At 39.3% G+C, this 144,179-nt stretch overlaps 17 protein-coding genes and 1 pseudogene across 18 annotated transcripts; 10 read left to right on the top strand and 8 right to left on the bottom strand.

Annotated features, from left to right (window-relative positions):
- Nucleotides 1-5,775: 5,775 nt before the first annotated feature.
- GCG54_00012701 (FAD-linked oxidoreductase easE) lies at nt 5,776-6,859 on the bottom strand (the record flags this gene model as incomplete). Its single annotated transcript, XM_045412575.1, has 3 exons — nt 5,776-5,803; nt 6,438-6,758; nt 6,807-6,859. The coding sequence occupies 3 exons, from the start codon at nt 6,857-6,859 to the stop codon at nt 5,776-5,778; spliced, it is 402 nt and encodes a 133-aa protein (XP_045267280.1).
- A 3,914-nt stretch (nt 6,860-10,773) lies between these two features.
- On the top strand, nt 10,774-12,105 carry GCG54_00012702 (uncharacterized protein; the record flags this gene model as incomplete). Its single annotated transcript, XM_045412576.1, has 1 exon — nt 10,774-12,105. One exon carries the CDS (start codon nt 10,774-10,776, stop codon nt 12,103-12,105), a length of 1,332 nt encoding a protein of 443 aa, XP_045267281.1.
- A 1,052-nt stretch (nt 12,106-13,157) lies between these two features.
- Nucleotides 13,158-13,868, top strand: GCG54_00012703 (uncharacterized protein; the record flags this gene model as incomplete). The annotated part of the gene is made up of 1 exon (XM_045412577.1): nt 13,158-13,868. One exon carries the CDS (start codon nt 13,158-13,160, stop codon nt 13,866-13,868), a length of 711 nt encoding a protein of 236 aa, XP_045267282.1.
- Nucleotides 13,869-13,924: 56 nt separating this feature from the next.
- Nucleotides 13,925-15,409, bottom strand: GCG54_00012704 (uncharacterized protein; the record flags this gene model as incomplete). Its single annotated transcript, XM_045412578.1, has 1 exon — nt 13,925-15,409. One exon carries the CDS (start codon nt 15,407-15,409, stop codon nt 13,925-13,927), a length of 1,485 nt encoding a protein of 494 aa, XP_045267283.1.
- Nucleotides 15,410-20,990: 5,581 nt separating this feature from the next.
- GCG54_00012705 (Meiotically up-regulated protein) lies at nt 20,991-22,440 on the top strand (the record flags this gene model as incomplete). Its single annotated transcript, XM_045412579.1, has 4 exons — nt 20,991-21,117; nt 21,200-21,370; nt 21,424-21,539; nt 21,607-22,440. The coding sequence occupies 4 exons, from the start codon at nt 20,991-20,993 to the stop codon at nt 22,438-22,440; spliced, it is 1,248 nt and encodes a 415-aa protein (XP_045267284.1).
- A 1,032-nt stretch (nt 22,441-23,472) lies between these two features.
- On the top strand, nt 23,473-24,721 carry GCG54_00012706 (putative cyclin-H; the record flags this gene model as incomplete). Its single annotated transcript, XM_045412580.1, has 3 exons — nt 23,473-24,024; nt 24,076-24,384; nt 24,464-24,721. 3 exons carry the CDS (start codon nt 23,473-23,475, stop codon nt 24,719-24,721), a joined length of 1,119 nt encoding a protein of 372 aa, XP_045267285.1.
- Nucleotides 24,722-26,807: 2,086 nt separating this feature from the next.
- On the top strand, nt 26,808-28,032 carry GCG54_00012707 (Fasciclin-like arabinogalactan protein; the record flags this gene model as incomplete). The annotated part of the gene is made up of 2 exons (XM_045412581.1): nt 26,808-27,691; nt 27,750-28,032. 2 exons carry the CDS (start codon nt 26,808-26,810, stop codon nt 28,030-28,032), a joined length of 1,167 nt encoding a protein of 388 aa, XP_045267286.1.
- Nucleotides 28,033-29,903: 1,871 nt separating this feature from the next.
- GCG54_00012708 (uncharacterized protein) lies at nt 29,904-31,410 on the top strand (the record flags this gene model as incomplete). Its single annotated transcript, XM_045412582.1, is given in 4 exon segments — nt 29,904-30,005; nt 30,019-30,420; nt 30,696-31,215; nt 31,319-31,410. Coding segments are annotated over 4 exon segments (1,116 nt in total), but the record flags the coding sequence as incomplete, so codon positions are not given.
- A 1,003-nt stretch (nt 31,411-32,413) lies between these two features.
- GCG54_00012709 (L-pipecolate oxidase) lies at nt 32,414-33,575 on the top strand (the record flags this gene model as incomplete). Its single annotated transcript, XM_045412583.1, has 3 exons — nt 32,414-32,533; nt 32,588-33,154; nt 33,279-33,575. The coding sequence occupies 3 exons, from the start codon at nt 32,414-32,416 to the stop codon at nt 33,573-33,575; spliced, it is 984 nt and encodes a 327-aa protein (XP_045267288.1).
- Nucleotides 33,576-33,973: 398 nt separating this feature from the next.
- Nucleotides 33,974-36,577, bottom strand: GCG54_00012710 (uncharacterized protein; the record flags this gene model as incomplete). Its single annotated transcript, XM_045412584.1, has 4 exons — nt 33,974-34,935; nt 34,988-35,774; nt 35,844-35,949; nt 36,000-36,577. 4 exons carry the CDS (start codon nt 36,575-36,577, stop codon nt 33,974-33,976), a joined length of 2,433 nt encoding a protein of 810 aa, XP_045267289.1.
- Nucleotides 36,578-37,640: 1,063 nt separating this feature from the next.
- GCG54_00012711 (High-affinity methionine permease) lies at nt 37,641-41,133 on the bottom strand (the record flags this gene model as incomplete). Its single annotated transcript, XM_045412585.1, has 5 exons — nt 37,641-38,181; nt 38,250-38,608; nt 39,265-39,382; nt 39,441-39,838; nt 39,886-41,133. Coding segments are annotated over 5 exons (2,664 nt in total), but the record flags the coding sequence as incomplete, so codon positions are not given.
- A 2,910-nt stretch (nt 41,134-44,043) lies between these two features.
- On the bottom strand, nt 44,044-45,006 carry GCG54_00012712 (uncharacterized protein; the record flags this gene model as incomplete). Its single annotated transcript, XM_045412586.1, has 2 exons — nt 44,044-44,634; nt 44,809-45,006. 2 exons carry the CDS (start codon nt 45,004-45,006, stop codon nt 44,044-44,046), a joined length of 789 nt encoding a protein of 262 aa, XP_045267291.1.
- Nucleotides 45,007-46,665: 1,659 nt separating this feature from the next.
- On the top strand, nt 46,666-48,323 carry GCG54_00012713 (annotated as a pseudogene). The gene is made up of 3 exons: nt 46,666-46,859; nt 46,917-47,493; nt 47,533-48,323. Coding segments are annotated over exons 1-3 (1,562 nt in total).
- A 401-nt stretch (nt 48,324-48,724) lies between these two features.
- Nucleotides 48,725-50,710, bottom strand: GCG54_00012714 (Sugar transport protein MST3; the record flags this gene model as incomplete). Its single annotated transcript, XM_045412587.1, has 7 exons — nt 48,725-49,033; nt 49,090-49,195; nt 49,252-49,460; nt 49,521-49,995; nt 50,045-50,198; nt 50,257-50,419; nt 50,471-50,710. The coding sequence occupies 7 exons, from the start codon at nt 50,708-50,710 to the stop codon at nt 48,725-48,727; spliced, it is 1,656 nt and encodes a 551-aa protein (XP_045267292.1).
- Nucleotides 50,711-51,558: 848 nt separating this feature from the next.
- On the bottom strand, nt 51,559-52,596 carry GCG54_00012715 (uncharacterized protein; the record flags this gene model as incomplete). Its single annotated transcript, XM_045412588.1, has 3 exons — nt 51,559-51,970; nt 52,037-52,187; nt 52,284-52,596. 3 exons carry the CDS (start codon nt 52,594-52,596, stop codon nt 51,559-51,561), a joined length of 876 nt encoding a protein of 291 aa, XP_045267293.1.
- A 3,820-nt stretch (nt 52,597-56,416) lies between these two features.
- GCG54_00012716 (uncharacterized protein) lies at nt 56,417-57,294 on the top strand (the record flags this gene model as incomplete). Its single annotated transcript, XM_045412589.1, is given in 5 exon segments — nt 56,417-56,481; nt 56,494-56,559; nt 56,598-56,697; nt 56,758-56,930; nt 56,988-57,294. The coding sequence occupies 5 exon segments, from the start codon at nt 56,417-56,419 to the stop codon at nt 57,292-57,294; spliced, it is 711 nt and encodes a 236-aa protein (XP_045267294.1).
- A 2,287-nt stretch (nt 57,295-59,581) lies between these two features.
- GCG54_00012717 (Dehydrogenase xptC) lies at nt 59,582-61,710 on the top strand (the record flags this gene model as incomplete). The annotated part of the gene is made up of 5 exons (XM_045412590.1): nt 59,582-59,774; nt 59,837-60,169; nt 60,220-60,327; nt 60,389-61,626; nt 61,678-61,710. The coding sequence occupies 5 exons, from the start codon at nt 59,582-59,584 to the stop codon at nt 61,708-61,710; spliced, it is 1,905 nt and encodes a 634-aa protein (XP_045267295.1).
- Nucleotides 61,711-139,942: 78,232 nt separating this feature from the next.
- Nucleotides 139,943-140,314, bottom strand: GCG54_00012718 (uncharacterized protein; the record flags this gene model as incomplete). Its single annotated transcript, XM_045412591.1, has 2 exons — nt 139,943-140,219; nt 140,274-140,314. 2 exons carry the CDS (start codon nt 140,312-140,314, stop codon nt 139,943-139,945), a joined length of 318 nt encoding a protein of 105 aa, XP_045267296.1.
- Nucleotides 140,315-144,179: the final 3,865 nt, after the last annotated feature.

Below are 144,179 nucleotides of genomic sequence, written 5' to 3' on the forward strand. Positions count from 1 at the left end.
CTTTTATAGAAATATAGTACTATTTAGTACTTAGTAGCCTTTTAGTTAAAGAAGCTTTTAGATATAGAAAAACGCTAGGCTATAAGGTAATAAGAGCTCCTTATTATTATAAAAAACTTAAATTATTAAGTATAATATCTCTAAAAGCTTTCTAAGAAATTCTTAGTATTTATAGACTATATAGCACTAAAAAGGGTACTTACTATACTTATATATAATATTTATAGAAAGCTTATATAATAAGTCTACTACTTATTAATATTTAATTTTAAAATTTAATATAGATTAGGAGTTATTAATTTAGTAGATAGACTATTATAATACCTTAACTATATAGTAGAAAACTTTAAAGTAGATAATATACTTCTTACCTTTAGGAAGAAGCTAAAACTTATTAGCTAGCTATTAGTAATAACTTATTAATATATTATTAAGCTTAAAGGAATTATAGCTATTATAAGAACTTATATTTAGGCTATTTAGTAAAATATATAAGAACTTTATTAGAGAGCTAGTTCTAAAGTTAAGGGATCCTCACTTTTAGGTTAATATTACTTTATAAAAAGTACTAATAAGTTATTATATTAAAGTATATATATTAGTATTATTACTTACTTAAAATTATATATAGATATTATACTAACTACTCTATAAGAAGATAGTAATATACTAAAAGACTTAGGGGAAACTAGGATTATTATATTAGAGTAGTATATCCTATATATTATAATAAGGGAGCTTATTTAGAACGAAATAATATATATATTATAACTAGGTATAAATCTTAAATAGATAGTTAGAAGACTATAGACTAAAAACTACTTCTATAGAGAACTTATAGCTAAGGTTTACTAAGATACTAAGGAATACTAAGGGTACTAACTTAATAAAAATAATATCTTTTAGTTTAAAAGAAGACTTATTATCCTAGAAGAGGGATCCTTTTACTATAAAATCCTAAAAAACTACTATAATACGCTTAGATTAAGGTATATAGAGGTGAATAAGATAGTAGAACTAATCTTATAAAAATTCTATTAACTATACCTAATAGAGGATATATAATAATATATTACTAAGTACCTATATTACTAAAGAGTATATATATTATAGTATAAGCTATATAGATTACTATAAATATTAGAATTACTAGTATACTTATTTTAATAGATTTCTTTAGACTTCTTAACTAGTTTATTAGAGAGTTACTAAGATAATAGGATTATATATAATATAATCCTAATAGTTATATATTAAATAACTAAAGTAGTATGATTTCTAGTAATAACTAAGTAACTAAATACTATAGATTTAGTAAGGATCTTATACTAAGAGATTAAATATTAGTATAGTATACTTAAAGCTATTATTAGTAATTAAGATAAATTAATTACTAGCTAGTTCTAGTAAGACTAAATTAAGGCTTAAGATATAGAAAGGTATATCTCTATTATATAGTATCTATAAATAGATAGCTAAACTAAGAGAATATATTAAACCTTAATTATATACCTCTTAAAGTTTAATAAAAGTTTATATAATTAGTAGGTAATATAGCTAATTAAAGCTAAATTCTTATATAATAATAATAGATATATTATTATTAATATATTACTATTTAAGGCCTTTATAGGTTACTACCTTTAAATAATTAATTACTACCTATTAGGTATTAAGATTAGAATCTAAGAGGTTAATAAAAGGCTTAAGAAGCTAATAGAGGTTTACTAAAAGATAGCTAAGAATTAGCGATATATAATAGAAGTATAAGCTAAAAATATAAATACTAAAAAGAAGGTATAATTATATAAAGTTAGAGATATTATAAAACTTTTAATAAAAAACTTCTACTTTATAAAGGGTTAGTAAAAACTTACTTTATAATTTATTCCTATACTAATTATAGAGGTTATAAGCCCTAACGCCTATAGAGTATAGCTTCTAGAAAAATATAATAAAGTATATAATATCTTCTTAGTTACTTTATTAGAGCTATAGTATAGCTAAAAGCTTACTAAAAAATAGCTTCTAAACTTAAAAGAAGACCTTAAAGAATAGGAAGTTAAGGATATTATATTATAAAGGGATATATTAGTAAGCCCCTTATATTTAGTTAAGTAGAAAAGCTAACTAATAAAATATAACACTTAGAAGCTTAAAGAATACTTAGTAAATATTTTATAAATCCTTATAAGATTTAAGAAGTAATAGTATAAGTTATATTATAAATAGGATAATAAGTAGTATAGAGAAATAAAGAAAAGTTAATTAACTATAAAAAGACTCTAAAGAAAACTACTCTTAAAAGTAATATATAAACTTAAAGGTATTTAACTAAGAACTCTAAAGAAAAGCTACTATATATTTACTAAAGATCTACTAAAAACTACTAAAAATTATCTTCTAAGTTACTTAAATCCTTACTAATACTATTATTATTAAGATTAATATCTATATTATTCTTACTATTATTACTTTTACTTTTTAATAATTTATTCTCCTCCTTAAAACTAATAAAATTCTTATAAATACTTATAGAAGAGGTACTAATATCTTTATAAGTATTAGGTTAGGGAGTAGGGCTAAAGCTAATATATTTGAGGATTATAACTAAAATATACTTATAAGAATTATAAAATATCTAAGAAGCTTAAACCTTAGAGGGATCTTAAATAAGTAAGCTAGATATATAAAAGTTATTACTTAAGAGATACTTCTCTAGGATATTATTAAGTTTATTGAGGAACTAAGCTTAATTAAAGATATAGCTCTTATCTTAGAAATATTAGGGTAGGGTATTCTTAAACTAAAGATAAGTCTATTTAATAAGGTTTTTATCCTTTTTTTAATAAGTATTCTATAAAGAAATTATTAGCTATTAAAGAAAAACCTAATTTAAAGGATTATATACCTTAAGCTAGATCTTAAGATACGCTTAGGCGTAATTAGTAGTAGTCTCCTTAGTATTTATCTATAGTAATTAGTTATTATACTACTTAGAGTTAAGCTAAAGCTTAATAAGGTTTACTAACTACTTATAGAATAATAGGAGAAGTACTTAACTATTTATAATTATAGTATATATATAGTAAATCTCACGCTAATAATACTTATTAGCTTTAATCTAAGTAGTATAGTACTTTACTTAGTTCTAGAAGATTTAAGTACTATTAACTAAGTAGTTAGGGATTTAGTTATATTAATAGTTAGTCTAATACTTTAGTAAAAAGTTACTAAATACTTACTTTATAATATTTAATATTATATAAACGATATATCTAGTAGGTAGTATTACCTATATTAGTATAGGTATATACTACTCTAGTAGTCTAATAGAGCTATAAAGCGTAAGAGATATAAGGCTTACTACTACCTAATTAGTTATACTAATAAGTACTACTATTCTTTACTAAGTTATTAGGCTTATATAACGCTAGAATATAAGCGATTAGGGTCTTAATACTTATAATAATTAGATATAAAAGTAGTATTAAAAGGGGAAAGCTTTATAAAGGCTTAATAAAGCTTTATAAAATATAAAAGTTATTATAATATAATATAATAAGGAGGAAGAAAAAAAAAAAAAAACTAACCTTAAGTAGGAAAAAAGGTATTACTTTATAGATAGATATAAGGTATTATTAAATAGTTAGGGAGGTAGCTATAACTTTAGATAGTAAGAATAGTAGTTATTTATTATAATAAGTACTACTAAAAGTGAGAAGGTAAGTATAGTAAATTAATAATAGTAGTTACTATCTAATATTCTAAATAGCTTTATAATAGGCCTATTTTAAAAAGGGGATAAATAAGATAAGAGAATAAAGTTATTATAAAGCTATTATTTAGAGAGAACTTACTAAATAAAGAATAAAATATCTATAAGTAAAGAATATAAAACCTACTAAAGATAATTTCTTTCTTTAAGGAATAAGAGAGACCTCTAATAAAATCCTATTTAATAAATAATATAACCTTAAGGGTAGGATTATAGAACTTATAGAGATAATAATAATACTAAGGGATAAGAAAGCTTTAGCGAATATATAGTAGATAACTACTATATAGATAATAGATATAACCTATAATAATAATAGTAACTATAAAAAGCTTATTATAGATAATAGAGGTTCTTACCTACTACTAATCCTATTTTATAGTAGGGATTACTATAATTAGAAGGGGGATAATTATAAAGGTCTAGTTACTTAGACTAAAAAGACTTAAGGATAGTTTAGCTAAATTAAGTTAAAAGGATAGAGAACCCTATAGAAATAGAGTATAGAACCCTCTATAGTAAGGATTTAGTAAGTACTTACTAAAGAGTTAGAAAAGAAGATTTTAGAAAAAGTAAGTAAAAGTAGTGTAGTAATACTATACCTACCTTTTAGGTGCTTCTTCTATTAGTTTAACCTAACTATAGCCTATAGCCCCTAAATACCTTTATATAGTATTTATAATACTAAATATTAAAGTGAAGGTATATATAATAGTATACTTAATATAAAGTAATTACTTTATAAGGTTAATAAAGTAAGTAGATTAGGAGTATTATTAATAATATTATCCTCCTCCTTAATAAAGTTATTAACTTCCTCTTTATAACTACTCTTATTACTCTTAATATTATCCTCTATATTAAAGTCCCTTACTTATATAAGGTCTTCTATAATATATATATTATTACTAATACCTAAGCCTCTATTCTATATCTCTAAATAGGGCTAAAGCTAACTTAACCCTCTATTCTAAATTTATAATACTTTTAAGTCATTAACTAAGAATACTATTTTTTTATCTTTATTAGTATATATTATACTAGTAATCTTATTAAAGGTATTATTAGATTTTAGTACTACTTATACTTATAGAGAGAACTTCTTCTTCTTAATATAGAACTTATTATATATATAGTTTAGTATTATAGTATAGTTAAAAACCTTTATATTATTAAAGCTTTTTATAATCTCTACTTATATTAGTTTTAAAGCTTATAGCTTATTAATATTCAGCTTCTTCTCTTAAAAAGTATATAGAAGATCTTATATAAATACTACTATTTAATAAGCTAATTAGTATATCTATAAGTCTTTATTTTTAGCCTTATTAGCTTTAATTATAAATAGAGAGGTATTATTATTTAACTAAGATATTCTCTTTTACTTTCTTAATCTTAGATTTACTAGCTTAATAGGTAGTAGTTTAATCTATTTAACTTTATTATTATTAGAGTTAAAACTCTCTTCTATAATAGGTATAATAATAATAATACCTTCTTAGATATCTAAGCCTTTATTAGTTTATTAGTTATATATAGAAGTACTTAAAGTTATTATAAGAAGGTATAAATTTAGCGTTTTTATTATAATATATAGGAGGCTATAATATAAGTAAAGTTTATATAAATTAATAAGGTATACTAGCTAGCTAGCTAGAGACCTTAGCTATAAAGGTAGTAAGTATATCCTTTATTAAATTTAATTAAAATACTAACTTAGTAGTAAAATAGGTATTTCTATTATAAATCTAAAATTACATAAGGGACGTAGGGTATTATTAGAGGTCACTTTTGCTATTAAATCTCTAGTACTAGTGCTAGTACTAGGGAGAAGATCACACCCTAGGTTGAATATTATCTCACGCACTTCAAACGCAACGAAGGAAAACGTTGCCCCCGCCGTCAGCTACGTCCCCGGAGATTTTCTCCCAGAAGAGTCTCTTCAACTGACGGATCAAGCTCTTGTAAATCTCATAAGGCTAGTTCTTACTGAAATCTCATATTTTCATTTCGGCGGCAATACCACTGGAAAAAAATGTCAAAGTTCATCTCAAAAGCGTGGTACTGAGCGCTACAAGATGTATCCCGGAGAGGCCCAATGAAAGTTCCTGGAAAGCTTTCAATTTGCTTCTGGGCGACGTGTTAATCAAGATGATTTCTCTCGCATCCGCACACGTGGATGGTTTCGGTAATCAGGATGCTACTGCATGCGAAATCATCAGCACTATTAGATAGAACAATTCGATGTTGCAATGAGTCAACTTTAGGGATATGGGCCTACCACGCGCATCATCTGAGCTAAGACTCGTGTCCAGTATTTCTAACCCAAGCTCGGCAATGACTTCCTTCTATTAAGGGCTTGCGTGCCTTCTTTCTAAGAACTATTCCACTAACTGCACTTTGGGAGGATTCCTGGAGTACATTTTTGAAGCGACTAAGGTAGCCCAGATGCAGCTTGCGGCTAACTTCACCGGCACTCATATCTTGCGCCTTGTGGTCACAACTACCGGCCACGACCTCAGCGGCTGATTTCTTGGTTCCGGTGGTCTATCAATCTGGACGAACAAGCTGAAAGGACTTGAGTTCTGCAAAGATTACAACACCCCAACGCACACAGGATCTGCGATGAAGGTTGGGGATGGAATTCTTATTTACGAACTTTACGAAGCTGCAGATGCGCATGGTGTCGTTGTGATTGGAGGAGAGAGCAAGACTGTCGGCTTCGGAGGAGGCTAAATTGCTGGTGGCGGGCACCCTATTAACCCATTGTACGGTCTTGCTGCTGGCCACGTCCTTGCCATTGACGTCGTGATGCCCGATGGTAGATCCATCATAGCGAGTGAGAAGAAGAACAGGCCTGTTTTGGGCTCTCCGGGGAGGTGGCGGAGGCACCTTTGGCGTCGTGACTTCGTACTTCATCAAAGCCCACCCCAGCCTGCCCGTCATCTCCGTTGTCGTTCCAGCTTCGGTATCAACGGCTCTACGGTCGGTCACCTATGAAGCATTATGGGAGGCTGTGCGAGCTTACTGGTAGATGATAGCCACTTTCAACGCCCGTGAAAAGTACCGGTAGTGGTTCATCTGGCCTGCAGGGCCTAAGCCTCATTCGTCATGTCGCCCTGGTTCGCTCCGAATATGACAGCGGCAGAAGCAGTCTAGCTCACAGCGCTGCCATTTGCAAAGTGAAGGGCTCTCGGTATCAATGTTGAACCGGAATGGTCCGAGTACTCGACGTTTCTCTCGGCATGGGCAGCCGGCTTTCTGGTTGAACCTGTTGAGTCTCACGGAAATAAGATGGCATCACGCCTCTTTCCTCAGGAGAATATCAGCAATCCCGTGGATTTAACAAGAAATATTAGAATGAGGCTTTAAAGGATCTTTTCAGACCAAGCGGGAACTTTAATCGGTTTCGGCGTCACCGCTGGTTCCGGCCCTTGCCCTGACAACGCGGTGAATCCTGCCTGGCGGGATACTGCCGGGTTCGCGATGTCTTGGGTTACTTGGGATGCAGATACTTCGCTTTCACGTACAGCCGAGCTGAGTAAGAGCCTAACAGCAGTTTGGAGGCAACCTTGGCGAGATTCAGCCCAGATTCGGGCGCTTACGCCAGCGAGGGTGATGTTTTAGAGCAGCAGTCATTCTATGGCAGCGACTACAAACGACTGTAAATCAGGTCAAGCAGAGGTACGATCTATCTGGGTTATTTCACACCCAAATAGGGACGGGTAGCGAGGACCGGTACGTGACGGGCCAGTTGAATGAGTTGCCTACACAAAATGGTGATGTATGTCGTGTATAGAGGGTCTGCCTGAGCTGCCTGCATGCCGGTTTTTCATTTCAAGACGCGCTCAGTGATAACCGGAGGAATGGTGAATGTAATGAATTGAAAACAAAAAATATATATAAAAAGATTTGACGCATGCCATCTCAGCTGAGTTGCTCTTGGCTACTCCCCAGTCTGTTGTCATAATCTCGCCGAGACCACGGACATCTTTCGCAATATTGAACTGTCCGAATTGTCCGATCCCGATCGCTAAGCCAAACCGGCCCCGTGGGACTTCCCACGTCAGCGTGTCAGACCCAACCTGAAACCCGACGACGGGTCAATCAGTGTGCTGCGCCCACCACGAATACACAGACTACACCTGCCGTTTAATTTACTTCTGCCCAGAAGGAAACTTCAATAGCGAAAAATGATCTCATGCGAGTCATATCAAAAGCGACCTAACCAAACGGTCTGCGCATCCACTTTGTTATTTAAGGCCACGGGTAGCAGCCACGAAGGCATATGTTCCGTTGTCTTTCGCAGGACTTATAACCAATCGTTCCCAGTTTCGTCACTATTTGCATCATGAGATTCAACCGTTTTACTTGGATTGCCGTTACGATACACATCTCAGTAGCATTTGCCGGCGTCAGAGATATTCATTGTAACAAGTCCTACCCCAATGATGTAAGGAACTACAAACGCTGCAGTAGACTGGTAACTGATACTTCACAGTGGGAAACAAACTGTTCAAAGGCTGATCATTTGACGTGCGACAATCTTTGCGAGGAAAAAGTGAGTTATGGACAGTCGTTCTTGTTTGCTTCGCTGACAATATGCAGTGCCTAATGGCTAATTCTCTTTCAATGGCAACTCCTGAGGGAAGCTGTGATTGTTGGTGTTCCGCGTAAGGGAAGTCACGATTACTGCTGTCAAGGTTAATTTGGTGCGAGAGAATAAAATAGGACGATGGCAATTAGCGTTCCTATTAAGAACATAAAACTCAGCTGATCGGAATCCAAGTACCTGAGACAACGAACGCTGCTCAATACATGCATAGTTCTGTCCCCCAAATCTTCCAAAGGCCTAAACTCCTTTAACCAGCTGCAATTCTCATCAAGCTCTAATGGGCTGGATGGAAAGGCTGTGTGTCATGTTGATCATGTCGAGGTCTGGTGCTTAGAGAGGTGATGATGGTCGCTCAGTTATGTGATGGCAGTGTTCTGCGTTGCCACTTCCCTTTTCCGAAGTGTCACAAGGGGTCAGTTATGCTCAAGCCCCAGAGAGGTAGGAAGGGAAACTAGTCTCGCCTGCGGCTGTAAATTTACTAGCCCAGGACTTCATTTGATTTCCCCGCGCAGTCAGCCCCTTACCATGCTGTCAGTGCATAACGTAGACTCTTCTGGTCTGATTCGGATTGCTCCTGAGTTCTTGAATTGCGGGGCAAATGGTTACCTGTCAGTGACAGCAGACGCGATCAATATGAGAAATATCAATTAGACCCTATGTTATTAAGGCTCGAGTTTCAAAGATGACTGTCTAAGGACAAGAGTGGTTTGACGAAGAGTTTTGCTAGCCGGGCAGTGTCCAACGCACTAAGGCCCCCTTATTTTACCATACTAAGGCGTTGTGGTTATTACTATCGTCCTCGTCGCTATTATCGTCGTCTATCGTCAGATTGAAGCATTAAGTATACTTCAATGGAACTTATAGGGGGCACTCCCCGGATAGCAAAAGTCTTGATCAACCTAGCTGACTTAAGAGCATGCTCATTCTGCTCAAAAGCGCTAGAAAACTAATGCATTAAATTTGTCAGTGGGTCTTGTGCTCTAATTAGGTGCAAGAGCCTCTTTATTTCTGACGGGTTAAGTTGCTCGGTTAGGCTACACATTCTGCTCAGGCGAGAATCATTGATCCGATGGGTTTCCTACCGAATGATTTTCAACGCATGCGTTGAGGTTGTCATGTTGGCCCTACAGTCTGGTTACAACGACCTTGAGTGTGATCAATGTGCCAAGTACAGCGCGTCGATGAAGAGGGCCAGAGAGAGAGATGCCACCAACGGATGAAGATCGCTGCACGTGGAAACATCAAGCAAGGAAAACCAGGCTAGTCTTATCACCACTGCCAAGCCAATCTAAGCTTAAACGGGGTTACACGGGATGAACAGGAAAATGCTGGGACTCTCGTTGAGGAACTTTTGAATGGCTGAGATGAAGCCCGTGTTTCTTTCCTAGCTGTCGGTCCAGACCACTTTGTCGGTATTACTCATGCGTATCAATCAAGCCAAGGTTATTTCTAGGGATTGAAAGGCAAGAAGTCTCGGTCCACGCTGCCTCGAAATATCTCAAGTCTTACGCAATTCAGTTCACAAACACCAACAGCAAGCAACAGGGAAAGCAACAGGAGGGAAACGTCTTCGGCACCGACCAACAGAACCATGGGGGCGGCGCACTGGGCCGCTAATTTCGGGGTAGCATCGACCTGCCGAATCGGGGCAAACTCCCCCGCATCGAACGGAGCTCCCGCGGGGTCCCTGGCGTCTGGCCCAAGGTGACACTGGCGCAACTCGGTGAGGGGAACGACGCGTGTGGCCCAGAGCTCCCTGCTCGCCTCGCGTGTCTGTCCTTGCAAGATGGCCTTGGCATCGCGGGATTCATCAGCCCATTGGTGAAAAAAAAACAGCGATAAATGATTGTCTGTGGTCGGGCAAACTTGTCATACCGCAAAAGTTCCTGATAAGTGGTTCCTGGGAAGAAAAGTGCGTCAGCAGCTGCATGTCTCGCCAGCTGCCTCGTCGAGTACACGTTAGGTGACGCTTGTCGATGATTGCGTCGGTTTGTTCCATCTTGAACCATCAACATGAAGGATATTGAATCAATTGCTGACGACAAGCAGCGCTGGGCTGTTGCCGACTGAGTTCTTAACTACTCAATTGTCCCCGAACACCGCAGCCGATGGTCCTCGAGTCCATGCTCACCAACGTTGGGGACGTTGCAAGCCGCGAGGCAGGCAAGGACAGGCCTGGCCAACGAGCCTGGCGATCAACATCATCATGCAGCTGCGCAAGCCCAGGGTATGATCCGGGCGGAGCAGGGCAAATGAGAAGGCTTGGCAGACATGCTATATAACGCGCATCACCAGTTTTCGTCGAGTATGCGACGCCTTTGCTCCCCAGGCCCCAGCCAAGCCTCCCCAGAATCATTCACTCGATCGTCGGTCCTTCACAATGAAGACTTCTGTCGGCGCCCTCTTCTCCCTCGCCCTTCTCGGCGAGGCCTGCCTCCTCCCCCACGAGGCAGCCGGCCGCAAGATCACCCGCCGCCAGATCAACAACAACACCGGCGTAGCCATCGGAACTGGCGACCGCTTCGACGGCGGCAACAAGGTCCCCCGCGGACTTGGCACGCAGCCCGCCGGCACCGACCTCGCAACTCTCCTGAACGTCAACGAGATCAAGAGCGCCGTCCGCGGACTGGTCAACGAGTACGACATCGAGTACTTCGAGGCGCCTTTCAAGACGTACCAGAACGCCACCATCTTCGGCGCAAAGGTCGGCGGCGCGGGCAACTGCACCGATGCGTACCGCGTGTACTTCAACGCTGCGATCCACGCCCGCGAGCGCGGTGCTTCGGACAACATCATCTACTTCATCTCCGACCTGTTGTACGCCAACAAGCACGGCGAGGGGCTGACGTACGGAGGCCGGACGTACTCCAACTGCGACGTTCAGCGTGCGCTCGCGACGGGCATCGTCTTCACGCCGCTGAGTAACCCCGACGGTGTGGCGTACGACCAGGCCACCGGCAGCTGCTGGCGCAAGAACCGCAACCCGGCGGCATCAGGAGGAGACCCGGAAGCGGTGGGCATCGACCTCAACCGCAACTTCGATTTCCTGTTCGACTTCCTCGAGGACTTCGCACCCACCGTCGGACCGAATGTCGCGTCGGAGAATCCTGCGGACGAGACGTACCACGGCGCGGCGCCGTTTTCCGAGCCCGAGACGCAGAGCATCAAGTGGGTGATGGACGAGCACAAGCAGGTGCAGTGGTTCATGGACATCCACTCGTACACCGGCACGGTGTTGTACAACTGGGGCAGCGACGAGAACCAGCTGCGGAAGCCGTACATGAACTTCATGAACGAGAGCTTCGACGCCGTGAGGGGCTTGATGCCGGATACGCCCTCTGACGGCGGGTTCTACGGCGAGTATGTGCCGACGAAGGACTGGTCTGACAAGGTGTTTGCTGCGATGAGGATGGGCAACGCAATGGATGCGGCTGTGGGGAGGCACCATGAGGTACAGCAGAGCGCGTACCTGTACCCTACGTCTGGTGCTAGCGACGACTATGCTTTCTCGCGACACTTCTCGGATCCCAGCCTGAGCAAGATTCATGGGTTCACGGTTGAATTTGGGTTCGGAAACGAGGAGGTTGACTGCCCGTTCTACCCGACGGTTCAGCAGTATCACGACAACATGCTGGAGACGAATGCGGGCTTCATGGAGTACCTTCTCGCGGCGTCTGAGATTGGCGTTGGCGAGCCAGCCACCTGTGCTTGAGGGGCCTGCAATGATGGGGAGAATTGAACATCGCAGAAGATGATATACAGTACTGCTATAAGTCCTGGATGGAAAGGGCAAACGATAATGTAATGAGTGTATGAGATACCCGTCTTCCTGGATATCGAACTGGTGATGCCCGGTCAATCATGGTTCCGGTGTAAAACAATCTAACGAGTTCTGCGAGATGCCTTCATCGTTGGCCGACAGGTTTGAGTATAATCAATATTTCATGTTGATTCAGTTACGGCTCCCTTGATAACCACTTAAATTTTGAAAGGAATTAACATTCGTTCTGACCAGTCGACAGCCGTGGCATCAATCATGCTGCAAGGCCTCGTCGCTGCTCCCCAACCAACTTTTCGATCTCAGATGCAACAAGCCCATCTTAATGCGGTGGTCTCATATAGACAGGCTATGAGCCCGGTGCCGACGATCGCGGGAGTGGAGCGAGGGCAACGCCGTCTACCCGGCCAAGCCTACTTAGTAGCCAAAATCGACCGGGCTTTCACCGGCTGTGTGTTCTAGTGGTTCATGATTTCTCGTTCACAAGATGTGCACTTGATCCCGAGAAGGTCGCAGGTTCGAGCCCTGCCACGGTCATGGCAAAATCTTTTTGCTGGATTTGTGAACGTTTTGTTAGCTGTTCCGACTCAAATGTCGCATGCGCCGCATGTCCGCAGTTCAAGGACGATGGGTGTCGAGACTGAGTCCAGACGCTGGCTGGCGCTTCTCTGTACTTTTGTCGAGAGTTCAAGCGAACCATCTCTCCCCCGAGCACAAAAGTATCCGACCGACGGCCGAACATTGGATCCTTCTCATGTTCCCCGCCTGCCGGTCACGACTGACCGAGCTCGCTTGGCTCTCCGGAGCATCTCCCGGGCCTATCTCCATGAATCCTCCGGCGCCTCACCCTCCATGAGGCAAGCGCATTACCAATCCACCAAGATCACACCCGCCAGCTTCACAAGTAGATAAACACGTTCACAAACAGGTAGACGATTCATCCCAAGAGTAAATTCTCATCCCCACCATCACGCACAACCAGCACCATGACGACACCAACAGCCCCGCAACCCTTCCGGGTCCTGCTCTTCAGCAAAACAACCGGGTACCGCCACGACTGCATCCCCACAGCCGTATCCGCCCTCCGCGATCTCGGCGCCCGCACCGGTGTCTTCACCGCCGACGCCACGGAAGACGCCGAGGTCGCCCTTACCCCCACCTCCCTCGCCCGCTACAAGACCGTCGTGTTTCTCCACAACACCGGCACCGACGTCCTCAACAGCGCGCAGGTGGATGCACTGAAGGGCTACATCCGCGCGGGCGGCGGGTTCGTGGGCGTGCACGCCGCTGCGTCGGGGCTGAAGGGAGATGAATGGTACGGCAAGCTCGTCGGCGCGCATTTCGATTTCCACCCGCCGCCTGAGGAGGGGACCGTCATCGTGGAGGACGAGGGGCATTTCATTATGAGAGACTGCGGCTGTGAGAGGAAGGGCTGGATGGACGAGTGGTACAATTTCACGTCGCACCCCAGGCGCAACGAGAACCTCCACATTCTGGCCCGGGGCGACCCGTCGAGTTTCTCCGGCGGCGCCATGGGGGAGGATCACCCGCTTGCATGGTGTCAGGAATTCGAAGGCGGTCGGTCATTTTACACCGCCCTCGGCCACTTTGACGAGGCTTACAACGACGAGTGGTTCATGCACCAGCTTCTCAAGGGCATTATTTGGACTGCTCGCGCCGATCAAGGGCGGGCGTAGTTTGTAAAGAGTAAAGGGTATCATACGTAAATACACGGCAACTCCGTGATGCCTGACTAGCCCGCCATCGCAATCCCGTCTTCAGCCCCCCCGCTAAATCGCACCTCGATCCTGGACTCTAGGGATTCAGACCAGATGTCATGTTCGAACCCTGGCAGATGAAGCAGAACGCCCAGTTCCTGACTCGTATACCAACTCGCCCGGTCCAGGTTGCCAGAGCCCAAGAGGAGGAATTCCCTGTCCACGAGTGTCATCTTGAGGTGAGAGACGACGGGCTCTTCTGGGTCTCGTGCGGCTGTCGCTTGGATATTGGGCCGGTAATAGAATATGTCGAGACGGCCTGGGCGTTGGACCTGAGACTCGGCGTCTGCAGTGCGCTTACGAGAAAATTCTGCGCAGATTTGAGTGTACTGTTTGATGAAAGATTTCAGGGTCCATTCCGTGGTTGTACACGCCGTGACGAGCTGCTCGATTAACATCATGTTTTTGCTTGTTCTAATGCGGACGTTGACACCACGTCGGATGGCATCTAAGAGGGCATCGACGACGGTCCGGCATGTTAGATTTGGTGTCACAATATCGATGTCCTTGCGGGCATGGACGAATAGTGAAAGCAGAGCCGCATTCAATGGGGTTGCGGGCGCTGTTGCGCGGCGCCAAAGAGGTATGTACCGAAAACCGGGATACCAATGATGAGATGAAGGGAGAATGATGGCCGGACATGCTGGTAGATTCGCAAGGCTCAGCTGCCGATACGCGGTGTGCTCGTCCGATGGTTGGCTGGCCTGGCCGGCATCCCCGCCGGCATCCTCCATTCCTTGGCCAGCCTCATTCGTGATATCGGGGAGTTCCCGCGCACCGTTCGGCTCCCAAACGCTGGCGTAGAACCTCACAAGCTGGCCGACGGCTGGCCCGGTAAACTCGATGCAACCCTCAAACCACGACTCCCAGCTCACATTGCAGCTTGGCATCCAGGCGCGCTTGCGGTCGACAATGACAAACTTTGGGTGCATGACGCTGAAGGGTAAGAAGAATAGGCTCTTGACAGAGAGGTCGATGCGGGCCGCTCGGAGGATGGTGTCTGGGGGCAGCCCGAGCTTTGGCCACGCGGCGTTCGGGTACGCGTACCCATCCCTGGACCATGGGTGAAAGATCTTTTGGAAGAAGCTGCGCGAAGAGAAGCAGATCCGGACGCGTAATGGGGCAACTGAGGCCTCGCCAGCCACGCGGATTGCCTCTTGTCGGCGCTCAGCTAGAGTTTGAAGGGTTTCGCGAAGGGCATCGAGCGTGTCGGATGGTGCCCAGAAGCACGTAACTAGGATGACCTCGTGTTGGGCGGTCAGGATGCCTGGAAGAATGGCGGTTCTGTAGATGGAAGCGCCGTTACCGACGGTGAGCGTTTTGGGACTGCATGCCGTCACCAGACTCTCAGGATCGGAGAGGTGGTAGTTTGGGAAATCGTTCAGCTGTTCTCCGCGGTGAGACTTGAGCGTGTGAACCCAGTGGTCGAGAAAGGACGATGGGAACGCTGGTGATGTCATTTCGGAGATGGTGATTGGCGTGGGCTGTGGTGTAAAGTCGGTATTGGGGGTCAGGGGTTTCTCCTGAAAGCTTTCAGTTCCATTCGGAGGACGGAAAGGCTGTGATTCGACTAGAGGGCTGAGATGTCGTCATGGAAGTGGTTGAGGAGGCCCGACAGCGCCGAGTCATCAGTCGAGAGCGGCTGTCAAGGCTCAATTTTCTCGTAAAGAGGGTTCAGTTGGTGAGATGAAAGGTACGATGATACGCGGTTAGGACATCGCATGGGCCTCGAATGGGAGGCGTTTATGCTGCTTCCAAACGGGAGCAGAGGCAAAGAGCATGAGGATGGGGTGAGATTATTGCCGAGACGCCGGCTTGATCCCAGCAGCGTGGGCCAAATTCGGTGAGAATGAGTGAGGCGCAGTCGCGGGAAGCTTCAGCGATGCAGCGCCTCCGTGCGACGAATGAAACTGCACGGCGGTGTTTGACGTGAGATGAGAGCAGAAAGAGCAGGCAGGCTACGGGTTGCTGACTGATGTGCGCTTGAAGGCGAGTGGGTATTCGTAGCTTGTAGCAGGAGTGATTGATAGGTATATGCCAGAGGCGACATGGCCGGGCCGCTAACGGGCGCATGAAGATAGATCGTCTGCTAAGCTCCGTTGCATACAGTTGTTTCCGAATTGTCAATGGAAAAGTGTCGCATGGGAAACAAAACGGTCGATTTCAGTGGCGGTAGAAAGCACTAATTGCAGCTGTAAGATACTTTTCATAAAAGTGAGAGACCGGTTGTTGGCGAGAGCAAGCGAAGAAAATTAGTTATTACGCTTCGCAGTAGCTGCTGCCACCGAGGCACCTGATATCGGACCGTGACGCTTGTCGGACATGTGTCGCTCTGCGAGCGGGATGAGTGAGAGACTGTTTTCAGCCACTGGCACTCTTATGGTTCGGTTAGCACACCCTCACCGCAACGCAGAGAGAATACACTGCGGTTGGGTAACAGAAGCTTGCCCGGGTACAGGCGGGAGGATTGCTAGCGGATTGCGGCGAGGACAACCCCGGATTTCGACACCTGTCCAGCGTGTGTCAAGTGACCTAGGGCGAAAACTAAGTTTTGTCCTTGGGAACGATGGTTTGAGAAGTATTGAGAACGGCGTGTCGGTTGGTAACGGTGGTGTCTTGTTTTTCTCCAGAATAGTCGCAGTAGGGCCAGTGCCGTCGTGAAGTGAGGCGAGACAGTTGTCGATACAGAGGTCGAGATACAACCGAGACCAGTTGGAGCAGTGCCAAGACACCCGAGGAAAGGGCAGCTTGTCCAGTCGTCACCGGCGCATCTGCTGTATTCCAAGCGTCGAGGCACTTGCCGCAGTTGATGTGTCCAAATCATCCAGAGTCCCTTGGATCAGTGGAACCGCTTGACCGATGAAGTGACTCGTGGCAGCGGCAGGTGGCAGCATCGCTGGCGCCGGTTATCTGCCACTGGCACTGACCAGTGAGGCGACTGTGCAGTATTAGTGAAGGGTCGCCGGCGTTGGACACGGCCTGCAGCAGCTCGAGGCCTCGGTTGGTCTGGGCTACCGAGGGGCGTTCGGTACCTACACTGCCCTGCTCATCTACCATCATATTACTTTGAAGTTAGCAGGCGAGCAGATTTTCAATGGGAAACAATGAAATACGTACCAGGGTTTGCGCCTCTTGATGACCGTCGATGGTCGATGAGCCCATCCATCCCATCCGTCACGTCTTCCCAATGGGCAGTGCCAGGCGAGTGTGAGCTCATAATAAGCTCAACCTCCCGAGGAAGGAAATGCAGCCCAGTACCTAGAAAAGCACTGGTCTTCCGATACGAGAGCTTCCTGGTAACTTAACCAAAAGCCAAGCCGAGGGAGCTGGGGGTTTCCATCTCGGCTTTGAAGCTCGCAGACATCTACCGACGGCGCGTCTCGCCCGTTGCTGTCTCTCACGCACGCCTGAGGCTGCTTGGCGGCTGGCTATAATAGCGGTCGGGTAGCTTAGAAAAAAGTCCATGAGGCAGGGAAGGCAAGGGAAACGGGGTTGAGACGGTCTTGAATTCTGCTTCTGCCAGCGTCGGCGCCAGCAGCAGCAGGGAGAGATGGGAATGAGACTGTCCCTGGGATTGATGGATGGTGAACAGACAGCAGGGGGTCACCCCGTCCCCAACGACCCGTCCAACCGTCTCGATTTAGCACAGCCATTGCTCCGTGTGGGTGGTGGGTGGATAAGATCGGTCGTGTTCCTGGATCCCAGTTGCACGGCACGGCAGAGGGTGTGTTGATCATTGATCTGGACAACACGACTGGCTGTCATATTTTCGTTGACTGTCCATCGCTGAGACCAGCCAGCAGAGACCAACCAGACAAACCAACCTAACGCCGCGGTCCCACAGGTGGTGGTGGTGGTGGTTGTTGGTGGTAGGCCATGGAAGCCAGTTGAGAATGAGTCCAGGTCCAGGTCCGCGTCCCCGCGACATGGCGCCGGAAAAGTCGCCGATGAAATGCGGATGTGCGACTGCGACCCTGCGACCGCTCATCAACCGCCGGATGGCCACGATTGTAACGACAAGTGTGAGAGACGGCCAAACAAATCCACCACGGGAAGCGGGCTGGGCTTTTGTTCCCTTCGACGGGAGAATGGAGACTGACGGGAAGATGGGGACTGGAGAAAGCTGGAGTAGATAGGTGGGAAACATTGTCTTTCTCGTCGTCCGCGCTCTATCTCGTAAGAAGGCTTGTCCCTGCTGGCGAAGACGATGCATTGAGAGAAATCGTCCCGACAGGTCTGGCTGGCGTGGGCGATGCCGGGAAGGATCTCGAAAGGAGAGAAAAAAAAGGCGCTCGTTAGTGGTGGAGGAAGCGCGGCTTGTGGCGGTTGGCTGTTTTAGCCAGCTCAACGGTCTTGTCTCTGGCGGCTGCATTCCCTCCTTTTCTGGTCATTCCCTCCTTCCCATCGTCGGTGACTGCTGGGGTGAGCCATGGAGGGCGCTTTCCCTCATGATCATGGGAGTTCCTTCCCGCTTCGTTGTCACCGAATGACGAATGACGGGAGCAGAGCAGGTACAGCAGGTACAGCAGGTACGTATCTGACGCGAATACCGTATTTCTTACGGAACGAACGAGTTCAGCTCAGTTCAGTTCAATGTTCAGTCACATCTACGCCAAACACTCCATTAGACCCCCTCTCATCAACATCACCTATCGCAACGAGCAATTGGATGATTAGCATCTCCCGTCTCCTCCCATCCACATTGCTCATGCTGATGGCTTACGGGCGGCAAGGAGACAAGCTTCAGGGGGGCAGCACTCCCTTCATATCAGAGGCAGGTAAAGTGCTTGCCTTGCCTGCCCTTGGGTTATCCGGCTAAAAAGCTCTCCACTGCACCATTTCCAACTGGGGCTTCTTGCAGAGGATGTGCAGATTGGCGGCACAGGCTTGCAGCTGCCAACCATTAACAACTACCTTATTCCACCGACCAGCTGCAGGCGAAGGATGGCTACAGACGGTTGACGGCTTCACCACGATCCAGGCCTTGCTTGAGCTGCATGTCGAGCTCCAGTTGGCAGTGCGGCGTTGTCAGGTAACATTCGCAGTGTGCAGCAAGCAGCGTGGGCAGGGGGAGACGGCGACAATCTTGGGCTGGTCAGCTCCCAGTCCTTGGTCGTCTTGCAAGCTGTGGGCTGGACCCTTTTTTCTCTCTCTGATGCTTGCTTGGTGTGCTCGGAGTTTGGTACCCGTTGAAGAAGAGATACCTGCATCTCCACCCAGTTTCGTGCGACACGAGGAGTAGCTCCCCTTTCTCAGGTACCGGTGATGATGCTCCGTACCCCGCCTCCAATCTCTTTCCCATTCTCGAAGTCGTCGAAAGGGTGGGGTCTTCAGTCTTCTTTTTGTTCTCCCACCGATGCTCCCCAGCGGCCCAGCACCCAGTGGGTGGTAACGGCCGGGGCATGCAAGCAGGGCAGCAGGGCAACAACATGTTGGGACCACGTTGGATGGGAAAATGGAACTGAAAACTGGAAGCTGGGCATGGCAATGGTGGTGTGTGTGTGTGTGTGTGTGTGTGTGTGTGTGTGTGTGAGCGGCTAACTCTGTCTGCTCTGCTGCATGTCATTCATGGCAGTCCGTCTGCCCTGCTCTGATGGATAAGACGGACCTGATACGGTAAATGTGAAAAGCAAGTCGAAACTCAGCATGCGTGTACCGTAACAGAAACTCTTTCTCTGGACGGTGCCTCCAGCAAGCTCAAGCTTGCTCTTGCCTCCCCGACTGAGTGCCTGCTTGCCTGCCTTCTTCCCTCATGCGTGGGCAAGTACCAGGTAAGAGTGTGTGAGTGATCCCAGGGAAGGTGCTGCTGCATCCATGATCCCCCTTCTTTCCTTCCACTCAGGAGTGACACACGACCCACCCCACCAGGTGAGGTACGTACCGCGCGTGCCTTAGCCCATGCCTAGCTTGCCTCCAAAACCCACCTCCCGCAGCAGAACAGCACCACACCCCACCCAATGCTTGGGGACCGCTAGCGTTGTGTGAGGTCGAGACTGCCACAACGCCGTACCGTTCCTGCTGTCTGCATCGGTATCTTGTACTGCCAAACTGCTCCTGCTCCAATGCTGGACCTGTCTCGACCAGCAATTGCATCGGCTTCAGATGCACCTGCCGCACCTGCCTCTGCACCTGCATATCTGAGAGGTGAGGACCGTAAAGACTGGGAGTTAGTAACTGCACACACACCACCTGCCACCAACGGTACAGAAGGTGGCACCTGCATAGCACCTCCTGCTGCTCCTGCTCCTGCTGCTGCTGCCGCGAATGACGGAAATTTCCCAATCCATCAACCGTCCGTCGTCGTCCCTGCCCTCGTCCCCTCGTCCCTCCCCTCGTCTTCAGTCTCAAGAAGCTGCCCCTCTGGCAGGTGCACCTGGCAATCCGTGTTCACGTTCCCAATTTTTTCATCAGCAGCTACGGATACCTCACCACCTGGTCGTGCCTTCCTTGCCTTGCTGCCGTGCACTTGCTTCCCATTTTTAAACCATCTGCCATCCCTCCCACCCCCTTCCACGGCCCTTCCTCTACCTGTCCTTGCTTCCCACCAGAACCACGGTACCTCTCCCTCGCCTTCTACCCCCCGTACCTACCACCAGCAGATACTTACGCCGTATATCTTTGCACACGAATCCCGTCACCCTTCCTGGCCCATGCATTGTCGACCATTGCCTGGCTCTGTCTCTGTCTCTGCTGCGTGATAATCGCCAATTCGCCACTGTATCCTCTGGTTTCTCAATCTCTCTCTTCCTCTTCTACAACCCGCCGCCAGCCCTTCGTTCTTTCGATTCCTCTCTCACCAGACAGACACACCACTCTCACTTACCACGCGACACCACTACCCGCCGGCTCGATCCCACCATCGTTCGTCTCCCATCATCAAGACACACCCGTTGAATGCTGGCATCGACCTGATCTCGACCCCGATCTCGACCCACCTCCCTCCTAATTGCCACGTAAAGCCAACCACCAGCTCCTAATTACCTACCACGAACCCCCCTCGTTCTACCAACTCTACCAACTGTCGAGACCAATACCGCAACCATGAACTTCACCAAGAAATTCGACCGCGCCTTCCAATGGGCCGGCGAGAAGATGGGCTCCGAGTCCAAGACCGGCCACTCGGACGAGTTCAAGATGCTGGAGCAGGAAATGGCCCTCCGATATGACGGTACGAAACTTTGTCCACCCAGACACGATCCAACTGGTGGTCTCGATTTACACGCAAACATGCTAACGGGGCCGTTCTGCAGGAATGGAAAGGCTGCAAAAGTCGACCAGCACCTACGTCAAGTGGATTGCCCGCCGCGGCGAGGGCTTCGAAGACAAGGAGAAGGGACTCCCCATTGCCTTTGTCGGTCGCATGATGATTTCCCACGGAGAGGAATTCGAGTCCGATTCGGAATTTGGCGCTTGTCTGCTTGGTATGCTGCGTTCCGCACCCCGCAACCCGACCTGGCTAACTGAGGATTGACAGCCCTTGGCCGAACCAACGAGCGCCTGGCCGGCATCCAAGAAGGCTATGCAACGGAAATCACCAACAACTGGCTGGAATCCGTCGAAAGATCTTTGGCCATGATGAAAGAGTATCAGGTACGTACCGACGTCATTGCTTGCCCAAAGTGGTTTCAGCCCGTCCCATCTGACACACTCCCCGCAGGCCGCACGGAAGAAGCTCGAGTCGCGTCGATTGGCCTACGATGCGAGTATCAGCAAAATGCAAAAAGCGAAGCGCGAGGATTTCCGCCTTGAGGAGGAACTCCGTACCGCACGTGCCAAGTTTGAGGAGGCTGGCGAAGATGTGATGCGCCGCATGCAGGATATCAAGGAGGCCGAGGCCGACAACGTCCGCGACCTGACCGGCCTGCTTGACGCCGAGCTGGACTACCATGAGCGTTGCGCCGAGGAACTCCGCCGTCTCCGCAACGGCTGGGCCGGTAACGCACCCTCATCGCCGACAGACCGCCGTCTTGGCAATGGCCGCGGCCGTTCCAACACTTCGCGCTCTTACAACGACTACTCCTCCCGCAGCCAGCCAGTTGAAGAGGAACCCGAGCCGATGCCTGTGCGCATGCCCATCCGGTCGCAGCGCTCCGAGAGTACCCGAATTGGAGCCGCTGCGGAGCCCGCGAGACCGTCTATCGGTAGGTCCCAGACGTTTCAGGGCCCCGCTGCTGTCGAAAGACGAACGACCGCGAACCCTCCCGTACCGAGTGTGCCCAACGTGGGCTCTTTGCGTGGAAATTTGAGGCCTACAGGCAAGTCTCTGGGCAGAGACGATGTGTTTGCCGACCGGGATGATGACCACACGACAGCCAGCGGTAGCGGCAGTCCGGAATGGGGCGACCGCAGCGCCAGCCCTGCGACGAGCATGGGAAGCCTCACTAAGAGCACGAGTAACTTGCAGTCCAAGAAAGCGCCGCCCCCTCCTCCCCCGAGCCGTGCGAAGAAGCCGGCACCACCGATTCCTGCCAAGAGAGAGGTCGGGTACTAGATCTACAAGGCCTACTGACAATGGGTCTTTAGACTGTGCGGGCATTTCTCTGGCCGCAAAGTGTGCTATACTGTTTGTTTCCGTCTCGTTGCATAAATAGACTGTTCATTCCGTTGTCGGGGGTAAAGGAATTTGACGGGAGCATGGCGTTGGGGCGCATTGATATCCGTGGGCTGGATCCGCAATCGTTGGTTCCCCTCATCGCATAGCTTCTGCTGTTGGGAAGGGAGTGATTAGACGGATGGCTAAGCTCGGTTCGAACATGGATACTACTCTATAAACTAGTTGAAAAGCAAAGTTATCCCAGCTGACGCGGCCGAGTTACAAATGTTTAGTGTGACACAAGGCAATGAAACTGTGCGATCGCCCTTCGGAGCTCGTCATCAGCCGTAAGGGTGGCTGTCAGAGGAGCGTGCCACGGTAGAATGTTCCGAGTTGAAGCGCATCGAGAGAAGCCATCATTTGAAGCACCAAGCAGGCAGTTTATGTGGTGCCATCTTCTTCCACCTGGGCTCGGGGACGATTGGTGTTGGACCCTGAAAATCTGACTCGTAAATCCCCCGGTGGATGTAAACCGTTCTAGGCATGCAGGCCGGGTGTGTTCCGACGTCAGGACCCGCATCGATCGGAGGTGTCCAGCCGTTCCTTGTCCAGAACTGCCGGTATCCGGGCTTGATGCCGGGAGTCAAGTCACAGCCAGGCAGGCTAGAGGATGTGGCTGGTTGTATCACGTGAATGGTGTGGCTCGAGCTTCTTATCCGCTCAACCTAGGCCGCGATAAGCAGCCGCGCCTTCTTTGTGAATCGCGACGCCTTTTCGAACCTCGACCTGCCAGCAGCTTTTCACACAACTACCATTCCCGTCCATCTTTGGTCCTCGCATGGCATTCTGTAGCGATTCAAACAGATATTGCCTCTCGCGTCCGATTGGCCGTCGCAGCTTCTTCAATCGACGCCTAGCAACCCGCAACTAGTCAACACTCCGTTTTCTCTGCAAGAGTCAACAGTCAGCCTACCGCGGTCTGGCGCGACCATGGCGACCGAAGATGCGCGATACCGGCTTTCGACCCAGTACCGGCTGTGGTCCTTCTCCCCGTCGAAACTGGCCGAACTCCGCGAAACGACGAACAGCCTCGCCAAGACGAACATCAGCGCTCGGCTCCTCGAGCTGAGAGGTGGCAACCAGGATGAGCCTCTGCCCGAGTTCCTCACGGCCGCCGAAGAGACCCAGCTGCTCAAGTTCTTCACCGTCGAGCTTATCCGCGCCGCCACCTTCTGCGGCCTGCCCACCGAAGTCAGAGCTACTGCCACGGTCTTCCTCCGCCGATTCTTCGTAACCAACTCCGTCATGACCTACCCGCCTACCGGATTGCTCAAGACGTGTCTTTTCTTCGGAAGCAAAGCAGAGGGAATTTACACGAGACTTGCCAAATTTGCCGACAAGTTCCCCAACACGAGCGAGGAGGAGATTCTGGCGGGAGAGTTCTTGCTGTGCCAAGGAGTGCGCTTTGCCTTTGATGTCAGACATCCGTTCCGTGCTCTGGAAGGAGCCATCTTGGAGCTGCGAAGGTATCCCGATCTTGAGGTGAGTTAACACATCACTAGAGTTGGAGGGCATAACACTGATCAAGGTCAGAAATCCCGAGTCGAGACCGCCCACCTTCGCGCTCGAGAGTACCTTAAGTTCAGCTCTCTCGTCACCGATGCCTACTTCCACTACACCCCCAGCCAGATCATGCTTGCCGCCCTCTCGCTCGCTGACCGAGAACTTGCCGAAAAATTCGTACAAGGAGCCTTTGCCCCTCCTCATAACGGCGAGGGCGCCCAGAAGACGGATCCGACACCTCGATCCGACCTTAGAGACAAGGTGATGGGAACAATCGAGTCATGCCGGGAGTTGCTTGCAACAGAGCCTCCAGAGCGGCTGGAAGAGTATTGGGGCCAGGTATGTTCATCATACAAGTTCATGACGGACAACTGCCATTATGGAGAATCGAGAAATCAATTGCTAACAAGACACGTAGCCTGAGAGCACCAAGCTGATCCGACCTCTTTTGCGAAAGCTGAAGAAGTGCAGAGACCCCGATCGCGCAGACCTGGTGGCCTTGCAGAAGGCCCGGCGAGAGATGGCGGCGCAAAAGGAGCCCCGCCGTCCGAAGGCCGAGGGAGACGGCTCAGCGTTCGGCGGAGAGATCGCAGGAGCAAGTGGGAACGATGCACGGGAGGCGAAACGCAGAAAGGTAGCCGAGGGAGGAGACGATGTCTTCGGTCCAGCGTTGTGATGAGCTGAAGGAAAGGCCTGGACCCCGAAGTCGAGCTGGCATTCCTCAGTGCCCTGGCGTGAGTGCACATGGCGTAATAGAGCTCCAGCCACGGCGCTTACAGCCAGCACCAATGGCTGGGCCGGTTGATTTGGCCCAATTCATACATACGAAGATACCCCCCAAGTTTTTGTTGCATGGCTTGTTTGCTCTGGGTGGTGAGATTGCGACGTGGCAATGGACAAGGCGTCCTGGTTCTACTAGTTTCAAACACCGCCGTGGACGGTTGATGGGATTCCGATGATGCCCTTCCTTGGGTTTCCCTGATTTTGAACATGTCGGTTCATCTAGACGACGCCCGGAGGCCTCAACGGAGTCAACTTTAACGCATTCGGATGAGTCCTGGGGCAATCACCCGTCGAGATGCGAGCGCCAAGCTGGGTTTTCGGTGGCAGGAATGCGCCATTGCATCGACGGCTGGAACAAGCGCCAAAGTCGCGATCGTGTCAGCAGTATCGATGACGCACCCATTTGAAGATGACATCGCTTTTTACTATGAGGAGATGGGCAGAGTCGGCACAGCCGGCCCCTGGAAAGGCTTGGGGTCCCAAGAAGCTCCTCCATTATTCGTGCTTGGCCATGCTCCTCGAGGAGCTAGGCTTTTTACGGACAGCTGTCTTGGGGAGCTAGCAAGGATCTCCCCTCGTTGGGGAGCTCTCGCAGCTTCCACAGACTCGAGACATTCAAGACATGCTAAACATTGACTGGTCGAAGCGAACTCAGGGGACAGCGGGAATGGCCCGAATGGCCCTGCATCTGGTGTGGGATGCGGGCTGTTGGATGCGGGGAAGAAGTCTGCAGTCGATACCCTGCCCTGTCCCCCTTCATCTCTTCTGCTCTGCTGCCCGGGCAAATGAGATACAACATCAAGACACCACTATTGTATCGTATCCATCCCCAGTCTACGGCAATCAGCAACAGCAAGGTGCATGAGACTCTCAGTAACAATATGAGGCTGAGCATGCAGGAGAAGACACCCTTTGGGCTTTACGAATAATACATGACTAATTCGCCATGTTGCCAGGTAGCATTGGGAAGCGCGCCAGCACAGCTCGTCGCCGGCGCCGTCGGAGCCACTCCCGTCCCCAAATGGCGCTAGGCGGACTATCCTGACGACATTGACTTTTTTGCCCTCACTCGTCTGTGGGAAGCTGTGCCCAACGGGATGACAGGCTTGCGCAGCTCCCAAGACATGGTGCGATGCCAATGGCCTCTTGCGTCTTGCGTCTTGCGTCTACTACGTTCCCGGCGGCGATGCAATACTTTGCATTCCGCTCTTCGTTTGGTGCTTTTTTGCGATGACAGCTCTGGGAATGCCCAATTCCGCGGCAATGGCTTCGTCCCAGATTTGCATGTTCAGATGGAGCTTTCCCTGTAGAATCAAGCTCTATCGAAGTGTTCTCAGGGGCTCCATAGGAGCTTGTAGGTTTAAGAGACATAAGGTACCGGCTAGACCGTGTCACCACCGGCGAATCAGGCAACGGTTCCCCGGGATTCGATCCGATCATCACGGGGCCAACAACACACACTCTCGCCGTACCCCCGTACCACCGGCGCCCCCAGCTACTTGCTCTCTCCCACGATCGACTTGGCACTTTTTTGGCGATCCCGTACCCAAGCCTGCCCAGCGCAGCAAGCGTCGTTGTTGTCGCGCAAAGCTAGGGAGGACTTCTCCACCCCCTCCCACCCAAGGCCTGTTCGGTCTCAATCCCTGGCGCCGTCGTGATGTCGACCAAGACCCTTGTCTGGGGTTGCCGACGAAGTAGCCTGTGTTTGGGGGCCGCCGGGCAACAAGCTTGATTCTTTCGGCCCAGCGCGATGGGTATTGGCTCCCCTCTCGGTTTCGAGAAAGTGTTTGTCATGACTCTTCATCGGCTGGTCACGCCAAGGAGAGAGGGAGACATGTTTCTTTAAAGAGTGTGCTCTTGCCCCTTCGTTCTCCCTTTTTGTGACAGCCAGTTCGACAAGCTTAGGATTTAAGTGGAACAGCAACACCTTCTTTACACAGCCATACACAACGCAGCACGTCTGTCGACATCAATACACAATGCAGGTCAAGAACCTCTCCCTCCTGGCTCTGGCCGGCACGGCCTTTGCCCAGCAGTCGAACCTCACCGAGGTCCTAACCTCTCAGAACTCGACTCTGTCGACGCTCATCGGGCTCCTTGGCCAACAGCCCGCCGTCCTGCAGGGTCTCGCTCAGGCCCAGAACATCACCATTCTCGCTCCCTCTAATGCTGCTCTCGATGAGTTCCTCAAGGCTCCCGCCGTTGCACAGGCTGTTGCCGCGGACCCGGGCTTGGTTGCGGCTATCCTGTCCTACCACGTCCTGAACGGCACGTACTACGCCTCTGCCTTCACCGAGCAGCCTCAGTTCATTCCTACCCTGCTCCAGAACGAGACTTACACCAACATTACCGGCGGCCAGCGCGTGCAGGCTCAGACTGTCGGCGGCAACGTCACCTTCTTCACTGCTCTTCGTGAGAACTCTACCGTCTCGCAGGGCAACCTGAACTTCACCGCCGGCACCGTCCACATCATCGACAAGGTCCTCTCCGTCCCGGGATCCATCAACACCACCCTGCAGCAGGCCAACTTGACCGCTGCCGTCGGTGCCATCCGCGCCGCGAACGTGACTAGCACCCTTGCTGCTGCCAAGGACCTCACCATCTTTGTCCCGAACAACGCGGCTTTCGCTGCCATTGGAAGCTTGGCCGGCAGCATTGGCTCTGCCGAGCTTGCCCAGATCTTGTCGTACCACGTTGTCGGCTCGGTCCTGTACAGCCCTCAGATCACCAACACTTCTTTGACTACGCTCGGCGGCGGCAACGTTACCGTCAGGGTCATCAACGAGACTGTCTACGTCAACGAGGCCAAGGTTGTCGTCCCCAACATCTTGGTCGAGAACGGTGTTGTCCATGTCATTGACGGGTAAGCCAAACAACTACAAACCTAAACGAGATGGTATGGAAGACTAACGTGTAAATAGTGTCCTGAACCCCAACAACACCTCTGTCCAGCCCGATACTTCTGCCTCGACTCGTCCCCCTGCCTACTCTGGCGCTAGCACCGCCACTGACGGAAGCAACCCCTTCACTAGCGGCGTTGAGGCTCCCTCCACCACCCCACCTGTTGCCACCGAGACTGGCGCTGGCAACGGCGGCGGCGCTGTCCAGACCACTACTAGCAGCACCCAGGCCGCTCCCATGCGGACAGCTGCCGTTGGTGCCGCTGCGCTGTTCGGCGGTATGGCCGCATACATGAACATCTAAGCAGGATGTAAGGTATAAGAAAAGCGCGAGGGGTACAGGTGCGAGGAGGATTTTGTTATACCACGAGAAAGAACGATGTTTTACCGTCTGACTTGCAGATGTTCATTCATTTATATCGTCAATACCCTGAGAGGAGTGTCTTGTAATAGTAGCACGAGAGTGGAGGAGGATGGTTTGGTAGGAACGTAATGAGAACATTGTTATTGCAATATCAGTATCGAAAGAAATACATATGTGAAAAGACGAAGCTTTTGCGCAGGTTTTGTACGTCAACCTGCATAAGGTGTTATCGTTCATGTCCATGTCTGTGGCCGACACATTCGACTTTTGATGCTCAATTGACAATATTTCTTGCACGGATGTTGGTCCCCAACTCCTCACCATGATGCTTCAACCACAGGAACAGAGGTTGCTGTTGAGAGCAGTGCGTTGGGTCGGACAGAAGAATGTAAACCTGGTTTTAACTGAGGTGCATCTAAAGAAATCTGACATAGTAGATGGACTTCGATGACCGCACTTGAAAGTTGATAAGGGAACAATAAAATCAACGGACTTATGATGTGCCGTAGGGCATGATTAGATTCGGCGATACGAGACTCGGAATTCGGTTGGCAACGCATGTTTTGGCGCTAGAAATGCGGAAGTACCAACCTTCTTCCAACTCAACCCCGCTGAACGTCCGGTCTTTTGAGTGGCCGTCTAGGATTCGCCGCAAGCCAACACGACTCAGGATCCAAACAAGCAGTACTTTGAGATTAGTCGCGCCTGTGCGGTTATATCAGCACTTGCCAGCTGTTTCAACGCCTTTTGGTAGTGGTGGCCTTGCAATCTTTCAAACCAAAAGAGGTTTTAGGCGACGGCTGCTTATCACAACGAAACACCATGGCATTTTGATCGCCACTTTTAAGTGACGATGCCGAACATTGCCATGCGTTGCCAACTTCAGCTTGAGTGCATTTCCAGCCACGAAGATGTTCGTCTGTTGACAATACCACCGTAAATCCCACCTGCCAGTGTACTGCACAAAGGCCGCTCAGATCAGCTTACCATACAGTTAACCAAAGTGATGCCATGTTCAAAATCAGCACGAGCAAGTAATGGCTTCGAGAATAACGCGAGGATTTTGCGATACCACTGCTGGAGTGTTGGTAGATTAATTCCCCATTTCGACTGAAGTAACTCGAAACTTTGCCGCACTAGAGCCAATGACGCTCCAACTATTTGATGCTCGGGTTCGCACTTTCATCCGGGAATTAGGGAAACGAAGAACCAATAGGTATATTTTGCCGGCCCGGAAAGCCATCTGAATGGTTTCGCAACTCTTGCGGAAACCTTGTGGGGGAAGCCCAATGGGAGAAACTCCCACCGGCAACCGGGCCAGTCTGGAGCGTGCCCGCCAGAAAGCATGAAACATAGGGTTCAACTCTGCTGCGCGTGCGGGCGAGTCTCCGTAAGGCAGCTGAAGTCCCTGCGCTTGTCGCTGGAGGCCCGAGCCTTGCATTACCACGCCATTTTCAAACTTGTAGGTGCCGTCGGCCGAACATTGGCGCAACTCTCGGGTTTGTATGACGGCGATTGGGCCGGGATGACTCTTCGTTCTCACCTCCCTCATATCTAGGCGGGGTACTTGATAGGCCAGTATTCAGGCGACATGTATTGACTCCCGTCTTCTAGAGCTATTCCATTTGAGCCCAATCCTTTATTTCTGCCCACCAGAAAAATAGCTAAATGGTTCGTCGTCGCCACGTGGGCGGGCCGTAGTCGCACATGTCCAATGCTTGCTCCTTCAGCGCTTCCGCCTGACGTTGATGATGGAGTTGAGGTTCCAGACACTCTGTATCTGGTTTCTCTGCGGTGTTGCCTTGGCCCAGAATTCGACTGAGCCGCCAGCGCCGTTGCCGGTGAACGGTTCGCAGCCGACGACTGGCTCAAGCACGACGAACGGCACGTCTCCCGTCTTCGCTCCGTGCGCTGTACGTTTTCTAGCTATACAACCGTGGTTTCTTTGCTGATGTTGTCAGTTGGACTGCATATCTCGAGAGGTCGTCCTGTCGCCCTGCCAGACTATCGACAACACAACATGCGTCTGCAACGACCAAGGGTTCTACAAGCAAGTGGAGAAATGCATCATGGCGGGATGCACTCCACGAGAAGGAATTGGTGAGCAGGACAACATCCCTCTTCCTTCCCGAACGCCATTCCCTCGTGCTTATGCGCTGCACAACAGCTACGCAGAAGGCCAAGGCGGATTACTGTCACGACCCCGTTCGCTCGCAAGTAAAAATGCTCTACGGACTTCGTTCGCTAGAGATAGCCGCCTGGTTTCTGGTTTTGTTTCGATTTTACGCTCGCTGGGCTACACGATTACGATACGGGTGGGACGACTATGTAATGATGGCAGTAGCGGCAAGCATATCCTTTCGAATCGACAGCAGAAGACGGAGAACTAACAGATGGTAGATAATATACATTCCCGAGCTGGTCATCAGTCAGTTGAGTATGCTTGATCATATCACCATTCGCAAGCAGGTTCTAACCATACTGCTAGTGGATGACAATGCCTTCGGTCGTGACACTTGGAACTTGGAGTGGGACAAGATTATGCTGGGCCTGAAGGCAAGTCTATCCGATACACGACGCTTGCTTATCCTAACCCACCCTAGCTCTTTTTCGTTCAAGAACCGCTCTACTTACTGCAGCTGGGACTTACGAAAATTTCCATCCTATTTTTGTACTTGCGAATCTTCCCCGGCCGACGCTTCAAAAGAATCACATACGCCTTTATCATCTTCGTCGCCGGCACCACGGCTGCCCTTGTTGGCGGATCCATCGTCGAATGCTGGCCCATTGGATATTTCTGGGAGGCATGGAATACAGAATATCTGATCCACACCACCAAATGTCTCAACTTGACGGCGGCGGTGTTTGTCGCTGCGGGAGCTTCCATATTTCAAGACATCGTTATGATTATTCTTCCCATACCGCCCTTGCTAAAAACGCAACTACCAAGAAAGGACAAGATAGGAGTCTCTATCATGTTCATTCTTGGTCTCCTCATCACTGGCGCAAGTTGCTTTCGCATGCAATATATCAACGTCGCATACTCACCCAATCCTTTTTGGGACTTTGAGCCAGCCTTGCTTTGGTCTCTTGTCGAACTTGCGATGTCTTTCCTCGTCACAAGTCTTCCAGCAATACATAGCTATCATACACAGATAGTAAGGCCTAATGTTAGGGCTTATCTCCAATCACGGCGCGATGCAAAGTCCTCCCAGCATAGCGGCAGTGGGCCAAGTGGGCACATGCAAAGCAATGGACGATCCCGTTTTAGGACTGCGCTGGCAGGAAGAGGGCAAAGAAGAGGAAACAACAACCTGATATCAACACTACTTTTCACGCCAATATCGTGGAAGTCATCTGCCGACAGAGAATCTCGTCAAACGAGAGAAAGGTTTCCGACGCCACAGGATGAAAGTGTTTTTGGGAGCAAAGCCCCACAGATCTCACTCAAAGATCTTGGCGGAACTCCAGGGCTACAGAGTCTGTCTGATGTGGTTAATAGGAGAGACTCAATACAGGAAGAAAGGGAAACAGCACACGGTTTGGCTTGGGCTAGTAGGTCCGCCCCTAAAAACACCGAGTTGAAATTTGGAGGAGATGATACCATATCCCCATCAAAAAGTACACAAACGCCAAAAAGTTGGCTTGCAGGAGATGACATCGTGTAGAAATCGGAGAAATAGAAGATAATACTGGTGCATTCACTTCGAGTAGCGACAGAGACGAAGGTAATTTGCTCAGTCGATCCTTTGGCTTCCGGAAATCCATATAGCATCTTGTAAGCGCCCCAGAATGAATCTCGATGTCGTTTAAAAAGCTTTTTCTTGAACTATGCAGCCTGTGATAAGCCAGGGTTGTTTTCTGGATTATCTCAGACTGATAACATGCGTAAAAACAGTCCGTGGGAAGTCAAGATCTCACAGGACAGAACCGCATGGATAATCATCCGGGACGGAAACCAGACCAAGGGTGGAAATAGGCATAGGATCGAATCATTTCAAGGATTGACTTTCCGAACGGCCGTTCGATTAACTGTTAGTCATCACTGATCAGCTTCAAATCCGATAATCCGAGTCACGTGCATATGAAGCGTGAGCGAAGGCTCCGCTTGGAGATCCGGCAATGTGGAGATTGATCCGGAGGAAAAACTCTTTTGTGGAGCTCCGATCCGCCGATACCGGCCGCCGTCAGCCGGGCTAGGGAGCATCTGACGAAGCTGGGAAAACTGTGGAAGACCTTGTCAACTCTTGCGAAACTTAGCTGGAATCTGACAGCTGCGATACGGTGCCTGCGTCAACCGTCCTTTTCGCCCACCACAAGTATGGACAAGGATAGCAAAGTCGTGATCATCGGCGCCGGTGTATTTGGTTTGTCAACGGCTGTACAACTTGCCATTGAGGGATTCAAGAATGTTGCGGTGGTTGACAGACATCTGCCACCTGTATGAATTTGCGTTAACGTTCTCGACGTAGGGCCATGGCTGATAGTTTAGCAGGTTCCAGACGGATCGAGCTGCGACATCTCTCGCGTCATACGGTTTGATTACGCCGATGAAGACTATTTGAACGTTTCATACGAGGCCTACCTCAAATGGAGCAAAGATCCAAAGTTCAAAGGCATCTTTCATCCCGCGTCCTACATACTGACGGGTAGCATCGGAGGAGATCAATCTTGGATCGACAGGACGACCAGGCAACTGAGCAACAAGGGCTTGGCCTGGACCAAACTTGGTGATGCTGCAGCCGCGAAGAGAGAATTTCCAATTCTTTCCGGTAAGCTTGCTGAGCCAGGGTTCAAAGGCTACTACAACGACGCAGCAGGATGGGCAGACGCCACAAAGGCAATCATCCAGCTTCGAGATGAGTGTCTTGAACTAGGCGTTTCATTCATTTCGGGCCCAGCTGGAACCGTGGTTGGTTTTCATACGGACTCAGACAACAAGATTCGATCAGTCCAGACACTCGGAGGCATGTCAATCCCAGGCGATCACTTTGTCCTGGCCGCGGGCGCTTGGTCGTCTAACCTAGTTCCAATGTATAACTCAACACTGGCGACAGCGCAGGTGATAGCATACACCCCTCTTTCCGATATGGAAGTGCAACGATATGAGAAGTTGCCTATCTATGCAAATTTCAACACCGGCTGGTTCAACCTCCCCCCCACACGCAGACACGAAAACTCTGAAGATGGCGGTGCACGGATGGGGCTACACTCGTACTCCTAGCAAGGGGGAAGCGTTGATCGAGACAAACATCTCTACGCCCCGCGTGTATCCAAGTCGCGAACGCCCCAACTTCTGTCCTTCCGAGGGAGAAGAAAGGCTGCGAAACGGCCTTCGCGAGATATTGCCGGAACTTGCCGATCGCCCTTTCGAAAAAGTGACCATGTGCTGGTACACCGACACCCCATCAGGAGACTTCATCATGGACTATCACCCTGATTACCAAAATCTGTTTGTGGGAGGAGCAGTAAGCGGACAGTAAGTTGGAATAATGATTCAATAGCGTAATAGATGGGTTGTACTTACGGCTGTTGCGCACAGTGCTTTCAAGTTTCTCCCTGTCCTGGGAAAATACATGTCACTAGGGCTGAAGAGAACGTTGCCTCGGAATCTGTCTTCCAAATGGCGATTCAGAATGGAATACAAGGATCGACCCGACGTTTTCGAGGGAGACGGGAGTAGAGGAGGACCTTCCAGACGTGAACTTAACTCAGAAGAAAGAGCCCGCCTGGATTCGGTGGTAAAGAGTCACCTCTGAAGTCGTAGGGCACTAGTCTCACAAAGGCCATTATCTTGATTTGATACATATTCAATGAGAAGAACCATCCGTCCCCTAATTTGATATTTCTTAGGTAGTTCGCAATACCTCGAGATCGCGGATCATTTACCAGCCCTTGTTTGTCGCAGCCCAGTCGCGGATCCAGGAATATCGACTGCGGAACTAGCCCCAGCCTCCGTCGACGGCATAGGCAATCGTGCTAGCTTTAAGAATGCCTCCTCTTCTGTCACTTTGGCCAATCTCATTTTTTCAGCTTCCGCCGCTAAGCGGGACCGAGTAGCCTCCTCCTCGCTCATGGAAGGATCGATACTCCCATGTAATTCACTTTTCACATCGTCCCATCGCAAACCCTGTCGGCGGTCCTTCTCTTTCTTGATATTCTCCCCAAGCTCCGTAGTCGTATTGAGCTGGACAGTGTACATCGGGTTACCATTCTCTCCCGCTGAAGGAAGCATTCCTCCAGGCTTTGATAACGGGATGGCCCTGCACGCTGCCACCAGCGCACAGTGAAACCTGTTGCTGCGTTGAGAGCGAAGCTTGTCGTCGGACCAGTTGTTACGATGAGTAAAAGCCAGTCGAAGCTCCATCTTATTGAGTTCATGAAGGCTGACGACATTGAGGCCCAAGCTCTCCGGAACAAAGTCTCGTGAATTGTTGCTGAGAAATTCCTCCATAATAGTGCGAAGGCGTATAATGTCCTTGAAGCCGGTCCTGAAGTCCACGAACATTGAGATTCCTTGTCGATTAATGCCTGACCTTGAGAAGTTCTCAATGCGTTTTTGAGAAAGTCGGTCATTGGAAATTTGCAGATCGCAACCGTTGTCGAGCCGCCTGAAGACCGTGTACAATAGGGACTGGCGTTTGACGACGCACTGAGTTCCAACAGTAGAACCAGGATTGTAGACGTTGACAACGTCGCCCACGTCGTAGGGATGATCAAAGAAGACGAACACAATACCCACCAAAAGATGATGGAACGTCCGGCCGACCGCAAAAGAAAGTCCGATCGCCAGGCTGGACAGAATTGTCTGAATCTGCTTAATAGCCGGCACGTATGCGACCACTTTGACCAGTGTAAGCCTATGACCATGTGGAATAATCTGCACGATACTCACTGATGAAGAATATCATTACAGCTGCAAGGATAAGCAAGAGAAACCAGTCGAATGTGTTGATGCAGTGGTCCATGTTGGTCATGTTGCGGTAGATGTTGTGTCGAGTTTTCCCACCTTCGGTGACTATGCCAATGAACTCCTCAATTCGGATGTCGGGGCTGTTGTTTTCGTTCACAGTCTTGAATATGCGAATGGCCTCTTCTTTTCGGTAAGGGCCAAGAACGTCAATGATGTCGTTAGCAGTGAGACCTGATTTGCCCTCTGCCACAAGTGGCAGCCATATGCGTCTTGCCAACGCTTCAGCTGAGACCGGACTAGCCCATGCCCGCTCGATGACTGCGTAAGTACTTGCAGGCCGAAGCCAATGTGCATTAGGATCGTCTGATATGAAATTGCCAAAGAGACTTGTCATTTTGTAGCCGTCGATACCCATCCGGGCGAGGTAGCTGCTGACCCTCGTTCGGCCAGAAGCATGGGCGTCGCCTTTGGCGTTTCGAATGAGCATGTCTTCTCGGGCGAATAAGGTTCGATGAGGAGGGTGAAGATAAACAGAAGCGTCGTATAGTGTGATCAACGCGTTTTGCAACTCTCTTGTCCGGGTGAGCTTCACGTTGTCGCCCCGATAATGGTAGTGAATCGTGATGTAGGTGATGAAGATCTTCTCGATGAAGTAGAAGCAGACCCAAAGGATCAGTTGCTGGAAGACGTCGGCAACGACGTCATCCCACCAAAAAGCGTCTGCCGGCTTGTTGATGTTGACCGCCAAAAGATTGTTGTCTACAATGCACTGCAACAAGATAAGTGTTAGTCAGTGCACTTCAACTACGGCTGGTATGCAGTTAAAGAAGTGACAAACCGCTGCGAAGAAGATATAGGTGACCAGTGTTGTGCCGAGGAACGCTATCGGTCGCCGCATGAACTTGAAAGCCCTCCAGTACTTTTGGTGGGAGGGATTCGTGTATCTATTTTGGTTAAGGTTTGGCCGACGAGATATTCAAACTGGCCAACATACCTGGCAATGAGCCTGAAAAAATATGGGAATCCAAGACCAATGAGGTCTGAACCTACGGCTGCTATCCATGTAACCATTAACCACAGGCAGATGTAGAACACAAGGTTGGTGTACTGTTTTGCTTGAATGCTCTCAATGGTGCTGTCATCGGCAAACTCGGCGTCGTTGCTCAGGACAATTGTGGGGACAAGAAGTGCCACGAAGATAACAGCAGAAATGAGAAAATATCGAAGAGCCCACCAAAATAGTCGGCGTCTATGATGAGTCTTAACAACTGGTGGAACTTGCTGTTGGATCGCCTCCGAATTCGTTGGAAATGCTTCTAAGCTTTCAATCTCCCGAGCCCCCGGGATAGGCTGGTACGCTTTGGTATCGGCCCATGTTTTGGTCGGTGAGTCTTGTGTTGCGATGGACTCAATTTGAGGAAGCATCTGAGGATTGCAATTTGTGCCCGGCAGGCTCGATGAAGATGACCCAGGTGGAAATGGTTGAGGCATTGATTGGAATTGCTCCCGTTGGCTTCCTGGGACTGGTTTCCGATAGCTCGGCGGGAAGCTGTCTCGCGGATTTGAATTCATATTATCCTGCAGCCCCGGTGAATTCAATAAAGATACGAAGATAGTTCAAATCACCAGAAGCAAGGTCGTCCAAGATAGTGGGTTATCCAACACTTTTCAGTCTCCCTCTATTTACAGCACAGCTGCAAGGCAGCAGCTCATTGCGGCGTATTCGAGGGGCTGTGATGTCCACCCCACGCAAGCCACTTGTCAGAAGTGCTATCTATGGTGGATTAACTAGAGTGATTCTTGGCTTGAAATGGTGGTTTGAGAACAAGTGAAGGGTCTCATGTGCGGCGACTTCAGGGCGTTTCTCGCGCCATCAAATTTTAAGCTCTAGCTTGCCAAGTCTAGTGCTGATGGGCCCAATCCTTTCGTAGACACCTTGCGCATTTTAGACTGTCAATTTCCGCAACTTCCAACATGATAGGAGCATGACTTTGAGAAAGGATTCCTAGCGCCGCAGGGCTGAAAGCCGGACCGTTCACAGACTGGTGGCTGAAAGGGCACGGTTGCAAGCGGAAGCGGCATCAACGCGACGCTAGTCTAACGGTCAGAACTCTATGATTTCGGGTTTGCTCTAACCGTTGATCAGCGCTCCCACGACTAAGCGGCTTTAAAACGTGGTCCAGCCGCTCGCTCCATCAAGACATGCCTTTTTATTTCGTTGCCTGGAGGAGCACGTCCCGCCATGCAGTTCTGACTCGAAAGAGGGCTTGAATGTGGAGGCAAAGGCTGCGGTCCATTTCTCGCGACTCAATAATTTTGCGTCCCTTGCGGGACGACTGACCCAAACGCACCTCAGCGGCAATAGTTTTTGACGCAACACTGCAGTGACATGCTCTTAATGATTACGCGCAATCGAAATGTCAGACTGCAGGGCCTTGCACATGGGATGAGAAAGAACATCGAAGAAGCTTGCAGCCAATCTGCACTTCCATCGGATGCTGGGAGAATTGAGAGGGTCTCGAAGCTGTGGACCTCAACAAGTCACCGAGACGGAGAATGATATGGGCGACCATTGATCTGGATAGAAATTGTTTGCTACTGGCAGTCTGTAAAAAAATTGATGTGTCGAAGACATTTACTCGTGGTCATCAGGATGAAAAACAAGAGCTCGAACTTCAATGCTCTCTCGCGGCGGTGCATCTGGTCCAGCAGTGGGATCAATAAATGCCGTGTGGGGCACTCTTCGCGCCCTTCCATCTGTCTTGGTATCGAAGCACTTAATCAAGATAACTTCCTCCGGCGTGAGGCCTGCTTTGTAATACCACCGGTGTTCAGCATGATGTTTGACTTGATAAGTCTCTCCACGCCGGTTGGGATAAATGAGATCCGTCACAACCAAATCCGAGTCTAACACGGAGCCGGCCTCGGCGATGGCAAGAGGGTCTCGCTGGACCGTTTTGATGGGTCGCCAGACGTTGATGATCTGCACCCGGCCCTTGAGCAACTCTTCGGCATCCTCCGGCAGATGGTGGGGCACACGGGAGAGCGCGGCCTTGTAAGACTGGTCGATGTGAACCCTCTGAACGGGGCCGCGGGAGACCCGGTCCTGGGTTGCGGCACTGGGCGGCTGTCGGCGGATGGTGTGATCAAAGATGAAGATGCGATTTGCTCCAGTGCTAATTAAGTTGTCAGCCAATCTCTTTCTGGGCTTCCTGACGCCGCTATTACAGGGGGAAACCCGTACACGCTCTTCAACAGCTGTTCTACCTCCTCATAGTATCCCGACTTGATCTGGACGTCGTCAAGGAAGTGTTTCTCAGCAGATTGGTGACGATGGATTTGAAAGCCATGCTGGTCCAGAGTGTACTTCTCTTCATCCCCAGACACATCACGGATCTTGACTTGATGAGTCTCGAACGGTCTGTTGTATGTCTCGGGCTTATCAACATAAGTGGGATGCGGCGGCGAGCCGTCCTCGTTTTCTTTGTGATAGTGCAGCTCTGCAAGCACGTCTCTCTTCAATGCAAGTGGTGATGTGATGCTCTGGGTTGATTGATTTTGTGTCGAACCAAAATATGGTTGACCCTCGGAAGGGGCAAGATGCTGAACAACGGTCGTGGCCATTGGGCTGGTAGATCCAAATACAGTGGATATGGGAATGAATATCTGATGAATCCTGAGGCTGGTGCAAAGCCACAACATCTGGCAGAAGCAGGGGTCTGGTGTGAATATATACCCCAGATCTACATGGTCCCCGCAAGCACGCAATTCTCGTCCGACAATTAGTGTCTTTGGATTCATAAGCCGCCCAACGAAAATGATCTCCGTTCATTACCGATTTTTAGCACATGTTCCAGGTGTACCGGGTAGACACAGATACCGGTTACACGTGATCTTGAAGCGATTTCAAATCAGCCCGAGGCTCAAAGGAGGTCAGTGGATTAGTCCGCCGGGGTAGCAGATACATCGTACGAAACAAAAGACGGGGCGATCATCCGAGTGATTAATAATTATGATCTTGCTGATGCTCGCTGAAGGTCGAGGCGCGGCTATTTATCGAAGACACTTTATTCACAGAAGTAATTTAGACTCTGAGATAATTTGAATACCCGTTTTCACGATAGAGGGATATCGAATATTAAGGCTCGCGCGACATAGTTCTTATTGATAAAAACATCCTACAAGGTGACTCCAACTCAACGGCTTTGAACGCCAGTAAAGCTTCAAAACTCTTGCTTTCAGTCTATTGGAGTATGGACAAGTTTCGTAATAGTTGTCCCATCCACAAGCACCTCCTCCTTCTCTTCAATCCTGTAGCCTCTCCAACGCGGGACCAAAATGGTCCAGACGTACCAGTAGACCACGCCCGCACCCAAGCTTGGGTAGTTGATTAGCAATTAGCCACACAGAAGAGGGGTGTAAGGTAGGTACGAACATGCTGACGCCAACGATCGCGTATGTTGCGTAGAATAAGCCGTTCGATGGCTTAACTTTGGGTGGAAAGAATGGTGCGGCTAGCAGAGCCAGACTCAGACTAATTCTCAGAATCACAGCGGGGACCCAAGCCTTGAATGGTCTCTTGAGATCGGGTCGCTTGAACCTTAACCATAGAAGGCCACCTCCCACTGCCAATGCCATAAACTGGCCTGGATACCCCTCAACCTCTAGAATGAAGGAGTAGACTTCGCCAGAAGGAGGAAGCACAATGACCAGGAATGACGGGATATAGTGAACCAAGAGACCACCTAAAGGTGAGTTGAACGGCTTTGTGGATGAAAGAATATCGGAGAAGGGGAGGAATCCTTGCCGAGCAATCTCTTGCTTCAGTCGAGCCTAATAATAGTTAGCAATGATCAACAGTTTCAGTCGACTGTCCTAACCTGGGCGAATGCGACCACAAGAACATTTCCCCCAGCACTCAGTGCAACAGCAAGTGGTAGGATAGTTCGGCCAACACCTTGTCCAAATATTCGCTCAAAGAACAACGCTGCAATCAACTCGCCGCTTTGCTTGATTTCATCAATGGGGACGACGAGAAAGTACGCTATGTTGATGAGTAGGTACATTCCACAAGCGGTCGTCAATGCTGCCACAGTCACAGACCGCAGCGTGCGAACCGGGTCTTTCACCTCGTTGAGAACAAGGTTGGCGTTGTCGAGGCCGGCATATGAGTAGAACACTTTGAACAGTGAGGTGGATATAATACCCCAGTTCCAATTCGTGCCTTCCCACAGGTTCTCCCAGGAGATGATCGGCATCGTCGTTTGAGCCGATTCTGTCGATGGCGCGAAGAGCACAACATAGAACCCACAGACGATCATGAAGACGACGAGGCCCACCTTGACCCAGCCCAAGAAGTTCTGAAGCTTGATCCCCAGTCTAGGTACACATCCGTGAATGAAGGTGACCGTCGTAAGCAGCCCAACGGCGAGCGCTTTGCGCAGTAAGCCGCTTGGGTTGTCACCTCCCAAAGCAAACAAAAGATACTCGCTGAAGACAATACAGTTACTGGCGGTAAATCCTAGGAGGACGACGTGAATAGCGACGAGGGTTGATGCCAAAAACCGCGGTCGACGATAAGTGAATTCCAAGTAGACCTTATCCCCGCCGGACCGTGGTAGCATCGACCCAAACTCCAAGGATATCATCAGCCCACAGGCTGCGATGAGGGCTCCGACGAGCCAAAGTAAAAGAGACAGACCAGGACTGCCCACAGATCGGAGGATTGCACCTGGAGTGGCAAATATGCCGCTTCCGATCACCCTTGAGATCACCAGAATGTAGGCGCTCTGCCAGGTGAGCGTGCGTCCGAGAGTCGAAGCTTCCGGGAGGACATCGTCTTCAATTGATCTCGATGGGTGTATGTTTCCCGTTGCGAGTTCTGCCTCCGAAATCGAGGGCTTCCCCGACGAAACCGAGTTCTTAGGAGCGCTAGCTGACGAGACAGGCGATGGAGGGGGCGGCGTTATCGAAAGCAGAGGCCGCAGCTCGGGGTCGTCGAGGGCACTCATCATAGGGAACTGGGGAACGCGAGCCAGAATAGTTTCTAGGAGTTGTTCCTCCGAGACAATCGTGAAGAATAATTTGTTGGCGAAGAACTGAACATGCGTAACGGCGAGATTCACACCCTGTTATCGAAATGATATCGCGAGCGGCAGCACATGGTTGGAATCGGGCGGGTTATCATGCCGTCTGAAGAATGAGACAACTGGAGTATAGGCGACAAGGATGTGCATTGCGGCCTCGTGGAAAGCTTACGCGCAGGGCAGCAAAGTGATCCAAGGGAGGGTCAGCGGCAAACGACACATGTCCACGGACGTCTGTTGATTGATAAGAATGTGGATACAACAACTCTTCGATTAAGTCCCGTGAGGTGTGTCTCGAATGGCGCAATATTGTTTCAAGAATGTAAGTTTGGGAGGGCGAGCAAAGAAAATGCCCGATTGTATTGGGGCGCGGATTCGCACGCCATCATGGCGCAAGGTGACGAGACATGGGTGCGGCCTTCTTACCTCCCCGATATTGCCTGGCCTGTTTCGACACCTGTTGTAGGTACCGGACAGCCGCCCGTGCTATGGCCCGCCGTGTCCGTGCTACCGCGGAACTTCGGAAGCCCCCACTTCGGCCGAACTCTTCACATGCGTGCTCAACGAGAAGAGCCGTTGCATCTTGTTGTCCTCACCACAGATATGTTATCTGAGTTTGAAGATGTGAATGTCGCGCGAACTATGACTCTTCTAGGAGTTGTACTGCAGAGTTTCAGGGAACATCGTGCCTGAGTTCTCTTAACCCCGCAGCAGCTCCAAATCAACTCGGTAAACCGATTGCCGAACCTACCGAAGATCGTTCACAGAAATTGGCCGAGGCAACGAAACGAAATCGCATTGGGCCGAATGAGAGTTTTCTTTCCCAATAATTTCACTAACTGCTGCTTGGCTTGAATACGGACTTTTAAGAAAGAAAACAAATACCGTCGCATCCTTGCTGACGGTGCGAAATGGACTCATACTCGGGTCCTCGTGGGTCCTCGTCCTGTGCCGGCCCCAATTGACAAGACCACATACTTTTCCTGTGTCTGCGCGGCTATATTTCCCGTGTTCTTAAGTACCCCTACCTTGTCGATGACGATAGTAGCGATGATAAAGATAGTAGCGACGACGACGACGACGGTGAAGTAGCGTGTAGCCACAGGAAAAGTAGTCGCTCTACTACAGGCGATTGACCCCCATTCACTTCTCGTGTGATGTTTCTGCAACACCAAGCTTCCCGACGGACTGAACAAAAGTCCCAATATCCTGTTCGTAATTCACACCAGACTCCGATCCCAAGAGTCTAGGTATTAATAGCTCGACAGTGACAAGCCCAGCTTCCCCGCAGAACCAGTCTGGAAATTGACCCGGAGTTCCTGTTGCCCCGTAAGACACAAGCACGCTAATGAGCTCAACTGTGTTCTCGTTAACCAATTTGAGATGCCTAGCAATTTCTCTCACTTGAGCGTGGTTGTCCCGGTGCTGTTTTAGCAAGAAGGTTGTTTCTGGCCGAAAGTACCTTTGCTTGGCGGCGTCCAGAGCAGAGAACCCATGACTGTTTCGTATCAGAGGATCGGCGCCTTTTTCTAAAAGCCGTTTGACTGAACTACATGCTCCCACCAAACTGGCCATATAAATCGGAGCCATCGCAAGAGGAGAGAAAACGTCATTGATTTGGTGTGGAGCATCATACTTCTTAAGCAACTGGACGAGTACTAGGTCAGGCATCTCGTGATGCCTGCAGGGAAAGCCAGCCTCTGTGATATTAGACAAGGCTAAGTGCAAAGCTGAAGATGGTTCCTCGGGAGAGAAAGCAGTCCGAGATCCGCCTGAGCCCCCTTTATCGGGTAGGTTCAAGAGGAACTTGATCCTTTCTGCCGCATTCCTGGTTCGCATACGGATCAACCCTCCTAGGAATGTCCTATGGTTGCGGGCCACCCTATGGTTCTCAGCACCTTGATCGTATAGATACCGAGCTACCGTCAAATTACCGGAGTAAACGGCCGTCTCAAATGGTGTCCTGTCCAGGGATGGCGAGGTACCGTCGATGGGAACTCCCGTTTCCAAAATGCTGCGCACGGTGGAAATGTCGTCTGACTCCTTGGCGGCTCTTACCAGGGAACTGTCTCCCCATCGACCTAGAACTGTCGTACTGGCTCCAGCTTCCAGTAGTGCTTTGACCATTTCGTGATCACGATGATTGATGGCCATGAAAAGAGCAGTTTCTCCACCAAAACCAACATCGATCTCCGTATCAAATCCACAATCCAGACCAGCAAGCATGACGTCAGCTGCACATTGATGAAATGCAACAGCACAAACGGCGGGCATCTTGGTGCAGCCTACTTCCAAAACAGCATCCGTGGGAGCTCCGTGGCCGACAAGTAGAGAAATAGTGTCTCTCGTCTCATCCTCAAAATTTAGACCGTGTCGTAGGAGCCGTGACCAACGGGAACTTCCTTGTAAAGGCCCAAAGAGGGGTCGAATGAATACCTCCTTTCCTTGGACCATCGGCACCGTGTCTAACACTCCTTCACTGGCCCCTGGGCTTTGTAGAATCCGACAGAGAATCGCCGAATGACACATGTAAGATGCCATCTGCAAGGAATCCAATGGCACCGAGTCGCTGACCTTACAATCTGCACGGAACAGAGGGTCTGAACCAACAGCTAGCAGTGCATCAACTGCTGCCAGATTCTTCGCTGCGACTGCCCAGTGCAACGGAGTCCATTCTTTCGTGGCATTGGCAGGTCGAGGAAATTTCTCAAGTACTCATCCCGCACATACGTAACTGCAAGTGCGTTCGGATTTCCACCTTGCTTGTGTAGCAGGTGCGCGATAGGACCCGTGTCGGAATCGGGAAAAAACACAGAGCCAATGCAACGGAAAGATACCCGAGGTGTCTCCTATGCTGGCATCTGCTTGCTTGCTGACCAGCAGCTTGACGATGTCCACTCGGGCAAGTCTACATGCAACTAGCAGTGGGCTTTCACCAGCTTGCGAGACTGGCTAGTTTAGCAACTGGGGATTGTTGCGGATGAGTTCTTCCACCATGCCCCCCCTTTCGTGGATTATGGCCAATACCAGTGACTGCGATGTGGAAAGCTGTCCCTCACATTGCCCGTCAACGACTGCCTGCTGTGACTGAAGGAGACCAAAGCCCTCGGATTCCAAACGCCTCGTCTGGCTTACTTCCTGAGCTGATCTCCAAGACGAAGCTGATGCCGCTTTCAGCTTTTCAAGCGCCGTGTCACTGCCTAATTCAGCGGTTCTTTTGAGCCAATCGACCCACAGGCCCAAAGGTACCGTAGCATCTGGGGGTCCTGGGGGTCCTTGATGGTCGAAAATGTTGATGAGCGTTGTCTGTGCTTGCTCGTGGCCCCATTTCGCGGCACGGAGTAGGAAGTCATGAGCCGTATTAATGTCGAAACGAACTCCAACACCATTGACGTGAGCAACAGCAATGCTGAATGAAGCAGCAGCTCTTAGCTTGTCGTCGGTGGAGGTGGAGCAGATGGACCCCAAGCTCTGACCGAGGTCTTTCTGGATGCGCTTGGGCGTCTTTTGGTAGATACCGGCAGTATTTCGCAGCTTGAAATGCTTCAGCATACCAGTCTAATCTGGTGACAAAGTAGACACTGGGGCACTTACATCGGGAATGAAGTCTAAGCCACGTCGAAAGTTGAGTTTGTCATGGACTCTGTTTGCTCTTCAGATTAGTTTCTGCTTATGCGCCCTTGGTTACTCGGCTTACATTAGTTGCTGGGAGCTTACCGCTGACGCTTGCTTTGAAATAGAACCTGAGTCGGGTGTCAGACCTTTCAGGTCGACTAAGAACGAAACGAAAGACTTGACAGAAACCTCAGTGCTCTCTTGTTGATCTGGGGCTCCACCACATGCCTGAACAAGGCCACCCATAACCCGCTTCTCAATGAGATTATAGAGAGAATTCTCAAAGCTATCGCCCTGCATAGCTGTTTGTTTATGAGGAGAAGCATCTGGACTACCTGTGCAGTAGTATCGTGGAGTTTCTTAGCATCAATTGCCAGCATTCTAACCGATCCATAGCCCGGCGGGAGGTTTCCGATAACTCCTTCCGCGAGCCTGTGAAAAACGGTAAAAAACACATCCGCCGGTGTTCCCTGGATGATAGGAGTCTTGGAAGTGAGCTCCCGAAGTGAGTCGAGTGCTCGTTGTACCGGGGTACCATCCCCAGATTCCGAAGGGGCAGATTCGAGAGAGCTTGCTGCATGTCTCAAAACTTCGAGTAGACTCAAGAGCCGATCCATGGATTGAAATCGTCTGCTGGGAGATGCTTGCAAACTGTAGCGCCGTATTTTACAGAGTATCATCAGAGGTAGATCATCATTTTGATGGCTATTGAGTACGCGCAAGGGGATGAGGGTTGACATGATACCCGAGGATTTCATCTTTCGTAGATTATCCTCGAGTCCTTCAGTAGGAAAGCTGTCATAGAAGGCCGAACCTGACTCGAAGATGGTGAGCAAAGTGAGGCCATAGCAGTAAATATCCAGCTGCTCTAGGTAGGGCGGACGAATGTTCTCTCCGTATGACTCAGGAGCACAGAAGAACTCCGAGTGTCCGATAATATGGGTATCACCACTGGAGAGTGAAAATCCAAAATCGGAAAGTTTGACGATGAAGCTCCTGGTCTCGTGCCTGCAGACCAGAAGGTTGGAAGGCTTGACGTCGCCGTGAATAATACCGCAATCATGCAGCGCCTTGAGGCCTTGAGCAGTGTCGATAGCAATTTGAATTTGGCCAACAAATGATGAACCGCCGCCCTGTTGCTGGAATGTTTTCAGGCTTCCGTGCTCTGCATATTCAAGGACCAGAGCGGGCATTATGCGTGGTACGCCGGGCAAGGGCTCCCCAGTGCCATGATACATGACAGCCAACAGTTCAATGATATTGTCGTGTCCTTTCAAAGGCGGGTGGCGTAGAATCTGTAGCTCAGTGGCCGCGTCCGCGAATGCACCGCTGTCGCCTTGTGCTGTTGCGAAGCTGGCTTTGGGATGCTTGACAATGACGAAGTCCCGCCCTTTAAGAATGCCCTCCCCCAGGCCGCTCAAGAATGATGAAGTTTTGACTTTTCTGACATCGAAAGACCCGCCACCGATTGTTACATCTTCAAACGTGGGGAGAATATTGGTGATGAATGGGTGTAGGCCCAGATTGGTGTCTCCACTGAGGCAAACACTCAGAAATCCAGCAAAGTGAGGGCATCTCGAGCTTCCACCAATATTGTCGGCATTGCTCCGGACGAGCGAGTCATCTATGGGGCTTGGAACGGGTGCTTTCTGCCGAAATGTCGGAAAACCACTCTGGGAAAAGTCCATGCTTCGTAGTCTGCAACAGTTTGGTCGGCCAGAGTGCTTGGTTGAGCACCTGAAAATGACAGCGGTTCTTAAAGTGCAGCTGGGGAACGTCAGCCTGCAGGTGGTTTTCAGCTTCTGGCCCCGCACCACCCGAGCTGAACACAAACACGTCATATGATCTCTATGATTGAAGAAAACATGATCCGATAGGCCAAGCGAAGGATGAACCCTCACAACTTGTGCATATACGGACACGCCACAATCTTTGAAGAAATCACATTTTCCCTCAAGCACAACACTCCTCACAACGTCCAATGAATTCCAGATTGGCGTTTCGGGCCTCGGTATTGGGGCCTTCAGCGGTATTCTCGATGTTCTGTCGTCTTGCAATAAGCTTTACGGGATGTGGCGAGCTATGCGCGGTCTCGACAGCCATTTGAACATCCTTCGCGCAAAGCTCCTGTTGCAACATGCCCTCTTGGAACAGTGACAGCGGGACTGGCTCATATTTCCAGTCACTCCACGCCAGACCCAAAATGTCAGGAGGCAAAGTTTGGTTAAACTTCACGAGCTTGCAATCATCGAGACGTTGAACGCGACTCACTCCTTGCTGCAGGATCTCGAACCCCTCCTGCATGCTACATCACAGAATGAGAAGATGAAAACAGGAATGATTGCTACTGCGAATCGAATGATATGGGCAAGCAGCAAAGCCTTAGACAGCCAGAAGATTTTGGACCAACTTGAATCTCTGCTGGGTGGTCTCTACCGACTCCTTCCAGCCCGAATCCCGAACACTGAAGCATCGCAAGTCATCCTTTCCATCGAGGATATGACCGACGACATGGAAACCGCGGAAACGCTTTCAGGCACTGAAACTTCAAAGTTACAAATCGCAGGCCCTACATCTATATTTGGATGCTCGATATTGCAAAAGGCTATTAGCTTTCGAAATCTCAATACTGAGCTCGAACAAGACCTCAACAATCGTATCAGCAATTTCATGCACCAAAGGTCAACAAAGAACCTTGCCATCAAGGGATCGCGGATTCAAGTCAAGCGAAATGATGATATATCAGCTGGCTTTCGAAGCTTTGGAATTCTTCATGGGAAGGAGTCCGTCATCATCGAATGAAAAACGTACGACACTAGTTGGCAGGGCCAGAAAGGCATCGCTCTTACTGGCAGAATTTTCAACATCTCCCATCTTCTCAACTCCGAAACGAAACCAGTGGAGCTTTTAACGTTGAAGTGCCTTGGAGTCTTTGATGACCCGGAACGGAACGCGTACGGATTCGTATTCCGTTTACCCCCCGAGGGTACTTCGTCCTTGATCGAAGCCGAGATGGTTTCGCTGAAAGCGTTACTGGACACGCCAAGTCCAGAGAACCTGCCGACATTGGAAGATCGATACAACGCTGCTTATGCACTTTCACTGTCGCTTTCAGTCATTCATGGAGTGTCGTGGCTTCATAAAAGCATACGAAGTCACAACGTGTTGTTTTCTGTCTCAGCCAGCGGGCGGCCTTTTTGGTCTCGACCTTATGTTGTAGGCTTTGAGTTTTCCAGACCCAACAGCGTCGATGAATCATCAGAGAAGCCGGAACAAAGCGCCAGGTTCAATGTTTATAGGCATCCAAAAGCGCAAGGAACGCCTGGCGAGGGATATCAGAGAGCATTCGATATCTATAGCCTGGGTGTCATACTAGCGAGCTTGCGATGTGACGCCCGATGTGGAAAATGTATAAAGATGGTATGGGATCCGAGACATTCCAGAAAGCATTGGTCAGTAAGGTACATGATTGGGTTGCGCACTTGATGGGCTCACAGTATTCAAACGCGACGCTCACATGCTTGGGAGAAAACATTGAGAATGGCCAAGACCGAACTGTCCAGTCATTTTACATCAATGTTGTGGAAGTGCTGGGGCGTGTTGTAGCTGAAACTACGTGAGGTAACTACCCACTTTTTGAGCTATTTCATATATACCAATCCAAGCAGGCAAGTTGAGCCGTAGTGTAAGCTCCTTATCGTCCCAACCCTGATAGGCGATGTATTGTATGGAGATGCAAACTGTAATGAACCTTGTGTCAGTGAGGTTGATATTTTCGGACCGACAACCTTGACATTTATCATGGGCTTGTGCGCTGAAAGCTGAGACAAACGCCGACTCGGAACTACTGTTACGCGCTCCCTACTTCAATACATCTCGGGGTGGGAGAGCTGTTGCTCGTGAGTTGGCAAGATATATGAATAGCATATTGAATGAGCAGCCTCCTAAAGCTATTGTATTGTAGCATATAACGCAAGAGAAAACTAGTCTCATGGATGCACATCCCATGCAGGCCACATCAAATGACTTTGTCGGGCGTCTCTGGAGAGGATGATACAATACCTGCCTCCGCGTGATCGATCGGGTGACCTTTCTTCGCTGCACGAACCAAGGCCGGATTCTCAGCCTTGAGCTCAGCAAATTTCTTCTCTGCGTCCCAGTTCCAGATGCTGTCGCTGGCAAAAACGAGATCCATCTCCTCCAAAGTGCGCTGGTTGGACTCTGGATATAGTGCCCAAACGATAACGATGCAGAGAACATTAACGGCGCCGAAGAGGTAGAGGGTTTTCTCGTTAAGTTTCTCGAAGATCGTTGGAAGAAGCAGTACCTAGGTTGATCGTCAATGAGTAAACAGGGTGAGTGGTGTTTCTTGAGGATGCTAACCGTCCACCCATTTCCGATAGACCATCCAACAACACCCCAAGCATTACCCTTCGCGCGGACTTGAAGCGGGAATATTTCGGCCGGATAGAGCCAAGGAACAGTAAGCCTTCAAGAGGTGAATGTAAGTATGGACAACTCCAATTAGATGCGGGTTCGACTGACCATGTAGCACCGAAAATGGCAGTGTATAAGAAGACGAAGAATGTTGCAGCGCCACCGAGTCCAGAACGATTCCCGGGGTCGGCATTCAAAGTTGCGCGAGCTAATCCGCCGGCACAAAACATGCATATTCCTTGCCCGGCTGCGCCCCAGTACAAAGTCCACCGCCGACCAATGCGATCAAGAGTGAATACACAAATCAGGGTCGCGAACTACCATCGATTAGTCAATTGAAACAAAACGAACAGGAAATGAACAGATTGTTCACATACCATATAAGTAATGTTGTTGACACCACTAACCCAAAGGCGCTGTTCAGAGCTTATACCAGCAATGGTAAAGATCGTAGGCCCATAGATTGTGATGCCGGCAATGCCAACCCACTCCTGAAGAATCTGCAGCCAAACCACAAGCTGCACGCGACGAGCCGTGTGCAACTTTCCGGAGCCCCAGCCAAAGAACATCGCAATATAGCTCTGCTGCTTGGCAGTATCATGTTCCAAAGCTTTGATGTTGATGATATCCTGAAGTTCGGCCTCGGCGAGCTCACCGTCTTCACCTTCATTACCACGGAGTCTCCCAAGAATAAAACGGGCCTCTTCCTCACGCCCCACTTTCACGAGCCATCGTGGCGACTCGGGCATGAACCATATCATGAGAAATAGAGCAATCAAAGGGACAATCTGAAACGCAATCGGGAATCTCCAGATGAAAGAAGACGTAGGGTCTTTGTACTTTGATGTTCCGCTGAAGAACTGTTAGTTCAGTTGACTGTCCTTGTTTCTGTAAAACCCACAATTGCAGCCAGTATGCAACAACTACACCGAAAATGTTCAGCGTGAATTCCATAGCCACGAACATACCTCGTGAAGTATGGGAGGCGATTTCAGTTGCCCAGACAGGCGTGATAGCGTTTAGCATGCCGGTGCCGATGCCGTTTAGGACTCGAGCTGTGGTCTTGATCAACAATGGTGATGCCAATATGAAGAGAGAACGGCGAGTCCTTACCACAAAACATCCAGTTCGCATTCTGAGCAGCTGACTGCAGGGCAGCTGTAAGAATGGACCAAATGCAAGCGACCCCGATAGTTTTGAGCCTTCCGTAGCGATCGCCAAACCAGCCACCAATGAGGCAGCCTACAAGTGTTCCGGGGAGGTAATACACGGCAACCTGGCGCTTAGGGTTAGACATTGCAATATGACAATATGGTTGAGAACTCACAATTCCACCTTGTAGCAACGGCTTGTCTACCACGACAATTTGCTCGTCTTCGTCCCAATGGCCGAAACCCATGAGCTCAGCATAATTCCGCGCGGTGTTCACTCCTCCCATCAGTCCTTGGTCATAGCCAAAAAAGAAGATTGAAACACCGGCGACCAAACACACAGTGTTCAGTAACGAGGCCTTGTAAAGCCTGTTGGCGACGTTGTACCGCCCGAGGCGGCCCGGAATGCTGGACATTGTGACAGCTACTTGCACTGTTGGAATGGGAAGCCAGTAATTTGTCTTTCTGTTGGAGTGCGAATTTCTCAATTCTTGGAGACGAAGAGATGATGTGTGATCGGCTCACGGGCAATGAGAAACGGCAAAGGTCGGGTGAAGGCCGGGGCATTTTCCGAAGCCTGCAGCGGGGGCGGGGCATGGCGTTCATTCGCTCCACCGAACAAGAGTCCGCAACGGTTCGGGGGGACAATCATTTCTTTTTGTGGCATGATCAAGTGATGCTATGCACCTATGAGCAGTGATCCAATTCGCACGCATAGCAGTCCGGGCAGAACCCCGAAATCCCCGATGTCGCTGAAAAAACACCCCCAATGCACTGCGTGTTAGAGAAGGGTTCAGTGACTGACATTGTTCATCTTCATTAAGCGATCCAACGGAACAGATTAGCCCCGCTACCCACGATGTCGAACCCGCTCAAGAGTCAAGTGAATCGGTTTTTGACTAGCCCCCGCGCCGAACGTCGGAGCCGGGGAGGCCCTTCTGTTGCATGCCTTCTGGTTCGGGAAGTTTGAGGCGCAGCAACATGTAGGAGGTGAAATCATCGCGAAGGGTACTTTTCGAAGACGCCCATGACGTCAACTCATCGTGTTTGGCTTTGTTTTGCTTTGCAGCATTATCTGCGTGAATGTGGGGCGGCGGTCGTGTGGAACAACGCGTATTAAACCCGGAAAACACGCAGCGCATTTTCGCCAAAGAGCGCTGGAAATATGTGGTAATGAGAGACGAGCGGTCAAAACAATATTGCGGCCGCGATCTTGAGATAAGAAATAAAAACGCTGTCAATTCATTTTGGTTGCGGTGCACTTCTATTTACAGCCGGATGGTCGGACGTAGGCGTGGTTCTGGGAACCGCCAGCAGAGTTGCCAGAAGCAGGCCCTTGATAAGTGCTGAGCAAGCTGCAAGATGTGGAACTGCCCTGGTAGAATGATGCAGCAACGCAAGCTGCATTTGCGGCACATTTTGAAATGCAATCGCCCAGGCTAGTGGCATCAACATAACCAAGATAATCTCCGGAGGCCAGCCTGCCACAGTAAATTTGGAATCTCTTGGAGCTCGATGTCAAACAATAATTGTTGTTAGTAGAGCACGTCGGGTTGCTTGATGCCGTGCCGGCACATGCTGGTGCAGGGCAGGCAGAGCAAGTTCCAGGAGAAAACGATGTCTGGCAGCCAAACCCGCAAAAGTCGCTTGATGTGCCACAATATCCGTTCTTCGAGCTGCAAAGAACAGAAGTCAGTCATCTTTGCTACTGGACCATGAGGAGCCATATTCCATGAACTCACCAACACGTCCCTGATGGACAAGTATATCCGTTTGAGCCACCGCAGCTATTATCTGGGCTTGTTTTGCTGCCCGTTGCCGCGGGTTTCGCAGCGGAAGTAGTGGCGCCACCACCACTCGACGCAGAACAGGTTCCGAAGGAGCTTTGGCAGCCAGCAGCACAATGATCGCTTGACGAGCCGCAGTATCCCCACTGACTGCAGCAGTCGCCAAAGCTGCTTCCTTGGCAGGTGAACCCCGCAGTCCCACCGCAAGTTCCATCCTGGCTTACTGATTTCCCACCGACGGTGATCGAGCTGCAATCTCCGAACTTGGACTGGCAGCCGTTGAGGCAATGGTCATCTGAGTTACCACAGTATCCCCACTGACTGCAGCAGTTGCCAAACGACCCTCCTGTGCAGGTGTACGCGTTGATGCCTCCGCATGTCCCATCCGGAGAAATCTTTGTCGAAGAAGACGATGTTGTCGTGCATCTGCCAAACTTGGACTGGCACCCGGCCCCACAATGGTCATCGCTGACTCCACTGTCGACGGCGTCAGTTGCTGTTCTGTGAAGGCTCATCTAGTGCAGAGCATGTGCAATACCTACCACCAGTTGTATTGACTGCAACACAATGAACCGGGACATGTCAGCCCTTTGGTGCCTCCACAGGTGTTGTCAGTCGAGACGGCTGCTGCTGTAATTCCCACCAGAGAGAAGAGCGCGGTGACGATAGGGTTGACCATTTTCTCCTACGCACGATGTGTTTCGTAACAGAACGTGTAAATCTTTTGATTCTGAGATAAATGGTCGTTCTTGAGTCTGATCGATAAAGGAAGTGAGGATGGGATTCAATGTGAAAGCGACTGGCTTATAGCGACTTATTACATAACTGGCTATTTCTATGGTTGCTGCTTGCGAACAAAGGCATTCCAACGCGTCTATTGCATTGCATCGACACGGTTCTGAGGACATGTCATGATTGTCTATCGTGCGCAGAATTTAAAATTTGCTAAGTCATGAACTTTTGGTTAGCTACGATGTCTCTTACGCAAGTGGCTAGTAGATAGCCCACAGCTTAGCGTTCGTTTTGGGTTTGAGATGCCAGCTTGATTGCTTGCAATTGTCTGATGTCTCGACGTATCTCCACGCTAGTCCTAGCTGGTGACTGGCATTTTGATCCGTGCTTATTGTGTGAAATCATCGCTGCTTCCGGCGACTTTGTTTTCTCCTCTGTGGTATGGGAAAATAGACATGCATGCCGTTGATGTTTAGGATCATCATTAATTACATATGAGCTCCTTCATTTCCCGGCAGACGCCATTAAGTCGCCACGGCCGGCCCGGTGGCGCAGATCCGTTCCTGTCTAGCGCAATTGTGTGTTGTACTTAATTGAACTATCCCCAGGACGTCGGTATCGACAGTACTGTACCTAATCTTGCGATGATAACATGTTGACAAAAAGCCATTTGTCCCTGTTCTAGTCTACTTGTACTTATTTGAAGTTAGGTCGAAGTGCTCGATATGTAGGTCTAATGAGAAAGTGTTGCAAGAACAGCGAAGATGTGACTGATTTTCGTGCAATAAGTCAACAGCATTATTAATCAGCTCCATGGGATCTTACGAGCCTTGACTACAACACGCTACATGCACCATGATAGCAACCTATTCGCTCATAAGTGTCCCCAGAAATGACGCCTGCAATGCTATATTTGTGCGCTCCAATCTTTTATGGGACTAGGATCTAACTTCAGGACGTCTTTTAACAGTGTTCCCCTAACTATCCGCATATCAGCAGCTTTCCTTGAAATCTCTAGCAAACAGAGGCGCGTAACAATTCCTCATTAGGAACTCTGCACTCCCACCGGCAATGAGACGCTACACAATAACCCATCCTAATGTTGGATTGCACACCAGGCCGAGTAGGCCCAGTCGAATGGTCGGTTGTGTTTTTCCTTGGCCTAAAAAGCAACAGCAGATTTCAGGTCTTCGAAAGACCTTAAAAACCACAGAACCCCTAGACGCCGGTTTAAATGTGTTTGACATGATCGCACGAAGCTTATTCAATCAACATGTACTTTTCGTTTATCATTCTCTTTACAGCTTTTCCTTTCCTGGCTCTCGCCTTGCCTGGGATCTCTGACGTGCCATGGGCCAACGTAACGATCTCAGCTTCCCCCGACCGACGGTATTTGTACGAAACCAAGACTGGTCGGCCATTTTTCTGGATTGCGGATACGAACTGGGAACTCTTCCATAAACTGAATAAAACTGATGTCGACATCTATCTTACGGACCGCGCTGCCAAAGGCTTCAATGTAATTCAGGCAGTTGTCTTATCTAAGTATAACGTCACCACTATACCGAATTTCTATGGACATCTTGCCATAGATAACGCAGATGTCACTCAGCCCAACCTGCAGTATTTCGAACATGTCGACTGAATCGTTACCCGCGCTGCAGAGTATGGAATTCTAATCTGCTTTGTTCCAACCTGGGGTCGGTATGTCAACTGGGGATGGTATGGCACCACCGGGTACAAACTATTTGACAAGGATACCGCTGAGTGGTTTGGCCGATTTCTGGGTAATCGGTACCCCGGAATTCCAAAAAATGATGGGCGGTGATTCAAACGGTTTCTGGGCGAACAACGTACCTCAGGCTCGTGCGGCCTGGCGTGAGGATCCCGAGTCTGACCCCAAATCTCATCTCGGACCGATTGAAAATACCAGATCAATATGGGCAGCCATGATGAGAGGATTCATGAAAGAGGAAGCGAAGAAGGGTTACGACGCGTTCGTCACGTTCCAGCCTACCAGCCCTTGGATAGCTGACCCACCAACCCCTCTGCCATACGGACACAACGTAAGGAAATAAACCCGTGTCAAGAATGCGTTCTAACATACCTTATTGCAGTACATCAACGGAAGCTTGGGGAGCTTAAGTATGGATGCCGTTCAATCGGGGCACGAAATGCCGGATCCCACCGGCGTTGACTCTGCCTTCACTGTCCTTCGGCCGTGGGATTCACGCAAGAACTACGAAAATATCATTCAAATGCGAAAAGAGTTCTCCGGCCCTGTGATGGACGTCGAGAATCATTACGAGGGAGCTCACGATTCGTTCAACACAAGCAAACGAGTATGGAATGAATCGGATGTCCGGCATGGCTTCTACCCTGCGTTGTTTTCTGGGGCTTATGGGATCACATTTGGTTCTCTTCCCGTCCAACAGTCATACGAAAACATTTCTCTCATTGCTGGACCCGAACATTATATGCCACCGCAACTTGGGCTGTCCGAGAATGCGAGTTGGCATGATGCGCTCGACTGGCCTGGCGCAACTCAAACTGGATATGTCGGCCATTTGCTGGCGGATTTGAGAGATCGTCAATTCAAAAATCTCACTCTCGTTCGCGAATTGATATCATCACCAGCAACTTCAGCAGATTACATACTAGCATTCGAGGCCGATCGGTACATTGCGAGCATGATGACAATCGGCCGCTTCTGGGTATATAGTGGATGGGGCGACGCTTTTGAAGTTGATATTCAAGCCTTAGCGGCAAGATGGGATTTGACTTCTGTAAGCATGACCGTCAATTGGTTCGACCCACGAACGGCTGTACTCACGAATGCGGGAACGATTGACTCGTCATCAACGGGCGGGAGGATGACTTTCACGCCTCCAAGTCACGGAGGGATAGATTTTGACTGGGTATTGTGTTTGAAGGCTGTCTGAGTACTGATGAAAGAGTACACGAAAAACCACATTGGACTGGGTTGGCTCAACGCTGCATCGCCGGGGAAATACAAGGAACATTTCACGAAATATCTTATTTCATCTAGATCTACCAAACCTTTCCAGCCCCAGAGTGTTCACTCCGGGTCTGTCTGGACATTGCATTGCTCATAGACTACCTGCAACTTCAAGGCAGTAGAAAAATATGTGGAAGCGGAGAACTCTCTCGAGGTTGTAGGCACTGTATGGACAACACCACTGCATCAATTTCGTAAACTCCATAGAGTCATGACAAATATGTGTTGCATTGGTCATCAAGTGCCATTCAGGTAGGTCACCGCGAGGGGTCAATATATTTATCTGCATCCATACGGTACACTACCTGAGGGCGGGGCAGGCTCAGGCATAAAACTACCGCTTCAACACTCAGCCTGCCAATGGACTTGAGGTAAAGTCGATTGTACAACCTCTCGGCGCCGAGATCCAGGTATATGATCTACCAGGCTGACAAATCTTCCGGGAGTAAGTCTACAGCCAACGCCCGATTAAGCCAGGGGTTGCATTTGAAAGCTTTCTTGTATATTTTGTGGATTGGCCTGTTAGTATTGTATCTTATGAGATACTTTGGACCTTAATCAACCAAACAAGCCTGACTTACGACATGGGAGTTCCAAAGACGTCACTTATACCATGGGATCCTTTGAACGCTGATCATTTTCAGCGGATGTTTAACTAAAGGGTTGCATGCGGCTCGCGATGCGAGGAGATTCCAGAATGGAGAAGTAAAACCATTATGAACCAAAAGTGATTTTACTGGATCGTCTGTTCTGTCTTTCCTCCAGAATAAATTCGGGTCCAGATGCTGACGTTTGGAAGACACTCGCCGATGACATCCCCCAGCGAGACGACCTGCTTGCAGAGCATACTAGTCAGTACCCGAATGTAGGCAGAAAGGCTATTGACACCCACAGATGACAGTAACGACTGACTCAAGACGCCCAGGAGTCTGTTGAGCTGACAGATACGGCGAGTGCGGTTCTCCAAACATCTCGCAAACCAACACACCGACCCTTCATCCCCGTCGGCCATATTGCCCTTGAGCTGCTCCCCGAGCAAAACAAGCGGTCAAGTCTATCATCTCCCACAATTTGGGTGATGTCTCTATATGTCTCATGGTTCGTAGACGAAGAGAAAGCTGGACACATCTCATCGGCTACTGCTAAGCATATTAGGGCTCTCCAAAGTGCTGGCCTTGGCCGCAGTGCAATGGCCCAGATCGAGGATCTCGCTAAATTCCCGCCATTCAATCATGACACGATCGCGCTTGACACGGTGCAGAAAGACTTTCAGTTGTCACAGAATAAGTTTGGGAAAACCCCTCATACACCTAGCAAAGGGATCCGCACAAGCGAGGAATGGTACACACGTCAAGGATACCAGGCCATCGCAAGAGTAGATAGAGGATATATTTGGATGGACCCTGAAACGCAAGGGCATGTACCAGTGCCACTGGTGTATATGATTAAGAAGCTTGTCTAGACGCATAATGTCGGATCAGATTGCCTGTGAGAATCGCATAATCTGCTTCAGCATGTTACAGTAGGCCAACTGCCATATGGCGTACGCCACAAAAAACCAGAGTTTCCAGTAGAGCAAAGTAAATGAGCAGATGTCTGCTCCAGCTGGTGCTTGAAATCAGGCAAACAGTCCATAATGCCGAGCCTCATCTGCAGCACTTCTTTCCGCGGTGTTTCTAGCTTCCTTGAGTAGGATTCTCTCCGCATCCCAGAATGCCGAGGGAGCATTTGCGTCGTTGACCTTCCATTGTGGGATCCATGAGGGCTTCAGGGCGGTAGGCTCCAGATCTTCGGCGCTGTTCCGAACTTGCACGAGAAAGGTTCAGGGTTTGGTTCACCAACCTTGACGTAGCCAGGTGATGAAGCTCGGCTAGACAACGGCGATAACTAGCCTCAATCAAAGGTCGGCCCATGTCTATCATCATTGCTTTGGGATGCCCTAAAAGGCGAAAACAGGATCCAATTATACTAAATCATCTTTCCAAGGAAATAAAATCACCCTATTCCATCACGCCCCTCAAGAGTATCCTCCTATTAATCCTATATGTCCGCCACACACAGGCTATCAAGAGGCTCGATCAACTCACATGGTTCACCCGCGTTTGAGTTCTTCAGGAGGTCGGTCTTGCAACCAAGGCCACGGCATCTTGGGGCGACCATCATGTCGTATTCAGCGAGATCGTTGTCTTCATTCACTTTGCGATAGCAGACGAGGATCTCGTTAAACTTCTCGGATAGGAAATCCAAGATGTTATATTCCGCTAACCGTACTACGCCTTCTAGAACGTGTTGTCAACATATGATAAGATGGGATCTTGGTTGGACACCACGCCGGTCCTCAACGGCTTCGGGAGGTCCTTGAAGGCGGACTGCGCCATCGATTTTGTGCTTTTTTTCTTTTTTCGAGGCGTAGAGTCGGTTTAACGCTACTAATCCGCAGAGATGACGCTTGCGTCCGGCACCTCGGACTGCTTATGCTGCGTGCCGTTCTTGACAATTAAATTGGCAAGTGCTACACGTTAAAGGCCGTCTGTGGGAAACCGTCGAGTCGTCACCAAGCCAGACGATCGTTTCGGTGGCTTGATCTTAGATGATGGTATGGGATTTACCTGGTGCGCCGTCTCCGTGTCGTCGGATTGGTTAATGCAAATGGCATACGCTCATACTATCTCCACGCGGTCGGCTCTTCTAATGCGTCGAAGGCCCTGCAACAGGCTGAGGGTGACATCTCTATAGAAGGGAGAGCACTTGATGCTCTCAAAGTTGATAGAATCTCCCAAAACGTATGACAGAGCCTTCCCCTTGGGGGCTGAATGGCAACGGCGACAAGATCACAAATCAGGGGGTCAGTTCGCTGGCCCGAATGGAGGTGAAGTAGATGGAACTATCGACCGGGAGGCAGCGCATCATACTGACAAGTGACAAGGATTGTCCTGCACTATTGTGATATTGAGATGTTCCGAGGCTGATTACCTCGACGACTGTGTCGAAAAGGTTTTACGTGCGGTGGGGTATGAAAAGAGCCACTAGACATCGCGCATCTCCATACAACTCTGTTGGGACTACCAAGGACAAAAGTACCTGCAGTCAGCTGACTGAAAACCCACGTCTTCTTGGCATCCATGCCCCATATTGTTCGCCCAGCTGTGGCGAGCCTTTTTCACGTGGCTATAAACCTAGATCAGAGGGGAGTGGCCACAAATTAGGGTCTGCTGTACATGACAGGGTGGCACTGATACTTACTCTCTGTATTCTAACTACTCTTGGTTCCATATCGAAGTCACAAATCCTACCCTACCTGCCTTAGTGATAAGTGATATCATAAATACCTTAAAGTGAACAGCTTTAGTTTCTTTCGCACTCTCCTTCCTTGACAGTAGCTCCTCATCCTCGGGCTTTTGGCTGCCTAGAAGGCGGTGATGATCTGGTCCCTGGCTATCCTCTTGTCGTGGGGCGTATATTAGCTAGGGTGGGTGCCGATGGACGTCTGACAGTCATTTCTTTTTCTCTCTCGTAAAGGCGTGTGTAGTATTGGCTGTGCATATCCCATGCCAGCTCAAAAAAGAATGTTTCCCCTCTGATGGACTTTCCTTCGGCCACATACGTCCTCCCAAAGAGCAAGACAACAAGACGTGTCTTCCGCCCCGTACATGCATTCATTCCTGACCAAATATACCACCCACGTTCGTTTTCCCGGGGTATTCGTCGTCATTACGTCTAAATCTTACCTTTAACCCATCTTTAGAACGATGCGTCTTCTTAGGACCTTGTCCGTCAGCGCCTGGGTGCTCAGTATCGCGGAGGCTCTTCCCCGTCGCGCCCAAACCTTGGCCAAAAGGGAGGTTACCGAGCTCCGGGAAGATGGTTATGACTTTGTTATCATTGGCGGTGGCACCGCAGGCCTCACAGTGGCTGACCGCATCTCAGCTGCCTTCCCAGAAAGTACGTTGTGAAATCTCAGCCCATTTTGCCACAGCTTGTGTGACCCTAAACCTTCCTTGCAGAGTTCGTCCTGGTCATTGAGTACGGCAAGATTGAGGGCACCGTCGGCTATTTTGACCCGTCCGAGGACGGCCGTGGTGCCAGTCGCCTTGTCATCACCTCCCCCCCGGTCGCCAGCGTCAACAATCGCTCTGCTACCGTCATCCTAGGCATGACCGTTGGTGGCGGCTCCGCAGTCAACGGCCAGTTCCTGGACCGCGGTTCGCGGTATGACTATGATGAGTGGGCGCGCCTCGGCAGCCCCCAGTTTGCAGACAGCCCCCATCAATGGGACTGGGAGAATTTTGGTCCCGCGTTGAAGAAGGTCAGCTTCCTGCTTATCTCAGCCCCCCCCCGTCCACCCGCCCCCTTCTGACGACCTGTTATCAGTCATTGTTTCTCACAGAGCCCAGCCATGAGCTCGTGAAGGAGTATGGCTACACCTGGGACGGCTCCCAATTCGAGGGCGACGCCATCGAGGCTTCATTCCCGCCTTTCCAATGGCCGATCCGGAGTACGTAACTATCATTCAACTTCTATCACATATGATAGAAAATCGTGTTAATGGGACGCAGAGTTTGGTTGGAAGGCGTACGAAAAGTTCGGTCTCGAGACCCCCGTGACCTGTGATAACGGTGACAAGCATGGCCTCTGTTCGGTTGCGACAGCCCAGAACTCAGTGACGGTCGAGCGCTCCCACGCCGGCGTCGGCCACTACACCAGGATCGCCAACTCACGACCCAACCTAGACCTTCTCGTCGAGCACAAGGTCACTCGCCTAATCATCAGCAAGAATGAGACCATTCCCGCCATTGAGTTTCGCCCTGTCTCCGGCAGCAACGGCACAGTCCGTACTATCCGCCCCCGCCACGAGGTCGTCTTGTCCGCTGGCGCGATTCACACCCCCCAGATCCTGCAGCGCAGCGGTGTCGCCTCAGCCGCCTACCTCAAGGCCGAGGGTATAAAGGTCGTCGAAGACCTTCCTGGGGTCGGCCAGAACTTTCAGGACCACTGTGCCGTGCCCATCACGTTCTCCTTCGATAATGCCCCTTCCCCAAACGAGGCCGACATCACAATCAACACCACCTACGCCGCTGAGGCCGTCGCCCAGTTTCGCGAGCGTCCCGCCCGCGGCCCATATACCCTGGCTATGGGCAATAGCGCTGCCTACGTCGCCCTCCAGAACGTTACTGCCCAGTGGCAGTACATTGTCGCCGACATCCGAGCCCAGATTGCTGACGGCTCCGCTCTGCAATACCTCCCGGCTTCCGCAGACAAGACCGTTCACGCCGGCTACCTTGCCCAGCTTCAGGCTATTTCCGAGGCCCTAGAAAATCCGAAGCACCCCATTCTCGAGATGCCCTTCCACGCCGCGCCCAGCATGGCCTTTCTCCTCAAGCCTCTGAGCCGCGGCTCTGTCGTCCTTGATCCGGCTGACCACGACGCCACTCCTATTGTCAACTACGCCACCGGCACCAACCCCGTCGACCTTGATATCATGAGCTCTTACATCGACTACTTCCGCCGCCTTTATGCCATCGACACCTGGAAGGACCTCGGCCCCGTCGAGGTCGCACCCGGCGCTAACGTCACCAAGCACGCGGCCCTCGTAGACTGGGTTAAGGACACCGTCGTTCAGTCACTGATGCACCCCTGCTGCACCGCCGCCATGCTACCGCGCGAGAAGGGCGGAGTTGTGGATTCGAGTCTCGCTGTCTTCGGCATCTCTGGCCTCCGCGTTGCCGACTGCTCTATCATCCCCACTATCCCCGCGAGCCATACCACTACGACGGCGTATGCAATTGGTGAGAAGGTGAGTTTCTGTTCTGATAGAGTTGAAGCGCTCACACAATAACTTGCGCAGGCTGCTGAGATTATTATCAGTAAGTGGAAGTAGATCCTCCACTGCTATAAGGCCTAAACAAGCTTTATGTAAGAGTAACTCAAATGTCAATCTCGGTGAGGGCTAGAAACATGAAAAGCTTCAAGCTGCATATGGTATCAAATTCCTTACGTTGTAAATAAAACGTTGACTAAAGGTTTATATATGCACAGAGTAACTGAGATTGATGACGCCGCACATAGCGCGGCGTTGTCTTCACAAGATCCAGTCACCTAGTAAACAAAACCCATCATCTGCCTCCAACTACCAACCAAACGCTTAGAGATCCATCTTGAATGAGTAACATATGTTGTTGAGGGTGCTTCCCTGCTTGACATTCTCTCCCTCGCAGTTACGTGCGGCGATAGCGACTCGGAGACAATGCCTGCACTCATTGCGATTCTCCAGCTACGTGTCGGCCCCACTTACTGACTTGGCGGTCGTCTTCGGCCTGAGGTAGCATTGATATATGTCGAAGTTCGGATAACCAAACAGGGTAAAGAGACGTAACGCTTTTGACTGCATGGGGGGAATACTGATAGAACTCTTGATTTGCCTGCGCAGTCTACCTATCCTTCTTGTGTGGGGCCCGCGAGCCTGGGGCCATCGGCGCAGCTGCCGAGCAATCAGTCAGGCTACTTGCAGCAGTACGTCGTAATTAAAGCTCTCGTGGCGCCCGATTGAAGCCCTCGTCCACCCAATGGGATTCCTCTATTACCAGGGTGGATAACCCCTACAGACAAGATGGCGAGGTTGCATGGGCAATTCAACCAGACTCATTTCTGTAAACCGACTCTCAATGTAACGTGAGCTTACGCCGAGGATCGGTCAGCACTTGGCGCAGCAGTAACCTGACGCGCCTCGACAGCCTTGCCTCGTGGGGCTGCCCTTGGCAACCGCAAGCTATCCCGCATGAGCGGGGATGTTTGTATGCTGTCGTGATGCCCTCAAGTATCCGAGGCAGCCTCGCGCTCAGAGGAAGGTACGAGGTAACCCACTTCCGACCTACTTATTTAGACCAATAATATTCTAATATATTAGGATCTATTCTTTAAAAGACCTTTTATATTAGACTCTAATTTAGAAGGAATTAAGCTATTTTATTTATATAGATATTATATATATATTATAATTAGTTTATAATAATTATAAACTTAGTTTATATTATATTTCTAAACTACTATTTATAAAATAAATTATAATTTTATTTAATCTAATCTTATATTTATTATATTCTACTTTAATTCTTAAACTTAGTTTTTATAATTACCTTTAACTTATAGTATACTTCTAAAATAATAGTAATTACTAACTTTAATACTTCTTATAAGCTTACCTCTTATTATAATTTCTTAATCTAATATATTAACTTTTAAGTAGAAATAAAAGTTAAAAATATCTAGAAATATATTAACTTAAATAATACCTCTAATACTTCCTCTAACTTAAGTAAAGTTAAAAATATACCTTTACTTAATAACTAGATTTAGAAGGAAAATAAGAAATAATATAAATATTATAAAGTAAAATAAGAAGTTTATAATAAAATAGTTACTTTATTTACTCTTATTATTTTAAATATATAAAAAGTTACTATAGAAAGTAATACTATTAAAACTACTAATAACTTATTACTACTTATACTAATTATATTTACTCTTCTTATTAAGAGATCTATAAGAATCTTTAAACTTTATACTTTATACTTCACTATATATATAGCTTATAAAGTAAAGTATATATAAAAAGAGTAAATATATAAAGTTTTAGATAAATAAATAAAGGATACTATTTTAAAAGAGATCTTTATATTTATCTAAATAAAACTCTTAGAGAAAGAAGATTATATTTTTTATACTTTAATATATATTTTAAAGTAATATTATACTCTAAATAACTTAAGTAACCTTATTATAATTTATAAAGAATATACTATAATCTTAGATTAAATAACCTCTACTATTAACTTTAATACTTAGATTAAAGACTTTTAAAGTATACTCTTTAAAACTTCTTAATATAAACTACTTAAAGTATAAAGAACCCTTATATTAAAAACCTTCTTTTAAGTAATCTAATACTATTTTACTCTATTTTAAACTAATCTAAAGCTTATTAATATTATTAAATAAGAGCATTTTAATATTAAAATCTAAAGTATAAGTTAGTATATTAATATATTTAAGGACCTTCTTATTATAACCTGTTATATATAGATAATAGTTAACTAACCTACTTAAGTAATAAGCAGCTAGGATAAGATATTTATACTATAGGATTATAGGAATAATAAGGACTTACTTAGAAAAGGAAGAACTATAGTATAAGTCACGTAATAATAAGATAAGGAAATAATTAGTAAAGTATAGAAAGGAACACTTAGTAATTAGTTAGTATTACTAACTAATTATAATTACCTATATACCTAAGTAATTACCTAAAAGTAGATAAAGGATACTATTTAGGATTTATATATAGTATAACTTTAAGCTTAACTTATAGTTAGACTTCTATAGCTCTTTAGTAATTAACTTAGTATTTATCCTTATAGATACTCTTAGCTTACTTTTACTATAAATCACTTATTAAGCTTAAGATTAATTACCTTAATCTCTAAAAGACCTAATCTACTATAGCTTATAACTTATAACTTAAACTATAACCTTAGTATACTATTATAATATATTAATCCCTAGCTTCTATTAGTAAACCTTATTATTAAATAGCTAACTATAATACTTTAATTACTCCTATTTAATAAGTTAACTATTAATACCTACTAATAGTTAAATAATAAGTATATCTTTATATACCTCTACTAAGTTACTTACTCTAAGAACCTCCTCCTCTTTATAGTAACTAGTCTAAAGCTTAGCTAAAAAACTTAAAGGAGCCTCTATAGTAGTAGACTCTAATAATAAAGTAACCCTAAAGAAAGATATTTATAAATACCTTTAAATTAGAGTTAAGAAAGGAGATAATAATATTACTAAAGTCTAAACTATATATAATAATACTACTATAGAACTTTAAAGCCTTAAAGAAATAATATAATAATTAAGAAATAGCCCCTAATATATTATAAACCTAGAAAATAAAGTTATCTAACTTAGAGGATAAAATAGTAATATTAATATTAAAGAATTCTAAGAAGAAATCTATACTTTATATATAGCTACTAATATTATTATAACCCCTACTAAAAGATAATAGAAACTTAAACTTAATACTCTAATTACTTATAATAGTACCTTTAAATAATTTAAGTTATTCCTAATCTAAGTTAAAAACTATTAGAACTTCTATTATAGAGACTTTACTAACTAGACTAAAAAAGTTATCTATACTACTACTTATTTATAAAGATAAGCTTTTAAATAATTTAAACCTATTTAAGAAGAATTCCTTAAATATAAAACTTTAGATAAATACTCTACTAAGACCTATAATATCTATAGTAGCTTTAAGGGATTTAAAGATACTTTCTACTCTCTCTTCTAAGACCTTAATAAGAAATAATAAACTAAGAGAGACCTTATATAGCTATAATAGATAAAGTTAACTAAAGAATATATTACTATATTTAGATAACTTAATATCTAACTTAACTTTATTAAAGAAACTAAGATCTTTATATTCTATTAAGGACTTAAGGATNTAATATCTAATTTAACCTTACTAAAGAAACTAAGATCTTTATATTCTATTAAGGATTTAAGGATAAAATTAAAGATAAAATTATTAAAATTAACTATTCTAAAAACTTTTTTTAATATACTAACCTTATTATTAAAATTAATAATTAACTTTTTAAATACTATAAGGAAAAAAGTAAAAAAAGATAAAGATTAAACTCTAGATATAAGTACTAATAGTAGCCTTATTAGAAGTTTAGCTCTTAGTAGAATAACTATAAACCTTATAATAACTAAAATAATACCTACTAGAGTACTACCTATAGATAATATAATAAACCTATAGATCTTAGTATAATAACTAAACTTAATAATAAAAAACCTTAAAACCTTAAGTATTATAACTATAATAAATAAAGATATATTACTAGAGATTATAAGTAACCTAAGAAGCTTCCCTAGAAACTAGTAGCTAAATAATTATAATAAGTTAATACTATTATAAAAACCCTATATATATCTTAGTTTTAAACTAAATATTATAATAATAACTATTAAATCTACCTTAAAGATAAAGAAATATTAAGATATTACCTAAAGGATAGTAACCCTAGATATTCTAGATATAATATAATTACCTTAGATATATATCTAAAAACCTTAATAATAATATATACTAATAATAATAAGATCTAAAAGAAAACTAAAGAATAACTAAATAAAATACTCTAAATATAATAACTCTAACTAATTCCTAATTCTACCCTAAAAATAACTAATAGCTAAAGTTAGACTAACTATAAACTTTTAAACTAAACTACTTATATAACACTTAAAAAACTAGAGAGTAATAATAAATAGAAACTTTTATACCTCTAAGTAGCTAAAGAAATATATTTAAAAAGGATTTAAGAAGAGCTTTATAACCTACTTTAGGAAAAATAACTTAATACTATACTCTTATATATAGAATAAAGGAAGTAAGTATATAGAAATCTTATTAAAATTAAATAAATTAATTAAGAACTTTAAGAATAGATAAGAGAAGAATCTAATAATAAACTAAATTACTAATATAACCTCTTAGAGGAATAATAACTATTTAATCTTATAAATAATTAGACTTTTAGAAAAGAAGAAAGCTCTCCTTATAACTTAAATAAACCTTATAATATTATATACTAATATACTTAAATAGAGATCGCCTATAGGCTTACCTCTAGTGTAAATAATACTAGCTCTAAAGAGGAATCTAAGAAAGATAATACACCTAAGTAAATTATATATAAGCAAATTAACTTATATAATAATAAATAATTTATTAAGCTTTATAGTATACTTAATATAGAACTAAGAATATATTATATTTTATAACTTAGAATTAAAGATTACTTATACTTTAGAATTACTAACCCTAATTATTAATACCTCTTTTAGGTATAATATTTCTTTAACTATTATAAAATCTATATAGGANAATATTTCTTTAACTATTATAAAATCTATATAAGAAATAAGTATAACTACTATTTCTAACTTAGGTAATATAATAATAATCCCCTATAAAATATCTATACTATATATACCCTTATTAGATAGGAACTTAGAAAGTTTAATAGTAATATTACTATATTTACCCCTAGCTAATAATTCCCTATAGAATACCTCTATAATAAATAGATAAAATAGGATAAATATTAATATAATAAATACTAAATTCACTATAAAGAAAAAATATATACNAAAATATATACTTAGAGAATTATAAAGAATAAACCTTAACCTCTTTAGGTTAGATATTATAAAAACAGCCTTATAAAGGTATAATAGGAAGGGAAATAAATCACTTACCTAAAATACTTAGAGTAGTTAAAAAACTAAACTTACCTACTAATATAGAACTATAATAAGTAATAAGGAAAAGGTTTATTTACTAAATATTATAAAGATATTAAGGTAATATAGAACTTAAAGTTATTATTAATTAATAGATAATACTTATACTAATTAATAGTAGAGTTAAAATAAACTTTATTACCCCTTAAGCTATTAATAGGCTAAAAGTATTATAGAGAGGAAAAGAATAACTATATTAGTTATATATAGTAGAAAGAGAAGAATTTAAATATAAAGGAGGTACTATCTATAATAAGACTATACTTCTTAAGATAAGTTACTTAAATTAGAAAAAAAGAATCTAATTTAATATTATTAATCTAGGAATATATAATATAGTACTAAGATTATTTTAGCTATAAATAAATAACTTATAGATAGATTAAAGTAAAGGCTAATTCTATTAGGGCTATAATAACTTAGTCCTTAAGTAGCTTTATTAAAAATAAGCCTTAAATAAGCTAATACTATATAAAATAATAAGATAATATATCTACTACTTTAAGGTAAAAGAAGCTATATTATAACTATTAACTATAATAGATCTTAAATAAAAGGATAATTTACTTCTATTTATTTTAGAAGAATATAGAGTTTATAAAAAACTCTTTATAGTTAAATTAGAGACTAAATTACTTAAATATACTAGTTTTAATTATAAAATCCCCCTTAAAAAAGGGAAAAAACTATAATTTAATAAGATCTATAGACTTAACCTAATAGAGATAGAAGCCTTAGATAAGTATTTTAAAGAAAACTTTAGGAAAGGTTATATTAAACCTTTAATATTATTAGTAGGAAGTTTTATTTTATTTATACTTAAGAAGAATAGAAAACTATAGCTATATATTAACTATTATATACTTAATAAAATAATAATAAAAAACTACTACTTATTACCTCTTATAGATAAGATAAGATAACTTCTATATAGAGCTAACTAGTTTATAGCTTTTAATTTTANGATAAGATAAGATAACTTCTATATAGAGCTAACTAGTTTATAGCTTTTAATTTTAAAGGGGCTTATAACTTAATCTAAATAAAATAAAGTAAAGAATAAAAGACTACTTTTTAAATATAAAAAGGATATTTTAAATACCTTATTATACCTTTTAGTCTTACTAATATACCTATAATATTCTAAAATATAATTAATATAGTACTATATAAGTATATTAATATCTATATAGTTATCTACTTAGATAATATCTTTATCTTCTTATTTATACTTAAGAAATATAAAGAAGATATTTACTATATCTTATAAACTTTTTAGGAAACTAAACTCTTAGTTAAACTTAAAAAAAGCAAATTTTATATATAAAAAGTGGAATACCTTAGATTTACTATTACCTCTAGAAAGGTTTATATATTAATAGTGCCATTTTACTAGTTAATATAGGTTAGGTTAAGGCTAGGATTTAAGCTAGAAAGAGGCCTCTTTAGGGCTAATAAATAAGTGATACAGAAGGGGGGCACTAGGGGGCTAGTGAAGGGAAAGTATATTAGACGACAATATATATTAGATTCTATATCTAAAATAGACTAGTTATAGGTATCTATAAGCCTACTAGTAGGGAGGGCTTCTAGGACTTTAACTATAGAGTTTAAATAATATATATAGCTAGAAGAAAGCCCCTAAGAGCTTCTTAGACCTAACTATTTAAATCTAGATAACCTATTATATATAACTAGAAGCCCCTTAAGGCTTCTAAGACTTAAACTATAGTAGTCCTCTAGATAGCTTAGCTTATTTAGTGAGAAGCCCCTTAAGGCTTCTTAGATTTAACTATAGCTTTTAGATAACCTAGCCTATTCAACTAGAAGCTATTAGGAGCTTTAAAGGACCTAATTATAAAATTTAAATAACTTAACTTAATTAGCTAGAAGCCTTTTAGGGCTTCTAGTATTTAACTATACTTAACTATAGTAGTTATCCTTTAGATAACTTAGCCTATTTAGTGAGAAGCCCCCTAAAGCTTCTTAGAAGTTAGACTTAACTATAGATCTTAGATACCCTACTATAGTTAGCTATAAGCCTTTAGAGGCTTTTAGGACTTAATAATAGAATTTAGATAACCTAACTTAATTAGCTAAAAGCCCCTAAAGGCTTCTAAGACTTAACTATTAAGGCTAGATAACCTAACTAACTTAACTAGAAGCCCCTAATAGCTTTTATAACCTAAGTGGAAACTAAATAAGGTAAAATCTACCTATTTATAATACTCTCCTAATAATTACTTAAGGGAGGAAACGCTCTAAATCTTATATATATACTTACTTATCTTTTTACTTAACTTTAGGTAAATCCTTAGGTTTATATATAGCTAGTTAATCTTATAGCTTCTATAGAGCTTCTTACCTTTAAATATAGCTAATTAGATAGTTAAAATAAACTATAAAGTATTTTACTTTACTCTATATATTATATATAGTAAGTATAATTAGTAAGTGCTCCCCTATATCTCCCCTCTATTAAAAAAAAAGTATATAGATAGTAGTAAATAAATAGGAAACTAAATAATAGTTTAGATCTAATATAAATTATTATAGGTAGCATATGTAGCTTTAATAAGGAGATAAGAGAATAGCTAATATATATAGTATTTATAAGGTAGGGAAAGAAGATATAGAAGTAGCCTAATAGTAAGAGTAGATAGATATAGCTATTTAGATATCTAAAAGAGAGGGTAATTAGAGCGTATATCTATACTTAGCTAGAAGTAGGCTTAGATACTATATTATATTAGTTAGGGAGAAACTAATATATTAATACTAGCTAAATCTAAAAGAAAGATAAGAGGGAGGGCTACTTATATTATAAACTATATTATTTAACTAGTTAATAATAGTAGATAGTATTAAATACTATAAAACGTAATAGTAAGTAACTTTAATATTTTCTTATATAGTAGACTTAAGTAGAAATAAAGTATATAGGGATATATAGATAGATTAAGTAATATAAGGAAAGGGATAAATAAATAATCTAGTATACTGAGGGTATTACTAACTCTATCTATAATTACTTAATATATTATAGCTAATTATATAATAGCTTATCTACTATTAACTACTATACTTAATTACCTTACTAAACTTATAACTAAGATAAAGTGAATAGCAAATAGCTCTATAAGAGGTATCCTAATATAAGAGGAAATAATATAGATAGTTTATATATACTAAGAAGAAGTAATCCTAACTTTAAATAAGCTTACTTACTACCTCTATAAACTTCTATAATTTCTTTATTATACTATTATTCTATATTCTTTATAAATATATACCTACCTATTATAACTACCACTCTACTAGCTATATTATCCCTATCAGGCTAAGACTAAATATAGTATACTATATAAATTTAAATAGATTAAAACTATATTCTAACTAATTAGTAGCGCCTTCTAACCCCTAATATATAGGTGTAGTTATATATAGGTTAAAATAACCTATTAAGTCCTATATAACGCTAGTTTATTAAGGAGCTATACCCTCTCTATTCCTATAACTTATAATAAATCTCACAATTTACTAGAGAAAATTATTAATTAACTAGAATAATATTTTATCTACTATATCTAATATATATATATACTAGCGTTATATAGTAACTAATAGGATAGTATAAGTAAGAATATTATTAGACCTCTATTAGATATCTTTAATAAAAGATATTAACTATAGAGAGAGAAAGTATTTATTATATCTCTAATTCTATCTCTAGCCTCTTATCTATATCTTACTAAAGATAAAAAATATACACTTATAGCTCACTAGATAAGTTATATAGCTTATCTATAAAGAGCATAAACTTCTATTATAACTTATATAAATACTAACTAACTATAAAAACGTTTTAAAAGAGCGTAATATATTAGAAGGGGAGAGGTTATAAGTATATATAGTCTAAAGCTTATTAATATAAATAGGTGTATAGTAATTATAGTAAGTATAGCTCTCTATCCTAGCTTCTACTAGGATACTTATTAGTATATATACTATAAACTAAATTATAGATTAAATAGTTTTATACCTTAAATACTATATAATTATCCTATAAGTTGCTAAGGATATTTAGTATATATTATTAGATAATAACTAAGGTTAGCTTAAGTATAGATAGGGATAGAGGTAAAGATACTAAGAGGTTAAAAGTAGATAATAAATATAATAATATTTTCTTCTCACGCTAAGCTGAGAATAAATAATATTAATAGATATAGTTAGTAGGCTTATATCTAAGCGTCTTATAAGTATATCTATTTACTAAAGTTTCCCCTAAGCCTTATCTATATAAAATTTACTATATATAGGATCTTCTAGGAAGTAAAAGATATTCTATATTATAATACCCCCCTCACCTAAAGCCCTTAAAGGCTTTTTTTTATAGCTATTTAGACTAGTAAATCTAAGTATCTAGGCTTTAGATTACTTCTACCCTTTCCCCTATAAGCTATATATAATTATTACTTAGCTCTAGCTATAATAATATAATAAAAGTAGAGAAACTAAAAATAGAAGTAAATCCTAAATAGGAATAGTACTTTTATATATTCCTAAGGTAGAATATAAGCTAAGTATATATAAGAAGGTAGATAGAAGGGAGGGGAGGAGGAGGGAGGGAGAGAGAGGTATATAATATTCCTAAGTAGTTAGTACTAGCTATATAGAAATTCTAATTAAAGGCTACTTAGACGCTATATCTATTATAAGACTTATAAGAGAGCATAAAAGAAGAGCGCAGTAGAATAATATAGTCTGCTTAACTTTAATACAACTAACTATAAGTTAGCTTAAAGATATAAGCTTAATAAGAACGTATTATAACGCCCTCTTCCTATTTATTAGTATATTAGGACCTCCTATATATAGATATATTACTTACTTATACTATAGAATATTTATAAACTTTATTATACTTAGTAGTATTATTACTATAATGAAATATAAGCGTAATGCTGAGGATATAACTCTTATATACTATAGCTATAAACGATAAGTATCTAATAAGCCCTTTTAGGATTAAAAGTTAGTATAGAAACTTATAAAGCTTTACCTCTTAGCTACTATAAGACTATATATTAATATTATAAATATAACGTAGAGTAGGGGTAGTAACTATTAAATTAAACCCTCCTATATATATAAACTTTAGGATATCTTTATAAAGGTTAGCCTTAAGCGTAGTACGCTTAAAAACTATATATTTATCCTATATAGCGCTAAGGATATCTACTAAGCTTTTAAAAATAAGTAAGATAACTAGGATAGTAGTAAAGAAGACGCTAAGGAATACCTATTGCTCTAGTAAGCTAATATAAATAGAACTAAGGTTAAGGTTATAGCTAGCTAATACTATCTTTATACCCTCTAGGAATATATAAAAATAATAGGTACTATAAAGTTAGACGCTTAGTAGATATATAAGCTATATAATAAAGGTGAGTTATAGAACCCTCTTATATATATATTAAGAAGCAAAGGTAGCATTAGCTTAACCTATAATAATAGATAAGCTACCTTTAGACCTTAATATAAGACTATATATTAACTACTAAGACTTAAGCCTACTTAATAACTATAGATAGATCTAGAAACAGCTTATATTAATAGTATTAGATACTACTAAGCTTAGTATATATATTACTATTAACTATAAGCTTATAGTAAAACTATAGCTTAATAGTAAGAAAGGCTTCCTAACCTATTAGCTTATTATATTATAGAACTATAAGTAGTAATAAGATATAGCTACCTACTAGTACTAAACGCACCTAAGCCTAGAGACTTTTAATATATTAACCTTTAAGTAGATAGCTAGCCTCTATATTAATAGCTACTAGTTTGTAATACTTAAGATAGTGCTTAATATGCTTAACGCCCTCCCCCTTAATATAATATAGGATATAAGGCTAGGCGACTAGAATATACTATCTACAGCCCTACCTACTAGTAATAATAATAGGGAAGCTTACGCTTAAGATATTATTAAGGCTACCTTTTTCCCTACTAACAGCTATAATAATATTAACACTACCCCTTAATATATAGTAAGGCTCCTTAGGATATTAAATAATAAAGCCTATAAGAGGGTTTATACTGCTATATTAGTAGCGCCTAACCTCTCTTTTATTAACCTTAAGTGCTTCTTATATTTTAAGAGGCTAGAGATAGAGACTGCAGTTTATATACTATACTAAGTTATTAGTTAGATTAACAGCAGAAGTACAGCTAAACTTATAGATATAAACCTTAAGTCTAAGAATAAGCCCCTACTACTTAAGTATATTTAGGCTACCTTTAATAACCTTAATATATATAAAGGTTTTACTACTTATACTGAGAATATAGCTATATAGCTTTAGTAGTATATACTTAATCTTATGATATATAATATAGACGCTTTCTAAGTATAAGAAGTATAAGCTTTAACTATAGAAAATATCACCCTTATTAATAAGTTTAACTATAATGCCTACTTTAGTTATATTAACTAGGTATATATCCTCTATATTATCTAAAGTATTATAAATATTAGTGATATAGTAATAGATATATTTAGGCTTAAGTAGGAGATATTAGCTAATATTAATAGAGACCTCTACTAAGTATAAGCCTATATACTTATAAACACTTTTTATGCTACCCTCTTTAAGATAAATAACTAGCTTATTAAGAATAGTAACCTTAGACTTCTTAAGTTATAGTATAAGATTAAGGAGGTCTTTATCTCCTTTATAAATCTTCTAAAGCTTCCCCTCTTTAGCTTAGCTTTAATAGCTAAGAATATAACTACTAATAATAAGGATAATTATAGCACTAATAAGAGTATTAGCTTTAGCTTATAGTACTATTAAAAACGCTTAAGCTTAGTAGCTAATATCTTACCTCTATTAGCATAAAAAGATATAAGTAGCTATAAGTTAATAAGCTATAAGGCTAGCCTTAGCTATACTAAAGTGCTCTATATACTATTAGATATAGAAAGGTAGGCCTTATTAATCTCCCCCTATTAGCTATCTAATAGCTAATAAAAAGGGTTAAAGACTACTTTACTAGCTATGAGGCTCCTATTACTAGCTATTACCCCCTCTAGTAGAACAATAATAATAGCTTAGAAATTAGGTTTTAAGATAGGAAAATAATAGACTAATAGCTTTATTAAGCTTAAGGGGGGTTCTTCTAGCTAGCTAGCTACTTAAGGATTAGAGGAGAGAGAAGGTAATAAGGTATAAGGGGGTAGTCTAAAAGGATACCTAAAAAGAACTTTACCTCTAAGCTATAATATTATAAGTGCGTTTTATTTTTAATACTTATACCTCCTATTTTATCCTACTAAATAATATAACTATACCTATCTATTATACACTTATATATTATAATCTTTTACTTTTATACCTAAAAGTAAAGTAGATATTTATTATACTTAGTTATAATATAACTTTACGCTCTAAGGCTTATATTCCCTTTTCTATAAGAATATTTATATAAAGAAAAAGCCCCTAGAGGCTTCTCTCCCTATCTCTCTTTTTAAGACTACTTAGCCTTTCACTTTAGATTAAAGCCTTATATCTACTTATTCTACTACTATAAATAAGCCTTAAGGGGCTTTTACTTTTCTCCTCTTATAAGACTTTATAGCTCTTCACTTTAGATTAAAGCCTTATATCTACTTATTCTGCTACTATAAAGAAGCCTTAAAGGGCTTTTCTCCCTATCTCCCTTTTTAAGACTATTTAGCTTTACACTTTAGATTAAAGCTTTATATCTACTTATCCTACTACTATAAATAAGCCCTTTAAAGCTTTTTTTATCCTATATATCTATATACCTATCTCTATTCCTTAGGTATAAGTTATATAACACCTTATATTCTAAGATCCTAAAGTAACCTCTATATAATATCTTATTACTATCCTATACTTTCCTAGTTATTATATTATACTAAATAATAAGTATTTAGGATAGGCTTTTTCCTTAAGCTAAGGGTATATTATACCTTTCCCCTCTATAGCAAAATAAATTAAATAAAATTCTACTCCTAAAAAATAAAGTATTATAAGGAGATATATTAGAATATTTTAATATTATATTTATATTCTATTAGCTAGGTGATATCCTTATTGAGAATAAAGTAGTATAACCCTCTTTATACTTAGGCTTAAATAAAAAGTAGAGACCTAGCAATCTATAGTATCTACTAAAGACTATATTATAACTAATCCTACTTAAAATAGTTAAATTAAACTATTAAAATCACAATAAGACTTATATACTACCTCCCCTACTAATATATCTACTAGTATTAACCTTATAGCACCCCCTACTTATAAGTTATAGAGAGATAGCTTAGCTATTAAAGAGAATAATTACTATAAAGCAAACCCTAATAAAGTAATAAATAATAAGGGTTATAACTATAAAGATAAGGTTAATATACCTAATATATATAGTAAACTATAGAGATAGGCAGTTAAATACTCTACTAGTTACTACTAGCTTTATAGTAAGTATTAAGACTACTTAGCATATATAGTATATATAAGCAGTAAGGAAGCTAATATAACTTAGGAATAGTAATATAGTTTATCTCTAAGGTGCTATTAGATACCTTTAAGCTAGCTAACGCTCTTAATATACTCTAAGTGAAATATATAATTAATTTTAAGGCTTAATTAGTAGGGGTAATATAAGCTAAAGTTATAAACACCTTTATTTTATAGTTCTTCCTCAACTTCTTTAGCATTATAGGTAAGCTAAGCTACTTAATCATAAGACCTAGCGCGCTGCTCCTTAATAATATTATTATCTTATTCTAGAGGTATAGCGCACCTTATAGTATAAAGTATATAGGTAGCATCTTATTTAATATAATAGGATATACGTTTAGGATTGCATAAGCTAGTATATAAGAGGTCTAGTTTATTATTATATACCTACTAGCAGGTAATACTACCTAGTTAATAATATTAATAGGCTATAGCTAATAAGAGGTATAGCAGTAGAGTTTATTATATAGTAGAATACTAATTAGACTAACTTATAAACTTATATCCTATATTATAAATATCTTCTAGTTATTATAGCTACTTAGTAAGGGCGTTAATATATACTAGCAACTTAGTAGTAAGGATAGCTAGCATATAAGCTCTATATAGTAATATATCTTCTAGATATAGTTTATAAATAGATAGGTAGTATAGATCTCTAGTAAGCAAGACGCTAAATTATATTAGTAACGCTATAAGCTAGCTTTTTATATATATAACTATAGCGTAAACTTAGAGATTAAGGTTAGAGAGGAGATCTTTAACCTATTATAAGAGATATACGCCTTTAGGGAGTTAGATAGTAAGGTAGATATAAACTAGGATAAAGAGGATAGGGATATAGTAGTAGAGAATAATATCTAAGCTAGCCTAAATAGCCTTATCCTTAATAATAATAATAGTAAGAGTAGTATAAGCCTTATAATATAAGAGGAAGATAGCTACCTCTATAACGCTAATAACTAGATATATTAGTAGATACTTAAAGAGAGTAATAAGCTTTATAAGCTAGTTATTAAGCTTAGCTTTAGGTTTAACTTAGATAATACTACTGCTATCTCCTATATACTTACTATCTATATCTATAGCTAGTTAGATAGGAGCTAGATATAATACCTCTTAGTAGACTAGAATATAATAGCTTAGATATTCCCTAGTAGCTATAACTATATATTCTACCTCTAAGCTTTTTATCTTAAGTATAGTAACTTCTTAGCTAGCTAGCTACCTATATTCTTAAACCCTCTATATATAGCTATAAGGGGTAATATAAGTAACTATAATAATAATACTAATATGCTCTTATTTAGCTACTTCTAAGGTTACTTTAATATTAAGTAAAGTATATACTATAGCTTAAACGCCCTCCTTATAATAAAGAGATATATAATAGTTACGCTAATAGTATTAATATTCTATATATCTACCTTATTATATATAAGAGATAAGCAGGAGGCTATACTATAGTATATCTGCAGCTAATTAATACTAAGAAGCTTAAAATAGTTTAAGCTGTTTGCGCATAAGAGATAAAAGCTAGAAACTACTATTTATTAGGAGGAGTTTATATACTAAATAGAGTAAGTTATCTCACTAAATATCTACTATATATACTATATAGAGCAGATATTTACTACTATAATCTATCCTATCTTCTAGCTTATATATTTCTTTTATACTAAGTATAAGTTATATATCTACCTCTTCTGCTCTATCCTACCTTAAGTCTTCCCTAAGGTGATATATATATACTCCTATATATTTAAGCTAGCACTTAGTAAGATAGAGCAGCATTATATAGCTAGGGGGGAGTATAGCCTTAACTTAACTTATAGTAAGGCTGTTATAATTCTTAACTAGCTAGGAGGGTATATATTTATAAGCTATAAGCGCTACTTCCTAATAATAATGCTCTAGCTACTTAGTATACTAAATAGCCTTTAGTCTAATATATAGCCTTATATTAACCCTATAGTTTTAGGTTTAGACAGCTTAGTTAGTAGTAGCGCTATTATAAATATATAGCTATAGCTACACTTAGCTAAGATAGGTAGGCTTATACTACTATATATTAATAAGCTTTACTACTACTATAGTAATAGTATAATAACTAGCTATAAGATAGATATCTAGTTTAACTAGCTAAGTGAAGATACCTTTAGAAGCTTCTTAGATATAATAAACTTTATAGTAGAGCTTCTATATAAGATATAGATCCTCTAAATAAAGCTGTTTATAGTAAGCTAGCTATAACGTAAGCTATAAGAGGCAGCTAAGCCTATAAGCATACTAATCACTTCTAACTAAATAGCAGTATATAAGTCTACTATTACTATATAGGAGGCTATACTAAAGGCCTTTATAAGTAAGGCGCTATAAGAGCTAACTTAAGCTCTCACACTAGATAGCTTACGCTTAAAAATAGCTAAGTTAAAGCTATATATTAGATATAACTATACTACTAAGCTAGTCTACTCTATTACTACTAAGAAGGGGTAGGCTGTAGTTACTTTAATCTACTCTACTTAGCTAGATTAGCTATAAATAGCTATAGCTAGTAGTAAGCTTAGCTAAGATAAGTAGGTTACTATACTTATAAGCTAACTATATACTGCTAGCATTAAGTAAGCACCTAATACTATTAAGAGCTGCCTATTATCTATAACTATTATCTACCTATATAGGAGATATATATATATAGTAGTTATAAGCCTACTTAGCTTACTTAAGTGTACTATAATATAAGGAAACAGCTGCTGAGGGTTTAGGGTTAGGGCTAGCTATATAGAAAAAAAATTGATTTACGTTAGGGGAGGTGGAAATAACTATGATTACAAAATTCTAAACATAGGTTTAGAAAACCCACCTAGCAAAAGCTAGTTCCTAGAATCCTAAACCTAGGTTTAGAAATCCNCCTAAGTTTAGAAATCCCACCTAGTAAAAACTAGCTACTAGAATCCTAAACCTAGGTTTAGAAATCCCACTTAGTAAAACCTAGCTACTAGAATCTTAAACCTAGGTTTAGAAATATAGCCTACTAAAAACTAGCTACTAGAATCCTAAACCTAGGTTTAGAAATCCTATTTAGTAAAAACTAGCTATTAGAATCTTAAACTTAGGTTTAGAAATCCTATTTAGTAAAAACTAGTTATTAGAATCTTAAACCTAAGTTTAGAAATCCTACCTAGTAAAAACTAGCTACTAGAATCTTAAACTTAGGTTTAGAAATATAGCTTACTAAAAATTAGTTACTAGAATCTTAAACTTAGGTTTAGAAATCCTGCTTAGTAAAGACTAGCTATTAGAATCCTAAATTTAGGTTTAGAAATATAGCCTACTAAAAACTAGCTATTAGAATCTTAAACCTAGGTTTAGAAATCCTACTTAGTAAAAATTAGCTATTAGAATCCTAAACCTAAGTTTAGAAATCCTACTTAGTAAAGACTAGCTATTAGAATCCTAAACCTAGGTTTAGAAATCCTATTTAGTAAAAACTAGCTATTAGAATTCTAAACTTAAGTTTAGAAATCCTACTTAGTAAAACCTAGCTATTAGAATCCTAAACCTAGGTTTAGAAATACAGCCTAGTAAAAACTAGCTACTAAAATCCTAAACCTAGGTTTAGAAATCCTACTTAGTAAAAACTAGCTATTAGAATCTTAAACTTAGGTTTAGAAATCCTACCTACTAAANCTAGTAAAAACTAGCTATTAGAATCCTAAACCTAGGTTTAGAAATCCTACCTAGTAAAAACCAGTTACTAGAATCCTAAACTTAGGTTTAGAAATGCTACCTAATAAAAACTAGCTACTAGAATCCTAAACCTAGGTTTAGAAATCCTACCTAGTAAAAACTAGCTACTAAAATCCTAAACCTAGGTTTAGAAATCCTGCTTAGTAAAGACTAGCTATTAGAATCCTAAACCTAGGTTTAGAAATATAGCCTGCTAAAAACTAGCTACTAGAATCTTAAACCTAAGTTTAGAAATCCTACCTAGTAAAGACTAGCTACTAGAATCTTAAATTTAGGTTTAGAAATATAGCCTACTAAAAACTAGCTACTAGAATCCTAAACCTAAGTTTAGAAATGCAGCTTAGTAAAAACTAGCTACTAGAATCCTAAACCTAGGTTTAGAAATCCTGCTTAGTAAAAACTAGCTACTAGAATCTTAAGCCTATATGTAGAAAGATATATAGCAGCTAGTAGCCCTCAGAATATTGAACTAATATCTAGAAAGCTAGCTTAGTAGCTACTTATAGTGCTAAAGGCTCTTAAAGTAGCTAGCTGAATAGAAACTATAGATAATATATAATAAAATAGGTGCTAATTATAAGTATTATTTATAAAGAACTAGCAATAGTATACTAAAATCTATATATATATAGAACGAAAGGATAGAGGAAGTCTAGGAGTAGCGATAAGAGGATAGAAGGAAGTTGTTTTAGGATATAGAAGGGATAGTTGGACGCGTTATAGGTATGCGATATAATATTATCTATAGTAGGTTAGGCTTATATAATATTATATAGGTCCTTATATAATATATAATTAGATAACCTTATTATAAAACTATACTATATATATAAGGCTAAAAATAAAGTAATACTATATAGTTAACCTAAAAACAATATAGTGTTTTATATACTTTAAGTTATAGAAAGGTTGCTTTCTAGCTGTAGAGCATTATTCATTATAAGCCTTAGTGTATAATAACTAAGATTTAAAATTTTATATTACTGAAAAGCGGCGATTTTTTATCCTAAACATAAGTTTAGAAATTTATATCAGTAAAAAGCTTATAACTTTCGGCTTAAAATCAATCCTAAACCTAGGTTTGGAAATTTAGATCCTCATAATATAGCGACTTTTGATCTTAAACCTAGGTTTAGAAATTTAGATCCTCAAAATATAGCGACTTTTGATTCTAAACCTAGGTTTAGAAATTTAGATCCTCATAATATAGCGACTTTTGATCTTAAACCTAGGTTTAGAAATTTAGATCCTTAAAATATAGCAACTTTTGATCCTAAACCTAGGTTTAGAAATCTAGATTACTAAAAAAAGAAGCTAGTTTTCATCCTAAACCTAAGTTTAGAAATTTACACCCTAAAGGAAAAACTGATTTTCATCCTAAACCTAGGTTTAGAAATCTAGATTACTAAAAAAAGAAGCTAGTTTTCATCCTAAACCCAGGTTTAGAAATTTACACCCTAAAGGAAAAACTGATTTTCATCTTAAACCTAGTATACTAACAATTATTTATAAGCTATAAAGGCTTATTTTCACTTATTTCTTTCTTTATCTAGTATTATCTAGCAGTATCTATAGTCTATTCACTACCTTATTCTTTATAGCGTATTATGCTTACGTTTTAGCTATAAAAGGATACTATAATATTTAATATTATTCTTCTCCTTAACTAAATCCACTTTACTAATCTTCAGCTTTATTATAGCTGAGATATTTCTTTATATAATTTTCTGCTTAGTATAACTCTATCGCTTCAGGAGCCTATTCCCTAATAGTAATACTATTATTTAGTGTTATCTAGCGTTTATTCGCCCCTTCTAGCTACTAAGGCTAACTTTTAAAGCCTTAGGAGCCTATTTCTATCCTGCGGTCTTATTACCTAGTAAAGCTTAGGATCTATTTAAACCTTCCTATCTATATTCATTTTAGCTAAATTTCTTTATTTGTTATACCTATATTAGATATAAATAACTGCACTTCTAAGGTACTATTAAGGGGTTATGTTTCATAGTGTAGCAGAATACTGCTATTATCTATATTATTAGAAGTCTTCCTCTATTTATCCCCTATCTCTATCGTCTAGTATCGCTTAGTGTTTATTTAACCCTTATAACTACTAGGGATTAATCCTAAGCCTTAAGATCTAGTTTCTATCTACTAGGCCTATTGCCTAGTGAAGCCTGGGGATAATTCAGACCTTCCTGCTAGGTGCTGGGGATCGATCCCAAGCCCTGGGATCTAGTTTCCATCCACTAGGCCTATTACCTAGTGAAGTCTGGGGATAATTCAGACCTTCCCGCTAGGTATTAAGGATTGATCCTAAGCCTTAGGATCTAGTTTCTATCTACTAGGACTATTACCTAGTGTAGCCTAAGGTCTATTTAAACCTTCCTATCTATATTCATCTCAGCTATATTAGTTATAAATAACTATACTTCTAAGGTGCTATTAAGAGGTCTTTAAGCTAAGCATTAGGAGCTAGTTTCTATTTACTAGTCCTATTACTTAGTAATACTTATAGTTACCTTAAGTATATTAGTCTAGCATTATCTGCTACCTCTATTATCTAAGTATTCCTATTAGTATACTATAAGATAGCTACTAATAGTATAAATCTATAGATAAGCTGCTCCTTATAGTATATACTATACTAAACACTTAAATAAGCAAGTATATTTATTAGGTATATCTACACGTTAGACTAAGCTTTTAGATTCTACTTACCTATTTAAAAACTATAAAGGAGTGTAGATATAAACCCTACTTAAAACTATAAAGTAGTATAGATTTATAAATCTATAAGGCCCTTAAGAAATATACTAAAGTAAAGAATATATAGTAACTATATATTATGTTTTATAGTATAGAAAAATACTATTATTATTTATATTATTAGAAGTCTTCCTCTATTTATCCTCTATCTCTATTATCTAATATCGCTTAGTGTTTATTTAACCTTTTAAGCTACTAAGGTCTCTACTTAAGCTTTAGGAGCTAACTAATTTAAAGCTAGTAACACCTACTCTTTTTAAGTCTATTAGACCTATAGATTACCTTCTTAGACTACGTAATATAATTAATAGGAAGGGTTAGTATAGATTAACCCTTATATACCTACTCTAAAGGATTAATCCTAAGCCCTAATATCTAGTTTCTATCTACTAGGTCTATTACCTAGTAAAGCTTAAGGATAATTTAGACTGTTCTGCTATATACTGAGGATTAATCCCCAGCCTTAAGATCTAGTTTATATCTAGTAGTCTTATTACTTAGTGAAGCTTAAGGTCTATTTAAACCTTCCTATCTATATTTATCTTAGCTATATTAGTTATAAATAACTATACTTCTAAGGTGCTATTAAGAGGTCTTTAAGCTAAGCATTAGGAGCTAGTTTCTATTTACTAGTCCTATTGCTTAGCAATACCTATAGTTACCCTAAGCATATTAGTCTAATATTATCTACTACCTCTATTATCTAAGTATTCTTATTAGTATACTATAAGATAGCTACTAGCAGTATAAATCTATAGATAAGCTGCTCCTCATAGCGTATGCTATATTAGACACTTAAATAAGTAAGCATATTCATTAGGTGTATCTACGCGTTAGACTAAGCTTTTAGATTCTGCTTACCCACCTTAAAACTATAAAGGAGTATAGATATAAACCCTACTTAAAACTATAAAGTAGTATAGATTTATAAATCTATAAGGCTTTTGAGAAATATACTAAGGTAAAGAATATATAGTAACTATATACTGTGTTTTATAGTGTAGAAAAATACTGCTATTATCTATATTGTTAGAAGTCTTCCTCTATTTATCCTCTATCTCTATTGTCTAGTATCACTTAGTGTTTATTTAACTCTTTAAGCTACTAAGGTCTCTACCTAAGCTTCAGGAGCTAACTAATTTAAAGCTAGTGACGCCTACTCCTTTTAGGTTTATTAGATCTATAGATAACCTTCTTAGACTACACAACATAATTAACGGGAAGGGTTAGTATAGATTAACCTTTATATACTTGCTCTAAAGGATTAATCTTAAGCCTTAGCATCTAGTTTCTATCTACTAGGTTTATTACCTAGTGAAGCCTAAGGATAATTCAGACTATCCTGCTATATACTAAGGATTAATCCCCAGCCTTAGGATCTAGTTTATATCTAGTAGTCTTATTACCTAGTGAAGCCTAAGGTCTATTTAAACCTTCCTATCTGTATTCGTCTCAGCTATATTAGTTATAAATAACTGCACTTCTAAGGTACTATTAAGGGGTCTTTAAGCTAAGTATTAGGAGCTAGTTTCTATTTACTAGTCCTATTACTTAGTGATACCTATAGTTAACCTAAGCATATTAGTCTAATATTATCTGCTACCTCTATTATCTAAGTATTCCTATTAGTATATTATAAGATAGCTATTAGCAGTATAAATCTATAGATAAGCCACTCCTTATAATATATACCCTCCTAAGTCTCTAGATAAATTTAATATAGTCCCAGAAGGTTTTAGCATTCCATATAGCCCTCAAGAAATATGCTACAGAATATACAGCAACTATATACTATGTTTTATTGTGGGAAAGAAAAGCTATATTATTTACGTCATCTGAAGTTATCTTAAGTTTATTCCCCATCGCAATCATCATAGGAACGCTCTAAAGACAGCTCTAGCCTTACTATAAATTAGAAACCTTCCCTTATATTATATATAAAAGCCTATAATTTCCTCATAGAAAGTTATTATAGGCAATTTAGGTATTATTCTGCTAGCATATAAGCTAGTTGAAATAGGCTAGGTTAACTAGGCTAGTTTAAACCCTTCTACACTATAGATTAGTAGTGCTATATATGCTCTAAGAGCATAGCGTTATCCGCCATCTTTATTATTATAGTATTCCCATAAGTATACTATAGAGATATAAAACCTAAGTTTAGAAAGCTAATTTAGCAGGCAGCAGCTACTAAAGTCCTAAACCTAGGTTTAGAAATTTATATCACTAAAAAACAGCTACTTTTCATTTTAAACCTAGGTTTAGAAGTTTATATCACTAAAAAGCTAATAATTTTCAGCCTATACTTAATCCTAAACTTAGGTTTAGAAATTCACATACTAAAAAATAGTAACTTTTAATCTTAAACCTAAGTCTAGAAATTTATAACCCTAAAAAATAGCTCCTTTTGATCTTAAACCTAAGTTTAGAAATTTATATCACTAAAAAACAGCTACTCTTCATTCTAAACCTAGGTTTAAAAACCCACTCTAGCAGCTTACACCCTCTCAGATCCTAAACCTAGGTTTAGAACCCACCTCTACAACCATAAGCTAAAAAGACCCTAAACCTAAGTTTAGAAAACTAGATCAGCAATTACTAGTTACTAAGATTTTCAACCTTTAGGCTTAATCTCTATTTAGTATCCCTATCGTCTAGCTTTATCTAATAGGTATTTAGATATTCCTACTACTTAGAAATAACCTAAAACTTAAGAAGCTGATAAGTGTATAGCTAGCAATACCCACCTTTTATAACAATTTATATATCTTAAACTTAAGTTTAGAAACCCTACCTAGCAAAAAGGAGCTGCTAAAATCCTAGACTTAGGTTTAGAAATTTAGTAGCTGCTAGAATCCTAAACCTAGGTTTAGAAATTAATATTAATAGCTAATAGTTACTAAAATCCTAAACCTTATCTATCGCTTAGTGCTATTTAGTGTTTATTTAGATATCTTTACTAAGAAGGACCTTTTTTAAATCCTAAAAACGTTCTTAATACGTACTACACTATTATCTATTATCCTCTAGCGTTTATTTAGGCTGTATTATCTTAGAATATAAACCCTCTGTTATACTATATTTTAAACCACAGTTTAGGAACCCACTATAGTTACTATAAGGCTCTGAAAACTATAACTGCACTACAGTAATACCTACATTCTTATAGTTTCAAAACAAGCTTAATTATAGTTTAAATTATATATACTGTGTTTATTTTATCTCTATTATCTCTACTACTTTAAATTGATAGCCTCAGTATCTTATTCTCTCATAGAGGTATATACTATCTCTATTATCTAGTATTACCTAGTGTTTATTCAGTACTAAGCGTTAGTAGGGATAATATAATAGCCTAAAGAGCTTACGTTAACATTATATTATCTAGCTTTATCTATTATAATTATTGTCTATAAACTATACCCCCTATTACTATAGTATCCTTTTATAAATCTAAATCTAAAGTAAGCACTCAATCTTCCTGCAACATATAGGGGCCTAGCATATACTAAGGCGCAACTCACAAGAGATTATTAAGCTTTACCTAAGAGGTAATAATTACCTTAAAGAAAGTAGAATTTATTCTACGAAGTGGTCTTTATATAGTAAACCCTTTTAGATCTCCTTTCTACTATAATCCTAGCTTTATATCCCTAGTGATAAGTCCTTCACCCCTCAACTCTATTCTTATCTAGCCTCACTTAGTATTTATTTATATCTCCCTACTACTAATCACTAGTCCTAACTCCTTAAGTAGATACCTTAACTTATATAGTATCTATAAGAAGATATATAAATCTACTATATATACTTAGAAGTAAGAATCTAAAAATCCCTATCACTTCTTTTAACCTAATATCTAAGTATTGTTTAGAGAGCGTTAAGGCGATAATAACCTTTCTAGCTTATAGAGAGCTCACAATATAAGTAGTGCATATTATCTATTATCCCTATCGTTACACTATTCCTATTAGTATACCTTAAGAAGACTATAACACCTAGAACTTTATAAATAGAGCATAACCCCTAATAGATACCTAAATACCTAAGTGTATTCTTTAGGCTTTTCTGCCTAAAAGAAGAAATCACTTATAGATTAGTATAGGTTTCCTAAGAGCTAGTGAGGAGACTATATAGTATTTATTTATATCTCCTTACTATAAATTATTAGTTTAAACTTCTTAACTAGATATACTACCTTATATAGTATATAAGAGAATATTTAAATATACTAAGTATACTTAGTAGAAAGAGAATAGATATTCTCTCCTTTGCTACTAAAAAGACGATTTATATAACTGCCTAGAGAGCGTTAAGGCTATAATAACTCTTCTAGCCTATAGAGAGCTCACAATATAGGTAGTGCATGTTATCTGTTATCCCTATCGTTACACTATTCCTATCAGTATACCCTAGGAAGACTATAACACCTAGAACTTCATAAATAGAGCGTAATCCCTAATATATACCTAAATACTTAAGTCTCTTCTTTAAGCTTTCTTACATAAAAAAAGAAACTATTAACATATTAATATAGGTTTCCTAAGAGCTAGTGAGGAGACTATATATTTATAATAAAGATGGATCTGAATACTTAATCTATTTGCTAGAGAATATATAGCAGGTTGTTTTTATTTATAAGGCTTATAAATTAATAGCTCTATTATCCTATATTATTTAGCGATTATTTAGGTCTTTATAGTAGGAAGATTAGTTTCTAACCCTTATAGGTTAAGCCTATATAGTACTTCTATTATCTAGCATTTCGCTATACTTATTTATATCTAAACTTCACTTTATACTAGCCTAATCCTTAGTGATAGGATATACTAACCTTAAGTTTAAAGGTTTATATCACTAGCTAGTAGCTATCTTAATACTAGGATTAGGTTCATAGAATTACATTATTAGCCTATAGCTATAGTAATTATAAACCTAGGTTTAGGAATTTATATTATAGGATAGTAGCTGCTAGAATCCTAAACTCAGCTTTAGGAAACTACCCTAGTAGTCCCTAGCCCTAAGAAATATAAATATACTACACTAATACTTACATTCCTATAGTTCCTAACTAAACGTAATTATTATATAGATTATATATACTACATTATGCCTATTCTATTAATACTCCCTCTGCTGCTATATATCTATAGCTTTAGGAGTATCTTCACACCATAAGTTATAAAGTAACCCTATCGTCTAGCGTTATTAAGTGTTAATTTAATCCTTATTAATAGCGGAGAACACGTTATAGCCTTATTTGCCTATCTAAATATTGTGTAATCTAAAGATATCCCCTATAATTATTATCTATTAATTATTCCCCTTATTATAAGAAGAATTAATTAAAAGCCTCTATATTGCTCTTAAGCTACCTCTTATCTGATCGTATAGTATAAACCTTTATTTATATAGTATATATAAAAGAATCCCTTAGCCTATAAGACACTATAGTGTAACTAAATATGCTTATAGCTTCCTAGTTATCTAAGGTGCTACTTAGTAGGCGTCTAGTCTAGCATACCCTATCTTAACTACAGATGACTTAGGGGACAGGTGATGCGATTCTCTAGCGTTATCTATTAACCCTATAGTCCTATTATTCCTATTAGTATACTCTAAGAAGGCTACAGCAGCTAGTAAGTAATAAATATAACACTTATTAGAGTATACCTCTCCCTAGTTCCTATATAGCTAAGTGTATTCGCAGAGCTTATCTTCACATTAGAACAAACATTGTTTTAGGTTCCTAATAGCTAATAAGGAGTCTAAATATTTATATCTAATATTTATATAAATCCTCATCATATTTACTATAGAATATATAGTTACTACACTCTATATACAGGAAGCATACGCAAAAGATAATATAGTCACCTAGGATTATCTATTATCTCTATTGTTATATTATTCCTATTAGTATATTATAGAAAGGACGTAATAGCTAGGAATATATAGGTTAAGTGCTTCATAAAGCGTAGCTTAATAAATATAACTGAATATAACGTAGTTCCTGCTAAATATAGCAGCTAGCAAAAGTAATTAGGTTGTTTTTTTCTTAGAGCTGCTGAGAAGTAGAGATATTTATATCTACTATAGGTATATATACTTTATACGTTTCCTATATAATAACTAGTAACTACACTTCATTCCTCTCATATACATAATAATAGCTATCTTATATCTAATATCTAGCTTTAGTTAGTAGTAATTTAGATCCTTCTACTGAGGAAAGCTATTATTAACCCTTAGGGGGCTAAGCCTATATAACGTCTCTATTATCTAACCTTATTATATATTTATTCTAATTACCTTAGTTATTATAGTAGAAAGCTAGCCTTCTAATTTCTATTATTTAGCGTTGCCCTATATTTATTTATTACCTCACTACATACAGGCTTAATTCTATCTAAGAGGATATCCTAAACCTAAGTTTAGGAAGGCAGCTTAGTAAAATATAGCAAATAAAATCCTAAACTTAGGTTTAGGAATATAGCTTAGTAGAACGTAGCAAATAAAATCCTAAACCTAAGCTTAGAAACTCCACCTAGTAACATGCAGCAAATAAACTCCTAAACCTAGGTTTAGAAATATAACTTAGCAAAACGTAATAAATAAAATCCTAAACCTAGGTTTAGAAATACAACTTAGCAAAACGCAACAAATAAAATCCTAAACCTAGGTTTAGAAATATAACTCAGCAAAACGTAATAAATAAAATCCTAAACCTAGGTTTAGAAATATAACTTAGCAAAACGTAATAAATAAAATCCTAAACCTAGGTTTAAAAATATAACTTAGTAAAACGTAGCAAATAAAATCCTAAACCTAGGTTTAGAAGTATAACTCAGCAAAACGTAATAAATAAAATCCTAAACCTAGGTTTAGAAGTATAACTTAGCAAAACATAGCAAATAAAATCCTAAACCTAGGTTTAGAAATATAACTTAGCAAAACGTAATAAATAAAATCCTAAACCTAGGTTTAGAAATGCAACTTAGTAAAACATAGCAAATAAAATCCTAAACCTAAGTTTAAAAATATAACTTAGCAAAATGCACTAAACAAAATCCTAAACCTAAGTTTAGAAATTTAATAGCTACTAAAATCTTAAACTTAGGTTTAGAAGTCTAGGAAAAAGCAGGTGCTAAAGTTATAAACCTAGGTTTATAAATTTAGTAGCTCCTAGAATCTTAAACCTAGGTTTAGGAATTTAACCTAGCGAAAAGCAGTAAATAAAATCCTAAACCTAGGTTTAGTAATGTAGCTTAATAAAATACAGTAAGTAAAATCCTAAACCTACGTTTAGAAATCTAATAATAAATAAAATCCTAAACCTACGTTTAGAAATCTAATAATAAATAAAATCCTAAACCTAGATTTAGAAATTTAGCTTAGCAAAAAGCAGTAAATAAAATTCTAAACCTAGGTTTAGAAATATAGCTTAGTAAAACGTAGCAAATAAAATCTAGAACTTAGGTTAAGAAGTTTAGTAGCTACTAGAATCTTAAACTTAGGTTTAGAAATTTATATAACTAAGAAGCAGCAACTTTTAATCCTAAACCTAGGTTTAGAAATTTATAGCACTAAAAAGCTAATAATTTCCATCCTAAACCTAAGTTTAGAAATTTATATAACTAAAAAAGCAGCTATTTATTATCTTAAACCTAGGTTTAGAAATTTATATCACTAAAAAAATAGCTACTTTTTATTTTAAACCTAGGTTTAGAAACCTACTCTAGCAGCTAGCACCCTCTTATACAGCCATAAGCTAAAAGGATTTTAAACCTAGGTTTAGAAATCCAGATTAGCAAGTACTAATTACTAAGATCTTTAACCTTCAAGCCTAATCCTTATCTATCATCCCCATTATCTAGTATTATCTAGTAGGTATTTAGACGTCTTATTAACCTTTAGGATAATTTTGCCTAGCTTATTATAATTATACCCTACAAAGCGTATATATTTATACCTAAGGTAGGTGTAAATAAATAAGTAGTTATATAGTATATAGTATAATATAACGCTATATCTTATGCTATAGGTTGAGAAAGAGCTTTTATATCTCTGTTATCTAGTATTATCCTATGCTTATTCAACCTCTTTAGCTACTAAAGTATAGTTCTAAGCTATAGTATAAATAATAGAAGACTAGAGATATAGAAGCAGGATATAGAAGAGGTGATAGGAATCTTTAGAAATAAAAAGGTGAAGTACTTCACAAATAGAATATAACCCTAAAAAAGAACATATTAAGATAAGAGACTTAAAGTAGGGCAACTTCCTACTGTCTTATAGATAGATAGTATAGAGAGAGGGAGAGCATAGCATAGCGCCCTCCTTTATATATCCCCTTTACGCTACTACTAGCCTTAGTAATTCTATAACTATAATAGCTTAGATAATTATAAGCAACCCTCCTTTAGAAGAAGACTTCAAACCCTCATTTCATATCGCTACCTTAGCTAGACCTAGTTAATACTTAAGATAGCTAACATTCAGTATATCAAGTCTTTCGCAACTATAGCAAACAGAATCCTAAACCTAAGTTTAGAAATTCACCTTAAGAATCTAAACCTATCTACTAGCTCTATAGTCTTATATTATCTAGCACCTATTCAACTTAATACTAGTTCAACCCTCCCTGTAAATAATATATACTAGCTTCAGCTATCTAATAGGTAACCTAGATGACTATTCACCTTTAAGCCTAAGAACTCTTTTAAACACTTAGAAAACTAGTTATAGATTAGTGCTTATTCTAAAGAAACTCTATTATAAAAAGTAAAGTACCCTAAGCCTTTAGTATTATTGTTTATCTCTATTATAATATTATTTATCTCAGTATACTATTATAAAGCTACTAATCCTATACTTCTGCGCTAGAAGCTAATCTTTTAAGTATATAGCTTAAAAGGATACTAAACAAATATATATATTTATTTAGCTTTAGGTTATAGAATAGAGCGTTATGATATTCAGCCTAGCTGCTTAATAACTACTAGGGAGTATAAAGATATAAGTTTAAGATAGATAAGAACACCTTATTAGCTATAGATCACCCTGAAATCAAGGGTACTACGTAAGCAGGAAGGGGGGGGGGGGAACTAACACTAGTGATGTTCACTCAGTCAAGATGTTGAAATAAAAAACGCAAAAAAACCCTAAGAATAAATTAGTTATATATAAATAGATATAGGAAACTCAGAAACCTAGTTGAAATATCTAGAACTATAACTATAAACTTAAAATATAGCAGTATATCTTCTATATAACGTCTAGAGTTACTTATATATAAGATCTTCTTCTGATATCTCTCCTAAAGTGAGCTTTATCTACTGCCTCATTTCTAACCTATATTAGCTCTAGGAAAACCTTATGCTAGTAGAGCTAACTATAGCTAGATAAGTGCACCCTACAGCTGTTATATAGGGGTTAAATAGCTAGATAATCTCTTGCTAAGACCTTAGTAGTTTAACCCCTATATACCTCTTTAGGTTAGGTATATACTTCTATCTCCCCTCCTAGATCATAATATATAATAATTTATAAGTAAGCTTAAGCATATTATATACCTATAAGCTAGCTTTCCTATAAGCCTAATAAATAGTTATTCTTCTTCTTATTTAACTAAGGTTATCCTATATTATAAGAATCCTTATAAAAGCTATACCTACCTGCTCTCTTTTCCTCCTCCCTCTTCTATATTATCCTCTACCTATTTTCTAGTAGAAACTATATTCTACTTAGCAACTATAAATATATCTATATCTTATAATAGCATAAATAAAGGAAGTAGATATTCTACAGAAGTGTAAAGCCTATACTAGCAAACCTACACGTATAACTAACAAATAAACTAAACCTAAAATTAATAAAATACCTAATAAGTTTACGAAAAACCTACCTTTCTAGGATAGTAAGTTGGTCTTAGAACTTATGAAGGAGTACTATATAGCATCAGCTTATATGCCTATCTACGCCCTCTCCCCAACTTAGTCCTTAGGGTATAACTAGCTAATCAACTATGCGCAGGTTAATAGGCTCTAGAAGATCTTCTAGAGTAGTATACTTAACTACATAGTAATTAAAAACTAAATCCTGCTCCTAAGTTTAAAGGCAGAAGTCAAAAAGATATAACAGCATGCTAGCAGCTAGGTATTTAGCTTAGCAGGCAGCTAAGAGGAGCAGCTTATTAAGGATTTTAGAGCGTGGGATGAAATTAATAACAGCTGCAAACTAGAGATCTTAGCTAGGTAGCATAAGGTTAAGGCTCTTAAAGCCTATATAGAGGAGATAGAAAGTAGTGATAAGGAGCTATAGTAGGCTTATAATATTTATAATAAAAGTATATCACCTTTTATACCTACCTCCTCCTCAAGAAGGCTTAGCTAATATTTATACTAACCTATAGATTATACCCCTAATTATATTATCACTAACCTCTATGCGAACTGCTTAAGTATAACTCTCTTAGATAGCTACAGCTAGGTCTAAGACTAGCTTATTATAGCAGTAAAGGAGGATAAGAATCGCTTTAATAGTAAGGTATTTAAGATTGCAAACTAAATATCTATAGCTTTAAACCTTATAGTAGACAAAAAGTTCCCTATCCCCTAACTTACTATAATCTAGAAGAATAAGAAATAGAGGGAGATAGTTATTATGTAGTGTGGTATATATATTAGGAAGGATATATTTTTAATATCTGCTTAGGAGCAGATAATCAGCTGTAAAACCTATAAGGTATGAGAACTAGTAAAGAGTATAGACTAATAGTTCTAACTATATATTAGTTTTTCTTCTCTATCTTCTATAAGGTTTTATAAACCCTCATAAAGCTCCCCCCTCTAGCTAAAATATATATTATAAGTGTAGACTAGAAAATAATATTAGAGGAACTCCTATAAAAGTACTATAGGAAGTATATCTAGGTATTATTCTACTTATACCTACCTACTTCTAAGAACCTTAGTAGCTAGTGTAAGCAGCATCCTAACTTCCTCACCCTCTTAAATAATAATTAGTACTTTAATATATATAAAGTAATTATTAGTAACTAAAACCTATACTTCTCTAGCCTCCTCTATATTATAGATATTAAGAAGGATAAGCGCTATATCCTATTAAATATTATAGTATATATTATCTCTTAGGTTACCCTTACGCTTAAGGAGGTTAGTAAGAGAGCGCTTAATAAGCTGTCTTTAGTAGCTAATATCACTAAAACTATTACTCCTATAGAAAATTATATAAAGTAGGTAGTAAGCAAAAGGGATAACAGCTTTAACCTAGCAGACTATAAGAGATAGTAGGGGGACCTACTAATAATTATTATAAATATAGTTAAATAGGATGTTCTAAGCTAGGTCTTATCTAATATAGCTAATTTTAAATAAATAGAGTATATCTACCTCCTAAAAGAGGTCCTAGTGGGGAGCTTAAACCTTAAGGGTCTTAAGGTAATAGCTGCTATATATAATAAGAGATTCATAAAATCTAGCCTATAGGTATACCTCCTTTAGTCTATCTGCTAGATTATAGGGGAAGAATTACACCTAGAATAGATTATAGATATAGAGTAGAATACTTAAAGTGCAGCTTATAATAGCGTAGTAGTTAGCTTATTCTTCGCCTTTATAGATAATATACTAGAGGTGAAGAAGGATACTATTCTCAGCTAGAAAATCCACTTAGCAGTATTTGAGGTGATCTTAGCCTTATAGTTTGCTGAGGTAGGAGGTAGCCTATCTGAGAAAACGTAGCGCTTAGACGTCTAAGTCTTATAGGAGAGGCAGCTAGACCTAAATAGCGCTAATAGGATGGATTCTAATAGAGGAGAAAGTAGGGTAGAGGACACTAATCTTAATAAGGCTGGAGATAATATAGAGCCCTCCCCCCCGCTAAGCATATAAGCTAGCACCTATAGAGGCAAGGCCTACTAGGAAAGCAGTATTAGCAGTAAAGGTAGTAGTGATAGTAATATCTAGGGCTATATAATAAATAAAGTTATGGCACCCCCTAGATGAAGCAGGCCCCTAAAGCATGCCTAGCCTCTATCTACACTATCTTAAGTATATACTAAAGAGCTAGTAGAGAGCTTTATAGATAATAATAACAATGATAATAATGAGGGCCTTATAGAGCTTATATTATAAGCTAAGGACTTCATACTAAAGTCACTATCCTTTCTACCCCTTATTTTAAGTAGATAGTTAAAGCCTCCCCCTAGTTTATAAGCAGTAGTAAAGAGGATAGTGAGAAATGTTATTAGGCTAGGAAGTATTAGGATATAAGCTATATAATTATTAACTATAGAAAGTAGTTTCTCTCCTCTCCTTATCTAATATATAATTATAAAGTCTATCTATTATACTGCTTTAATCTAGGCAACCTGAAGTTTAACCTCTTATAATAAGTTGTGAGAATTCTCATATTAAGTTGCCTTTCCCTCCCCCCCTAATAATTATTACGTTTTAAAGTAGGTATTAGAATTAATAAGCTTTATAATCCTTATATTCTTATTGCTACGCCTGTTATTATTTCTTTTTCTTTCACTATATTAAACGCTATATATGTTAGAAGTGGTTGCTAGCTGCACTTAGACTTACTCCCTCCTTCTAACCTTAAACCCTAGCTTATCTGCTCTGCAGCCTGCTATAAGGGGGGTAGTAAAGCTAGTCTAATAAGATAAACCTACCCCTATAGTTCTATAGTTATATCATATTATATTAAATTTTTAGTGCGATCCTAACTAGCTGTAAGCCTTAGTAGCGCTAAACTTAGGTTTAATAAGGGTGAAGATTAGTAGGCTAAACTTATAGAGCTACTAGGTTTAGGTTAAGGTGTAAAGGGTGGCTGCATAAATTATGCTAGTATTAGTAGTAATAGAAGTTAGATAGGTTTAAGAAGATAATAGAAAGCAGTTTACCTCATAGAGCTATCTATTAATAATCTATTAGTCTATTATTATTATTATTATTATTATTATTATTAGCTTCATATAGCTTTAAACTATAAAGCACTAGGTTAGTATAGCTAGTTATAAATAGCACCTTAATAGGCCTAGTCTTCAACATACTCCTACTAACTAAGATATCATCCTACTAATAACAGAAGGAGCTACTAAGTTTAATAATAATAGCTATAATGCTCACGCTAAATATAAAAACCTAGATGACAGCTTTATAACTATAGCTAATACTAATAGAGAAGAAGATATTAGCTTTATCCTAGAAGATAATACTAACTATAACGAGGAAGATAAACCTAAAGGAAGCGCACTTTATAACGATAGGTATTCACCTATAAACCTCACCTTAAGGATATATCTTAGCTATAAGTACCTCTAGATATTTACCTAAACCTATTGAGAAAGAAGTAATATATCCCTAACTAAACTATATCCTCTACAGCATATAAATTCATCAAGGAGACTATTATAGAGGTAGAGAACTACTCAGCTAGAGATGCCTTATATCACCTCTAAACCTACTTTATAATAGACTATAGCAACCCTAGTAGAATTAGTTTAAAGCTAGCAAGTATAGATAATAAGATAACCCTCTCCTTCTACCTAGATATAATTAGTATTATCAGCATCCCCCTAAAGCCTATCCTTATCAGCAGTACGATCTTTAATAATATAGAGTTCTCCTTTTAAAACTAGTTAGCACCCTATAGCTTAAAGCATACTCTAGGGAAAATACATTTCAACCTCTACTACTATATATTCCGCCTAGGTAAAGCCTCCTCTTAAGAGATATAGTATATTATAATACACTCTAGAGATCTAGAGATAGATAACCTTAAGAGGTCTGCTATAGAATATAGCTACTAATAAGCTTAGTCTGTAAAGTATAATACTATACTTAACTACTATATTAAAATTATAACAGTATTTATTAAGTCTATCTTCTCTAGTAAAGGACTATGTTAATATAGTAGTGTGGACGCTTCCTAAGGCCTAAACAAGTTAAATAAGAGGTAGATTAACTACATAGACTAAACTATATTCTAAGAGAAGTTTATAGAGAAGTAGTTAGAATTTATTTAAGACTACACCTATAATAGTTTCTAAATAGAGAACAGCCCTACTTTCTATATTTATAACTATAGGAGTAATACTCAGATTAACGCCCCTAATAATAATAGGAGCAATACTTAAATTAAACCCCCTAATAATAATAGGGGTGGTATTAAGATCATAGCCCCTATAAGCCTACACTATCTTAATATTAAATCTAGCTTATAGTACCACCCTCCCCTATCTAGTAGACAAGCTAGCTAGCACTAGTCTAGCAGGTATATAACACCTAATAACGCTAGATAGAGTATAAGCAGCTATAGTAGTAGAGAGGGAAGCTGTAAGAGCAGCAGTTAGAGTAGCTGCTCTAAGCTATATAACACACACTAGCGCTATTATAGCTAGTAGAGCTAGATAACAAATAACCTATAAGATAGAGACCTTTTTGAGACGCTAAGTAGGGAGGCTAAAGATATAGACTAGGTGAGGGGGTAGTTTAACAGCAGACTTAAGTAGCTTTAATATATACTATACTAAAAGTATGTAGTAAATAATATTAGCTATATCTCCTATATTATTACTGTCAAAATATAGATAGTAGAGGAGGAGAGTAGTAGTAATAGATTTGCTAACTATACTTACCTAGTAAACTATACCTAAGTTAGGGGATAATATAATAGCTCTTATGATTTTACCTTCTTCTTAATAGCTTTCTACCCTAACTTTAGAAATTTCTTATCGCCTATGCTGCTGAAATTCCTTAAGCCTATCTATAACCTCGCTAAGGCTAAGATCAGTTAGGATAGTAACTAGAGAGAGGTCCTATCTGTAGGCTTCTTTTAAGGATACTTTAATATTAAATATATTATCTGCTATACCTCTAATAACCTCCTCGCCTTAAGGGGAGTGGCTACTAATACTTTCACCCTACTTCTATCTGCAGTTAATAGAAACGCTAGCGTGAGGAAGTAGTAGAGATGTCTTCTTAACCTCCTCAGAGGTAGCGTAGAGCTAGACTCTAACCTTAACCTCTAGAGGCTATTTGCGCGTAAAGGCGCCCTTATTAAGAACCTCTATAGAATAGATTTAGCTGTATTTTAGCTTAAGTAGGTCTTCTATATTAATACATAAAACTTTATTATAAGTAAGAGAAACTTCTATATAGTCCTAGAGCTTATTTTCTACCTGATAGTATAGTTCTGCTAGCAGAAGTAAGTATACTTAGGTATATTATATAACTTTTATGCTAACCTCTTCCCCTATATCCTCGCTGCTTTCTTAACTATCTTTAACTATACTATATATAGCCTTAAGGAGCAGATTATAGACTATAGAGATAAAGGCCTTTCTGTTACCTTAGCTGAAGTAGTTATAGCTATTAACTACCTTAGGTACTACTGCTATACTAGTAACCTTAGAGTGCTGCTATAGAAGGTGTTAGGCTTCCTCAGCATAATAGAGAGCTTATCTACCTGCGTATAGCTATATATCTCTCTAGAGATGCTTAACTTCAGGGAGCTGAATAGGTAGCTAAACTGCTATACCTAGCCTTAAGAACCTTAAGGCAGCTTAATCCTACTTTATATTGCTACTATCTACTACTACTATAGGCTAACTATTATAAGTGCTTACTTCAGCTAGTTTTACTTCTTAAAGCTTAGATATATAAACTTCTAAGACTTAGCTTCTATCTAGAAGTATATATCTTATATATTCTATAACCTCTAGGTACCTCAGATAAAGGTATTTATATTATTCTAGCTCTATTGCTGTATAGCTAGCAGCTTATCCTCAACTAGTACTACTTAAGTATATAAGGAGGAGATAAAGGTAGTAAGTACTAACTTAGATATCTAGGAGCAGGTTAAATATCTATTCTCTTAAGAGTAAGTACCTCAATAGAAGTAAAGTAAAGGTTGAGAGGAAACTAACTAACTAGTTTACCTTATAGCTAATTTAATACTCTTTTCCCTAGACTAATTATAAACAATATCACCTAGCCTTCTAGGACAGCTAGTAAAAAGCATTTCTATATCATAACCTCTACACAGTATATTTACTTATATATAAGTCTAGTTTATAAGATAGCATAGCTTATAAAGGACTCTACTGCAAAGAAGAGGGTAGTATCTCTCTATAGCACCTAGCACCTTATGTTATAAAGGGTGATCTTAGGTATAGCGTCTAGCTAAAGACCTTCGCCTATAATCTCTAGCTAACATCTAGAGAGGGAGCAGTAGGAAGGGCTGATTTAGATAGCTCTGCTAGATAATAAGATTAACTAGGTACCTAGCGACTAATTAGGCCGCCTCGTAATATAAAACATCACCTTCCTCTAGGAGCTCTCAGAAAGTATCCTCTATCCCTTAACCTTAAGGTATTAGATAATAGAGATATAAGCTATAGATATATCAGCCTAGATAAGATAGTAGGCATAACTACAGCTAACTTAAGAGGAGTTTCTTAATTTTAGGGTTGCCTTCCCTTTCTATATACTTTCTAAACTTGTTGAGTAAGGGTTTATCGCCTAAATTGAGAGAGCTAACCCTAACTAGGACGCTAAGATAACTAGCTACTACACTAAAGTTAGGAGTATACTAAAAACTTACCTCTAGCAGCCTATATACTAGTTAATCATTATCTAAGCTATAGTTCTAATAACCCTAAATATATATCTAGATATAGATTTTAAATAAGATCTTAAATCTTACTAGGTTTAGAAAGCAAACCTAACCCCCCCTAGGAACTATAAGCCCTAGGTAAGAGCTGTTGCTTTTATCACCTATATAGTGTAGTTTCTTTATCCTAAGGATATCTCTTTAGATAACTAAACGACGCTTAGCTAGAAGGCGTAGGAGAGGAAAACTATAAAGGAAAAAATTAGTATATTCCTATATCTATCTAATTAGCTATAAAGGCTTATAAATAACGAGGGTAAGCTAATAAATCTATATAATAGAGCATAAAGGTATAATAATATAACACCTACTTGCTATCAGATAGGTTATTCCTAAGGCTTAGAATATTAGTAAGAAGAGCTCTACCCTTAGCGAAGTTAGACTAGAAGATAAAGTAACCCTCTAAGGATAGTACTAGCAGATAGTTTTAGCCTCAATAAGACTGCATAAGTTTATGCAGTTAGTTCTTACCCCTAAAGGCTGGAAAGAAGTAGGGGAGGCGTCTAAGCTAATCGTAAGAGGAAGGAGGGGGGAGTGATAAGGGGACTTAGAAGAGGCGTCTAGCGTCTAAGGGAATAAGTAGAGGATAAGATTTTATAATCCTAAGGTATTATTTATATACTATAGTAATAGAAAGCATATATTATAAATAGAACCTAAAAATCAGATTATAATATAGTGTATGAGGTAAGTAGGGAATAAGGTTTTAAAAAAGAGGGAAGCTATTAAGATATATAGCGTTATGATTATAATCTTATGCTTAGAAATATAATAAATAGAGTAAGAAGGTTTCATACTGAAATCCTAGCCCTAGTTTTAGGAATAGGATCTCTGAGGTAGGAGGAATTTATATTTTAATCCTACGCTATAGTTTAGAAAACGAGAATATAGAGTAGGAGTGCTCTATATTAGAATCCTATATCTAGGGTTAGAAATAGCATCTCTAGAGTAAGAGGAACTAGAGTTAAAATTATATACCTAGGTTTAGAAATAGGAACTATGAGGTAAGAGGAATCTATATTTAAATCCTAAACCTAGGTTTAGGAATAGGATCTCCTAAGATAAGAGGAATCTAAGTTTAAATCCTAAACCTAAGGTTAGGAATTAGATCTCCAATATAAGAGAAATCTAAGTTCAATTTAAACCTAAGTTTAGGATTAAGATCTCCTAAGATAAGAGGAATCTAAGTTTAAATCCTAAACCTAAGTTTAGGAATTAGATCTCTAACATAAGAGAAATCTAAGTTCAAATTAAACCTAGGTTTAAGATTAAGATCTCCTAAGATAAGAGGAATCCAAGTTCAAATCCTAAACCTAGGTTTAGGAATTAGATCTCTAATATAAGAGGAATCTAAGTTTAAATCCTAAACCTAGGTTTAGGAATTAGATCTCTTAAGATGAGAGGAATCTAAGTTTAAATTAAATAACTTAGCTAATTAGTATTTTGCAAACTATATAATAACTATAAATACGCTCTAGATGTAGTACTTAATATATAGTCTGCCTTAGATAAGTAGGATAGTAAAGCTGTAGTATACTAGTGTTTCTATTTAACGTATATACTACTAAAAGGGAGATAGACCGCCTACTTAGTTCTATATACTACCTTAACCTAATATATTACCCTTAGTATCCTAAATGCTGCTATAGCAGAGGATAATATAGCTGAAGTAGGATTAGCTATCCTCCCTAGAAGCCTCTACTACTAGCTAGCTTATTATATAGCTTATAAAGGTAATAATATAATCCTCAAGAGCCTTCTCAGCATTATTACTAAAGTTAATAGCTCTATATAGGATAAAAGTAAAGCTTTTATCTGTATTAAGTATAGGGTGGTGATCTAGATTAGGCGCTATTATAGGTAGTATAAAACCTTCTGTAACCTTACCCTTAGGGAACTAGAAGTTTATAGCCTTAAGTGTGCAGATAACCTGTATAATATTCTTATAGTAAATAAGACCACTCTCCCTATTAATACTAAAAGTAGTAATACGCTAGATAATAATACTTAATATGAGGGGGGGCTTAGCAGGCATATAAGCAACTAAAAGCTTAATAGAAGTATAATTAGAACCCTTAGTAGTAATGCTATTATAGAAGCTAATAATAGCTATAATAGTAGCACCTTATCCTATAGGGATCTTAGACTAACTTAAAGCCTCTACCTATAGGTATACTACAGCTAATAGCCCCTCTGCTAAGTGCTTATATAACATACTAAAGAGGATTAAGGTATCTTAGCTAATAAGCACCCTCAGCTTACTAATAGTATTAATATATATAGTACCCTTCAGCATTAGCAGACTATCCTTAAGGTTACTAGCTGTTATAATATAAGTTATATAGTTATTAGCAGTTTCTAAACGATACGCAACATATATTAGCAACTACTAACTATTAGTAACCTTAGTATTAGTATTAGAGCTAGGAGTAAGTATAGTATAGAGCTCTATTATCACACCTGTACTAACCAGCTCCTCTATATACTATTTCTATATAGTCTAATTAGAAATAATCACTTTAGGTTTAGGATTAAGTTAAGGATTAAGTTGAGGATTAGGTTGAGGATTAAGTTGAGGATTAGGTTGAGGATTAGGTTGAGGATTAGGTTGAGGAGTAGGTTGAGAGCTTATTATTAAAACCTAAAAGAAAACTAAAGTTAATATTCCTAGGAGTAGAATAGAAGTAAGTAACTATATAGGGGTAGTAGATATAAATATACCTTCTAGTATGTGATATTAGATGTAAGTAAGCTATAAGGTGTAGCTGAGCAAGAGAATAATATATGGTTAATAGTAGAGGAAGAGGTTAAGAAATAAGAGGAAAGCGCTAAGTAAACACTACTACTCTTATATATTAAACTTATTTCTAGATAGTTTTTAATAGTGAGCATATAGGCTACTATACCTACTTAGGGTTATAGCTTATATTTAGTAGAGGTTTAAAAAAGGGGATCTTAACACTATAGCAGGTAGTGGAGGCTATAACAGGTAGGTGCGATATAGCGGTATAAGCGAGCTAGTAAAGTAGGAAGAGCTCTTAACTCAGCAGGAGGTAGTAAAGTAGGGGCAGGTAGTTACATAAAGGATGGGGGGGAAGAGAAGAGAAGGCAATAGAAAGCAAATAAGTGATTAGGTGTAGGGAGGGTTAATAGATACCTAAGAAGAATAAAGGAGCAGAAGGTAGCACTATAGAGAGCTAAGAAGAGGTATAGTATACTAGGGCTATAAACATTAGGAAGTAGAAGGGAATAAATCTGCTCTCTCTAGAAAATATAGTAACATTAGCAGTAATAAATATTATATTATATAATTTAATAGAATCTTAGGTATAAAAGATACTATATAGTACTAGATAATATAAGCCTAAAGGCTCTACTGAGCTAAGCTATCTAACTTAAATACTATCTTCGCTATAGTTATCTTCAGTATATATAGGCTGGTTATAAAACTGCTCGCCAGAAGAGGATAAGTCTTATTATAAGATAGGAGCTAGCTTAGGCTCCTACACCCTAATTTAGTCACTAATAGTTAAACTATATAGTGACCACTTAGAGAGGTCCTATATCTAATCCCTTATAGTAAGCATGAGGATATTATCCTAAAGATAAAACATAAGTTAGGACTATAGAGATATATATATAGATAAGATATATGCCTAAGGCTTAGACTTATTAAACTAGTGTAGCTAAAGGCTAACCTCTATAACAACCTTTAGATCTAGCACTAGCTTATTATTAATATCTAGGTCTAACCTATCTGCAGCATAGAGATAGAGGTTACTGTGGAACTTATTAAAGGATTTATACGCCTTTATTCTAGAGAGGAGCTTGGAAAAGTTATCGTTATCCTCTACAGCCTAGATAATAGGGCTATTAGACTTATCACACCCTATCTAAAGCTAGACGATATACCTATTTACATTCTCTTAGATCTCTAGATCTAGCAGTAAGCTGTCGATAAAGGTAACAGCAGGTATAGTTACTATTAGTATAAACAGTTTACTTAGCTAAACTTTAGTGAGTATTAGTAACTCTAAGCAGGAGGAGAATAGATATATAGACTAAGTAAAAGAGCAGGTAAGCAAGAGGAGGTAAGAGAAGAAGGTTATCTTCTAGCCTCTAATTATCAGCTGAGGGAGGAAGAGCAAGTATAGGGAGCTAAGCAGAATGCAAACCAAAATATCCAAGGAAGGTATAAATAGAAAAGAGAGCAAGTATTAGTGTAAAAAGGTAGGTCTATAGAGATAGTATAGGTAGGATATATTAAAACCCTATATTACAGTTAGCTATCTAACAGTAAGGTCTACTAACAGAAGCTAGGGATTAACACGTTATAATAGTATACTGAGGTTGTAGTTTAAGTTATAAGTTATAGGCTATAGTAGATTAGGTCTTTTAGAGACTAAGGTAATTAATCTTAAGCTTAATAAGTGATTTGCAGTAAAGGTAAGCTGAGAGTATCTATAAGGATAAATACTAAGTTAATTACTAAAGAGCTATAGAAGTCTAACCTTAAGTGAGGCTTAAGTTATACTATATATAAGTTCTAAATAGTGTCCTTTATCTACTTTTAGGTGATCACTTAGGTATATAGGTGATCATAATCAGTTAGCAATACTAACTGATCGCTAAGCGTTTCTTCCTATACTCTACTAATTATTCTCTTATCTTATTATCATATAACTTATACTATAGTTCTTCTATTCTAAGTGAGTCCCTATTATTCCTATTAACTCTACAGTATAAATGTCCTATCCTAGCCGCCTGACGCCTAAGTAGGTTAGTTAACTGTTATCTATGCATAACAGGTTATAACACCCTATAGCAAATACTTTATCTAATGCTATTCAGAAGAAAGGTTATACCTTTTAGAAGAAAGCTTATATTTAACTACCTGCATAACCCTTAATCTGCTACCCTTAGACCTTATCCTAATTAGGCGAAAATGATTAGCTATAAAAGAACCTCTAAATGTATTAGCTAGAACCTCTATAGAGTAGGGTGTAACCTTTAAATCTATTAGTCCCCTCAGCTCTAGGTAACCTATATATATAGTAGGTCTTTAATATAGTATAAGCCTACTAATCAGCATACACTATATGCACTACTACTGCTACTAGTAGGAGGTGTAAGATAGAAGTTAGCTGGGGGCTTAGGCCTAACCTTAAGCCTAAGCTGGAGCCTAAAAAGAAAACCGCCCCCCTGCGTGAGTGATCAAGCCACTTCACGTAAGAAGCTAACCTTCCTATTTAGAGATTATTAATGATATAGAAGGATTAGCAGAGGGTTTGGACTAAAGCAGAGTCCTTTCCTTTTCCTTCTTTTCCCTATACCTCAGGGGTTTCTTATATAATATTGCAAGGAGAGGAAAGCTTAGTGAAGGTTATTATTATATCTCTATCTCTCACCTCTATCTTAAAGTTATAGCACCCTACCTGTAAATACACCATCCTAATACGGCAGGCAGCTTAGTGCTTACTGCCTGCTAGCTAGGGTATAAATAGGAAAGAAATGAAAAGAAATCGCATAAAAACTGCTGTAAACTAGTGTGCTAAGACTGCTAAAACTACCTATAAGAAATCGCGAAACCCCCCCCCCCCCCCTTTTATTATAGCCTTCCCTAGCCTTAAAGAAAAGCAGTAAAATAGTTAATCCCTATATCTAGTGAAACTATATCTACCTCCCTGCCCCTCTAGCCCTCACAGCCTTAGTGCTATGCTCACGCTATGATCTTGTCCTCTAGCTTCGTAGGGTTGTTAATAGCCTATAGCAGCAGCTTTATAGAGAAGAAAAGCAACTTCTCTATATCTATATCCTTATTAGTAACCTCCACCTACTAGTTGCCTGCTAGAACACTATCCTATATAATCTTTATAGCAGTAATCCTTAGATTATTAGAAACTTTAACTCTAGCTATGCAGAGGGCTAAGAGGTGTATTACAGCTATGCTGATGCTGTTTATGCAGCTCCTACCTATATCTTAGGTAGTGATATAGTTAATAGGTGGGATATCCCTGAAGTACTTAGCTATAGGCTTGCTAGGTACCTTATTAGCCTCTTCTAGAGCCCTATTAAGACAGTTAGTATAGTGATAACCTAAGTAGGCCTTATACCTATAGCTGCATCTATAAGTCTTATAGGGGACCTAGCTATAGGTAGTGTTATGCCTGAGCTCCTTATAGTAGCCACTAGAGCTATCAGGAACTATAGTAACACTAATATCTTATAGGAGGGTTCTAGGGGCCTCTTTATATCTATTCTTAAAGAATCTATTATGGCCTTAATCCTAGAATACATCCCTCTAGAACTCTCTGCTAATCTCTATGCCCCTAGCTATAACAATAGATAGTTTTATAGTGTGGCTGCTATTATAGATTTTCTTAAATGCTAGGGTGAGGGCTTGCTTAGCATCTTAGATTATGTAGAAGACTACCTAATAGCTTAATATGAAGGGCTTTATTGAGAGTATTTTGTCTGTGATAATATAGCAGATATTATTATTATTAGGCTTGTTCTTGAGGACGTCTAAGGTTATCAACTTAGTATTATAGCGGGAGGTGAGGTTAGTATATATAAACTTAATAGAATTATTAAGCTTCTGCTAGGTAGCTAGAATAGCAAGCTAGAGGTTATTATTAAGCTTAAAACGGAAAGCTATTGCAGCAGTTATCTTCTGAGGGGCTTTAACTACCTATCAGTATTATTTAAATAGGAAAGAGCGCTAAGGATCTATAGGGGGTAGTACTTACTGTTGAGGATTTAGGGGAAGGGATACTAATACTAGCTTAGGAGGGCTATTAGTAATAGCTAAAGATATAAAATTATTATTACTAGTAGTATAGGAAGGAGCTTTAATTAACTGGGTTGGAGGGTGATAAGTGTTACTAATACTAGCTTAGGAGGATTGTTTATGACTAGTGAAGATATGAAGATATAAAGATGTGAAGATGTGAAGCTGTGAAGCTGTTGATTATAGTAGTATAAGAAGGAAGTTTTATAAGCTAGGTTAGAGGGTGAGGAGGGTATCCTTTTATACCTTAGATCTTAGAAGCTGTAGTGTGGAAAGTGCTATTATTAACTGTTATGATACCTTTAATACTGTAATATTATTGTTATAGGAGGGTTAGTAGTATCTATAGCAGCATTTTAACTATAGGTTTAGGAAGAAATAGACACCTTTTATAGCAGAGGTTTTAAACTAATATAGTAAGGGAAGGTATGCATGAGGAGGTAGGAGTAATAAGATATAGCAGATATTGCTATGCTAGTAAACAGCTTGTTATGATATATAGATAGTATAAGTAGTCTTTAGCAGCAGTAGTATTAATATATAAGGTAAGTCTCTAGCTTAGTCTGAGTTTAAAGTGAGGCTAAGTGAAGTGGAAGTACTAGAGCTAACTTAGTAGAGAAGGCATGCTCTAGCAGCTAGGATTAATAGTATATAGTTAATATAGTAATACTATTAAATAGCTTATAATAATATCTATTAGGGGCTGAAGGTGAGGCTAAGAGCAAGATATAGATAATATTTATACTTCTTCTGCTAGGCTTCCCTGCTAGCCTATATATAACGCCTTTCTAGCTTAAGCTAGGTGCCTAGGTGCTTATGCTAACTTATAACTTCCTACCTTAGGTTTAGTTTATAAAAGTATCCCCTATAAAAGGTTACTTAGTATCTTAGGTAGATAATTAAGATTAAAGGATTAGAGGGGTTATAAAGAAAGAATGATTATATTTAGAGCTTACTTTAGATCTAACTTATTATTACTTAGTATAAGTAATTAACTGAAATTCTAAATACCTATTTACTAGGTCTAACTATTAATAGCTTTAGTTATAGCCCTATCCTATTTTATATATAATACTATTAATTCCCTCTAGTAGTAGCTTAATAGTNATAATACTATTAATTCCCTCTAGTAGCAGCCTAATAGTTAACTCCTATATCTTATAAAACTATATATCTCTTGTTATCTTTCTAGCTAGATACCCTAATATCCCACCTATCTTATAATCTTGTTCTCTAGCTCTATGCAGTTGCTGATAGCTTAGATAAGCAGCCCTATTAAGAAGAAGGTAGGCTTGTGGCCTGAGCTATCCCTAGCCCTATGCTCTATAAACTAGTAGCCTACTAGAACCTTATCTTATACTATCTTGTAGATCCTCATCTTATTATTATTAGATAGGTTAACCTTACTGATATAGACTACTAGGAGATGTATTATCACTATAGTGATACTGTTAATATAGCTTCCAGCTATATCTTAGATAGTCAGCTTTATAGCAGCTTAGGTAGGCTTAAAGTACTTAGCTGAGAGCAGGCTAGTGTTCTTATTAGCAACACCTAAGTAGTCCTCTAAGAATATAGTATAGAAGTCACCTAAGTAAGCCCCCTCCTTACTATACTTAGTCTTAAAAGGGACCTAGACGTTAGTCTTATTATACTTCAGCTCCTTATAGAAGCTGCCACTACTATTAGGGATAGTAGTAACCTTAACTTGCTATAGGAGGGTTCTAGGGACCTCCTCACATCTATTCTTAAAGAATTGCATCCGGCTATTATAGTAGAATACCTCCTATATCTAATCCCAGCTAATCTTAATCCCCTTAGCTATAATAATAGACTACTTTGTTATATTATTGCTTTAGTGAAGCTTCTTAAAGGCTAGGGTGAGAGCTAGTTAAGCGTTTATAATAGTATAGAAGGTAACTTAGTAGCCTAATATAAACGCCTTCGTCTTTAGGATTATTTCCTAGCAAAAGATATAGATCTTATTATCTATCAGCTTATTCTTAAGGGTGTCCTCAGATATAAACTTAGTAGTATAGTGAGAGGTAAGGTTCTTAGAGATAAACGCTAAGGTTTTATTAACTATACGCTAAGGGGAAGCTATTATAGCAGTTATCTTCTGAGAGGTCTTAGCTACCTATTAGTATTATTTAAATAGGAAAGAGCGCTAAGGATCTATAGGGGGCTATACTTACTATTAAGGTTTTAGGGGAAGGGATGCTGCTGCTAGCTTAAGAGGGCTATTAGTAATAGCTGAAGGTGTGAGATTATTATTACTAGTAGTGTAGGAAGGAGCTTTAATCAGCTAGGTTAGAGGGTGATAAGTATTGCTAATACTAGCTTAAGAGGATTATTTATAACTAGTGAAGATATAAAGAAGTAAAGATGTAAAGAAGTAAAGATGTGAAGATATAAAGCTGTTAATAGTAGTAGTATAAGAAGGAAGGTTTATCAGCTAGGTTAGAGGGTGAAGATAGTTTCTTTATTATGCTATCTTAACTTAAGGAGAGAGGAATAGTAGTAAGCAGAAGGAAGGTGCTAGCTAAGCTTGCTATAAAGGCTTTAATAGCTTATAGTTACGAATAAAGATATAAGTGTAGTTATTATTATAGCAGCAGTAGTAATAGTATTTTAGGTAGGTTTCTAGCCTAAATGTAAATAGTAAGTGAGGCGTTTAATAGTAGAGATCTTAGTAGAAGCTAGTAGGGTAGTCTAAAGGCATAAAAGGTACATACTAATAGGTAAGAGCATTAAGCTAAGCTAAATATAGCGTTATTAGTGAATAGCTTACAGTAAGGGAGATAATTATATAGTATAGCTAGTTAAAAATATTAATAATTCACTATACTTACCTCCTCACGTAGGGATATATGATACTATAGGGCTGTGCTTAGCAAAAGAAACAAATACTATTAAAGGAAATAATCACTATTTAGGGAAATAACTACTATTTAGGGAAATAATTACTATTCTTACTATTTAGAGTTAGGACTAATTTACTAAATATCTTTAGGTAGATCTCTCACATTTATGAATAATAACCCTTTCTCTATCTAATATCTATTTATTTCCCCCTACCTTACTAGTCTACACTACATCTAAAGCTCCTTCGCTATAAAAACAACCTCCATTACAACTTCCTACAGTACCTTATCTTCCACACCATCCAGAAACATCTATAGAGTCACAGATAACTATTACTTAGCCCTCCCTATCGCCTTAATAGATCTATTTATATACGATCTGCTAGAGTTTGAGATAGATCTCTATACTTAGGCAGCTCAGCCAGGGCTAAAGCCCGCTAACTACCAGCATAACAGAGCAGAGGGTCATAAGAACTAAAGAAACCAACTACATAAAAGGAAAAGCAATACAGCCCACTATTATCTTCTAATATCTATTCTATATAGTGTTACTAGCTAGACTAACGCTATCCCTCCCCTATCATTCTTATAATACTTTACCAGCGTGAGTTAATATTACTATACTAGTCTGTAAAGTTAGGCTATACTAGCAAAAATATCTCCTAAGATATTTACGCCTACCTGCTTAATTAGTGATAAGGAAAGATAATCTATTCTATGTGATATAGCTAGCTAAACTAATGCCCTTGCCCGTAAGGAGTATAGCCCCTACTCTAACACATTCTCACACCTCAGAAAAAGATATCATCAAGGTGGGTATAGAAGTCTACAAGGTTAGGATTATCTAGCATTCGCTTAGTTTTAGGATAGCTATCTCAGCCTATATCTTCCTTAGCGATAATAAAGATCTACTTTACTTTCTGCAATCTATATTAAGGTAATAAATCTTTTAACTAAGGGTTCTTAGTTTTTTAGACTTACTAGTTTATTATAGTAGCTAGAAAACTAAATCTACTAGTCTAATCCCTTATGCTTCACACCTATATAATCCACTACCTCAGAACACTTAGACTCCTAGATAATATACAGATTATTACTACCCCCTTCTAGAGTATCTAGTATGTTAGTAAGCTTAAAGAGCTTATAATAAGTAGCTATGAAGTTGTTAGTGATAAAGAATGCAAAGTAGATACCTTCAGCTTACTCTGCTAGGATAGAGGCTCTACCCTATTAGAAGCGCACTCCTAAGCTGATTACTACCTATCTACTAATAACGAAGATAGTAGGATGCTATACATCCCTAATATTAGAAATAGCAGGGTTAGCTTTAAGGTTAGCTTTACAGCAGTCTTTGCAGGCCTCAATCAAGGAGACATATTTGTGAACCAATCTAGACATAACTTAGGTCATTAGCTCTAGATTATAGAGCTTAATATTAAACTAGTTTCGCCTCTTAAAGTTAGTGTTATGGAAACCTTTAATGGTCTCTTATATTATAGATCTAGTAGTTCCCCTATACGTAGGGAAGGTTTTAATTATCTACTGATCCTAGTACTTATTCTTAGTGAGGAGCTTTAGATCTAGCTCCCTTTAGGGCTTATTAGTAATAGCCTCTATAATATTGCTACTAATAGATTAGTTAGACTCTACATTAGAGCTATTAATGTCCTAGGAAGATATGTCGACTAGAGGCCTTGATCTTAAAACGTATTATTAGTAAGTGCTTAAAACGTAAAGGAAGTGAAGATATCTATACTTATAACGGTTTTTATGCGTTCTCAGTTTCTAGGAGCTTGGAATAGTTTAAGTTATGATGCTCTAAATCAGGCTATGTATGTCTTCTCTCTAGTGCATAGATAAAAGAGGTGGAAAGAAATCTAGGAGGGATAAGTAGTAGTTTAAATAGTTAGCTAAGTGCTAATTACGTTAGTGAAGTTCTTAAGGTGATATGAGGTGAATATTCACCTTATAGGTAAATATTAGAAGGAATAGTACTATATTAAATAAGTAGGCAGGTGAGATGCAGTAGGGATTAGGTCTTACAGCTTTTGCAGCTTAGGTTTAGATAGAATAGAAGCGGAAATACTAGTCTTCTTAATAAGTAGGTGGGTAAGTGGGATGTAGTGAATATTAGTGCTATCTAGCTTAGTTTAGGATAGATTGTTCTTACGTTTAGTAGAAAAAAGCTGTCTTTAGATGCTATTAATATTTCTATTTTAGTTTATAACCTTTATAGTGAGGTATTTAGTTCTATAATAGGATCTAGTTTATAACAGTATATATGTTTATGCCTTTGTGTTAGAACCTTTTAGAACAGGTTGGCTATAAAGGGGGGAAGTAATAAAGAGCACTATAAGGTAGTTCTTCTAGTTACTAGTTCTTTAGATTATAAAGCGTATAATAGTTACTCCTACAACTAAAACGCAACTAAAAGATAGGGTATATCTAGCGAGTGTAGGGTGATTCTTAGTGTAGTATATCTAAAGACTAGGTGGTCTTTAAACAAAGCATACTGCAGGTATTAAAATATAAACGTTTAAGGCTAATAAGGGCGCTTAGAAGCTAGAAACAGATTAACTATAAGTTAATTCTTTAGCTTATAAAGCGTATAATAGTTACTCTTACAACTAAAATATAACTAAAAGATAGGGTATATCTAGCAAGCGTAAGGTGATTCTTAGTATAGCATATCTAAAGACTAAGTAGTCTTTAAATAAAGCATACTATAGGTATTAAAATATAAACGTTTAAGGCTAATAAGGGCGCCTAAAAGCTAGAAACAGATTAACTATAGGTTAATTCTTTAGATTACGAAGCGTATAATAGTTACTCCTACAACTAAAACGTAACTAAAAGATAGGGTATATCTAGTAAGCATAAGGTGATTCTTAGTGTAGTATATCTAAAGACTAGGTGGTTTTTAAATAAAGCATACTGTAGGTATTAAAATATAAACGTTTAAGGCTAATAAGGGTGCCTAGAAACTAGAAACAGATTAACTATAGGTTAATTCTTTAGATTACGAAGTATATAATAGTTACTCCTGCAACTAAAATGCAACTAAAAGATAGGAAATATCTAGCAACTGCAGGGTGATTCTTAGTATAGCATATCTAAAAACTAAGTGGTCTTTAAATAAAGCATACTATAAGTATTAAAATATAAACGTATAAGGCTAATAAGGGCGCTTAAAAGCTGGAAATAGATTAACTATAGGTTAATTCTTTAGATTATAAAGCATACAACAGTTACTCCTATAACTGAAATATAACTAAAAGACAGGGTATATCTAGCGAGCGCAAGGTGATTCTTAGTGTAGCATATCTAAAAACTAAGTAGTCTTTAAATAAAGCATACTATAGGTATTAAAACACAAACGTTTGAGGCTAATAAGGGCGCTTAGAAGCTAGAAACAGATTAACTATAGGTTAATTCTTCAGATTATAAAGCGTACAATAGTTACTCCTATAACTAAAACGCAACTAAAAGACAGAGCATATCTAGCAAGCGCAGGGCGATTCTCAATATAGCATATCTAAAAACCAAGTGGTCTTTAAACAAAGCATACTGCAGGTATTAAAACATAAACGTTTAAGGCTAATAAGGGCGCCTAGAAGCTAGAAATAGATTAACTATAGGTTAATTCTTCAGATTACAAAGCATATAATAGTTACTCCTATAACTAAAACATAACTAAAAGACAGGAAATATTTAGCAACTACAGGGTGATTCTCAGTATAGCATATCTAAAGACCAAGTAGTCTTTAAATAAAGCATACTGCAGGTATTAAAACACAAACGTTTAAGGCTAATAAGGGCGCCTAGAAGCTAGAAATAGATTAACTATAGGTTAATTCTTCAGATTATAAAGTATATAATAGTTACTCTTACAACTAAAACGCAACTAAAAAATAAGGTATATCCAGCAAGCACAAAGCAATTCTCAGTATAGCATATCTAAAGACTAAATGGTCTTTAAATAAAGCATACTACAGGTATTAAAACACAAACGTTCGAGGCTAACAAGGGCGCCCAGAAGCCAGAAACAGATTAACCATAAGTTAATTCTTCAGATAATATAAGGAAACAGCTGCCAAGGGTTTAAGGTCAAAGCCAGCCATATAAAAAAAAAATCAATTTACGTTAGGGGAGGTGGAAATAACTATAATTACAAAATTCTAAACCAAGGTTTAGAAAACCCACCCAGCAAAAGCTAATTCCTAAAATCCTAAACCTAAGTTTAGAAATCCCACCTAGCAAAACCCAGCTACTAGAATCCTAAACCCAGGTTTAAAAATACAACCTAGTAAAAACTAGCTACTAGAATCCTAAACCCAAGTTTAGAAATCCTACCTAACAAAACCCAGCTACTAAAATCCTAAACCTAAGTTTAGAAATATAGCCTAGTAAAACCTAACTACTAGAATCCTAAACCTAAGTTTAGAAATCCCACCTAATAAAAACTAACTACTAGAATCCTAAACCTAAGTTTAGAAATCCCACCTAGCAAAAACCAGCTACTAGAATCCTAAACCCAAGTTTAGAAATCTTACCTAGTAAAACCCAGCTACTAAAATCCTAAACCTAAGTTTAGAAATATAGCCTAGTAAAACCTAGCTACTAGAATCCTAAACCCAGGTTTAGAAATCCCACCTAGCAAAAACTAGCTACTAGAATCCTAAACCTAAGTTTAGAAATCCTACTTAGCAAAAACTAGCTACCAGAATCCTAAACCTAAGTTTAGAAATCCCACCTAGCAAAAATCAGCTACTAGAATCCTAAACCTAAGTTTAAAAATCCTACCTAGTAAAAACCAACTACTAGAATCCTAAACCTAAATTTAGAAATCCTACCTAGCAAAAACTAACTACTAGAATCCTAAACCTAAGTTTAGAAATCCTACCTAGTAAAGACTAGCTACTAAAATCCTAAACCCAGGTTTAGAAATCCTACCTAATAAAAACTAGCTACTAGAATCCTAAACCTAAGTTTAGAAATCCCACCTACTAAAAATCAACTACTAGAATCCTAAACCTAGGTTTAAAAATCCTACCTACCAAAAATCAGCTACCAGAATCCTAAACCTAGGTTTAGAAATCCCACCTAGCAAAAACTAACTACTAAAATCCTAAACCTAGGTTTAGAAATCCTACCTAGTAAAAACCAGCTACTAGAATCCTAAACCTAGGTTTAGAAATCCTACCTAGTAAAAACCAGCTACTAGAATCCTAAACCTAGGTTTAGAAATCCTACCTGCCAAAAATTAGCTACCAAAATCCTAAACCTAAGTTTAGAAATCCCACTTAGCAAAAATCAGCTACTAAAATCCTAAACCTAAGTTTAAAAATCCCACCTACCAAAAATCAGCTACCAGAATCCTAAACCTAAGTTTAGAAATCCCACCTAGCAAAGACCAACTACTAGAATCCTAAACCTAAGTTTAGAAATCCTACCTAGTAAAAACTAGCTACTAAAATCCTAAACCTAAGTTTAGAAATCCTACCTACTAAAAATCAGCTACTAAAATCCTAAACCTAGGTTTAGAAATCCTACCTAATAAAAATCAGCTATTAGAATCCTAAACCTAAGTTTAGAAATCCCACCTACTAAAAACTAGCTATTAAAATCCTAAACCTAAGTTTAGAAATCCCACCTACTAAAAATCAGCTACCAAAATCCTAAACCTAAGTTTAGAAATCCCACCTAGTAAAGACCAGCTACCAGAATCCTAAACCTAAGTTTAGAAATCCTACCTAGCAAAGACTAGCTACCAGAATCCTAAACCTAGGTTTAGAAATCCCACCTGCCAAAAATCAGCTACTAAAATCCTAAACCTAAGTTTAGAAATCCCACCTAGCAAAAACTAGCTACTAAAATCCTAAACCTAGGTTTAGAAATCCTACCTAGCAAAAACTAGCTACTAAAATCCTAAACCTAAGTTTAGAAATCCCACCTAGTAAAAATTAGCTACTAAAATCCTAAACCTAGGTTTAGAAATCCTACCTACTAAAAACCAGCTACTAGAATCCTAAACCTAAGTTTAGAAATCCTACCTAGCAAAAACTAGCTACTAGAATCCTAAACCTAGGTTTAGAAATCCCACCTAATAAAAATTAGCTACTAAAATCCTAAACCTAAGTTTAGAAATATAGCCTACTAAAGACCAGCTACCAGAATCCTAAACCTAGGTTTAGAAATACAGCCTGCTAAAAACCAGCTACTAGAATCCTAAACCCAGGTTTAGAAATACAGCCTGCTAAAAACCAACTACCAAAATCCTAAACCTAGGTTTAGAAATCCCACCTAGTAAAAACCAACTACTAAAATCCTAAGCCTATATATAGAAAGGCATATAGCAGCCAGTAGCCCCCAGAATATCAAACTAATATCTAGAAAGCTAGCTTAGTAGCTACTCATAATACTAAAGGCTCTTAAAGTAGCTAGCTAAATAGAAACCATAGATAATATATAACAAAATAGGTGCTAATTATAAGTATTATTCATAAAGAACTAGCGATAGTACGCTAGAATCTATATATATATAGAACGAAAAGATAGAGGAAGTCTAAGAGCAGCGATAAGAGGATAGAAGGAAGTTGTTTTAGGATGTAGAAGGGATAGTTAGACGCATTACAGGCACGCAACATAATATTATCTATACTAAGTCAGGCTTATATAATACTATATAGGTCCTTACATAATACATAATTAGATAACCTTATCATAAAACTATGCCATATATATAAAGCCAAAAATAGAGTAATACTATATAGTTAACCTTAAAAACGATATAGTGTTTTATATACTTTAAGTCATAGAAAAGTTGCTTTCTAGCTATAAAGCATTATTCATCATAAGCCTTAGTGTATAATAACCAAGATTCAAAATTTTGTATCACTGAAAAGCGGCGATTTTTTATCCTAAACATAAGTTTAGAAATTTATATTAGTAAAAAGCCTACAACTTTCAGCCTAAAATCAATCCTAAACCCAAGTTTAGAAATTTAGATCCTCACAATATAGCAACTTTTGATCCTAAACCCAGGTTTAAAAATCTAAATTACCAAAAAAAGAAGCTAGTTTTCATCCTAAACCCAAGTTTAGAAATTTACATCCCTAAATCACAGCGACTTTTAATCCTAAACCTAGGTTTAGAAATCTAGATTACTAAAAAAAAAAGCTAGTTTTCATCCTAAACCCAGGTTTAGAAATTTACACCCTAAAGGAAAAACTAATTTTCATCCTAAACCTAAGTTTAGAAATTTAGGTCCTCACAATATAGCGACTTTTGATCCTAAACCCAGGTTTAGAAATCTAGATTACTAAAAAAAGAAGCTGGNGTTTTCATCCTAAACCCAGGTTTAGAAATTTACACCCCAAAAGAAAAACTAATTTTCATCCTAAACCTAGGTTTAGAGATTCACATTACTAAAAAAAGAAGCTAGTCTTCATCCTAAACCTAATATACTAACGATTATTCATAAGCTACAAAGGCTCATTTTCACTTATTTCTTTCTTCATCTAGTATTATCTAGCAGTATCTATAGTCTATTCACTACCTTATTCTTTATAGCATATTATGCTTACGTTTTAGCTATAAAANCCCCAAAAGAAAAACTAATTTTCATCCTAAACCCAGGTTTAAAGATTCACATTACTAAAAAAAGAAGCTAGTTTTTATCCTAAACCCAGGTTTAGAAATTTACATCCCAAAGGAAAAACTGATTTTCATCCTAAACCCAGGTTTAGAAATTTAGATCCTCACAATATAGCAACTTTTAATCCTAAACCCAGGTTTAGAAATCTAGATTACCAAAAAAAGAAGCTAGTTTTCATCCTAAACCCAGGTTTAGAAATTTACACCCCAAAAGAAAAACTAATTTTCATCCTAAACCTAGGTTTAGAGATTCACATTACTAAAAAAAGAAGCTAGTCTTCATCCTAAACCTAATATACTAACGATTATTCATAAGCTACAAAGGCTCATTTTCACTTATTTCTTTCTTCATCTAGTATTATCTAGCAGTATCTATAGTCTATTCACTACCTTATTCTTTATAGCATATTATGCTTACGTTTTAGCTATAAAAAGATACTATAATATTCAATATTATTCTTCTCCTTAACTAAATCCACTTTACCAATCTTCAGCTTCATTATAGCTAAGATATTTCTTTATATAATTTTCTACCTAGTATAACTCTATCGCCTCAGGGGCTTATTCCCTAATAGCAATACTATTATCCAGCGTTATCTAGCGTTTATTCACCCCTTCTAGCTACTAAGGCTAACTTTTAAAGCCTTAAGAGCCCATTTCTATCCCACAGTCTTATTACCTAGTGAAGCCTAAGATCTATTTAAACCTTCCTATCTATATTTATTTTAGCTAAATTTCTTCATTTATCATGCCTATATTAGACATAAATAACTATACTTCTAAGGTACTATTAAGGGGTTATATTTCACAATATAGCAGAATACTACTATTATCTATATCATTAGAAGTCTTCCTCTATTTATCCCCCATCTCTATTATCCAATATCACCTAATATTTATTCAACCCTTATAACTACTAGGGATTAATCCTAAGCCTTAAGATCTAGTTTCCATCCACTAAGCCTATTGCCCAATAAAGCCCAGGGACAATTCAGACCTTCCCACTAAGTGCTAGGGATCAATCCCAAGCCCTAAGATCCAATTTCCATCCACTAGGCCTATTACCCAATAAAGCCCAAGGACAATTCAAACCTTCCCGCTAAGTACTAAGGATTAATCCCAAGCCCTAGGATCCAGTTTCCATCCACTAGGCCTATTACCCAGTAAAGCCCAGGGATAATTTAGACCTTCCTACTAAGTACTAAAGATCAATCCCAAGCCCTAAGATCCAGTTTCCATCCACCAGACCTATTACCCAATAAAGTCTAAGAACAATTCAGACCTTCCCATCAAGTGCTAAAGATCAATCCCAAGCCTTAAGATCCAGTTTCCATCCACCAAGACTATTACCCAATACAACCTAAAGTCTATTTAAACCTTCCCATCTACATTTATCTCAGCCATATTAGTCACAAACAACTACACTTCTAAAGTACTATCAAGGGGTCTTCAAGCTAAGCATCAGGAGCTAGTTTCCATTTACTAATCCCATTACTTAGCAATACCTATAGTTACCCTAAGCATATCAGTCCAATATCATCCGCCACCTCTATTATCTAAGTATTCCTATTAGTATACTATAAAACAGCCACTAGCAGTATAAATCCACAGATAAGCTGCTCCTCACAGTATATACTATACCAGACACTTAAATAAGCAAGCATATTCATCAAGCGCATCTACGCATTAGACCAAGCTTTCAGATTCTACTTACCCACCTAAAAACTACAAAAAAGTATAAATATAAACCCTACTTAAAACTACAAAATAGTACAAATTTATAAATCCACAAAGCCCTCAAGAAACATACTAAAATAAAAAATACACAGTAACTATATACTATATTTCACAATATAAAAAAATACCACTATTATCTATATTATCAGAAATCTTCCTCTATTTATCCCCCATCTCTATCATCCAACATCACCTAATATTTATTCAACCCTTCAAGCTACTAAGGTCTCTACCTAAACTTCAGAAGCTAACCAATTCAAAGCTAGCAACGCCTACTCCTTTCAAGTTTATTAGACCTACAGATAACCTTCCTAGACTACACAACATAATTAACAGGAAGGGTTAGTATAGATTAACCCTTATATACCCGCTCTAAAAGATCAATCCTAAGCCCTAGCATCCAGTTTCCATCCACCAGGTCTATTACCTAGTGAAGCCCAGGGATAATTCAGACCGCCCCGCCACATACTAAGGATCAATCCCCAGCCTTAGGATCCAGTTTACATCCAGCAGTCTTATTACCCAGTAAAGCCTAAGGTCTATTTAAACCTTCCCATCTATATTCATCTCAGCCACATTAGTCACAAACAACTACACTTCTAAAGTACTATTAAGAGGTCTTCAAGCTAAGTATTAGAAGCCAGTTTCTATTTACTAATCCTATTACTTAGCAATACCTATAGTTAACCTAAGCATATCAGTCCAGCATCATCTACCACCTCTATTATCTAAATATTCCTATCAGTATACTATAAGACAGCCACTAGCAGTATAAATCCACAGATAAGCTGCTCCTCACAGTATATACCCTCCTAAGTCTCTAGATAAATTTAACATAATCCCAGAAGGTTTTAGCATTCCATATAGCCCTTAAGAAATACACTACAGAATATACAGCAACTATATACTATATTTTACTATAGGAAAGAAAAGCCATATTATTTACATCATCCAAAGTCATCCTAAGTTTATTCCCTATTGTAATCATCATAGGAACGCTCTAAAAACAGCTCTAGCCTTACTATAGATTAGAAACCTTCCCTTATATCATATATAAAAGCCTACAATTTCCTTATAGAAAGTTATTATAAATAATTCAGGTATTATTCTGCCAGCATATAGGCTAGTTAAAATAGGCTAGGTTAACTAAACTAGTTTAAACCCTTCTACACTATAGATTAGTAGTGCTATATATGCTCTAAGAGTATAGCGTTATCCGCTATCTTCGTTATTATAGTATTCCCATAAGTATACTATAGAGATATAAAACCCAGGTTCAGAAAGCTAATTCAGCAGGTAGCAGCTACTAAAGTCCTAAACCCAAGTTTAGAAATTTACATTACTAAAAAACAGCCACTTTTCATTCTAAACCCAAGTTTAGAAGTTTACATCACCAAAAAGCCAACAATTTTCAGCCTATACTCAATCCTAAACCCAAGTTTAGAAATTCACATACCAAAAAACAGCAACTTTCAATCCTAAACCTAAGTCTAAAAATTTACAACCCTAAAAAACAGCTCCTTTTAATCCTAAACCCAGGTTTAGAAATTTACATCACCAAAAAACAGCCACTCTTCATTCTAAACCCAGGTTTAAAAACCCACTCTAGCAGCCCACACCCTCTCAGATCCCAAACCTAGGTTTAGAACCCACCTCCATAGCCACAAGCCAAAAAAACCCTAAACCTAGGTTTAGAAAACTAAATTAGTAATTACTAATTACTAAGATCTTCAACCTTTAAGCCTAATCTCTATCTAGCATCCCTATCATCCAGCTTCATCTAGCAGGTATTCAGATATTCCTACTACTCAGAAATAACCTAAAACTTAAGAAGCTAATAAGTATATAGCTAGTAATACCTACCTTTTATAACAATTTGCATATCCTAAACCTAAGTTTAGAAACCCCACCTAGCGAAAAGGAGCCGCCAAAATCCTAGACCTAGGTTTAGAAATTTAGTAGCTACCAGAATCCTAAACCCAAGTTTAGAAATCAATATTAATAGCTAATAGTCACTAAAATCCTAAACCTTATCTATCGCTTAGTGCTATCTAGCGTTTATTTAGATATCCTTACTAAGAAGGACCTTTTTTAAATCCTAAAAACGTTCTTAATATATACTACACTATTATCCATCATCCTCTAGTGTTTATTTAGGCCGTATTATCTTAGAATATAAACCCTCCGTTATACTATATTCTAAACTATAGTTTAGGAACCTATTATAGTTACTATGAGGCTCTGAAAACTATAACTGCACTACAGTAATACCTACATTCTTATAGTTTCAAAATAAACTTAATTATAGTCTAAATTATATATACTATATTTATTTTATCTCTACTATCTCTACTACTTTAAATCAATAGCCTCAGTATCTTATTCTCTCATAGAGGTATATACCATCTCTATTATCCAGTATTACCTAGTGTTTATTTAGTACTAAGCATTAGTAGGGATAATATAATAGCCTAAAGAGCTTATATTAATATCATATTATCCAGCTTTATCTATTATAATTATTATCTATAAACTATACCCCCTATTACTACAGTATTCTTTTATAAATCTAAATCCAAAGTAAGCACTTAATCCTCCTGCAACATATAGAGGCCTAGCACATACTAAGGCGCAACTCATAAGAGATTATTAAGCTTTACCTAAGAGGCAATAATTACCTTAGAGAAAGTAGAATTTATTCTACAAAGTAGTCTTTATATAGTAAACCCTTTTAGATCTCCTTTTCACTACAATCCTAGCTTTATATCCCCAGTGATAAGTCCTTCACCCCTTAACTCTATTCTTATCTAGCCTCACTCAGTATTTATTTATATCTCCCTACTGCTAATCACTAGTCCTAACTCCTTAAGTAGATACCCTAACTTATATAGTATCTATAAGAAGATACATAAATCTACTACATATACTTAGAAGTAAGAATCCAAAAATCCCTATCACTTCTTTTAACCTAATATCTAAGTACTATTTAGAGAGCGTTAAGGCAATAATAACCCTTCTAGCCTACAGAGAGCTCACAATATAGGTAGTGCATATCATCCATCATCCCCATCGTTACACTATTCCTATCAGTATACCCTAAGAAGACCATAACACCTAGAACTTCATAAACAGAGCGTAACCCCTAATAGACACCTGAATACCTAAGTATATTCTTCAGGCTTTTCTGCCCAAAAGAAGAAATCACTCACAGATTAGTATAAGTTTCCTAAGAGCTAGTGAGGAGACTACATAATATTTATTCATATCTCCCTACTATAAATCACTAGTCTAAACTCCTTAACTAGATATACTACCCTATATAGNGTATTTATTTATATCTCCCTACTATAAATCACTAGTCTAAACTCCTTAACTAGATATACTGCCCTATATAGTATATAAGAGAATATTTAAATATACTAAGTACACTCAGCAGAAAGAGAATATATATTCTCTCCTTCACCCCTAAAAAGACGATTTATATAACTACCTAGAGAGCATTAAAGCTATAATAACTCTTCTAGCCTACAGAGAGCTCACAATATAGGTAGTGCACATCATCCATCATCCCCATCATTACACTATTCCTATCAATATACCCTAAGAAAACCATAACACCTAGAACTTCATAAACAGAGCGTAATCCCTAATATACACCTAAATACTTAAGTATATTCTTCAGGCTTTCCTACACAAAAGAAGAAACTATCAACATATTAGTATGGGTTTCCTAAGAGCTAGTGAGGAGACTATATATTTATAATAAAGATAGATCTAAATACTTAATCTATTTACTAGAGAATACGCAGCAGGTTATTTTTATTTACAAAGCTTATAAATTAATAGCTCTATTATCCCACATTATTCAGCAATTATTCAGATCTTCATAGTAGGAAGATTAGTTTCCAACCCTTATAGGTTAAGCCTATATAGTACTTCTATCATCCAGCATTTCGCCATACTTATTCATATCTAAACTTCACTTTACGCTAGCCTAATCCTCAGTAATAAGATATACCAACCCTAGGTTTAAAAGTTCATATCACTAGCCAGTAGCTATCCTAATACTAAGATCAAATTCATAGAATTACATTATTAGCCTATAGCTATAGTAATCATAAACCTAGGTTTAGGAATTTATATTATAAGATAGTAGCTACTAAAATCCTAAACTCAGCCTTAGGAAACCACCCCAGTAGTCCCTAGCCCCAAGGAATATAAATATACTACACCAATACTCACATTCCTATAATTCCTAACCAAATGCAATCATTATATAGATTACATATACTACACTATACCTATTCTATTAATACTCCCTCTGCTGCTATATATCTACAGCCTTAGGAGCATCTTCACACCACAAGTTATAAAGTAACCCTATCGTCCAACATTATCAAGTATTAATTCAATCCTCATTAATAGCAGAGAACGCATTATAGCCTCATTCGCCCATCTAAATATCATATAATCCAAAGATATCCCCTATAATCATTATCCATTAATTATTCCCCTTATTATAAAAAGAATCAATCTAAGGCCTCTATATTACTCTTAAGCTACCCCTCATCTGATCGTATAGTATAAACCTTTATTTATATAGCATATATAAAAGAATCCCTTAGCCTACAAGACACCACAGTATAACCAAATATACTTATAGCTTCCTAGTTATCTAAGGTGCTACTTAGTAGGCATCCAGTCTAACATACCCCATCTTAACTGCAGATAACTTAGGGGACAGGTAATACAATTCTCTAGCGTCATCTATCAACCCTATAGTCCTATTATTCCTATTAATATACTCTAAGAAGGCCACAGCAGCTAATAAGCAACAAATACAACACTTATTAGAGCATACCTCTCCCCAGTTCCTACATAGCCAAGTATATTCACAAAGCTTATCTTCACATTAGAACAAACATTATCTTAAGTTCCTAATAGCTAATAAGGAGTCTAAATATTTATATCTAATATTCATATAAATCCTCATCACATTTACTATAGAATATACAGTTACTACACTCTATATACAGGAAGCATACGCAAAAGACAATACAGTCACCTAGGATTATCTATTATCTCTATCATCATATTATTCCTATTAGTATACTATAGAAAGGACATAATAGCCAGAAATCTATAGGTCAAGTGCTTCATAAAGCATAACCCAATAAATATAACTAAATACAACGCAGTTCCTACCAAATATAGCAGCCAGCAAAAGCGATTAGGTTGTTTTTTTCTCAAAGCTGCTAAGAAGTAGAGATATTTATATCCACTATAGGTATACATACTTCATACGTTTCCTATATAATAACTAATAACTACACTTCATTCCTCTCACATACACAATAATAGCCATCTTATATCTAATATCCAGCTTCAGTTAGCAGTAATTCAGATCCTTCTACTAAAGAAGGCTATTATCAACCCTCAGGAGGCTAAGCCTACATAACATCTCTATCATCTAACCTTATTATATATTTATTCTAATTACCCTAGTCGTTATAATAGAAAGCTAGCCTTATAATTTCTATTATTCAGCATCACCCTATATTTATTTATTACCTCACTACATACAGGCTTAATTCCATCTAAGAAGATATCCTAAACCTAGGTTTAAGAAGGCAGCCTAGCAAAATATAGCAAACAAAATCCTAAACCTAGGTTTAAGAATATAGCCCAGCAGAACACAGCAAACAAAATCCTAAACCCAGGCTTAAAAACTCCACCTAGTAACACATAGCAAACAAAATCCTAAACCCAAGTTTACAAATACAACTTAGCAAAACACAACAAACAAAATCCTAAACCCAAGTTTAGAAATACAACTTAGCAAAACGCAGCAAACAAAATCCTAAACCTAGGTTTAGAAGTATAACTCAACAAAACACAGCAAACAAAATCCTAAACCTAGGTTTAGAAATACAACTTAGCAAAACGCACTAAATAAAATCCTAAACCTAAATTTAGAAATATAACTTAGCAAAACGCAATAAACAAAATCCTAAACCCAAGTTTAAAAGTACAACTCAGCAAAACGCAACAAACAAAATCCTAAACCTAAGTTTAGAAATACAACTCAGCAAAACACAACATATAAAATCCTAAACCCAAGTTTAGAAATACAACTCAGCAAAACATAACAAACAAAATCCTAAACCTAAATTTAGAAATTTAATAGCTACTAAAATCTTAAACCTAAGTTTAGAAGTCTAAGAAAAAGCAGATACCAAAGTCATAAACCCAGGTTTACAAATTTAGCAGCTCCTAGAATCCTAAACCCAAGTTTAAGAATTCAACCTAGCAAAAAGTAGTAAACAAAATCCTAAACCCAAGTTTAGCAATACAGCCTAATAAAATACAGCAAGTAAAATCCTAAACCCACATTTAGAAATCCAGTAACAAACAAAATCCTAAACCCAGGTTTAGAAATTCAGCCTAGTAAAAAGCAGCAAACAAAATTCTAAACCTAGGTTTAGAAATATAGCTTAGTAAAACGTAGCAAACAAAATCTAGAACCTAAGTTAAGAAGTTCAGCAGCTACTAAAATCCTAAACCTAGGTTTAGAAATTTATATAACTAAGAAGCAGCAACTTTCAATCCTAAACCTAGATTTAGAAATTTATAGCACTAAAAAGCTAATAATTTCCATCCTAAACCTAGGTTTAGAAATTCATATAACTAAAAAAGCAGCTACTTATCATCCTAAACCTAGGTTTAGAAATTTATATCACTAAAAAAACAGCCACTTTTCATTCTAAACCTAGGTTTAAAAACCCACTCTAGCAGCTAGCGCCCTCTTATACAGCCACAAGCTAAAAGGATTCTAAACCTAGGTTTAGAAATCCAAATTAGCAAGTATTACTAAGATCTTCAACCTTCAGGCCTAATCCTTATCTATTATCCCTATCATCTAGCGTTATCCAGCAGGTATTTAGACATCTCATTAACCTTTAAGATAATTTTACCTAGCTTATTATAATTATACCCTACAAAGCATATACATTTATACCTAAGGTAGGTGCAAATAAATAAGTAGTTATATAGTACGCAATATAATATAACGCTATATCTTATACTATAGGTTAAGAAAAAGCTTTTACATCTCTATTATCTAGTATTATCCCATACTTATTCAACCTCTTTAGCTACTAAAGTATAGTTCTAAGCTATAATACAAATAATAGAAGACTAGAGATACAGAAGTAAGACGTAGAAGAGGTAATAGGAATCTTTAGAAATAAAAAGGTGAAGTACTTCGCAAATAGAATATAACCCTAAAAAAGAACATATTAAGATAAGAGACTCAAGGTAGAGTAACTTCCTACTATCTTATAGATAGATTATACAGAGAGAGAGAGAGCATAGCATAACGCCCTCCTTTATATATCCCCTTTACGCTACCACTAGCCTCAGTAATTCCATAACTACAATAGCTTAGACGATCATAAGCAACCCTCCTTTAGAAGAGGACTTTAAACCCTTATTTCACATCACCACCTTAGCTAGACCTAGTTAATACCTAAGATAGCTAACATTCAGTATATTAAGTCTTTTGCAACCATAGCGAACAGAATCCTAAACCTAAGTTTAGAAATTCACCTCAAAAATCTAAACCTATCTACTAGCTCTATAGTCCTACATTATCTAGCACCTATTCAACCTAATACCAGTTCAACCCTCCCTATAAATAATATATACTAGCTTTAGCTATCTAATAGGTAACCTAAACAACTATTCACTTTTAAGCCTAGAAACTCTTTTAAACACTCAGAAAACTAATTATAGATTAATGCTTATTCTAGAGAAACTCTATTATAAAAAGCAAAATACCCTAAGCCTTTAGTATTATCGTTCATCTCTATTATGATATTATTTGTCTTAGTATACTATCACAAGGCTACTAGTCCTATACTTCTACGCTAGAAGCTAATCTTTTAAGTATATAGCTTAAAAAGATACTAAACAAATATATATATTTATTCAGCTTTAGGTTATAGAATAAAGCGTTACGATATTCAGCCTAGCTGCTTAATAACTACTAGGGAGTATAAAGATATAAGTTTAAGACAGATAAAAACACCTTATTAGCTATAGATCACCCTGAAATCAAGGGTACTACGTAAGCAGGAAGGGGGGGGGGGGAACTAACACTAGTGATGTTCACTCAGTCAAGATGTTGAAATAAAAAACGCAAAAAAACCCTAAGAATAAATTAGTTATATATAAATAGATATAGGAAACTCAGAAACCTAGTTGAAATATCTAGAACTATAACTATAAACTTAAAATATAGCAGTATATCTTCTATATAACGTCTAAAGTTGCTTATATATAAGATCTTCTTCTGATATCTCTCCTAAAATAAGCTTCATCTACCGCCTCATTCCTAACCTATATTAGCTCTAGGAAAACCTTACGCCAGTAGAGCTAACTATAGCTAGATAAGTGCACCCCACAGCTGTTATATAGGGGTTAAATAGCTGAATAATCTCTCGCTAAGACCCTAGTAGTTTAACCCCTATATACCTCTTTAGGTTAAGTATATACTTCTATCTCCCCTCCCAGATCATAATACATAACAATTCATAAGTAAGCCTAAGTATACCATATACCCATAAGCTAGCTTTCCTATAGGCCTAATAAATAGTCATTCTTCTTCTTATTTAACTAAGGTTATCCTATATTATAAGAATCCCTATAAAGGCTATACCCACCTGCTCTCCTTTCCTCCTCCCTCTTCTATATTATCCTCTACCTATTTTCCAGCAGAGACCATATTCCACCCAGCAACTACAAATATATCTACATCTTATAATAGCATAAATAAAAGAAGTAGATATTCCATAGAAGCATAAAGCGCACACTAGCAAACCCACACGCACAACTAACAAACGAACCAAGCCTAAAATCAACAAAATACCCAATAAGTCTACAAAAAACCTACCTTTCTAGGACAGTAAGTCAGTCTTAGAACTTATAAAAGAGTACTATATAGCGTCAGCTCACATACCTATCTATACCCTCTCCCTAACCTAATCCCTAAAGCATAACCAGCTAATTAACTATACGCAGGTCAACAAGCTCCAGAAGATCTTCTAGAGCAGTATACTTAACCACATAGCAATCAAAAACCAAATCCTACTCCTAAGTTCAAAAGCAGAAGTTAAAAAGATATAACAGCACGCTAGCAGCTAAATATTTAGCCTAGCAGGCAGCTAAGAAGAGCAGCTTATTAAGGATTTTAGAGCGTAAGATAAAATCAACAACAGCTACAAACTAGAGATCTTAGCTAAACAGCATAAAGTTAAGGCTCTTAAAGCCTATATAAAGGAGATAGGAGGTAGCAATAAGGAGCTATAGTAGGCTTATAATATCTATAACAAAAATATATCACCCTTTATACCTACCTCCTCCTCAAGAAGGCCTAGCTAACATTTATACTAACCTATAGACCATACCCCTAATTATATTATCACTAACCTCTATGTAAACCGCCTAAGCGCAACTCTCCTAAACAGCTATAGCTAGGTTTAGGACCAGCTTATTATAGCAGTAAAGGAGGATAAAAATCGCTTTAACAGCAAGGTATCTAAGATTACAAACTAAATATCTATAGCTCTAAACCTTATAGTAGATAAAAAGTTCCCTATCTCCCAACTTATTATAATCTAAAAGAATAAGAAATAGAGGGAGATAGTTACTACATGGTATAGTACACACATTAGAAAGGATACATTTTTAATATCTACTTAAGAGCAGATAATTAGCTATAGAACCTATAAGGTATAAGAACTAGCAAAAAGCGTAGACTAATAGTCCTAACTATACACTAGTTTTTCTTCTCTATCTTCTACAAGGTTTCACAAACCCTCACAAAGCTCCCCCCTCTAGCTAAAATATATATTATAAGTGCAGACTAGAAAATAATATTAGAGGAACTCCTACAAAAGTACTACAGGAAGCATATCTAGGCATTATTCTACCCACACCTACCTACTTCTGAGAACCCTAGTAGCTAGTGCAAGCAGTATCCTAACTTCCTCACCCTCTTAGATAATAATTAGTACTTCAATATATATAAAGTAATTATTAGTAACTAAAACCTATACTTCCCCAGCCTCCTCTATATTATAGATATTAAGAAGGATAAACGCTATATCCTATTAGATATTATAGCACATATTATCTCCTAAGTCACCCTTACGCCTAAAGAGGTTAACAAGAGAGCGCCTAATAAGCTATTTCTAGCAGCCAATATCACTAAAACTATCACTCCCATAGAGGATTATATAAAGCAGGTAGTAAGCAAAAGGGATAACAGCCTCAACCTAGCAGACTATAAGAGACAGTAGGGGGACCTACCAACAATTATTACAAATATAGTCAAATAAGACATTCTAAGCTAGGTCTTATCTAATATAGCCAGTTTCAAACGAACAGAGCATATCCACCTCCTAAAAGAGGTCCTAGTAGAGAGCCTAGACCCTAAAGGTCCTAGGGCAACAGCTGCTATATATAGTAGGAGATTCACAAAATCCAGCCTATAGGCGCGCCTCCTCCAGTCTATCCGCTAGATCACAGGGGAAGAATTACACCTAGAATAAATTATAAATATAGAGCAGAATACCTAAAGTACAGCCCATAATAGCGCAATAGTCAGCTCATTCTTCACCTTTACAGATAACACACCAGAGGTAAAGAAGGATACCATTCTCAGCCAGAAAATCCACTTAGTAGCATTTAAGGTAATCCTAGCCTTATAGTTCGCTAAGGCAGGAGGTAGCCTATCTAAGAAAACATAGCACTTAGACGTCTAAGTCTTACAGAAGAGGTAGCTAGACCTAAATAGCACTAATAGGATAGATTCTAATAGAGGAGAAAGCAAAATAGAGGACATTAATCTTAATAAAGCTAGAGATAATATAAAGCCCTCCCCCCCACTAAGCATATAAGCTAGCACCTATAGAGGTAAAGCCTACTAAGAAAGCAGCATCAGCAGCAAAAGTAATAGCAACAGCAACATCTAAGGCTATACAACAAACAAAGTTATAGCACCCCCTAGACGAAGCAAGCCCCTAAAGCATGCCCAACCCCTATCCACACCATCCTAAGCATACGCTAAAAAGCTAATAAAGAGCTTTATAGATAATAATAATAATAACAACAACAAAGGCCTCATAAAGCTTATATCACAAGCTAGGGACTCTATACTAAAGTCACTATCCCTCCCACCCCTTATTTCAAGTAGACAGTCAAAGCCTCCCCCTAGCTCATAAGCAGTAGTAAAGAGGATAGTGAGAAATATCATTAGGCTAGGAAGTATCAAGATATAAGCTATATAATTATTAACTATAGAAAGTAGTTTCTCTCCTCTCCTTATCCAATACATAATCACAAAGTCTATCCATTATACCACTTCAATCTAAGCAACCTAAAGTTCAACCTCCCATAATAAGTTGCAAATATTCTTATACTAAGTTACCTTTCCCTCCCCCCCTAATAATCATTACATTTTAAAGCAGGTATTAGAATTAATAAGCCCCACAATCCTCATATTCTTATTACTACACCCATTACTATTTCTTTTTCTTTCACTATATTAAACGCTATATATATTAGAAGTAGTTACTAGCTACACTTAGACCCACTCCCTCCCCCTAACCCTAAACCCCAGCTTATCCGCTCTACAGCCCACTACAAGGGGGGCAGTAAAGCTAGTCTAATAAGACAAACCCACCCCCACAGTTCCACAGTCACATCACATCACATTAAATTTCCAGTACAATCTTAACCAGCTATAAGCCCTAATAGCACTAAACCTAAGTTTAATAAAAGTGAAAATTAATAGGCTAAACTTATAAAGCCACTAAGTTTAAGTTAGAGTATAAAAAGTAGCTGCACAAATTATGCCAGTATTAGTAGTAATAAAAGTCAGATAAATTTAGAAAGATAATAGAAAGCAGTCCACCTCATAAAGCTATCTATCAATAATCTATCAGTCTATTATTATTATCATCATCATCATCATTATTAGCTTCATATAGCTCTAAACTATAAAGCACTAGGTCAGCATAGCTAGTTATAGATAGCACCTTAACAGGCCCAGTCTTTAATATACTCCTACTAACTAAGATATCATCCTACCAACAACAGAAGGAGCTACTAAGTTTAACAATAATAACTATAATGCTCACGCTAAATATAAAGACCTAAACAACAGCCTTATAACTATAGCTAGCACTAATAGAGAAGAAGACGTTAGCTTTATCCCAGAAGATAATACTAACCATAACGAGAAAAACAAACCTAAGGGAAGCACACTTTATAACGATAAGTATTCACCTATAAACCTCACCTCAAGGATATATCTTAGCTATAAGTACCTCTAAATATTTACCTAAACCTATTAAGAAAGAAGTAATATATCTCTAACCAAACCATATCCTCTATAGCATATAAATTCATCAAAAAGACCGTTATAGAGGCAGAGAACTACTCAGCTAGAGATACCTTATATCACCTCCAAACCTACTTCATAATAAACTATAGCAACCCTAATAAAATCAGTTCGAGGCTAGCAAGCATAGACAATAAGATAACCCTCTCCTTCTACCTAGATATAATTAGCATCATCAGCATCCCCCTAAAGCCTATCCTTATCAGCAATACAATCTTCAATAACATAGAGTTCTCCTTCCAGAACTAATCAGCACCCTACAGCTCAAAGCATACTCTAGGGAAAATACATTTCAACCTCCACCACCACACATTCCACCTAGGTAAAGCCTCCTCTTAAGAGACATAATATATTATAATACACCCTAAGGATCTAGAGATAGATAACCTTAAGAGGTCTGCTATAGAATATAGCCACTAGCAAGCCTAATCTACAAAGCATAATACTATACTTAACCACTACGCTAAAATTATAACAGTATTTATTAAGTCTATCTTCTCTAGTAAAGGACTATATTAATACAGTAGCATAAACGCTTCCTAAGGCCTAAACAAGTCAAACAAGAGGCAGATCAACTACACAGACTAGACCATATTCTAAGAGAAGTTCATAGAGAAGTAGCTAGAATTCATCTAAAACTACACCCATAATAGTTTCTAGATAGAGAATAGCCCTACCTTCCACGTTTACAACCATAAGAGCAATACTCAGATTAACACCCCTAATAATAATAGGAGCAATACTCAAATTAAACCCCCTAATAATAATAGGGGTAGCATTAAGATCATAGCTCCTATAAGCCTGCACCATCTCAATATTAAATCTAGCCTATAGCACCACCCTCCCCTATCTAGCAGATAAGCTAGCTAGCGCTAGTCCAACAGGCGCATAACACCTAATAACGCTAGATAGAGTATAAGCAGCTGCAGTAGTAGAGAGGGAAGCTATAAGAGCAGCAGTTAGAGTAGCTGCTCTAAGCTATATAACACACGCTAGCGCTATTACAGCTAGTAGAGCTAGATAACGAATAACCTATAAGATAGAGACCCTTTTAAGACGCTAAGTAGGGAGGCTAGAGATATAAACTAAGTAAGGGGGTGGTTTAACAGTAGACTTAAGCAGCTCTAACACATACTACACTAGAAGTATATAGTAAATAATATCAGCTATATCTCTTATGCTATTACTGTTGAAATATAGATAGTAGAGGAGGAGAGTAGTAGTAATAGATTTACTAACCGCACTTACCTAGCAAACCATACCTAAGTCAGAGGACAATATAACAGCCCTTATAACTTTACTTTCTTCCTAATAGCTTTCTACCCTAACTTTAGAAATTTCTTATCGCCTATACCGCTAAAATTCCTTAAGCCTATCTGTAACCTCACTAAAGCTAAGATTAATTAGGATAGTAACTAGAGAGAGGTCCTATCTACAAGCTTCTTCTAAGGATACTCTAATATTAAATATATTATCTACTACACCCCTAACAACCTCCTCGCCTTAAGGGGAGTAGCTATTAGCACCCTCACCCTGCTTTTATCCACAATTAATAGAAACGCTAGCGCAAGGAAGCAGCAGAGATATCTCCTCAACCTCCTCAGAAGTAGCGTAGAGCTAAACTCTAACCCTAACCTCTAGAGGCTATTTACACGCAAAGGCGCCCTTATTGAGAACCTCTATAGAATAGATTTAGCTGCATTCCAGCTTAAGTAGGTCTTCTATATTAACATATAGAACCTCATCACAAGTAAGAGAAACTTCTATATAGTCCTAGAGCTTATCTTCTACCTAACAGCATAGTTCCACTAGCAGAAGTAAGTATACTTAGGCATACTGCATAACTTCCATACTAACCTCTTCCCCTATATCCTCACTACTTTCTTAACTATCTTTAACTATACTATATACAGCCTCAGAGAGTAAATTATAAACTGCAGAGATAAAAGCCCTTCTATTACCCTAGCTGAGGTAGTTACAGCTATCAACTGCTTTAAGCACTACTACTATACTAGCAACCCCAGAGTGCTACTACAGAAGGTGCTAAGCTTCCTCAGCATAATAGAGAGCCTATCCACCTACGCATAGCTATATATCTCCCCAGAGATGCTCAACTTCAAGGAGCTAAACAGGTAGCTAAACCGCTATACTTAGCCTTAAGAACCCTAAGGCAGCCTAATCCTACTTCATATCGCTACTATCTACTACTACTATAGGCTAACTATCGCAAGTGCCCACCTTAGCTAGCTCCACTTCTCAGAGCTTAAATATATAAACTTCTAAGACTTAGCCTCTATCTAGAAGTATATATCTTATATATTCTACAACCTCTAAGTGCCTCAGATGAAGGTATTTATACTATTCCAGCTCTACTACTATATAGCTAGCAGCTTATCCTCAACTAGTACCACCTAAGTATATAAGGAGGAGATAAAAGTAGTAAGCGCTAACTTAGATATCTAGGAGCAAGTCGAACATCTATTCTCCTAAGAGTAAATACCTCAATAGAAGCAAAGCAAAGGTTAAGAGGAAACTAACTAACTAGTTTACCCCACAGCTAATTCAATACTCTTTTCCCTAAACTAATTACAAATAATATCACTTAGCCTTCTAGGACAGCTAGCAAGAAGTATTTCTATATTATAACCTCTACATAGCATACTTACTTATATATAAGTCTAGTTTATAAGATAGCACAGCTTATAAAAGACTCCACTGCGAAAAAGAGGGTAGTATCTCTCTATAACACCTAGTACCCTATATTATAAGAGGTAATCTTAAGTATAGCATCTAGCTAAAGACCCTCACCTATAATCTCCAGCTAATATCTAGAGAGGGAGCAGTAAGAGGGGCTGATCTAAATAGCTCTACTAGATAATAAGATCAACTAAATACCTAGCAACTAATCAGGCCGCCTCATAGCACAAAACATCACCTTCCTCTAGGAGCCCTCAGAAAGCATCCTCTATCCCCTAACCTTAAGGTATTAAACAATAGAGATACAAGCCATAAATACATCAGCCCAGATAAAACAGCAAGCATAACTACAGCCAACCTAAGAGGAGTTTCTTAATTTCAAGGTCGCCTTCCCTTTCTATACGCTTCCCAAACTTATCAAGCAAAAGTTTATCACCCAAATTAAGAGAGCTAACCCTAACTAAGACGCTAAAACAACTAGCCACTACGCTAAAATCAGAAGCCTACTAAGAACTCACCTCTAGCAGCCTATATACCAGTTAATCGTTATCTAAGCTATAATTCTAGCAACCCTAAACATATATCTAGATACAGATTTTAAACAAGATCCTAAATCTCACTAAGTTTAAAAAGCAAACCCAACCCCCCCTAGGAACCATAAGCCCTAAGCAAAAGCTATTACTTTTATCACCTATACAGTATAGTTTCTTTATCCTAAGGACATCCCTTTAGACGACTAGACAACGCTTAGCCAGAAAGCATAAGAGAGGAAAACCATAAAGGAAAAGATTAATATATCCCTATATCCATCTAATCAACTACAAAAGCCTATAAATAACAAGGGTAAGCTAATAAATCTACATAACAAAACATAAAGGTATAACAATACAACACCTACTTACTATTAGATAGGTTATTCCTAAGGCTTAGAACATTAATAAGAAGAGCCCTACCCTTAGCGAAGTTAGACTAAAAGATAAAGCAACCCTCTAAAGATAATACCAGCAGATAGTTTCAGCCTCAACAAAACCACACAAGTTTATATAGTTAGTTCTTACCCCTAAGGGCTAGAAAGAAGCAGGGGAGGTATCTAAGCTAATCATAAGAGGAAGGAGGGGGGAGTAATAAGGGGACTCAGAAGAGGCATCTAATATCTAAAGGAACAAGTAGAGGATAAGATTTTATAATCCTAAGGTATTATTCATATACTATAGTAATAGAAAGCATATATTATAAATAGAACCTAAGAATCAGATTATAACATAATGTATAAAGTAAGCAGGGAATAAGGTTTTAAAAAAGAGGGAAGCTATTAGGATATATAGCGTTATAATTATAATCTTATGCTTAGAAATATAATAAATAGAGTAGGAAGGTTTTATACTGAAATCCTAGCCCTAGTTTTAAGAATAGGATCTCTAAGGTAGGAGGAATCTACATTTTAATCCTACGCCGCAGTTTAGAAAACGAGAATATAAAGTGGGAGTGCTCTATATCAGAATCCTATATCTAAGGTTAGAAATAGCATCTCTAGAGTAGGAGGAACTAGAGTTAAAATTATATACCTAAGTTTAGAAATAGGAACTATAAAGTAAGAGGAATCTATATTCAAATCCTAAACCCAGGTTTAGGAATAAGATCTCCTAAGATGAGAGGAATCTAAGTTCAAATCCTAAACCCAAGGTTAGGAATTAGATCTCCAACATAAGAGAAATCCAAGTTCAAATCCTAAACCTAAGTTTAGGAATTAGATCTCCAACATAAGAGAAATCCAAGTTCAAATTAAACCCAGGTTTAAGAATAAGATCTCTAAGATAAGGAGAATCTAAGTATTTAAATCCTAAACCCAAGTTTAAGATTAGGATCTCCTAAGATAAGAGGAATCCAAGTTCAAATCCTAAACCTAGGTTTAGGAATTAGATCTCTAACATAAGAGAAATCCAAGTTCAAATCCTAAACCCAGGTTTAAGAATTAGATCTCCAACATAAGAGGAATCTATATTCAAATCCTAAACCCAGGTTTAGGAATAAGATCTCCTAAAATAAGAGGAATCCAAATTCAAATCCTAAACCCAAGGTTAAGAATTAGATCTCCAACATAAGAGAAATCCAAGTTCAAATCCTAAACCTAGGTTTAGGAATTAGATCTCTAATATAAGAGAAATCCAAGTTCAAATTAAACCTAGGTTTAGGAATAAGATCTCTAAGATGAGGAGAATCTAAGTATTTAAATCCTAAACCTAGGTTTAGGATTAGGATCTCCTAAGATAAGAGGAATCTAAGTTTAAATCCTAAACCTAGGTTTAGGAATTAGATCTCTAACATAAGAGAAATCTAAGTTCAAATCCTAAACCTAAGTTTAAGAATTAGATCTCCAACATAAGAGGAATCTAAGTTTAAATCCTAAACCCAGGTTTAGGAATTAAATCTCCTAAAATAAGAGGAATCTAAGTTCAAATCCTAAACCCAGGTTTAGGAATTAGATCTCTAACATAAGAGGAATCCAAGTTCAAATCCTAAACCCAGGTTTAGAAATTAGATCTCCAACATAAGAGGAATCCAAGTTCAAATCCTAAACCCAGGTTTAGGATTAAAATCTCTAACATAAGAGAAATCTAAGTTCAAATCCTAAACCTAGGTTTAGGAATTAGATCTCTAACATAAGAGGAATCCAAGTTCAAATCCTAAACCTAGGTTTAGGATTAAGATCTCTAACATAAGAGAAATCTAAGTTCAAATCCTAAACCTAGGTTTAGGAATTAGATCTCCAACATAAGAGGAATCCAAGTTTAAATCCTAAACCTAGGTTTAGGAATTAGATCTCCTAAAATAAGAGGAATCTAAGTTCAAATTAAATAACTTAGCTAATTAGTATTTTGCAAACTATATAATAACTATAAATACGCTCTAGATATAGTACCTAATATATAGTCTGCCCTAGATAGGTAGGACAGTAAAGCTGCAGTATATTAGTATTTCTATTTAATGTATATATTACTAAAAGGGAGATAGACTGCCTGCTTAGTTCTATATACTACCCTAACCTAATATATTACCCTCAGTATCTTAAACGCTGCTATAGTAGAGGATGATATAGCTGAAGTAGGCTTAGCTATCCTCCCTAGAAGCCTCTACTACTAGCTAGCTTATCATATAGCTTATAAAAGCAATAATATAATCCTTAAGAGCCTTCTCAGCACTATTACTAAAGTTAATAGCTCTATATAGGATAAAAGTAAAGCCTTTATCTGTATTAAGCATAAGGTAGTGATCTAAATTAGATGCTATCATAGGTTATATAAAACCTTCTATAACCTTACCCTTAGGGAACTAGAAGTTCGTAGCCTTAAGTATGCAGACAACCTATATAATATTCTTATAGTAAACAAAACCACTCTCCCTACTAATACTAAAAGTAATAATATGCTAAATAATAATACTCAACATAAGGGGGGGCTCAGCAGGCATATAAGCAACTAAAAGCTCAACAGAGGCATAATTAAGACCCTTAGTAGTAATACTATCATAGAAGCTAATAATAGCTATAACAGTAGCACCTTATCCCACAAGGATCTCAGACCAACTTAAAGCCTCTACCTATAGGCATACTGCAGCTAATAGTCCCTCTGCTAAGTACTCATATAATATGCTAAAGAGGATTAAGGTATCTTAGCTAATAGATACCCTCAGCTTGCTAATAATATTAATATATATAGCACCCTTCAGCATTAGCAGACCATCCTTAAGGTTACTAGCTATTATAATATAGGTTATATAGTTATCAGCAGTTTCCAAACGATACGTAACACACATCAGCAACTACTAACTATTAGCAACCCTAATGCTAGTATTAGAGCTAGGAATAAGCGCAGTACAGAGCTCCATCATCACACCTACACTAACTAGCTCCTCCATACGCTATTTCTATATAGTCTAATTAGGAATAATTACTTTAGGTTTAAGATCAGGTCAAGGATCAAGTTAAAGATTAAGTTAAGGATTAAGTTAAGGATTAAGTTAAGGATTAAGTTAAGGATTAAGTTGAGGAGTAGGTTGAGAGCTTATTACTAAAACCTAAAAGAAAATAAAGGTTAATATTCCTAGGAGTAGAACAAAAGTAAGTAACTATATAGGGGCAGTAGATATAAATATACCTTCTAATATGTGATATTAGATATAAATAAGCTATAAGGTGTAGCTAAGTAAGAGAACAGTATATAGTTAATAGTAGAGGAAGAGGTTAAGAAATAAGAGGAAAGCGCTAAGTAAACACCACTACTCTTATATATTAAACTTATTTCTAGATAGTTTTTAATAGTAAGTATATAGGCCACTATACCTACCTAGGGTTACAGCTCACATTCAGTAGAAGTCTGAAAAAGGGGATCCTAACACTATAGCAGGCAGTAGAGGCTATAATAGGCAGGTGTAATATAGTAGTATAAGCAAGCTAGCAAAGCAGGAAGAGCTCTCAACTCAGTAGGAAGCAGCAAAGTGGGGGTAAGTAGTTATATAAAGGATGGGGGGGAAGAGAAGAGAAGGCGACAGAAAGTAAATAAGTGATTAGGTGTAGGGAGGGTTAATAGATGCTTAAGAAGAATAAAGGAGCAGAAAGTAGTACTATAGAGAGCTAAGAAGAGGCGTAGTATACTAAAGCTATAGATATTAGGAAGTAGAAGGGAACAAACCTACTCTCTCTAGAAAACATAGTAACATTAGTAGTAATAAATATTATGTTATATAATTTAATAGAATCTTAGGTATGAAAGATACTATATAATACTAGACGATATAAGCCTAAAAGCTCTACTAAGCTAAGCTGTCTAACTTAAATACTATCTTCGCTATAGTTATCTTTAGCATATATAGGCTGGTTATAAAATTGCTTGCCAGAAGAGGATAAGTCCTATTATGAGATAGGAGCTAGCTTAAGCTCCTACGCCCTAATTTAGTCACTAATAGTTAAACTATATAGTGACCACTTAGAGAGATCCTATATCTAATCCCTCATAGTGAGCATAAAGATATTATCCTAAAGATAAAACATAAGTTAGTACTATAGAGATATATATACAGATAAGACACATACCTAAGGCTTAGACTTATTAAACTAGTGTAGCTAAAGGCTAACCTCTATAACAACCTTCAGATCTAGCACTAGCTTATTATCAATATCTAAGTCTAACCTATCTACAGCATAAAGATAGAGGTTGCTACAGAACTTATTAAAGGATTTATACGCCTTTATTCTAGAGAGGAGCTTAAAAAAGTCGTTATTATCCTCCGCAGCCTAGATAATAGGGCCATTAGACTTATCACACCCTATCCAAAGCTAGACGATATACCCATTCACATTCTCTTAGATCTTTAGATCTAGCAGTAAGCCGTTAACAAAAGTAACAGCAGGTACAGTCGCTATTAGTATAAACAGTTTACCTAGCTAAACTTTAATAAGTATTAGCAACCCTAAGTAGGAGGAGAATAGATATACAGACCAAATAAAAGAGCAGGTAAACAAGAAGAGGTAAGAGAAGAAGGTTATCTTCTAGCCTCTAATTATTAGCTGAGAGAGGAAGAGTAAGTATAGGGAACTAAGCAGAATACAAACCAGAATATCTAAAGAAAGTATAAATAGAAAAGAGAGCAAATACTAGTGTAAAAAGGCAGGTCTATAGAGACAGTATAGGTAGGATACATTAAAACCCTACAGCAAATACTTTATCTAATACTATTTAGAAGAAAGGTTATACCTTTTAGAAGAAAGCTTATATTTAACCACCTACATAACCCTCAATCTGCTACCCTTAGACCTCATCCCAATTAGGCAAAAATAATTAGCTATAAAAGAACCTCTAAATATATTAGCTAAAACCTCTATAGAGTAGGGCGCAACCTTTAAATCTATTAGTCCCCTCAGCTCTAAGTGACCTACATGCATAGCAGGTCTTCAGTACAGTACAAGCCTACTAATCAGCATACACTATATACACCACTACCGCCGCCAATAAGAAGTACAAGACAGAAGTCAGCTAGGGGCCCAGGCCTAACCCCAAGCCTAAGCCGGGGCCTAAAAAGAAAACCGCCCCCCCGCGTGAGTAATCAAGCCACTTCACATAAGAAGCTGACCTTCCCATCCAGAGATCATCAATAATATAGAAGGATTAGCAGAGGGTTTAAACTAAAGCAGAGTCCTTTCTTTTTCCTTCTTTTCCCTATACCTCAGGGGTTTCTTATATAATATTATAAGGAGAGGAAAGCTTAGTGAAGGTTGTTATTATATCTCTATCTCTCACCTCTATCTTAAGGTCGTAGCACCCTACCTATAAATACACTATCCTAATATAGCAGGCAGCTTAGTGCCTACTACCTACTAGCTAAGGTATAAATAGGAAAGAAATAAAAAGAAATCGCATAAAAACCACTATAAACCAGTATGCTAAGACTGCTAAAACTACCTATAAGAAATCGCAAAACCCCCCCCCCCCCCCCTTCTATCATAGCCTTCCCTAGCCCTAAAGAAAAGCAGTAAAACAGTTAATCCCTATATCTAGCGAAACTATATCTACCTCCCTACCCCTCCAGCCCTCACAGCCCTAATACCATACTCACACCATAATCTTATCCTCTAACTTTATAAGGTTATTAATAGCCTATAGCAACAGCTTCATAGAGAAGAAGAGCAACTTCTCTATATCTATATCCTCATCAGTAACCTCCACCCACTAGTTACCCGCTAGAACACCATCCCACATAATCTTCACAGCAGCAATCCTTAAATCGTCAGAAACTTCAACTCCAGCTATACAGAAGGCCAAGAGGTGCATCACAGCCATACTAATACTATTTACACAGCTCCCACCTATATCCCAAGTAGTAATATAGTTAATAGGCAGGATATCCCTAAAATACTTAGCTATAAGCTTACTAAGCACCTTATTAACCTCTTCTAAGGCCCTATCAAGACAGTCAGCATAGTGATAACCTAAGTAGGCCTCACACCTACAGCCACATCTATAAGTCTTATAGGGGACCTAGCTATAAGTAGTACTATACCTAAGCTCCTTATAGTAGCCGCTAGAGCCATCAGAGACCATAGCAACACCAACATCCCACAAGAGGGTTCTAAAAGCCTCCTCACATCTATTCTTAAAGAATCTATTATAGCCTTAATCCTAAAACATATCCCTCTAGAACTCCCTGCTAATCTCTATACCCCTAGCTATAATAATAGACAGTCTTATAGTATAGCTACTATTATAGATTTTCTTAAATGCTAAGGTGAGGGCCTACTTAGCATCTCAGATTATACAAAAAACCACCTAATAGCCTAATATGAAAGGCTTCATTAAGAGTATCTTATCTATAATAATATAGCAGATATTATCATTACTAGGCCTATTCTTAAGGATATCTAAGGTTATCAACTTAGTATTATAGTAAGAGGTGAGGTTAGCATGCATAAACTTAATAGAATCATTAAGCTTCTACTAAGTAGCTAGAATAGCAAGCTAGAGGTTATCATCAAGCTCAAAACAGGAAGCCATCGCAGCAGTTATCTTCTGAGGGGCCTTAACTACCTATTAGTATCATTTAAATAGGAAAGAGCGCTAAAGATCTATAGGGGGTAGTACTTACTATTAAGGATTTAGGGGAAGAGATACTAATACTAACTTAGGAGGGCTGTTAGTAATAGCTGAAGATATGAGATTATTATTACTAGTAGTATAAGAAGGAGCTTTAATCAACTAGGTTAGAGGGTAATAAGTGTTACTAATGCTAGCTTAAGAGGATTATTTATAACTAGTAAAGATATAAAGATATAAAGATATAAAGATATAAAGATATAAAGATATAAAGAAATGAAGATATAAAGATATAAAGCTGTGAAGCTATCAATTATAGTAGTATAGGAAGGAAGTTTTGTAAGCTAGGTTAGAAGGTGAGGAGGGTATCCTTTTGTACCTTAGATCTTAGAAGCCGTAGTATAGAAGGTGCTACTGTTAACTATTATAATACCTTTAATACTATAATATTACTGTTATAAGAGGGGTGGTAGTATCTACAGCAGCATTTTAACTATAGGTTTAGGAAGAAATAGGCGCCTTTTATAGCAGAGGTCTTAAACTAATACAGCAGGGGAAGGCATACATAAGGAGGCAGGAGCAATAAGATATAGTAGATATTACTATACTAGCAAACAGCTTATCGTGATGTATAGATAGTATAAGCAGTCTTCAGCAGCAGTAGCATTAGTGCATAAAGTAAGTCTCTAGCTTAGTCTGAGTTTAAAGTGAAGCTAAGTGAAGTAGAGGTACTAAAGCTAACCTAATAGGGAAGGCACGCTCTAGCAGCTAGGATTAACAGCATGCAGTTAATATAGCAGTACTATTAAACAGCTTATAATAATATCTATTAGGGGCTAAGGGTGAGGCTAAGAGCAAGATATAGATAACACTTATACTTCTTCTACTAAGCTCCCCTACTAACCTACGTCTAACACCTTTCCAGCCTAAGCTAAGTGCCTAAGTGCTCACGCTAACTTATAACTTCCTACCTTAGGTCTAGTTTATAAAAGCATCCCCTATAAAAAGTTGCTCAATATCTTAGGCAGATAATTAATATTAAAAGATCAGAGGGGTTATAAAGAAAGAACAATCACATTTAAAGCTTACCCTAGATCTAACTTACTATTACTCAGTATAAATAATTAACTGAAATTCCAAATACCTATTTACTAGGTCTAACTATCAATAGCCTTAGCTATAGCCTAATCCTATTTCATATATAATACTATTAATTCCCTCTAGTAGCAGCCTAATAGTTAACTCCTATATCTTATAAAACCATACATCCCTTATTATCCTTCTAGCTAGATACCCTAGTATCCCACCTATCCCATAATCTTATTCTCCAGCTCCATACAGTTACTAATAGCCTAAACGAGCAGCCCTATTAAGAAAAAGGTAGGCTTATAGCCTAAGCCATCCCTAGCCCTACGCTCTATAAACTAATAGCCCACTAAAACCTTATCTTACACTATCTTATAGATCCTTATCTTATTATTATTAGATAGGTTAACCTTACTAATACAGACTACTAAGAGATATATTATCACTATAGCAATACTGTTAACACAGCTCCTAGCTATATCCTAAACAGTTAGCTCTATAGCAGCTTAAGTAGGCTTAAAATACCTAGCTGAGGGCAGGCTAATATTCTTATTAGTAACGCCTAGGTAGTCCTCTAAGAATATAGCATAGAAGTCACCTAAATAAGCCCCCTCCTTACTATACCTAGTCTTAAAAGGAACCTAGACGTCAGTCTCATTATACTTCAGCTCCTTATAGGAGCTGCTACTACTATTAGGGATAGTAGTAACCTCAACTTACTACAAAAGGGTTCTAAAGACCTCCTCATATCTATTCTTAAAGAATCACATCTAGCTATTACAGTAGAATACCTCCTATATCCAATCCCAGCTGATCTTAATCCCCCTAGCCATAATAATAGACTACTTTATTATGTTGTTATTTTAGTGAAGCTTCTTAAGGGCTAAAGTGAGAGCTAGTTAAGTGTTTGTAATAGTGCAGAAAGTAACTTAGTAGCCTAATATAAACGCCTTTATTTTTAGGATTATTTCCTAGCAGAGGATATAGATCTTATTATCTATTAGCTTATTCTTAAGGGTATCCTCAGATATAGACTTAGTAGCACAGCAGGAGGCAAAGTTCTTAGAGATAAACGCCAGGGTTTTATTAACTATACACTAGGGGGGAGCTATTATAGCAGTTATCTTCTGAGGGGTTTTAGCCACCTATTAGCATTATTTAAATAGGAAAGAGCGCTAGGGATCCATAGGGGGCTGCACTTACTGTTGAGGTTTTAGGGGAAGGGATATTACTGCTAGCTTAGGAGGGCTATTAGTAATAGCTGAAAGTGTAAAATTATTATTATTAGTAGTATAGGAAGGAGCTTTAATTAGCTAGGTTAGAAGGTGATAAGTGTTGCTAATACTAGCTTAAGAGGATTGTTTATAACTAGTGAAGATATAAAGAAGTAAAGATATAAAGAAGTAAAGATATAAAGATATAAAGCTATTAATAGTAGTAGTATAAGAAGGAAGGTTTATCAGCTAGGTTAGAGGGTGAAGATAGTTTCTTTATTATGCTATCCTAACTCAGGGAGAGAGGAATAGTAATAAGCAGAAGGAAGGTACTAGCTAAGCTTACTACAAAAGCTTTAATAGCTTGCAGTTGCAAATAAAGATATAAGTGTAGTTATCGTTATAGCAGCAGTAGTAATAGTGTTTTAAGTAGGTTTCTAGCCTAGGTATAGACAGTAAGTAAGGCGTTTAATAGCAGAGATCTTAGTAGAAGCTAGCAGGGTAGTCTAAAGGCACAGAAGGCACACACCAGCAGGCAAAAGCACCAGGCCAGGCTGAATATAGCATTATCAGTAAATAGCTTGCAGCGAGGGAGATAATTACATAGTGTAGCCAGTTAAAAATATCAATAATTCACTACACTTACCTCCTCACGTAGAGATATATAATACCATAAGGCTATGCCTATCAAAAGAAACAAACACTATTAAAGGAAATAATCACTATTCAGGGAAACAACCACTATTCAGGGAAACAATCACTATTCCTACTGTTCAGAGTTAAAACTAATTCACTAAGTATCTTTAGGTAGATCTCTCACGTTTATAAATAATAACCCTTTCTCCATCCAACATCTACTTATTTCCCCCTACCTTACTAGTCTACACCAGATCCAAAGCTCCTTCGCCATAAAAACAGCCTCCATCGCAACTTCCTAAAGTACCTTATCTTCCACACCATCCAGAAACATCTATAGAGTCACAGACAACCGTTACCCAGCCCTCCCTATCGCCTTAATAGATCCATTTGCATGCGATCTGCTAAAGTTTAAGACAGATCTCTATACTTAGGGTTAG

Source organism: Colletotrichum gloeosporioides, assembly GCF_011800055.1.
Source record: "Colletotrichum gloeosporioides strain Lc1 chromosome Unknown consensus_24, whole genome shotgun sequence".
NCBI classification, from domain to species: Eukaryota; Fungi; Ascomycota; class Sordariomycetes; order Glomerellales; family Glomerellaceae; genus Colletotrichum; species Colletotrichum gloeosporioides.